The 140,936-nt window shown below is 39.7% G+C and overlaps 14 protein-coding genes, 1 long non-coding RNA gene, 1 other non-coding gene and 2 pseudogenes across 30 annotated transcripts; 5 read left to right on the top strand and 13 right to left on the bottom strand.

Annotated features, from left to right (window-relative positions):
- Positions 1–10,343: 10,343 nt before the first annotated feature.
- Positions 10,344–13,332, top strand: LOC115728213 (lipid phosphate phosphatase epsilon 2, chloroplastic-like). The gene is made up of 4 exons (XM_030658550.2): positions 10,344–10,774; positions 11,299–11,524; positions 12,234–12,307; positions 13,064–13,332. The coding sequence occupies exons 1-4, from the start codon at positions 10,397–10,399 to the stop codon at positions 13,289–13,291; spliced, it is 906 nt and encodes a 301-aa protein (XP_030514410.1). The 5' UTR covers positions 10,344–10,396; the 3' UTR covers positions 13,292–13,332.
- A 753-nt stretch (positions 13,333–14,085) lies between these two features.
- On the bottom strand, positions 14,086–17,797 carry LOC115728218. Its single transcript, XM_030658558.2, has 4 exons — positions 17,549–17,797; positions 16,190–16,878; positions 15,323–15,751; positions 14,086–14,503 (listed from the first exon to the last, which is right to left on the bottom strand). The coding sequence occupies exons 2-4, from the start codon at positions 16,872–16,874 to the stop codon at positions 14,322–14,324; spliced, it is 1,296 nt and encodes a 431-aa protein (XP_030514418.1). The 5' UTR covers positions 16,875–16,878; positions 17,549–17,797; the 3' UTR covers positions 14,086–14,321.
- Positions 17,798–19,454: 1,657 nt separating this feature from the next.
- LOC115728216 (pentatricopeptide repeat-containing protein At5g66500, mitochondrial) lies at positions 19,455–25,027 on the bottom strand. Of its 5 annotated transcripts, XM_030658554.2 has the most exons (3): positions 22,864–25,027; positions 21,313–21,544; positions 19,455–20,110 (listed from the first exon to the last, which is right to left on the bottom strand). In XM_030658554.2, the coding sequence occupies exon 1, from the start codon at positions 24,934–24,936 to the stop codon at positions 23,338–23,340; it is 1,599 nt and encodes a 532-aa protein (XP_030514414.2). In that variant the 5' UTR covers positions 24,937–25,027; the 3' UTR covers positions 19,455–20,110; positions 21,313–21,544; positions 22,864–23,337. The 5 variants fall into 5 exon arrangements, with proteins under 5 accessions (XP_030514414.2, XP_030514413.2, XP_048127311.1 ...); XM_030658553.2 differs by having other exon boundaries at positions 21,313–25,027; XM_048271354.1 differs by having other exon boundaries at positions 19,455–19,948; positions 21,313–25,027.
- Positions 25,028–27,422: 2,395 nt separating this feature from the next.
- On the bottom strand, positions 27,423–34,886 carry LOC115728212 (auxilin-like protein 1). Its single transcript, XM_048280323.1, has 9 exons — positions 34,343–34,886; positions 31,278–33,527; positions 29,201–30,809; positions 29,008–29,083; positions 28,774–28,871; positions 28,628–28,693; positions 28,462–28,551; positions 27,998–28,174; positions 27,423–27,758 (listed from the first exon to the last, which is right to left on the bottom strand). Exons 1-9 carry the CDS (start codon positions 34,705–34,707, stop codon positions 27,723–27,725), a joined length of 4,767 nt encoding a protein of 1,588 aa, XP_048136280.1. The 5' UTR covers positions 34,708–34,886; the 3' UTR covers positions 27,423–27,722.
- Positions 34,887–45,339: 10,453 nt separating this feature from the next.
- Positions 45,340–52,023, bottom strand: LOC115728217. Of its 7 annotated transcripts, XM_030658557.2 has the most exons (11): positions 50,692–52,023; positions 50,315–50,425; positions 50,191–50,223; positions 49,726–49,903; positions 49,464–49,645; positions 48,624–48,760; positions 48,449–48,544; positions 47,754–47,823; positions 47,600–47,674; positions 47,476–47,521; positions 45,340–45,640 (listed from the first exon to the last, which is right to left on the bottom strand). In XM_030658557.2, exons 1-11 carry the CDS (start codon positions 52,006–52,008, stop codon positions 45,579–45,581), a joined length of 2,307 nt encoding a protein of 768 aa, XP_030514417.1. In that variant the 5' UTR covers positions 52,009–52,023; the 3' UTR covers positions 45,340–45,578. The 7 variants fall into 7 exon arrangements, 3 of the variants coding, with proteins under 3 accessions (XP_030514417.1, XP_030514416.2, XP_048131015.1); XR_007197605.1 differs by lacking the exon at positions 47,754–47,823 and having other exon boundaries at positions 47,600–47,678; positions 48,450–48,544; XM_030658556.2 differs by lacking the exon at positions 45,340–45,640 and having other exon boundaries at positions 46,783–47,521; positions 47,600–47,678; positions 47,755–47,823.
- A 1,517-nt stretch (positions 52,024–53,540) lies between these two features.
- Positions 53,541–55,577, top strand: LOC125313911 (pentatricopeptide repeat-containing protein At5g66520-like). Its single transcript, XM_048275088.1, has one exon. The coding sequence runs from the start codon at positions 53,688–53,690 to the stop codon at positions 55,506–55,508; it is 1,821 nt and encodes a 606-aa protein (XP_048131045.1). The 5' UTR covers positions 53,541–53,687; the 3' UTR covers positions 55,509–55,577.
- A 130-nt stretch (positions 55,578–55,707) lies between these two features.
- Positions 55,708–78,375, bottom strand: LOC115733020 (annotated as a pseudogene).
- On the top strand, positions 73,231–75,263 carry LOC115732696 (pentatricopeptide repeat-containing protein At5g66520-like). Its single transcript, XM_048275077.1, is given in 1 exon segment — positions 73,231–75,263. A coding segment is annotated over 1 exon segment (1,827 nt). The 5' UTR covers positions 73,231–73,389; the 3' UTR covers positions 75,217–75,263.
- Positions 75,350–77,708, bottom strand: LOC115752825 (annotated as a pseudogene).
- Positions 78,376–79,254: 879 nt separating the features above from the next.
- Positions 79,255–79,814, bottom strand: LOC115752846 (U-box domain-containing protein 7-like). Its single transcript, XM_048275127.1, has one exon. It carries the CDS (start codon positions 79,725–79,727, stop codon positions 79,275–79,277), a length of 453 nt encoding a protein of 150 aa, XP_048131084.1. The 5' UTR covers positions 79,728–79,814; the 3' UTR covers positions 79,255–79,274.
- A 945-nt stretch (positions 79,815–80,759) lies between these two features.
- LOC125313918 lies at positions 80,760–81,356 on the bottom strand. Its single transcript, XR_007197627.1, has 2 exons — positions 81,173–81,356; positions 80,760–80,868 (listed from the first exon to the last, which is right to left on the bottom strand). It is a non-coding gene; the product is annotated as an uncharacterized LOC125313918 (long non-coding RNA).
- Positions 81,357–88,314: 6,958 nt separating this feature from the next.
- Positions 88,315–88,905, bottom strand: LOC115752845 (nuclear transport factor 2B-like). The gene is made up of 2 exons (XM_030691231.2): positions 88,555–88,905; positions 88,315–88,461 (listed from the first exon to the last, which is right to left on the bottom strand). The coding sequence occupies exons 1-2, from the start codon at positions 88,864–88,866 to the stop codon at positions 88,315–88,317; spliced, it is 459 nt and encodes a 152-aa protein (XP_030547091.1). The 5' UTR covers positions 88,867–88,905.
- Positions 88,906–90,916: 2,011 nt separating this feature from the next.
- On the top strand, positions 90,917–94,025 carry LOC115752844 (pentatricopeptide repeat-containing protein At5g66520). Its single transcript, XM_048278299.1, is given in 2 exon segments — positions 90,917–90,942; positions 92,165–94,025. Coding segments are annotated over 2 exon segments (1,887 nt in total).
- A 33-nt stretch (positions 94,026–94,058) lies between these two features.
- LOC115752823 (putative glucose-6-phosphate 1-epimerase) lies at positions 94,059–98,649 on the bottom strand. The gene is made up of 10 exons (XM_030691208.2): positions 98,578–98,649; positions 98,305–98,430; positions 97,232–97,345; positions 96,573–96,624; positions 96,111–96,248; positions 95,792–95,890; positions 95,333–95,430; positions 94,731–94,838; positions 94,555–94,636; positions 94,059–94,334 (listed from the first exon to the last, which is right to left on the bottom strand). The coding sequence occupies exons 1-10, from the start codon at positions 98,643–98,645 to the stop codon at positions 94,269–94,271; spliced, it is 951 nt and encodes a 316-aa protein (XP_030547068.1). The 5' UTR covers positions 98,646–98,649; the 3' UTR covers positions 94,059–94,268.
- Positions 98,650–99,452: 803 nt separating this feature from the next.
- On the bottom strand, positions 99,453–119,178 carry LOC115752819 (laccase-11). Of its 2 annotated transcripts, XM_048275095.1 has the most exons (7): positions 118,971–119,178; positions 118,716–118,867; positions 118,374–118,618; positions 118,137–118,265; positions 117,107–118,036; positions 116,866–117,008; positions 99,453–99,623 (listed from the first exon to the last, which is right to left on the bottom strand). In XM_048275095.1, the coding sequence occupies exons 1-6, from the start codon at positions 119,076–119,078 to the stop codon at positions 116,878–116,880; spliced, it is 1,695 nt and encodes a 564-aa protein (XP_048131052.1). In that variant the 5' UTR covers positions 119,079–119,178; the 3' UTR covers positions 99,453–99,623; positions 116,866–116,877. The 2 variants fall into 2 exon arrangements, with proteins under 2 accessions (XP_048131052.1, XP_030547061.1); XM_030691201.2 differs by lacking the exon at positions 99,453–99,623 and having other exon boundaries at positions 116,689–117,008.
- LOC115752843 lies at positions 103,241–105,664 on the top strand. Its single transcript, XM_048278294.1, has 3 exons — positions 103,241–103,929; positions 104,035–104,608; positions 104,873–105,664. Exons 1-3 carry the CDS (start codon positions 103,241–103,243, stop codon positions 105,662–105,664), a joined length of 2,055 nt encoding a protein of 684 aa, XP_048134251.1.
- A 3,135-nt stretch (positions 119,179–122,313) lies between the features above and the next one.
- TRNAN-GUU lies at positions 122,314–122,387 on the bottom strand. The gene has a single exon. It is a non-coding gene; the product is annotated as a tRNA-Asn (tRNA).
- Positions 122,388–124,920: 2,533 nt separating this feature from the next.
- Positions 124,921–129,920, bottom strand: LOC115752815 (U-box domain-containing protein 5-like). 4 transcript variants are annotated; one of them, XM_030691195.2, is made up of 5 exons: positions 128,781–129,920; positions 128,250–128,320; positions 127,916–128,101; positions 127,388–127,495; positions 124,921–127,279 (listed from the first exon to the last, which is right to left on the bottom strand). In XM_030691195.2, the coding sequence occupies exons 2-5, from the start codon at positions 128,301–128,303 to the stop codon at positions 125,339–125,341; spliced, it is 2,289 nt and encodes a 762-aa protein (XP_030547055.1). In that variant the 5' UTR covers positions 128,304–128,320; positions 128,781–129,920; the 3' UTR covers positions 124,921–125,338. The 4 variants fall into 4 exon arrangements, with proteins under 4 accessions (XP_030547055.1, XP_030547053.1, XP_030547056.1 ...); XM_030691193.2 differs by having other exon boundaries at positions 128,250–128,326; positions 128,785–129,920; XM_030691196.2 differs by lacking the exon at positions 128,781–129,920 and having other exon boundaries at positions 127,916–128,114; positions 128,250–128,332.
- Positions 129,921–140,936: the final 11,016 nt, after the last annotated feature.

The following is a 140,936-nucleotide window of genomic DNA, read 5'->3' as shown; positions in this document are numbered from 1 at the left end:
GTTCGGGTCGGTTCTTTTTTTTTTTTTGGCCTTCACAACCTCTGTCACAACAATCTTGTGAAGATGGAGCGCATCCCCCTTGCCTTATATCCGACTTCCCATATACCGTGTATGAGAGCCCGTGAATTGTAAGAATTTGACTTCGGTATGCACTTCTGAGAAAATGGCGTGAACAAATAAATTTTCGCAATTACTTTGCACGAGCAACTTTTGGTAACCAAGACGACTCATGTTTGATGTTCTCAACAAGCAATGGTCTATGATAGGAATGCGCTCTGTCTTCGCGAGATTGCTGGAATAGAGGCTGCGAAGGTGGAAAAAAAAAATCAAATTCCAAAATCCGAACTATAGCCTGACCCCAAACTGTTAAAATACCTGATTTCATGTACTTGTTACCCGAACCAAATGAGACCCGACCTGAATGATCATCAATTTTTGGGCCGGGCCAGGTCGGCTCAGGCCTTTTTGATAGCCCTAGGGATAAGGATCTTTCATATAAAATATAAATCATTTCGCAATTACAGAGATCGCAAATATAGAAAATTACTAAGAAACTTCGGGAGGTTCCCAAATTTCCTTTTCTTTAAACAGTACCCTTTGTAAGTTATAAAGAGCCGTATTTGCTTTCTTTTTTTTTGTCAGCGAGTCCGCCATGGGAGGCCAGCAACAACTACTAGTCATAATTTATACTACCAACTGGAGCAAGTTTGTACTTTTCCCAACACTCGAGTGAATTTTTTTAAGGCAGAACCTGAGAGCAGTTTGTGGTCAATTAGAGTATAACTGTATGACTATGTTCTTCTCACAATCTCATCAAGCTCAATGTACTCGATCTAAATCATTACAAATTTGCTAAGCATAAAAGAAAATGATAGCTAGTTTGAACAAAAAGAAAAAATTGAACAGAAGTCGCTTTCTTCTTGTTTCCATGCCAGACGAAGTATAGGCTTATAATGAAATCTAGAGTCGAATGAGGAAGAAATATAAAAGTTTGTTCATAATAACTGATGTATTCTCAACATGACATACTTGGAGAAGATTGGCGGCGCGGTCAAGCGTCAATTTTGGATGCGGCAAATCTCACATTCAAATCATAAAATATCCTCTCAAAGTAACTTTGTGGCCATGCCCGATATTGTAAATTTATGGAAATGGCTCCAGTGGTTCCTGAACTTTAGCTCAATATGCGTTGTGGTCTTTGAACTTTTAATCTGTTCAATATGATCTATGAACTTAAATCAAATATGCAACATTGTACTTGAATTCTAAATTTGTTTCATGTATCACTAAACTTTTTGTATATGTTCAATTCAGTCCATAGACTATATGAAGATGTTTAATTTGTCTTTCCATTAATTCAAGTTCATGGATAATATTGAACATTTTCATACGGTTTCGAGACTAGATTAAACATAAACCCAAAATTTAGGAATCACATTGAACAAATTAAGAGTGCAATGACGACATTGCACATTGAAATAGAACAGGAAAAATGTCAAAAAAGTCTTAAATCTTTTGCATTGATGTCAATTCAGTCCTAAACCTTTTAATGGTGTCGGTTCGGTCATAAATCTTTTGCATAGGTGCCAATTCAATCATAAACTTTTTACATTTGTGTTAACCGAGTCAATCCAACCAATTTTGGCCGAAAATTTATTGACGTGGACATCGATTATCTTATGTAGCATGGCTAGTGTTAACGTAGATATTTCTTTTCTCAATCATTAAGAAATTATTAAAACTATTTAAAAATATTGAAAATATCAAAAAAATATCCACGTTAGCGCTAGCCATGCCATGTATGACAACCGACATCCACATCAGCAAATTTCCAGCCAAAGTTGGCCGGATTAACTCAATTAACATTAATGCAAAAGATTTAGGACTGAATTAACACCAATAAAAGGTTTAGGACGAAATTAGCACCAATGCAAAAGATATGATTGAATTGGCACCAATGCAATAGGTTTAGACCTTTTTTTAACACTTTTCCCCAAATAGAACTCATAGACCACATTGAACAAATTGAAAATGCAAGGACCACTTGTGTCATTTGCTCACTTTAGCTCGGCACACATAAAATTCATTCAACGTACCTAACATCGATCATGAAACTTGTGATGTATATAAAAGTAATTCGATATACCTAAACAAAGACTTGCGGTCTGCTTTCAAGCATAGAGGCCGATCGATAGCCGACCAATCCCACGTTAAACCTTTAGACCAAACTAGATGCACCAACGCCATGTTCTTAACTATTACTTAACAATTTTGACATTTGTAGGTGCTGCTTAGGTACCTTTATTTAGTTTTCATCTATCAATCAATAGAACCATTTAACTTATTTTTAAGTTAATAAACGGCCACACAACATACTCTTTAATCATTTCATTCTTCTCAGGTTATAAATCATGTGGGAACGCGTGGGACATCCATTTTAGGCCCCGCAAAGCACAAAATGCACCGGCAATCAAACTTTTTGTGCTGCGATTTTATGGATCCATATGTAATTTTTCTTCAAATAGAAACGTCAAACAACCTTTGCAATTTATGCTCCATTCGTTTCATGAAAATGGCATGATCTTAGAAAACATTTTTTTTATTAAAATGATCACTTATATTGTTTACAAAAGTGAATAAATGAAAAATATTTTCATCGTTCGCGAAAATGTTAGACATAAGTTATTGTCGACAATAAAAGGTTTTCGATTGTCTTAATTATTTCAGACGATGATTTAAAAAAATAAATTATTTATTTTTTGAGAAATAAATTGACTTTTCCTTTCTAATGTCTTTCATGGTGTGTCCGCTGAGTGGTCTAGTGTGCGTCGCTTTTACGACGTCACCGTGAATATGAACTAGGGTCCTCACGCACCACAACTTCATGTTATTTTCCAACGTTTGTATTTTAAGTTTTTCAGAACTGAGACGCAGTTTCATTCCTTGCAATTGCCTTATTCGTCTAAATTATGGTATAGCACGATCTGACATAAAAATCAAAAAATGTGGTTTATGTTCTTGTCCTTTATCCGGAAGGAATCACTATGCACAAGGCAGACAGAGATCCCACAAAAGTGGATCCATCCGTGCCCACTCGTTTTCAAACCAATTTTTTAAGAAAGAAAACCGGACAATTTTAAAACAATATTTCAAAAATCATTCACATCAGCGTTGAGTACACCACATAGATTAGCCGGAAGGACTATATTGGCAAATCGTCAGAAGGTTTAGAACTAAATATAACACACTAAAAAGGTTGAGAATTAAATTAACCATCATCCAATAAGTTTATGACTTGTTGGATAATTAATCTGAAATTAAATACTTCAGCATTGCAATCGTTTCTCCTTATTTATACCGCGGAAACCGAAACATAAGTGTTATATTAACTAAAGGACTATCTTCGATTATATACATTTAATGGAGCCATCTCATACAGTTTCATATGATACGAGGCAATCAATACTATATAATTCTGTATATCGTCAAAACAACTACGCAAACAATGATCATATAATTGTAATACGTAACCTTATATATATTTGGGGTAATTATAAAGTTATGATCGTGATCTCTCTCTCTCTAGATTAATCAGTCTTCAAACTTGTTCTTCCTTTTTCTTTTTTCCTTTTTAATTAACGTGGATTGCAGATGGGTAGAGTCCAGACCTATTAAAACCGTATCCAATTATGCTTTGCTTCTATTCCATAGCTACTCATTCTTTAAATTTAGTTAATCCATTTACAATTCAGACTACTAAATATGGATTAAAAAGTGAGTATTTGATCTATTTTGACAGATCTAATTCGTAATAAGATAATGTCCAACTTTCACCAAACTTAGACTCCATGCTTTTCTCTTCTCCGTTAGATTATATCACATGGCCCTTAAACTTAGGGACACCAATATAAAATTTAGTTAATGGTCATTTCTTGTGTACATGAAGCAGAATCGATTTAGCAGTATGTCCATGTTGTTTTTCGATAATTATAGTGTATCTACAGCAGACCTTTTTCCTTTTTGAATTGTTTTACTTCCATAACAAACCGTTGACACGTCTAATTCTTAACAAGATGAAGTGCATCTTTCACCGAACTTAGATTCTATGCTTTTCTCTTCGGCACTTAAATAATACCCCATGGCCCTTAAACTTAGAGACACCAACATAAAATTTACTTCATGGTCTGAGATAAGTGTATTGAAAGCCATAAAACTTATCCCGAAAGTGCAGTTGTATCCTAAAACTTTCAAAAGTAATAGTAAGTCTTAAAACTTATCAAATTGATGCAATCAAGTCTTTTCGTTAACTTTGTATATTTATTTTTCGTTATTTTCTCTGCTTACGTGGCGATGACGCTACTAAAACATGAAACACAAGACCAAAATGACGTGTTTTTTATCAAAATATAATTTTTTTAATACAACTCTATTTTTTGGATCGAAATACAACTCTTTTTAAATTACACTAAAATTAAACAAATTTAAAAATAAAAAAAAATAAAAAATAAAAAATAAAAAAGAGGAAAAGGCAAGCGAACCCTTGCCGCGGCCCCGCCATATCCGAGATGGGGACACTAGTGGCGGGGTATTGATCGAATTCTTTTGTCAAAATTTTACGGTTGAAATTATCTTTGGATTCGCTTAATTAGAAATGTAGACGACAAAGTTTGTTGAGCATTGATTTTTTTAAAGTTAAAGATGAAAAAAAAAATAATAACAAAAAGCACCCAACAAACCTTTATTCTCGGACCGTCGGACACTCACACACACTCACACAATTATACCCTGTCTTCGTCCGGAAGGAACCAGTTCACAACGCAGAGAGAGAGAGTGAGAGAGAGATTCCACAAAAATGCATCTTTCACTAACTTGAATTGGTCTCTTGCAGTTAATGCAGAACATCGAGACGAAGTATCCAAAAAAATGTCTATAAATAGAGGAGTCTCAACCCTATCAAAATGCAAGCCGATTATAGAGAGAGACAGAGACAGAGGGGACAGAGATGGAAGTCGCTCATGTACTGCACATGAATGGAGGAATGGGAGAAACAAGTTATGCTCGCATCTCGTTGCTTCAGGTACATCTCGCACTAGGAGCCCTCATCTCTTAAGGAAAAGTCGCTTCGATCTCGTGGGAGTGACTTATCAGTGCATCGAGAAGCCCTCATCCCTTAAGGAAAAGTCGCTTCGATCTCGTGGGAGTGACTTATCAGTGCATCGAGAAGTGGTACCCCAAGCTCTTTTGATTGAGTTCGCGAAGGCTTTCTTGAAAAGACTGCCTGATTTTTCAATTGAAAGAAAGTCTATACCATCAGCCGTTAGGTCACCTATTTTGAGTTATCGATACACAAGGCCAAAACATGTGTGCCGCGCGTGCAACCCATCAACCTACTAGCAATGGGGGAGAAAAGATAGCATGTCGCAACGAAAGCTTGACTCTAGGCGTCAGCAAAATAATGTTGTCTATTCATGGGCACATACTTATTTGATGTAGAACAACCGGCATGTAATTTCCTGGAAAAACGCGATCGCCAGAAACCGGGGCGATCCCACCGCTGATTTGCACTTGGGGCTGGGGAGTTCGGATTGCGCTCAAATTCAATCAATTGCATGGAAACGGATCTCTGATCAATAGTCATTGTTTTATTGTGATTAACGTTATATTTTCACGTTTCGGATTCGTTTAGATAGGTTTTTGGATAGTTTTTTATTTTTGGGAACTTTGCGATATATCTAATTCCAATATTTGATTTACTGTTGATTTGATTCTCACTATCTCGTTTTATGTTATCTTTATTTCTAAGGAATCTCATCTGTATCAAGGACGTCCGCCCCATGTAATCGGCACGATTCATTCTATCAAATTTCAGCCTACTCTTTGGAAACACTTTCCAATTACTACTTCCCTGCATCATTATTTTAATCAAAATAGGATTAAGTCGAAAAATACTTTTTACGAAATCATTTTTCAGAAAAATGAGATTACTTTTCATGCTTAGCAAAATTTCAAGAAAATAATTTTCGCAGTTGAATTATCTTTTCTAGAGCACTTCGTTGCATTGCTTGATTTTTATTCTTCATTCGATGATTATGTGTTGGATGATTATGTGTTGGGTGTTTACGTATCCGCCAAGATCACCGTGACTCTAAGTCACGCTTCTTCGAGAATCTTTCACAAGCGGCTGGTGGGCTTGTTATGACAAGCATCACAAATCCAAAATTCGACCTTCAGCTCCAACCGTATCCGCAGAACCAACAATAGTGAGCAAATAAAAGAAAAAAAAAATCCATATGTCCTGTCCTCATGAAAAAATAAGAAAGAGCAGAAGAAATGATGGGGCTCAACAAAATGTAAGAGAGAGAGAGAGAGAGAGAGATGCACATCCAGGCCACGCTGTGTTACTTGTATTACTTTCTTATGTCGTATCTCGAGTAATGAAAATTCGAAACAATATCTATGCAAGTGAGAAATCTAAACATGCCAAAATAACGAAGCCATCGACATTCTATATCTTCGCCGGTGGATTGTAACTGATATTGCAACATCTTATTGCCTCATATGGTCATCCCGTAAAATCTATAAATAGGCTACCGCATTTCCGTTGAAATGTATAGAAACTTCATGATTTTTGTTTTTGCGGCATATTTCTTAACTGATTTAGTGAGAGAATGATAGCATATATTTTTTTGGATTCCTTATTTACGAGGATAAATCTGATGATTGTGATGTGGAGATAGTTTTGGAGACCACTGCATTCGAACTTTTTTTCTAATTTTCGGCTAAAAGATCTAATGCAAGATCGAGGATTATATCCAAGCACTCGAACAACATCTGTAATGTCCCTGAAGCCAAACAGAAACGGATCATCTACAGAAAAAAGCAACTTATGCAACTGTAAAGGAAACTAGAAGAGTACCAAATGCAGCAAGGAAAGGAAACAAGAGGCAGTTGGAGCATTAAAACTAGGAGAGAGAAATCAATGAAGAATGGTAAATGATAATCTGAGTACCACCAGTGGAAATTAGTTGCGGGCCGGGCCGCGCAATATCGTTGTCAGCTAAAAAAAAAGAGCATCGATATACATATAAAACCCTCAACTTTAGATCTAGGCTCCGTTTGTTTCGTAGAGAAACGACTACTCGAGATTGAGGCCAACGAGTCGCGGAACTGGGGGGGTGCAAACCACCATCCGATTCGTAGGCTGAAGTTCCTCCATATGCTGAAGAAGAAAATGAAGTGTTTCAGCTAACCTCTGCTTTGGGTTTGGTGGGGACAGAGACGGAAGGGCTGAGTCTTCTAACAGTCAATGATGTGGGACTTGGGCGAAGATGAGGGGAGAGAAAGAGTCAAAAGGCAAAAACAAAATTACATATAAAGTTAGACAGTTTCAAAATTGGTTGAACGATTATATCCGCGAATCATTAAAAAGTTTATGACTAAATGGATCGCGTTTGGGATTTTTAGACAATAATCCCTTAAAATGCTTAGAGCTACAAACAAGTCATGCTACTCATGAACAGACTATGCGACTTGGCTTCAGTTTCAAAAGCTTTAGTAACTTGAGCATTTGATTGGATGAGGCTAAGCTCAAACATACTGGATTGGAGTTTTATGGCTCGACTGAGATTGGACTACATCAAAAGGCAATAAAAATAAGCCTAAATCTAAACCAATCCTTATTATTATTACTAATAGTTTTTTTGTCATAATGACCCCCATAGTCTATATATACACAATGTCTTGTCTCAGTGTCTTTTTCACCCCAACAAAAACACAAAAGAAAGGGGGAAAAAAAAAGCTCAAACAAATTTAAAAGAAATTGTACAAATTGTCTACGTCAATACCAATCATCCCCACATGGAATGTTAGGTGTCATCGTCAGCAATTTCTAGCCAAAAAATTGATCAGATGACTATACTAGCAAATTATTAAAAGGTTTAGCACTAAATGGATCGCTTCATGATTTTTAGACAATAATCCCTTAAATGCTTAGCGCTACAAACAAGTCATGCTACTCGTGAACGAACTATGCGACTTGGCTTGAGTTTCAAAAGCCATAGTAACTTGAGTATTTAATTGGATGAGGCTAAGCCCAAACATACTTGATTGGAGTTTGGACTTATCAAAAAGAAATAAAAATAAGCCGGACTCTAACCCAATCTTTACTATTACTATTATTTTGTTTGGTCATAATAACCCCATCGTCTATATGTACACAATGTCCTATCCCAGTGTCTTTTTCACCCCCCACAAAAAGACAAAAGAACTGGAAAAAATGAAACCGAAAAGTTCAAACAAAATTTAAAAGAAAGTGCATAAATTGTCCACATCAATACTAGCAATTTCTGGTCAAAATTGGTCGAATGACTATATCGATAAATCATTCAAATGTTTAGGACTAAATGGATCGCATTCATGATTTTTAGACAATAATCCCTTAAATGCTTAGTGCTACAAACAAGTCATGCTACTCGTGAACAAACTATGCTACTTGTCTTTAGTTTCAAAAGCTTTACTAACTTGAGTGTTTGATTGGATGAGGCTAAGCTCAAACATACTTGATTGGAGTTTAATGGTCGACTGAGATTGGACTTCATCAAAGGTCAATAAAAATAAGCTGGACTCTAACCCGATCCTTATTACTACTATTATTTTGTTTGGTCATAATGACCCCATGGTCTATATGTACGCAATGTCTTGTTTCAGTGTCTTTTTCACCCCCAACAAAAACGTAAAAGGTAAGGAAAAAAAAATGTGAAACAAATTTAAAAGAAATTGCACAAATTGTCCATGTAAATACCAGCCGTCCTTTGACAAAAAAAAAAATACCAGCCATCCCCACATGATACGCTAAGCATTCTCGTCAACGATTTTTGGCCAAAATTGGTCAAATGACTATATTGGCAAATCCTTAAAAGGTTTAAAACTAAATTGATCGCTTTTAGGATTTTTAGGGCGCTCGTGACAATACTTTTGCTCTAAAAATTAACTTTTGACCAAAATTGATTTTTTAAATTTTGTAGCTTCTTCTTCAAGTGACTCTAAAATCACTTCTGATGTGAAAAAAAAATATTTCAGAAATAGAAAAATAAAGTTGTGTAACCAACAATTCCTACTCCAGAAATTACGTTACCAAACGATTTCTGTTTCAGAGTCACTTATTAGCAAAACTTTTACTCCATAAGTATTGTCATGTGCACCTTTAGACAACAAGCAAGTCATGCTCCTCGTGAACACACTATGCGGCTCGGCTTCGGTCTCAAAAGCTTTAGTAACTTGAGTATTTGATTGAATGAGGCTAAGCTCAAACATACTTGATTGGAGTCAATTGGCTCGAGTGAGATTGGACTTCATCGAAAGGCAATAAAAATAAGCCGGACTCTAGCCTAACCCTTACTCTTATTACTATTTTGTATGGTCGTAATGACTCCATCGTACATATTACATGTTCGCAATGTCTCGTGCAAGTGTCGTTTTCACCGCCCACGGAAACACAAAAGAGACTTCGATCCCTCTCTGAAAACGGTATTTTGGTTGGCATCGCATTCAAGATTCCTCATTTGGATCTTCTCTCCGAGCAGCCAATCTCCGAAAAGCATTGATCCCTTCTCTTCAGAAAAAAAAAATAAAGAATTGTCCCCACAAAAGTGTTTGAGAGGACAATGTAAAATATGTGTAACATATGACGTAAAAGAAAAAGGAAAAAAAATCCAAGGATATCGGGAGGAAAATGAAAGCAATCTTTCAAGTCGTACAAAATCAAGAGATATCGGGAGATGATCAGATGTGATCTTCCAAGTGATACTAATTTAGGGAAACTTGAGAAATAAAATGATCTACCAAAATCTTACGAAATCGGAATATTATCTAAGCGATCTTCTCGATTGTGCAAGTGAAATTGCATCTGCTCCTATAAATATGAGTCATTCTCAATAGAGAATATTGCAGCGAGAAGTTCGGAGCGTAGCGGAAAAAACAGTTCTTACTCTTCCAAGAGAGTTTTTCTTTGAGCAAGTTATCTAATTTGTGAGAGATATAGATCCACAAATTAAAGTGAGAGATCCACCTTTGAATTATTTGCTATAGAGGAAGTTTGTAACCCCATTATTTGTTATAGAGGAAGTTTGGATTTGGAGTGGGGTTTGGAGTGGACTACCGTCCTGTGATTTTTCCTTTTAAATTGGAGGGGTTTTCAAGTTAAAATTCTAGTGTTCTTTATTCTTTATCTTTTTAACTTTCTATTGATATTTTTATCTTATTTAATTCTCGCGGAAGCAGTAGTGGAAAAATTATCCGGGGCTTTCTTTGCAAATATCATTTTTTTTTTCCCTACGAAAAGAAAGAAAAGCTTTCAGATTTCCCACGCGTCGATTAATTTTGGCCTCTACTTTGCTGTATGTACCCCCGTTTCTGTGTTCCCACGTCACTCAAAATGCCCAGCTCCGCGACTGTTGTTCACCAACCATGTTTTAATGCTTTTCCACCGTCTTCTCCTTCAAAGGTCAAATCTTTGCGGCTGAATCCCATTTTGGCGTTAGATTCCCGCCGCTTGAAGTCGATCGGCCATGGTGGGTCTGACTCGAGCGCCCTCGCTCGTGGGAAAAATAGGGTCTTGAACCGGAGGCACATGGCTGAGACCGCAAGAGCTGCTTCTTTTAGGAGTGGCGGTGGCAGCCGCAGCGGCGAAGACATTAGCATTCTTGAACAGGAAGGTTTTATTAATGGGTCGGCTGGTTTCGTGGCTGGTGGTTTGGAATCGACTCTCAATCGTCTGGTTGGTGCCTTCTCCGGTTGGTCGTTTTTGTCTCGAAAGTATTCTGATTTAGTTGCCTTTTTTGAAAAAAATAGCTGTTTGCGATAGGCTGTCCTGTGTTTTAGGTATATGAGAACGAGGCTTTTTTATCGTTACAGTTGCCGGGTTCTTCTTTTAAGCCAAGCTAGTTGCTCTAGGTGAGTGGTTAATCTTGTGCATCCTTGTTTCGTCTCTCTGTTTGCTTGAAATTTTCTGGTGATTGTACTACCTTCTTGGAGTTGAATTGTCAGGCAAATCTCTTGTCAATCTTTTTTTTTTTTTTTGGTCGGATCAAAGCTCTCATCAATCGAAGCCCGATTAAAGCTGAAAAAGAAAATATACTGTAAAAGAGCAAAGTTCTCCACATGTTTTGAAATGTGTTGAGCGGCTATTTTGGTTTTTTATATAACAGTAGCTTCTTATAGCATGACAGAATGCTATGGGCAGTTATATACTTATTGCCCCTGTATGTTAACTTCCATGAAAATCTTTGCTGTTGATTGCAGAGCAAGTGGCTTGTTGCTGGTGTTTTTGGTGCCATCATTTTATTGAGGCATGATGCTGACTCTCTGTGGGCTGCAATGGGTTCGGTCATAAATGCCATGCTGTCGGTCGTTCTCAAACAAATATTGAATCAAGAAAGGCCAGTATCCACCTTGAGATCTGACCCTGGGATGCCATCTTCACATGCTCAGTCCATCTTCTTCACGGTTGTGTTTGCCATTGTGTCAGGTTATGTCTCGCTCTTTTACTTTTGGATCATCTTTTAGGAGAAATAGTCCACGGTTCACTTTGATCGATCAGTGCACTTTCTTAAAGTGAGAAACTTAAGATAACTTTTGCTTCTTCATGGAAGTCTTGTGCTTTATTCAGTTAGCATTGCTATGGAGGGTTGTAAAACTTGATGATTGTTAAAACTTGTTCTGTGTTGGAAGCAGCATCAGCTTGTGCAAATTCAACAATTTGTTCTTCCTACAATAGAATTTGTCAACCGGGTCTGAATAGTGGGTCAATGATTGGAACTTTGTTTTCTGCAGGATGATTGCATTAGACTTCTCCTGACAAATGCCCTTCATTTGTTACACTGATGACTACTTTTACTCTTTCCTGTAATGGTCGTTGTTTCACCCATCTATATTTCCACATTGGCTTTCATTGGCCAATTTACAGTTTCTTATTAATAAACCTTTGCAGTTTGAACCGATAACTTTTGAATTTCTTACTTAAGAGTTTAACCAGGTATCTTCTCCGGTGCGTGCGTGCTTGTGTGTGTGTGTGTGAGAGAGAGAGAGAGAGAGAGAGAGAGAGAGAGCGACTAAAATTGGTGATCATCTCAGGGCCTCGGTTTTGTGAAGTTCAATATTGTCTAGCTTATTAACATTGATCCATGGTTGCCGTAATTTTGAGATTCTGATGCTGGCTGTCCTGTATGCTCGTGCAGTAGGCAAATGGTTTGGAATTAGCGAGGTTACTTTGATTATCAGTGCGCTTGTTTTGGCATTTGGTTCATATCTGGTAAGTATTCCTGTGTTTTTGCTTTTGTCTGGTGTAGTCATGTTTTCAGCATCAAGAGGTTCAAATGTTTCAACTTTTATCGCCATACATGATCCTAGAGCTTGAAATTTGGTAAAATATATATTAGCCGAAACTCTGAGAAGCCGTATTCTTGCATATGCATACACTAGTGTCAATTTTTTCAAACTCTGTTCAGCCCAATAATACTTATTGTGGTGTTTGAAAGTTCTGTGCAGAGTTTCTTATGCAGAAGCATAGAAATAAATTGCAAGTGTTGTACTGATGTGTGAAGTAGTTCTCAATTCTTAGGTAGTCAATGTATGTTAGGATGTTCCTCAACTAGCCTATGTTATCATTTGGTACACTTGAGTTAGAAATGTCACGTTAATTAGTGCTAAATCTCACGCACGTGGGATAGTTCCAAAATTCCTGCAAGACTAGAAGTCTGATCGAGTTTCATGGAATTGCATGATGACGCAAGATTTTCAAAGAAATGGACCCCTCAGCTGTATAACAAATTCATTTTAAACGGTGAAATCACAAAGAAGCAGATTTTTTAGTTTTCTGACTCTATCTCAAGTCTAACTCTTACTCATGAAGTGAAGAGTCTAAAGATTCTGAACTATAAACAGTGCCTGCTATGACCATCTTTTACCTTATTGAAACAATTCTTCCTTGGAGTGCTGAATTTTCTGCTAAATTTAAACTGAGAATGTTGCGGGATACTGATATCTATACCGTAACTTGTTTTGGCAGTCATGGTTACGGGTCTCGCAGCAACTTCATACGATCAGCCAGGTGGTCGTGGGCGCCTTTGTGGGGTCAGCTTTCTCTGCGTTGTGGTTTTGGTCTTGGAGTGCTTTCGTGCTAAGAGCTTTCCAATCATTTTTGTGGGTTAGAATTGTGGTTGTTCTGGGTGCGTCTTGCTGCTGCCTCGGGTTTTTTTTGTTCGTAATTCGATACTGGCTTCGTGATGAAAGATGAACTTCAACCTATGATTCTAATGAGACGATTAGATAAATTCACTCCATAGCTGGCCCTCTCGCTGCACCATGTTAGGAAAACCCGTTGGGAAACCCATCCTTTTAGCCTCAATGGTTGAATGCACCAAAAGCAACCTACCATCTACGGTCTAACTTTTGATCTGATCTATCAACTTCGTAGACTCCTACGAATGGTGTTTTTGTGTTATGCTCGGGTTGAATCCAATGCGCCTCCACCTAACTAAATAGTGGTGTTGAGACATGTTCAACACTAGTGTAGAACGGCAATAAGACTTAGCTAGGACGAGCTTGAACCAGTCTTATAAATGGGCAAACGCACGTAATGCCAACCCTACACTTCGTAACTACTTTGGCTGATGATATACTCATTAGGAACACCTAACAAGTATCCGTTTGATTAGAGGTTAGACAGCAAGTGATGGCTACCATCTATCATGCGTCTCGGTCAGTTTTGATTAGAAGGGAGGGGAAATTGGAGCAATTCTAGTTAAGCCAAACGAAAGAACATATTTTTGAAATTACCATTCCATCCAACGAACCAACCGAAGGACTGTGTACTACTCTGTTTGATTTTCGGGGAAATAGCTATTCTATTTCTGCCTTATTCAACTCCGTGATCCAAATCGCGTGAGAACTCAAGATATTTCGACTACACATAACGTCTTAAAGGCTTCTTGAAACAACTGCCTGAACACCTTGACCAGCCACTCTAGCACATAATCCTTCCACAAATTTTTCTACAATCGCAGCAATAACTTGTAAGAATCCGTAGTATTGTCCCGTGCTGAAACGTTCCTTCAAAAGCCACATTTGGCCACCTGCAGCACGAGATCTGGGTGTGGTCTCGTAAAACTAATCACACCCTTCATCAGCCTCCAGATGGTGCATTGCAACAGCACATGCTTTCTGTATTATTTGCTGGACGAAGCATCAATAAATTTCAAAAAACCATATTCACAGAGTAGAGCACCCTTCTCTTTTGCAACTTTGTTAAGTCCAGAAGGAGGGATTCACTGTTTGGCTTCATTACTTTGCGCAGTAGCCAGAGAATGGCTAGTGGTTGTGGATCCTTGTCCTGTTGGGAGGTACGACCATACCAACACTGCAGTGCCAAGTGAAATAACACCTGCTATAGAACGCCAAATCCATCTCTGCCTCCTTTTCCTTCTTTGCGTGAGTTGCCGAGCCATCTCTACAAAATGCAGAAGGAAACAACTATCAACTTAATTGCCTCATCTCACTTGCTTCTCGCCAGTATTTAGCAACTGTCCCCATCATTGACGCGTTGCACCCATTACACAAATAAAAGAACAATCTCGTATTATGCCTTATCATTGAATCGTAATGAAAACATTCGATAGTTCTACGTAGTAGTCAATCTGGTGCTGCAAGTCGTGGTGGTAATTATAAAGAAAAACATGATGGTCATATCCACCATTGTTAGAAAGTTAATTCTCTAAAAGATTTGAGATGATTGAGGCAGTGGATGTAACACGAGCAACAAAATCAAGGAACATGATGTGCCTGTTGGCCAATCATGTATTCCCATTTCAGTGAGTTACATTGAAGCAATATTAAGGATTTTACAATTGACATGTAATTCTCTACCTATAGGTTGATAGTCTCCACCAAGTTAACTAAACAGAATGGCCAACCCATACTGTTCACTCACCATTCATATTATCCATGTTTCTTCCCTTACACGTCGAACATCACCTAGTAAATGCCTTGGAATTGGAAGTTTAGGACATTCTAGTAATGACTTCAAGATGCAAGCAGCAGAGATGGAAACATATTACGAAGGCAGGACGCAGAATGTGAAGATGCTAATTACTTTAAAAACAGAAGGAACGTCTAAAAATTAAGCAAAGCTATTGAATGATAGAAAATGCATCTATAAGAATATCCTTAACATCACATGTAACAGATGAAAACCAGATCCCTGATTCTTCTAAAGATATGTATCACAAATCATGAATGAATGAAGGCATAAAAGTGGAAGGAATCTCACCAAAAGCTTCCTGGTTCCTCTGGGACATCTCATGATTCACGGTCTCATAATAATTAAGCCGCTCCAACAATCGGGCAATCTCAAAATTCTTTTCCTTGACCTGAGCTTCCAGCTCCAACTCCACTTCTGCCTTTGCAATGCCCCTCCCAATAGCATTTGATACAAAACGAGCAAGAAAAACTCGTTGCAACAACTCTTCAAGAGAATCGACGTCCAACTGTTCACATGCCATGTCTGGACATGCATGCAGTGTCAGTCCCATGGATGATAGCTCATGCCTGATCCTATGCCACTGGCTTTGCAAATTGACCAAAGCTTCCTCTGTTTGCTTGCGCTTCTCTATTTCCATCAATAAACTCAACCTAATCTCACGTAATTCCTCCTCAAGATTACAACGAGAAGTGAGCACTCCTCCCTCAGATGATAGCTCTAAGAAAGAAAGAGAAAATGGACTCGTTTACCATGTGATCAAATAAGAGCAAATTTTAAGGACAATCACACTGATTTCTTCCCAGTAAAACGACTAGCATTAACAGCCAAAATCTATTTAGAAAGATTAACGAAGGTTATGAGAAGGTCAACCCATGAACACTACACCCAAGGTCGTAAAGTAACCCCCCACCCCCCGAAACAAAAGAAGAAAAAGGCCACTCTGCCACCAGAAACACATGGTTACATATTTTCATCGAGGCACATTCACACAAACACACAAAATACAATTCTAATAGAGACAAGAACATGGTTACATAATTTCATAAATCAAAATGGACGACATCTTAGGCAAAAATTCTTGAACAACATACACAAAAGAAGAGAGAACTTAAAACCTGAAAGTAATCATAAAAAGATGCATGAGAGCTAAAGTACCTTCCCAAGCGTCAAAAAATTCCGCCACAGGAGTTTCAAACTTCAGAGAATATTCTGTTGTGCCATTTTCCTCTGCATCAGTGTTACCTGTATGACAAAAGGAATCCCAAGGATGGCAGATATTTTCACTGTTCCCCTCAATTTCAGCAGCCAGTGTAACAGGCTTAGCAGAAACATTTTCCTCTTCAACTTGGCAGCTCAAACTACCAGTTCCGGCATCCAAAACCCTGTTCTTGAAGCCCTTGCAGCTTGCGACTTCACTTTCATCAACCGCAATTGCAAGACAAGAAGTTTCTGAATCTTTCATGTTGCCATTGGACTTCTCTTCATCTACGACCTTGTGGTGAGATGAAGCACTGTCCAGTGAGGAACTCTTCAGGAGCCTTGGCCCACGCCGCTTGTGATTGATGATGTAAGGGGAAGAAGAAGGAAGCGAGGAAGGTGAGTCAAGAAGAGGAGTCACATCAGGAGTGGCATACAGCGATGGTGTTAGCCGAGGCAGCTGAATGCTCCCTTCAATGGACGGCACACTGTTACGTCTCTCTAGCTTCGACTCCAAAACTGGGTTGGGCTTTGGTGGCTTAGCATTAGGAGCAGACCTCGAAGTGTCCACTGCTTTATCAACCGGTCTAAAAGCCCCAGGTTCCAATAGCCTGTCCAAAGCTATTGCTGTGAATGTCGGCATGGCTCTGCACGACCGAGTTGTTGAAAGAAAAAGGTCAATATCAATACACATGCCAAGAAAAATTAAAACTCCAAATTCAATGGACTCTTGCATTAAGGATGCTGGGAAAGCTGAGCAAACATTATTCAAATGCCCAGTTGGCTCAGGGAAATGTAGGAATGGATTGCCTTCTGTTTCAGCCTTCTTTACAGCTCGAAAAATAAAGGTACAAATTACTGACTCGTCTCAACTCTTGCAGCTCGTCTAAAACTCAAAAAATCAAAGCAACAAGAACTCCACAGTCAACCCAGAGGGCTCCTCCGAGCAACGGCACCTTCAAATACATTCACCAAGGTGGCTGTCAAATGAACAGTGAGAACACGACCTCTGATCCCATGCCATTGTTCCAAGAGCTAGGGAAACATAGCAAGGAAAGTATGGGTTCTAAGTACCAAACTATATGTTTCCTAAGACAAAGTGACGATCGCGAAGGCCCCGGATCAACCAAATCCTCTGCCCAAAATCGGCGACCTCCGACGAGAACAAGAGAGAAAGAGAGAGAGAGAAACCACTTATCTCTCATCTCATTTCACCACCGCAACACAGTGCGCGCAGTCTCGTCACCGCACAGCTCAAACACGAAAAGCAAAAGTGTTCGAACTGAAAAATAATAAGCATTGCTGTGTTTTTTTTACCCTGAAGCTCGCCCCCCAAACCCTAGGCGAAGAGGAGAGGAGGCAACGGCGAGTCCGGACCGGAGAGATCTCAAACCAGCTTCGGCGACGGCGACGGCGACGACGTAATCACTCTCGTCAATGAAAACGGAATCCGAAGCGCCACCAGATCGAAGACGCGACTCTTCATGCTCTCTCTGTACCTCTCATTTCAGTTGCTGGCCGCGCAAATATTTCGAATGCGCCATCTTTTGCTCTCTCAGCCACCGCTCTTTTTCCCTTCCCTCCTAATCCTTCTGCGGCCGCTCGCTACGAAATCCCGATACTGCCCTTGACTCACTGTGCCCGTTGCGGGGAAAGCAGAAGGAGAGCGTGGACATTTCCAGCGCGGCGGAGTTTGTGTGCGTGAGGCGGGAGCGGAAATGGACAGCGAAACGACGTCGCTTCAAGGGAGATTTCCTAGTATGAGGCAACTTCCAAAAACGGCACGACGTTGGCCGAGATTTTGTGGTGGGGTTTGACTTCAGTCAAAGAAGAGCGATTCTCTACCATCGTGAATCGTTAGATCCAGCAGGGGCGCGCGGTCGTGGTGACGTGGCATTCCTTCGGAGCTAATTACCTCAGGATGACGTCATCCAAAATCTCCTTTCTCAGGCAATCCCTTTGCTTCCCAAAGCTTTATTGTGAGGCGAGGAATTGCAATTTCACGACAAGATCAAAGGTCATCCCCTTAAAAAATTGATTCAATCTTAATTACGCCTCAAACTTTTCTTGTCTAAAAAAAAAAAAACCACAAACTTTCCCTATATTTTCAAATCTGTCACCACGTCTAAAAATAGTCATTAGTTTCTTCAAAATTATTGACATCCACGACAATTAAAGGTTCAATGTCGAAACTCGCATTTTTATCAACACTCTTACCTTCATATAAAATAACAAGAGCCTACGAAACCAGTAGCGATTCTTGGAGACGGGACATATCCGGGGCTATAGTGAAAGTTGTTTTTTTTTTTTTTCCAATGAAAGAAAAAATTTGTATTGAGCCTAAATTTTGGGAACTAGGATAGGAAAAGTACCGCGAAAGTCATAAACTTATTGTAGTAGTATCAAGTCGATCCTAGACCTATCGTGTACCTATCGTAGTGGTGCTGATTGAATTCATATGACCAATTTTAGCCGAAAACCGCTAACCTAGACGGCGGTCATCCCACGAGACATGATTGAAGCTATCGTAGATACTTTTTAATAATAATAAGTCCATAATTTTTGAATTTTTTTTATAATTTTTCTGGTCTTTTTTCTTTCTTTCTTTCTTTTTTTGTTTTGTTCTTTACTTCTTTTTTGCTAAGGGCCGCCAGCCGACCCTTGCCAGATTTGGGCACCATGGCCTTGCCCGGGGCCACGGCAGCCTCACCTACCCTAGGTCTTGCGAGGCTCGCCTCACCTGCCGTAGGTCTTGCAAGGCTCGCCTTAGGTTATACCATGGCTGGGTCGCTGGTTTGTTGGGAAGAGATGTACATTTTTACTATAAATGTGGTTACAAATATACCTAAACGCAGATGTAATTTTCTCTCCAGGAACTAGTAAAAACAATTCAGCAACAAAAGAAAAGAGACATGGCATTTGGCACTAAAGACACTCTGATAGTTGCAGTTTTCTGAAGAACATGCTAAGCGCTCTCGGCCACTATATTAATTCAAACTAAGCAAAGCATACAGGATTGGCTCAACTTTTGGAAATGAGTCCATTAAAGCAGGATAAAAAGGGTAAAAACAAATCATGAATTAGATCACACACATTGACATTTCGTTCGATGGAGGGAAGCAGACAGAATTTATCTCTTATAATCCACTTAAGAAACAACATTTGCCGCTAAAGAACATTTTCATCTTTAGCAAGATGAGATTCCTTGATCAGGAACAGTCTCTGACCGAAACAAGAACAAAGGAGAAACAATTATTGCAGACTGGCTTGAGTATCTATTGGTTTTTCATAAAAAGGGAAAAGACGGCAGATGTAAGAGGCGAAAGATTCTCAAGGTTGTATCTTTTTGAGCCCCATCATCTAACAGCAGTAAAAGCTAGAGGATGAGAGCTTGAAAGAACATACAAAGTTCCTCATTTGCAGATTTTCCGAACTTAGAAGGTCCGATTTCCATGCAACAATCAAGCAGATCCACTAAGTATAGAAGTGGGATTTTGAATATTTTTCCTATGTTGTGCATGCTTCAAGAACAAACGGTAACGCCTTTGCTGGAGAACTCAGAGCCACCAAAGTATGGAACTGCATCAGAGTTCTCAGGGTGAGCAATGGACATCCGGTGGAGAAGCGACGCATGTAGAGTTTTTCCATCAGTGTTGTCCAGACAAAATTTTCCATCTTTATCTCCCCAGTGGACTTCAAACTGCCCATCCTCTTTGTCTAGATCAAATGAGAGATGTGAAAGATTTTCAGTGAGAAACTGCAGCACGGGACTTCCCATCTGTTCCTCAGTCATACAAGAGTGCAGTAGTCGTAACTCAATCAGCAAATGCTCAATCTGTACATCACGAATAGCTCTGATTACTGCAACTCTTCTTTCCACTGTGAAAATTCATTACATGGGTAAAAAAATGTAAGGAAAGATCCAACAGTACAACTACACAACATTAAGTATTTGAAGCCGACCCATCTCAACTTCTATTGGAAAAACCACCTAGCAAGAAGGATAGGTGCTTTTGGCACAAAAAAAAAAAAAAAAAAAATAGGCGCTTAAACAATTTAGGCAAAGCCAAACTGATATAAGCTAACTATCCACTGCAGTTCCTGTTGGGAAAAATAATGATTGGGAAGAATAATGAAGTCAGACTTTGAAGCGTGAATTTACTTTCTTTTAAGGATTTATTTGCCCCCGCAACTATGATAATGGTTACCGGCAAAAATCCTCCAAAACACAACCAAGTCTCAAATGAGAATACTAGATAGCAATTATGGAATTTCTCCAGGAACTCTCAAAGGGAAACAATTGGCAAGAAGGCTGTATTTCTTTCAAAGGAAACGAAAAAATAGAAGTAAGTCTATTGAACAGGAACGTTGAGTAATTAACAGAGAAAAATATGTTTGAACGGATACAACCTTTCAAATGTTGTAAGAACCATTAGGCATAAATAATAAAAACCGATATTGAAAGATAAAACAATAACCGTAATTCTTTTGTGAACAATCACACTATTTCAATAGGACACAATATTTATCATATACGAATTTTAATAGAAATTGAGAAAATTAAATAATAACCATAAATATTATCATTGTGCGCACCCGCACACAAGTATTGTAAGGTCCAGTCCACTAAGCCCATTGTCTTTATTTTAAGGATAGAAGACTTCCACATGTATATGTGGCCCCACACACTCCCACTTATTCTATGTGGGACAAGACACTTCTAAGTTTGTAAACAAGCAAATTACCAACAGTTCCAAGTTTCCCCTAAAAGTATCAGCGAAAAAGTTGGTTGTGTTTTACCTCTGAATGCTAACATATATGGTTGATCAATGTACTTTGGATTAAGAATCTTTAAGCCAACACTTAACATATATCTAGTCTTACTATCAGCAACTTAACTAACCAGCAGATTGAAGTCCTTCAAAAGCTCAAGAACCGACAACCCAAATTGTTCTAACATCATAGCAAGATAATGGTCATTAATGAAGGCCTAGAGAAGTTGCAAGTAGATTAACTGCATATAACAGTGGAAATGATCATAATAAATAGATACAATGCAGCTGAAAATATGAACCATGCACCTTCGATCGAAGCATCAACTCTGGTATCGCCTAATGACCCTTTCTCATCTCCACCGGGTGGTGAAGCAGGTTGTTTAACAGTTCTCTTCGCTCTTTTTCTTGGCATTTAGAGATTTTAGTTTGTGTGTCACACACATATACGGTCAAATTGGACTTGCCCCTAACACAATGGACTTGTATGCAGCCGTCAATAGAGCGCTATAGGAACAGCACCACTGACTGATGCGAGAGCCTGAAGAAACATAGGCATTTGACGATGTGAGTCAACATTAACAAAAGCGTTCCCACAATCATCTAGGACAATTTTATCAGACTTTAGAAGTCAAGAAAAAAGTAATTTGATGCATCGCTACTCATTAGTAGGGCTATCAAATAGGTGGGTTGGGCCAATTCGAAAATGGTCCGATCGATTTTAACTCTTTTTAACCCATTTCCATGCAATATAAATTTAATGACCGGAGGACATCAAATGAGTGGGTCGGATCGGGTTTCGATTGGGTCGAAAATGGTATTGTCCCGTTCCATGAAATGTAAATTTAATGACCTATACCCGAATCCTACCTGACCCATATTACTAAAACACATTAATATTCTAGGAGAACCCATACCCTCCTATATTACCAAATTTAAAAAAGCAAATTAAATCGAAATACTTATAAAGAACTTAGGGGTTATAACATGTTATATATCTACGAAACATGGAATCAAACACTTGTCAAACTCAATGGGAGAGCACAAATCAGTTGTAACATTTTCCAAGTCATATAGGTTTAAAGAGCAGCAGAATTATCTAACACAGAACAGAAATAAGAGCAAGAGCAAGAGCAAGGACAATTAAGAAAGCCCACTGCGTACACTCCAAAAGTAGCCACAACATACTCTTTTCTTACCAATTCGGCTAGCTGGCACCATGCTCAAATTCAGTAAATCACAATCACCCATGAACTGGGTGTCATCCGAAAATTATTCTAATGTCTATGAACCAGATCACTTCACTTGCGATAGCAACAACAAAAGGGGACATTCAAGCAGATCACTGAGATGAACTTCAGTAACCACGATTCACCTCCTCTAATAGCTAACAACAAGAAATCTAATCATTTAAAGTTTATCAGCACACATGTTCTACACGAGCAAGCAACTTCTCGGGCAATCTATAAGTGCCACAACATCGGCTTCAACCAGTTCATTGCAGCTCCACAGCCCCAATTCCGAGAAGATGCAACACATAAAGACACACACGTCCACTACACGCAAACCCATCACTAACTGAAGGAACTTCGTACAAAGACACGAACTGAAGGAATTTTGTCCAAAAAGCAAATGCAGCTCAAAACGCCTCATGGGAAACAACATTCCACAACCTGGATCCAAGGACACAAACAAACAAAATCAAGCCTTCATCTACACCCACATTTCCTCAAGCAACAGTAGACACGTACACAATCTGATCGAGCAAAAAGTGAGTGCAGAAGACACGAAATGCTTGGTCATCCAGCTCAGTCCCCAAATCAGAAACACAGAAGAGCTCGACAGCAACAAAAATCTTACCAGTGAAAACGGGCACGCGTGCAAGAAAAGCCTGTACAAACTTGCCTAGGAGAGATCGAATCTGTGCGGAGCCGCAGGGGGAGGGGGGGAGATCGACGCCGATAAGGGCAGTTTGCCACCAAGTCGTGAAAAAAGCGGAAGTACTTGAATCAAAAATTCATCCTCATGGTGCATCCAGATAGGATTCCTTCATCCGTGAATAAAGGAATTAGTAAGCACATGCAATCCAAGTACCACACACACATCAGTGACTCAGCTCAGCACAGATATGAACTCAGAATCATTGCCATCGTCCAGTTATCCTTATGAAACCACAAGTTAGATAAGTATTGAAGCTTTGCTAATGTCAAGTTTGCAGTCCATGCCTAGAATAACTCATATTTGACTAACGGAAAATAGCCTCGTCACTGCACCAAAGTAGTGGTGCTCAACAAGCTCTTCCACTATATCAGCTATGAAAAGACAATGCCTTCCTCATGGTGGATTAGCAGTGACCCAGCTACTTCCCGATTCTTTGACAAGCCCTTTCTTCTTCATTTCATTCCTCACAGCAACTAAGGAGTCCCACATACCAAAAGCGGCATAAAAATTCGAAACCAGAACGTAATTCCCTGCTTTATCGGGCTCCAATTCCAACAGTTGCTTTGCAGCACGCTCCCCCCTAGAGAAATCTCGATTGAGACTACAAGCATTCAGCAAAGCTGCCCAGACAGCAGTATTAGGTCTGCACTTACCCTCAACCATTTCATGAAACACGCACCAAGCATCTTCTATTCGACCTGCCCGACCTAAACTATCCATGAAACAAGCATAATGCTCTGGACCAGCGTTCAAACCATACTTATCCCTAGCCAGGTTGATGCTTGCCCTACCTTGATCCACCAATCCCGAGTGACCACATGCTGATAAAACAGCAAGAAGGGTCACGTGATTTGGTGTGACTTCGCTTCGCAGCTCACCCATCTTGTTGAAAAGCATGAAAGCTTCAAGCCCATTGCCGTTTATTCCATGTGCATCTATCATGGTTGTCCAAGAAACCACATCCTTTCCCAAAATGCTATCAAACAATGTCTTGGCATGACCAACTTTCCCGCACTTGGCATACGTGTCCAACAAAACATTGCACAGTTGAGTATCGGAGGTGAACCCAAAACGTATTGCCACACAATGAATCTGCTTCCCAATCCACAAATCTGAGTTCTCAGAGCAAGCTGCAAGAGCACTTGTAAGGGCAATAACATTTGGTTTCATTGAAGACATTATTGAGAAGGCCTCTTTATACTTCAGATTCCTAACACAACCGGAAATCATTGCATTTCGCATCACATTCTCACTCCGATCAACACAATTGTAAACTTTCAAGGCTTCCTCAATATGCCCCATGCTGGAGTAAAAATCTATCAAGGCTGTGGACAAGACCACCAAGTCCCGGCCAATAACTACCACCATACCATGAACCTGCTTCCCCTGAGAACATGCCTCAAGCAGAGCACAAGCTTTAAGCATCGAACACAAGGTAAACTCGCTGATTTCCACATTTTCCTTCCTCATATCTTCAAAAACATCGAGTGCACAATTCGCGAGGCCATGACGCAGAAAACTCGAAAGCAGAGCATTCCAACTGACAACATCCTTAAACTCCATCTCTCCAAACACCTTCACCGACTCGTTCAAGCGACCATACTTGGAATAGACGTCCATGAGGGCGGTTCTGCTTATGGTTCCGGAGTCCACACCCATCTTGATCATCAAGCCATGGACTAGCCGGCCACGTTGCGGGTGCGGAAGCGCCGAGCAAGCGCTCAAGGCAGGTGTGAAAGTGTACGCATCGAGGTCGGTCCGAGACCGATGCAAGCAAAGAAACAGGTCCCATGCGCCAGCAGCGTCGCCGCAGCGAACCCGCGAAGCGAGGAGGGAGTTAACCGACCGGAGGTCCCGGTGGGGAATTTCGTCGAACGAGTGATGGGTGTGGAGCTTACACGTTGGGATGGCCCGAAAAGAGGAGGCTTTGAGAATGCGGAGGATGGTTTTGGCGGGTAAGCGGGCGAGAGGACGGCTGATGCAAGGGAACATCAACGACGGAAGCGGCTTCAAGGATCAGCGAGCTGTTTCAATGAAGCTCGTCAAGAAACGAAAGGGCTTCCCAAAAACAATGAAGTGGATTCTAAAAAAAAAGTGTATGGGTATTAACTATTTTTTTTTCTTTTAAAAAAGTCGAATTATTTATTTTTTCTTTTTTTTTTCTTTCTTCTCAATTGGTTGCCGGCGCTTGCGACGGCCAGAGACTAGCCACAAGCGAACGACGAGCTCGGCCAAGGCTAGTGAGGCTTGAGCTCGTTAGCTTGTGCAAGGCGATGGTTGGCAACCAGTCGAAGGAAAAAAGAAAAAAAATTAAAAAAAAAATTGATTTTTTAAAAAAGAAATAAGAGATAAAAAAATAAAAATAGTTAAAAGGAGTGCACAGAGGAGAACGTGTCTCGTTTGGGTAAAAGAAAGAGAAGGGAAAATGACTTTTTTTTTTTTTGGTAAGGAAAGGGAAAATGATTTCATCTTTTCAAAAAAGGAAATATTTTTCTCACTTTTGAAAGTGTTTTTCTCATCAACAGAAAATATTTTTTTCAACTAGTTTATTTTTTGTAGACCAAACGTCGAAAAATATTTTCTTTGTTTGTAAAACGAATGGAGCCTAATATTTTGTTCACATTAATTATAAATGTTGTCATTCTCTCATGGTAATTTTCGCGATTCAAATAATAAGTACAAAAGACGGAACACTTCACCTTAAGAATCTATTACACTTAAATTTATCTCCCGATTTGATGAATCATCTCGACTAATATCATGGCCAAGTAAGTATCTCTTTCATCATGCGTCTTCTATTGTCCTTAAGACGCTTCTTTTAAAGTAAATATTGGGGTTAACACAACCCAAAAGTCTCACAACAAAATTGGTTCAAAATCTCAGATTTTGCTTCCCAAAACGACGTTGTTTAGGAGACCTTTTACCGTTGAGTTTCCACATCAGATCCACTTCACTCACGCCAATCATCCCAATTATGTTGCCACTTGTGTTCTCACATCAGTCATTTAAAACGAGATATTGAATAGAAGCTATCGGGATAAATTTATCAAGAATGTATTGATTTGGGATTTTTTTTAGACACGAAAATTATTTGGAAACAAACATGACACTAGGGTACTAATGTTGGATATTTTACTATACGAAAATTCGTCCGATGTAAATGTGGAAAGGATATATCAATTTGAGATTTTTTGCGACACGAAAATCAATTAAGAATAAATGTGTGGCATGGTTCGAGATTTTTTTGTGGTGCTACCCCTAAAAAACATTAAAGCTTACACAAAGTGGTACACCAGTGACAAATTAAGAGTGCAGAGCATATCTCGCGTAACCTCACCGTGGTTATTAATTAGCGTTAATACCGTGAAAAATCTAAACTAGTACATTTGTGATAAATTTACCACTATTTTTTTATCACCAAAAACCACACACTACTACTCCCGTGACAAATTTACCCCAAAGTAATTTTTTTAACATCAAAAATTTCAAACTGGTATATATGTGACAAATTTACCCCAAATTATTTTTTTACTACAAAAAAAAAACCTCAAACCGGTACACAAATTTACTTTCCATTTGTTTTTATTAAATGTTATCATTAAATTGCTGAATTAAATAACTCGTGACAATTGACCGATGTACCAATTTAGGATTTTTACCCTCTATTTGGCACAGTTGTATCTGTTTTGGATTTTTTGTAGTAAAAAAATTAGTTTAGACAAATTTATCACAAATACACCAATATAGGGCATTTTTTATGGTAAAAAAAATAATTTAGATTAAATTTATCATAAATGTACTAATTTAAGGTTTATTGTGATCAAAAAATTAATCTATGATATATTTATGACTGATGTACCAATTTGAGATTTTTTATGATCGAAAAAATAATTCAGAATATTTATCATAAATATACTAATTTCGAATTTTTCGTCATATTAACTTTATTAATTATGAAGGCCCATATTCTTCAACGAGTAGATTCTTCAGAGAGTACGAGTCATTGCCTTTTGTTTCCACTTCTATTTTGAACCGTAGTAGACAAGATAAAGGCAAAAGACAATCGCAGTTTGGTGCTGAACTTTGAACACCACCATGGTCAGCATGAGGGGTAATGCTTACAGATGCTGAACAACCAGCCAAAAAGAAATTACAATGACAGTAAATCAACTTCGACGGAAAATTGACTCGAGATATCACCTCGTCGAGATAAAAATAAATTCCTAGCGTGTCTAAGGAAAGCAATCAACATTTCGTCATATTCAGCATGCTTCAGAAGTTGGAAAATTCTCTGCCAACTAACCATACCACATTACTTTGAGAACACGAGTCAAACTTCCTGATTGATTAACCAAAATTCTACTTCATTCACATCCTAGCACACGATAGAAGGGAGAAGGAAAGAGAATAAAGAAGAGCGCTACTTGACATATACAAGTTCTAATGCCCGTGAAAGGATGAGTCGTGCGCACTGCGCATTGCTAGAAAAATTAGAGAAGACGTGATTTGGATTTCCCGGTCTCTCCGACAAATGGATACTGGACTATCGGAAATTGCTTCCGCAGCACAAGGAGCGCGATTTCCTTTCTTCCATCTGTACACGTGTTAAACCTAGCTTTAAGACTTGAAAAAAAAACAAAAAAAAAAACTACCTTGAAGGCTACTCTTACATCCGAATATTGCTGCAGTATACGTCGTCCCTTTCCGCAGCACCCGCGAGCTACAGTAATGGTTCTAATTACATCGAGATAGTGGAATGTGAAATCACGGGCTGGCGGCTATCTCTCCTCTGAGTTGAATTTGTTCCACGCCTCCTGAAAATTGAAGGTGAAGGGAATAAGACAGCATGAGAAACATAGTGCTGAATTAGGCATCTCAAGCACACCATTTTCCACCAATACGAATAACTGATTGCTCTAAATTTTTCACCATTTATTCATGGAGATAAATTCTCAAAATATTACAGCTTCATTTCAGCCCTAGGGTTTTTGGTGCTTAGAAGTGGCTACGCGCAGGCAAGTTGAAAGCCAAAAGCAGGGGTCAGAATATCCACCTTGAGAAGATCAAAGACCTTTTCGCAGATGTACTTCTGCTGAATACTTGCGCCTCGTTGTTGTAATTTGTCTGGATGAACACAGAGAGTGGCCTTCCTGTAAGCTCTCTTGACGGCAGCGGAGGTTATCACTTCTGTCAGTGGAATGGGTTGCCATCCACTGTCAGGTCCTAGGATCTGGCAACCAAGGAAGTCCCACTTTAAGAAAAACTCGTGAAGCAGTAATTTATCAGTTTTCTAATGCTTCTTTGTATCAACACACAATATCTAATGCAGAGATCCAAAATACTTCACAAAGACATCTACACAAAAAGAACGTCTAGAAAGTTTAAAGTGGTTTCATTAATTTAATTTGGTTGTTGGGCACATAAACTACATAAGAGACTACAATTTCAATCTTCCAGCACTAGAGGAAAACCAGGCTAGATTTCTTGCATAAAACAAATGGAAATGCAAAATCATACATATTGCAATGTCGAGAGCAATGCACGTAGGTTCCCTTCTTTATTGCTTGACCACCTTTTGACGTCCGCATCAAGAGTTTCAGCCAATCTCTGCAATGGTAATGTATACAAGAGAATGTTTTATGCAAGATCCACACAATGCCACAGTTATGAAGAAAGCACTCACATTTCTCTCCGCTTGTTCTCTCTGAGCAAGTAGATCACGCATATTCTTTTCTGCAAGAGCCTTAGCCTGAGAACACCATAAAGGTGGATTAGTCATCAGAATGTTTCAAAAACCATTTTAAAGTGATGGAAGAGGGGAAATCATACCGCTCGTTCAGCTGTCCGTCGATGTCTCTCTAACCTTGCTCTACACCTTTGAGCTGATTCCCCTTCCACTACTTCAGATCTCTCACTATCATGAGAACCTTAGGTATAGGCAAAAATGACACATTACAATCGATCATAGTTAGAAAATGGAAACAAAAAATAGAGACGCGCTGTTTGGGTCCTAGCACAAGCACAAAGAGTGTTAAAAACTATCATAGCAGCCATACTGCTCACCACTATATCCAGAGGAGGACGCATATCTAGAATTAATGGAACAGCCTGCACTTTGGTTTTGTGTGTCCCTCAGATCCTGCAAGACAATAACATTCAAGGCATTGTCAGACAAAACGCATGCCAATGTAGAGACAAATCCACTAAATCTTAATATGTTCGTACTAAGAGAGAAGTAGGAAATGTTTGCACCCACCAATGATTGTGAACTTTCTCTCATTCCATTATATCTTGAAGTGGAGAATTTATCAGAAGTGGCCTTCTCAGCCATTGCCCTTTCAGCAGCACGCTCTCGAGCCTCTGCTGTGGCTCTCTCCATAGCAGCTCTGAACCTCGCCTCTGAAGAAGACTTCTCAGTAAATGTTCTTTCCCGGGCCTCAGCACACACCTTCTCCAATCTTCCACGTGCCTCCATCATTGCTCTTTGCCTAGCTTCAGTAGTTGCTCTCTCCAAAGCAGCCCTTTCTGCCCTCTCACGAGCTTCAGATAATACCCTTTCACGGGCTTCAAGGGTTGCTCTATCCACCGCCATCCTGTCCTTTTCTCGTTCCCTTTCTCTTTCCCTCTCCTCTTCCAGCCTTCTAAGGCGCTCCATTTCCAGTTCTTGCTCTTTTCTCAACCCATCAGCATCCGTCGATTCTGCCATCGTTGCTCTATTTACAATTTTCTCTATTCCAACTCCAATATAGGGAGCATTCTGCTGCTTTCCTGTTTTCTGAGGGTTTAATAGATCTGGCTGAGATGTCTCCGTCTTCTTTCCCATATCAAATCCCTCTTTCATGACTTGAGTTGATGTAAACTTCTCCTTCTTTTCATTTTGATGCGAAGGAACCCGGTTCTGCTTGATATTATCTTTTCTTTCTCCCTTTTCATGGACAGATTTTCTCTCGTTATGTGAAGTATTGCGACTGTCGTGGGAGACTCTTCCACTAGCCTCAACATCCATCTGCTCAACCCCAGCAAAAGTAGCACTAGTCTTCTTATCTCTGTTGTCCAAAGGCTGTGACTCTCTGATGTTGTCCATTTTAGATACATCCTCTCTATTTTTCAAACCGGCTTGGGCCACACCAGAAAACTTACCACCCTCATCAGTCATCTTTGTAATTTCAACTGCCAATGGTTTCTTTTCACTTCCAGACTCATTCATAGAAACTTTACTGGCCTGAGTAGAGGCCTCTGTATTTGTTGACGTTTCCAAGTTTTCATCACATTCCCCAGGCGCACTATCTGCTCGGATTTTCTCAGTACTATTTTGCTGGCACACCTGATCCTTCTGGGCTAGCTTATAATCTTGTGTCAGACTACTAAATTCTCCTATATCACTTACTTCGTGGAGCCTGTCATTAATCACTTCAAACTCAATATTATCTTTGAATGCATTATCCATTTCTTCCGGTTCGGATCCCTTATCAAATGCCACTTTGATCTCTTCATTCTTCTCGACACCCATCAAAGCTTCATGATTTTCTGCAAACCCAGCAGCCTCTTCAACACATTTCTCGTTTTCTTCATTTGCTTGAGATTTATCGACCACTTTTTCAGCTGCTCCTCTTCCACAAGCCGGCTTTAGCATCTTCCCACTGTCTTCCTGTTGCCTAACTTCTGCCGGTTTTTTCTCATCTTCGTGAATTTCCTGGGCTTCTTTTACTTTCTTCTCTCTCTCTTCCACTTCAAGAGCTTCTCTAAGCATCTTCCCCTTCTCTTCCTTCTCAATAGCCTCCCTGAACTTCCTCTCAATTTCTTCATGCTCACGAGCCTCTCTTAGTCTCCTGTCCTTCTCTTCCTTCTCAAGAATCTCCTTTTGCCTCCTTTCATTCTCCTGCTGGCCACAAGCCTCTCTTAGTCCCCTGTCCTTCTCTTCCTTCTCAAGAATTTCCTTTTGCCTCCTCTCCTTCTCATTCTCCCCCTGTTCACGAGCCTCTCTAAGTCTCTTCTCCTTCTCTTCCTTCTCGAGAATTTCCTTTCGCCTCCTCTCGTTCTCTTCCTGTTCACAAGCCTCTCTTAGTCTCCTATCCTTCTCTTCCTTCTCAAGAATTTCCTTTCGCCTCCTCTCATTCTCTTCCCATTCACAAGCCTCTCTTAGTCTCCTATCCTTCTCGAGAATTTCCTTTTGCCTCCTCTCCTTCTCATTCTCCTCCCGTTCATGAGCCTCTCTAAGTCTTCTCTCCTTCTCTTCCTTCTCCAGAATTTCCTTTCGCCTCCTCTCATTCTCTTCCAGTTCATGAGCCTCTCTTAGTCTCCTCTCCTCTTCCTTCTCGAGAATTTCCTTTTGCCTCCTCTCCTTCTCTTTCTCCTCCCGTTCATGAGCCTCTCTTAGTCTCCTCTCCTCTTCCTTCTCGAGAATTTCCTTTTGCCTCCTCTCCTTCTCTTTCTCGTCCCGTTCATGAGCCTCTCTAAGTCTTCTCTCCTTCTCGAGAATTTCCTTTTGCCTCCTCTCCTTCTCATTCTCCTCCCGTTCATGAGCCTCTCTAAGTCTTCTCTCCTTCTCTTCCTTCTCCAGAATTTCCTTTCGCCTCCTCTCATTCTCTTCCCGTTCATGAGCCTCTCTTAGTCTCCTCTCCTCTTCCTTCTCAAGAATTTCCTTTTGCCTTCTCTCATTCTCTTCCCGTTCACGAGCCTCTCTTAATCTCCTGTTCTTCTCTTCCTGCTCGTCAGCCTCCCTTAGTCGTCTCTCGCTATCTTCTTTATCTTGAGCTTCTTTTAGCTTTTCTTTGTCTTTCGGCTCCTGGAGCTTATTCAATTTCTTTTCCTCCTCTTCTTGCTCAGACACTTCTTGGAGTCTCCTTTTCTTTTCCTCTTCCTCAGCAGTCTCTTCCTTCTTTTGACCGTTTTCTGTCCACTTGAAATCTCCCTCCGGATTCTTCTCAGTATTTTCATTCTCTAAGGTCATCCTTCTGCCATGCTGTATTTTCTCTTGCCCAATAGCTATTCCAGGTCTTCTTTCTTCCCAGTCAGAAATCTGCTCTCTTATCTTGTAACTCTCCTTTAATTCCTCAGATCCAAAGCTTGGACTCACCTTTTCCAGATTCTTCCCATCTTGCCCACGCTGCACACCCTTTCTAGCATCAATGTCATTCACTTCACCAAGAACTTTGCCCATGCTCTCGTGTTTCTTCATATATTGAGCATTCTCAGGCCAACTGCAAGTTTCAATCTGATGCGAAGCCATCTTATGCTTTTTTTCAATCCCTTCACTCTGAACAAATCCTTCAATCACTTTATCTTTCCTTTCATGGTCTTTTTGCCTAAGGACCTGCTTAGCTGCTGTAGGTTTTTCCTTGTTTCCCATCCTTCGGCCACTGTCATCAAACTCCATCCCCCTATATGCTTCTCTGTCCACTTTCATCTTCCTACTGCTTTCTTGGGTCTCAAAAGCTTTGACATCTGCCTTTTTCCCAATCTGTCCATTGCCATGATTGTTAGCATACTCAAAAACTCTTTCCCTGTTTGTATGCTCATGAGCCCCTCCAGATCTATCAATTCCTGTCATTTCTGAAAGCAGCGTTGCTTCTTTCCATCCAGCAGCTTCCACGGAGTTGCCAAACATCTGAGACGAAGATGATTCTTTCCCTCGTCTTTTGGAGATATTTTCATCTGAAGTAACCTGATTTGGCTCCATCACATTCCGTGTAATGTAGCTTTGCATTTCACCGCTATCTCTCTGATTGGGGGCTTGCACTCTCTCAACCTTTGGACTATGCATCTCATCAGCCACCTTACTTCTTACTTTACCCATTTTATCTTTAGAGTCTTTATAAGAGCCCAGTTTTGTACGGCGCACACCCTCCTTCTTTCTTTGCATCAAGTCTCTGGCGCTTCTCAGTCTGGCTTGAGCTTTGTCCATCGCTTCTTTCATTGCAGCAGCAGAGGCTACTGCTGCAGATGAACTGGCATCTACCTCTACATCAAAGAAACGAGGAGAACCATCACCTTCACTCCCTTCAGGAGACATCTCCTTCCAGCTTGAAGCCGATCTGCTGGCATCTCCAATTTTGAAATCAAATGCAGGTGGCGGTCTCGAGGGTGGTGGCAGATGAGACGGTTCAGTTCTGAGGCTGATCTCCGAAATCGTCACAAATGGCTTATTGGGGCAAGAATCCATTCTTCCATATTCCCTTTGAGGTCTCATATCGTTTTCATACGTTTCTCGGTAATTGTCTGTGTTAGAGGGGTTTGATACAGTCTTCCTAAGATGTTTGCCTTTTCCCTTCATTCTTTCCCTGCAAAAACTAACATCTGGGTTGTCGTCACAAGTTTGCCACAAGGATGGATCTGAATACTCTTGATATGGAATAGTAGATCTTTGATCTACTAAATATGAGAAACCAGGAACAGCACGAATCTGATTTGCATGTCTAATCCCATTTGAAGTTTCTGAGTTGCTTCTGATGTTGGCTTTATGGTACGACATGTTGTACTCTATGTCGGCATCTACTGAATTATAAGGATCCCCATTGGAGAAGAATTGATTACTCCCGGAATGGTCCGACTCCTCGGACAGATAATCGGATGCCGATGGGGTCCTGTGAACAAAGAAGTTGAAACCGAAAACATGCTCCACGGTTAAAAGAAGCCCTGCTTTGCTTTGAGTCGGTTAACAATGCCGTAAGCCATGATATTTACAGAAAATAGCTTAAATTTACAGTCTTTTTGAAGAGCATCATTCAAGAATTCAGAGTTTTTACACCCAGATAAGGAAAAATGAGCAAGCCAGCTTCAATAATGATTCACCGCACTTGGACAACAACCCAGAAGGTTTCCCATACCGAAAATACTCAAATTTTGCTGAAAATGAAATATTTGCCTTGACAGAGAAGTTCGCTGTAACGCAGTTAAACCTGCCAAATGACCTGGTAAATCAAATTCAAGTAACTTGCACTTGCAAGAATGATTTGTCTCATCCACCAAACCCCACAAAACTAACCCCAACCCCCCCTCTCTCCAAAAAAAAAAAAGGACCCTGCTTTGACATCTGCACTTCGCCTGGAAGCCCCGCAACCCACAAAGCAAAATCGTACCATGCCCAAGTAACTAAATTAGTAAATGACCAAGCGATTCTCATCCAGCAAGCGAAAGAAGAAAAACAAATAATAAGAAAAAGATAAAGAACTTGATACATTGTTCTTCAAGCAACAGCCCAAGAACTCCTAACTAATTAACTCACCAACCAGAAAACCGTTTAAATAGAGCAGAAACCAGACAGCTAAAGACAATCACAGCCGCATTCTCTACTCCGGAAAATAAACAAAAACCAACCCAAGAAAAGAAGAAATGCAGAAGAAGAATCCCACAAACATGCAAACTGAAGGAGATAGAAATGCACACACACGACACATACCAAGCTTCATCACTGGAACCACAGTCTCCGCCATTGGACTGCCTAACCAAAACCTCGAGCCCGTCGGCGAAATCGAGGCCCCCGTACCCGCCGAACACCTCGGAGTAGTCGAACCCGGGGCTCCGGACGTCGAAGAAGGCGTCGGCCTCGCCGGCCGCGGGGAGATCCAGCACGGGAATCGCGGAGGCCCGCGGCGCGTGGAAGCCACCGAATATCTCGCCGTAGTCCTCCGCGCGCGGGGAGAGGGCGGGGACGCCGCCGTACCTCGGCGGGCCACCGAAGACGTCGTCGTAGATGGTCTTGGGCGCGTGAGCTGGCTTCTTGGGGAGCTTGCTCGGATGGAGAGAATGCGGGAGATTCTCCATTGCTGCGAAGCTCGAGGTTCTTACGGCTCGCGGGGGTGCTCTTCAGCAGAGATTGAGGGTGGTTTGAAGTGCTCGATTTTCGCAAGATTATAGCTTTCTTGCTAGTTGCAGAGAACACAGAGCAGACAGAGAGAGAGAGACAAGAGAGAGACAAAGAAAAAGAAAATATTGAAAAAAGGGTAAGAAAAGCGAATTATTTGTATGTTAGGTGAAATGACGAAAGTGGGTCTCGGAACTTTTGTAGAGGCGTGGGGTCGAATTACTATTTTTGTGAATAGCACTTTATTTTGTTTGGTTCTTGGAGAAATTCAAAAGCCAAAAATACTGCTTTGACCTCGTACGTATAATATTTACCAGAAATTCATTGATTGTGGACAAGAACTAAAACAATGAAATTTCAACTCTCTCGAAAGCCAATAGGCATGTGGTCCCGCTGGCAAAAAGATTAGGAAGTAAGAACGTTAATATTATAGATACGAGGTTCGACTCCCGCGCTACGTAAAAAGGCAGAGCAAAAGTGAAAATTCTTTTATCGGTGTCACTCCTTTTTGCATTCGGATTTTGATAGACTATATAAATTTTGAGAAAACTCCAAATAAGAGCATGAAACGTCCTCTTTTCAAATCAAACCTCAAGTGGCCATGACAATTTTTAATAAGGGCTTAACCTCGGGTTCTTTGTTTTCTTAATTTTTTTTCTTTTTCTTTTTTTCGCCCGTGGTCGATCTTCGGGGATGCATGGAGAGAGCCGGGCGAGGGCCGCCCTTGAAGCAACCGGCGAGGCCGTCCCTCCCCAAGACCCGATGAGGGTTACTGGACCCTTGCCGACCGCAGCAAAGAAAACGAAAGAAACATGAAAAAAAATGAATAAAAAGATAAGAATAAAATTTGTCTATGGACAAAAGTGGCTTTGACCGGTCGAGATATTTAGTCGATCGGTGAGGGAGGTCATTATTTGAAACTGCCATGGTCACTCAAACTCTTATTTGAAACTAACATGGTCATTTCATATTCTTGTTTGAAAAAATAATGGCATTTCATAATCTTATCTCGACAGCTCCCTTCAGTTCAAATACTTAATTTTTAGCAAATTCTCTTTTATTCTATTTCCCTAATCTTAAAGTTTATCCTGTGTTCTGCTGGGCTTCACGCTTGTAGGTGAAGCTGCACGAACGCGAATCATTGATGCTCGTGGAGGTAGCTTACAAGTTAATCAAACTAACCCTTGATTTAATGCAAAACAATACATCAATTCTCTGTCGTAAACTCTGATTTGGTTTCACGTACTACATTTAAAGACAGATGTACTTCACCATCATATAAAGACATTGGACATTTACACTTGGCGAATCTAACTATTTCGTTTTTTCCCCCCTTGTCCTTTTCAATGTCACGATTGAAACGAAAATAAAATCTGGCCATGCATTTGGAAATTTAGGTGGCTATCCACGTTGAACATAATTTGTCGCCAAACTGTCCTAAATCAATGATGAGGACTCTTATTTTTGGGTGAACACAAAAAAAAAAATTATAAAGTCCTTATCACTATTTAGCAAATTTTTTTTGGATGCACTACCGGAACTAACATCATGGAATCAAACTAGGGCTAAACTGAGATCCGACGAGGATCTTCTCTTGAACTTAAAAGAGGGATTTTTTTGTAGTTTTAACTCGTATTTTATTAGTAGTTTGAATTTGGACCCATGAATAATTTTTCTGTTATCCAATTGCATAGTAATGTTGGAGTAAAATAATTATAATCTAGGATACCCCACGATCATCTATTGCAAATTGATTTTCGACTCGCCAAATTCGAACCCCGTGACACTTTTATGCTGAATTAATTTTCGTCTAATGAAAAATCTCATGCAAATACTCCTAACCTAGATCCATCGTCCATTAGTAAGGTCATGAGTACTGCTCCGAGAATATTCACAAGATTAAATTAGTTTGAGATAAATGTATCATGGTAGTACTAGTTTGAGATTTTTTGCTAGACGAAAATTGAATTGGCAAAAATGTGCTATGAGGGTACCAATTTAGGATTTTTGATAGTAATTGTCCTTTTTATCTAATAGAAATTCACCTAACTCAACCCTTCTTGCCCTTTTGTTTATTTGTGCATGCTACTTGTAGTTTATCCTACATTTCTCTATACTTTTTTTTTCAATCTAAAAGCAAGGTTATATTCGAATTCAAGTTGAATTGTACGTTTATCAAGAGACACTATTAACATTAAAAGTCAACAATCACTCACTAGCTCATACGACAAGGCCAAAAGTTCAGGCCATTCGAAACAATCTTGTAACGAACTTTTCGTTGTCTCTAGACAAAGGGGTGTGGACGTACTATTTAAATCCTCCTAATCTTTGAAGCCAATCATTATACTACTTTAACTTTTAAATTAAAGCAGCACTTCACATGATTTATTCAATATAAAGAAATTGAGCTAGAGCTTGTTTGCGCTATTATTGTGCGTTATTTTTGGAACGGATCGTGAATAAACCCTTTATGTCATTAATAATTCTAGGATTAATATCACGAAAAAAGTCAAATTGGCATACCTGTGATAAATTTATCCGAAACTATTTTTTTGACCATGAAGAACTCCAAACCGATACCATGTGACAAATTTATTCAAAACTATTTTTTGACCATGTAAAATCCCAAACTAGTACATCCGTGATAAATTTACCTCAAACTATTTTTTTGACCACAAAAAACTCCAAGTTATCACATGTGATGAATTTATACCAAACCGGTATACTTGTGACAAATCTACCCTTAGTTAATTTCGTTAAATTGAGTTTATACCATGAAAAATCTCAAATTGATACATTTGTGATAAATAAAGGGTAAAAACCCCCAAATGAGTACATCATTTAACTGTCACATTTCATCTAACTTAGCAATTTGATGATAAAATTTAACGAAAACTAACATAGGATAAATTTGTCATAAGTATACAAATTAGGGGTAAATTCGTCACGGGTGTACTAGTTTGGGGTTTTTGGTTATCAAAAAAATTGTTTATGATGGATTTGTCATCGATATACCTGCTTGAAATTTTTTATGGTCAAGAAAATAGTTTATAGTAAGAACATCACAAGTGAACCATTTTATGATTTTTCGTAGTATTTACCTATAATTCTATATGTTGTTATTCTATTCTTCATCCAAATCAATAGGGAAAATAACACAAATGTTCTTGAACTTTGGTTCAATGTGCAATGGGATCCCCGAACTTTTAATTTGACCAATATGGTCCCCGAACTTTAAACCAATGTGTAATCTTGTCCCTAAACTTTCAATTTGTTCAATGTTGTCCTCAAACTTTCGAAACATATTCAATTTAGTCCCCGAACTATAAGAACATGTTCAAAGTCGACATTGGATTAGTGGAAGGACTACATTGAACATCTTCCTATAATTCCTGGACTAAGTTGAATACGTTCCAAAAGTTCGGAGGTCATATTGGTCAAAATAAAAATTCAAGTACCACATCACATAATGAGCTAAAATTCAAAAACTATTTTTGTGATTATCCCATTGGTATAATAAAAATTTATATAAGATGATATTGAAATCCATGATGGTGCGCCAGTAAGATCTCTCATCCAACTCATGAGAAAACTAAAAGAAGCAAAAGGACATAAAATAAATAGCTGAGACAGAAGAAGCTAGAGCTGGATAATAGGACCATGCTAAACCTGAATAACATTTATTACACATTCAGAAGATCTCTGTTGCAACTGCTAACATAGAAACAAAATTTATGGGTGGTCGTGGTCCTAATTCATTATTAGCCCCACATGTCTCTATATATGTATTGTCAATTACATGTTTTTATCCCAGGACGCTATATCTAGGGATAGTTTTACATTTTTATCTATCTTTTTGATGAGTTTCATTACATTATTCATTGATCTTTCCCGATAGGAATAGTTAATCCAATGTCTCCCCTAGGAAATAAGTGGCTAGCTTGCGTGATAGAGTTTAAGAAAAAATTACCTTTTGTCCACGTAATTTCGCGCATTTTTCTAGTCAGATTTCTATACTTTTAATTTGTCCAGTTAAATCAGTATACTTATGCAAATTTTATAATAAAGACCCTTTGATGCCAAACACAATAAAATTCAACCAATATGGCTGCTAGACGACATCAATGTGTGATGCAAACAAACTATGATATGCCCATGGGGTCATCGTGAAAAATTTGGGCAATGCGGACGATGTCGGAGTATGATATTAATAAAAACTTAGCCAATATGGACGTCCGTGTCGGGAAAATTTTATTCATGCCACACTATGATGTCGGCCGATGGCCACATTGGCTGGATTTATATTGGCATCGTGTCGTAGGGATTTAGTTAGGAAAAATCAATGAAGATAGAATGCTTTAATTAGATAAAGAACAAATGCAAGGACTTTATTAAAACCGTAAAAAAAAAAAGTAAGTAAATATGGAAAAGAAAAAAATAAAAATAAGCCTAGAACATAGTTTTGCCGCCAAACATCCATCATGAGAAGAAACCATGCCTTGTCCATAACTTGGAAACTTCGTTGAAAAGGAAAGAGAGGGGAGCTTGTGCTACAGTCTTATCCGTTAAACATTGCTCTAGAGACACTTGTTAAACAATCAATTAAAGCAAATTCATAATTTTCGATACAACAATCGCTCTCCTATTACTTTTAATCGAGATTCGAAAAACCGAACCGAGCAAAAAAAAAATTTACTTAATCAGTGTCCCGAGACAAGCTTTAACGATACTCTTTTCTTTTTTTCTTTTCTTTTCTATTTCCGCACTCTATTCTTTTTTGTTTATTTTATTTTAGAAGCTTTGTGTGTCCCATCATTACCTTCTCTCTCTCTCACAGACACAAGAAAATGAAAAAGCATAAAACGAGGTTCTTGTTGCTGACAATCCACCTTAATGTTAGCTTTGAAGTCTGTCTGTATAGAACCACGAGATAGAGAGAGAGAGAGGGGGAGAGTCTTTTTTTTTTTTTTTTTCTCACTTTGGCATTTGTCTTTTTCGGACTTTGCTGGCATAATAATCTTCAGATGATTATGAAAATAACATCATATCGTGGACTTCAAATTTTTAAATGAGTGAACTCCATAATAATTTTTAATTATTTAGTATCTAATTTTTATGGTTCGTAACATGCCATTAATCTCACAATAAATAAATAAAAAATCGTCACTTAAGCATATTCCGTCTCTGTATAGCCTGCCAAATAAACCTCAATTTTTTTTGGTCGGACAAAAAAAAATAATACTTGAAAAGCACATGTTTATGCCCCTTTTACGACCTTCACAGTTCCAATTTTTCCTCCTTTGCATTATTCAAAGATCCAAAAAGCAAAATTCCGCGAAAAAAAAAAGGACAAAGTTCAATTTCCGACACATTTTCTTGTGTGTGTTTTTTTTTTGGCCTTTTGTAAAAGTTCAGATCTTTTTTTTTTTTTTTATGGCAGGTGGCTTCTCGTCCGTGGAACAGCTGCAATTCGCATATGGAAAAAAGCAAGGAAATGCAGCTTCTGAATTTGTCTGAAACTTCCAGAATTTTGTCAGAAACACATGAGGAACAAAAAAAAAAAATAATAATAAGGAAAAGAAGAAGAAGAGGGATTCGGAGTGAAATAATTGAACAATCCAGGTGGGCCCCACGATTGCAAGAAAGAGCAGCTCCTGTGGGCCCCCACCCCCTTTGCTGGGCTCAAGCTGTCATCATTTGCTGGAATTAAGTCTACTCCACTGATTTGTATGTGCTCCGCATCTTGTGTTGTGTTACACGGACGCTCTCCACAAATCTTCGTATCATATCGTGTCATGTCACTAACACGTGATCAGCACTTCAGACATATTAGTAACATGCGAGTCCAACAACATCTTGATACTCACGGAATCTATTTTAATTATTCTCAATAAATTATGAATTAAAATGCAAATGTATAAAAAAAATATTTACTTAATTCATATATCCAGCCTAGCCATTCCAAAATTAACATATCCAACCAACCCAAAAAAATTTAATCGTGAATCCGTAATAGAAGAAGAAGAAGAAGAAGAAGAAGAAGAAGAAGTAACTCATCGATATTTTTATATATACATAATAACGGGTCGCGTGTCGTGCCGGTACAACATAAATCTTATGCGTCTATTTTTGGGAAAAAAAAGAAACAGTCAATTTGGATCGGTTTTGATTGGATATGTCCAAACCGGTTCTTAACGCATTTTCTAATTGATTCCAGCCGGTTCAACTCGTTTGAACAAATATCGGGCACCCAAAAATCTAATTTAATCTTTTCGACACCATTTTTAAAAGTATTATTACGTGTGAGAAAAATGAACCGTTACGCGTCTCGCAAGATGGAAACCGATATTGTAAACTAGCATCTCGAAATATTTCGACTTCGCTCCGCTGATGAGAGATGAGTTCGATGTTGGAGTCGAGTTTATTCAAGGGATGTTTTCTAGGTTAAAAAAAAAAAAATGTTACACCAAGCTTTGCCGATGGCTCGGCTGTGGAATTTTAATCTCGACTTATTAGTCGTCACGATCATCGATCGAAGTTTTCAATCGTATAGTTTTTGTTAACAACATTTTTGCAAGACAGTCATCAAGTGCAAGATTGCATCACCTAGAAATTCCTCCGATGGACCTGTCGACGTTAGTGGTGCGCATCAATCACGAAATCGTACGCAGAACGGGTCTTTCTTGTTGCCAATGATGAACCCTAATTTCCAGCATTGACATTTCTTGGTCGGCATACATAGTGGGGAGCACAAAATGTATGAGTAGAATTAAAGGCCTGCCTGCACATTTTTTTTTTTGAAATAATTTTTAGATTTTTTATTTTCATTCTAATTTTCCTCTTTACTTTTTTTCGCCAACGTCGACCATTGTCGGATCTCATTGATGGCCGGCGGAGGTCATGCCATGTAGGACGGTCGGCGTTTATATCAGTAATTTTATATGGATATCACTAAATCAACAAAAGTGCGATAAATTTATGACTTTTTGGATAATTTTCTCTACATAAGGTGACCCCAATTCTTGTGATGGCATATCTTTTCTCTTTTGAAGTGAAGCTTCTACCTATAATTAAAAAAGGAAGAAAAAAAATTAAAAGGTCACATTAAAAAACTTTGTAATTGGGACAACATAATGGGATTATTATGCATATATATATATATATATATATGTACTTCTATTAGGCGAGAGATTGCATATTTATACGGAAGTTATACGGATGAGCGGTTTCGGGTTCCATTTAGAACTTGTAACATATCCTTTGGAGCAGGTTTCTCATTTTTTTGGAATCTAAATCTTACCCTGTATACTTTGAAATTTGGAATCTACCATGTCACAGGTTCTAAGATCGGTTTCGGGGCTTATACATGTTCCAACTGTATTCTTAATAAAATGGTTGCATTAAACAATCACCTTTAATGACCACTATTTGCTACTACAATTCACTGACCACAACTCATAATATAATACGAAACATTAACAAATTAAAAGTCTTAATTATAAATATCGCCGAAATTGGAAGCTCAAACTAGTAGTTCCGGATCACGGAATACCGCATGATTGCATAAAGAGATATATCAAGAAAAATACAAAAATATGTTACGCTTTTCAAGTTTCGGGTTTTGCCTACTTCGAACATACCCTTCGGAACATATTTCCCAATTTTTAGAACTAGGAATCAATCCCGCATATCTTAGAACGTCACTAATCCAATTTCGGGTTTCGGGTTCTACTCGAAACTATGCTCACCCCTAGGAAATTCAGATTGATTGTTGGTCGGAGTGCTTTTTTTCTTTTGGGAAAAAACCACCAAAAACCTTGAACTATGTCAACAGTGACACATTTACCCCAAACTTTTTTTTGTGACACCAAAAACCCTAAACTTTTGCTCATATGACACATTTACCCTAATTTTTTTCTTGTGACATCGAAAACCCTAAACTTATATTTGTGTGACATATTTATCCTAAAATATTTTTTTGTGACATCAAAAATCTTAAACTTATATCTATGTGACACATTTACCTCAAAATTTGGGATAAATGTGTCGCATGCCTATATATTTGGAGTTTTTAGTGTCACAATAAAAAGTTTGGGGTAAATGTGTCACATACGTACAAGTTTAAGGTTTTTTGTGTCACAAAGAAAAGTTTGGAGTAAATGTGTCACAGCAGGTATAATTTAGGGTTTTTGGTGGCTTTTTCCCTTTTCTTTTTCATCGATTTGGGTTTTTTTTTTTTTTGGGGGGCGTGGGGTTGTTTTTTTAATTGGTTTTCCTTTCGAACTTTTCTTTCTTTTATTTGTTTTTCCTAAAGAGAAAAAGCGTGTCGGAAAAGTATTCAGTTTCGGCATGACTAGCGCTGAATGGACAGAAAGTGCTCGTTTTACCTTGAAACTGGCAAACGTGCAAAGGCCTTACGCCTACGTAGGAAATAGAAGTTTGAAAGATGATGCAAATTCCCTCTACTACGAAATGTGGAAAAGAGCTTTGGTGAATTTTATTGAATTGGTGTCCGTTTCTTAAAATTTCCGTTCGAAACTTAACTTTATTTCAAAATATCTCACGAACTTATTCGCTTTGACTCAATAATCTCTAAAGTGGCATCTATTTCTCGAAATTTCTCACAGACTTCACTTTATTTCTTGATACATTGTCAACTCGATCACTTTCGTCCAATAATTCCTTAACTCATAGCGGTCAAAAAAATAATGGTCAACCAATGAACATTGCTCATTATGTAAGTTTTTTGCCCCTTTTCCGGGTGCATTTTAGTCCCAAAAAACATATTTGTCCCGTGATTCCTACGCTCACATAAAAACCGTTAAAAAGCCTCGTATTTGCACCAACTTTAAGGATTGAAAAGAAATGATTAGGGTTTCTTCAATATAGACTAAAATTTCTGAGGAAAAAAGGAAAATTAGTAGTCCTTGAACGTTTGTCTAATATGTAATGTCATCTTTTGACATTTAATTTGTTCAATACAGTCCTTGAACAAATACTAAATGTTCAATTTTGGTCCTTAAAACTTTCAATTTGTTCATTTTAGTCCATCACAAAGTCAAATTTGTCCATCAGTGTTATTCACAAGGTTTCATAATTACATTATTGCCTAGATTTTAGAATACCTTTTCACTTCAATTCATTTCCTAAACCAACAAAAAATATGTTACCCTTTTGTTAATTTTCTTGTCTTTTTGGTGATTAAAAATATGGTGATCTTTCCATTTAAGTATATTGTAACTTACGATCTCCATAACAAATAAGTAGAACCTCCATAAAAGTCGTATGGGGTTGATATTCTTGCTATGTAAGAATACGTGTTTTGCTAAGTACATTTGAAAACGCTAATAACGTATCCATAATAATAATGTTTATACTAATATAAATCTCGTTCCTGACTCTTTGGATAGATAAAATTTTCAAGCTCTTGAGTTTCATCTTTTCTTGTCTAAACTTAATTAAATCTGTAAATTAGATAGTCAAAATAGCAAGAAAACCAACCAAATACAAGAGTAACTAAAAAAACTTGTTAACAGTATCTAAAGACTGATTTGACATTGTTATAAAAAAGTGAGAGATTAGATAGAACAAAGAAAAGTCCAGGGGTAATCTTAAATATTTAGTAATAGTTAATAGATCGTATTGAATTAATTAAAAGTTTAAAGATGACATTATACATTGGTTTAAAAGTTCAGAAACTATTACCATCGTTTTCCCGAAAACCCAAAATGAAATATCGCAACAGATATGAAAGGAGAGCTCTAGTGAGAACATGGTTGGAGAGAAACCAGCAAGACAGACGTCCTTGGAAAAGTCGTAAAATGTGCACGGGACCGAGCACATGTTCATCGATCGGGCGTTATTTTCAACAACGAGAGGCTTAGAGTATTATCGGATTAAAATCAAGTTTGCGTATTTGTTTTTAAAGCGCCTTTTGTTTAGCGAAAAATAAATAATTTAAAAAATAATTTCCTGAAAATGGATCATAAACAATAAAGTTTTTTTTTTTCATTAGCTAATTATTTCAAGCGATATAAACGATCATTTTTAAGAAAATATTTTTCAAATTATTCATTTTTTGCAAAACAAACTAAACCTTGGAAATCAAATCATGACCCTGTAATTATTTACAGCGCGAGGTCTTAGAAGTGTTTGTGCTTTTCCCACTAGGACCGAGCAATAGTCAATAGATCCATCTTCGACCCAAGATTCATATCTTCTTGTTCCATTGTTCTCCTTTAACTTTCGGTTTAGTTTTGAATGAAGAACGCGTTGAGCAAAAACACTTCAATTCTATTTGACAATTAGGAATCAGAGTCCGAATTTTAACGTCCGAACCCTATACGGTGCATCTGGGCTGACCCGACAAGATCGGTCAACCCGGCAACTGATTTCGGAGTCAAATTTGTGCAGGCACCACACCTCCTGGAGCCTTGGAAACTGTATTGATCTTGTTCCAGGGATAAAACTGTGTCATACCGGCATCAAGAGATGGGAATGGAGTGGCATAAAGTCGGCTCCTAAAGCCCAAACTCATCGCTGGCTAGTGAAGTTCTCTTAATGGTAAAGAAAGTCGCTCGAGGTCGCGAAACTAAGGTAGAACGACAGGGAAGCACGCGATACCCTTTGCTTTTCTCACTAAACTATAGTCATATGTCGTGCGGACTTAGCTCCTTCCAAGCTAAACCTTACACGAACATTTGCATGAGTTTTGATGTTCAAGGCAGGGGACAAGTGCCTAAATGTACCGTAACCTCTTTCAGCAGCAGATCTCAGAGAAAGGAGAAGGAAATAGAAAGCTCCTTGAAGAGTCGAACAGGGACCATGGCGATTATACACAGAGACTTCTGCCGGAACTTTTCCTGTATATGCTCATGAACTTGGCCACGAACTCTGCGTCATGTTGCAAGTGATACCAGTAAGCAACAAAACACAACTTGGAATAGCAACTATAGAAAATAACTTACAGCATATATCTTAAGAGATCCCTAAGACTTTCAACTTAGGGAGAACATAAACTAAATATGTGTGAGGCAGCATTCATACCAGGGATGCAAGCAGGACGAGTATAATACGGTACCCGACCAGCACAAACCCTAACAATATGTAAATGGGTACAGCAATTGGGAAAGCGGGACGCGTTTGGGGGTCAATTGCTAAAAACCATATAGGCTGCGTTTGGTCGTCGGGATTTCTGGTCGGGATAGGATTGGATAGGATAGGATAAGAAATCTAGGGATTTGGCCATATCCTATCCATCATTTGGTGAACTACGGATTTAAAGTCGGATATTCTTATATTCTATCATATCCCGCATTTGGTAGAAATTGTATATCAATATAAAGGACATATATGCCCTACGTGATGCTCATGAAATATTCCGATCTTATTACTATAAAAATAATGTTCTCATACACAAAAAAAAAATTGAAAATATACACATTTTATTAGATTTTCAAACCTCTTTGCAAAAAAAATAAATAAAATGAAAATATAAGCAAATGAGACAAGAAAGTTAGCTTTTATATAACGGATAAGAGAAATCCTATCCGACCTTATCCTACCCCTCCCCCTAGGATTTTTTTATCCGGGTTATATCCCCATATATCCGACATTATACTATCCGAGACACCTACCAAACACTGGATAGGATAAAACATATCCTATCCCGAGTTTTATACGGACGACCAAACGCAGCCATAGGGTATAGAACGAGCTTGGGATTTCATAGTTGAGAAACACGATATCCAAATCCAATATTGTATAATCACTAAAACGCCATTCGTTCCCTTCATTATTTTAGTTGGTTGAGTAAATATACACTATTAACTCTATTATGATATATAGTGGTTGCTGAGATATTTTATGTTGCTTCTACTTTGTTAAAACTCTCCATATTACTTAGTTATGATATTTTGTGAGTACTAAAAACCTAATAGAGTATAAAATCAGATATTTCAACTGTGTCCACCATTTCAATCCTAGCTTCCAATGATTGTTATAACTTAGATTTTTTTATGATCGTTAATCTTAAACTCTTAATCTTATATTTTTGGACTCTGTAGACTTATGATTGGAGATTTACAATTCAGGGGTTTCGAATAAATAGTTGCATTTGCATATATGAGGTTGTTTATTATTAATACAAGATTATTGTTCATTAAAAATACTGAGGCGGATTGCACGTACCTGACAAAAGCCCTACTACTCCAGTGAGGCAGGTTTAGGATATTATATCAAAACGTATAACGAGTTTGGAGCAGGTTTGGGGAAGAATAGAAAGTTTTTGGGACGGGTTTGGGGCCACGTTAGCCTTTCCAAACCCGTCCCTCTTCCATCCCCATTGCCTTGCTTGAAAAAGAAGAGGGGGAAGGATACAATGAATTCTTGGTTTGCTTGAGATGGATTTTGGTTTTATCTAAAGCCTTTTGGACTGCCAAAATCTCATACAGGTTACGAGGTTTAAAACGGAGAACAGAGCAACAATGTTTTGAAGAAAGTCAATATTGAGCAGCAGACCGCTAAGCAGCGACAGTGCTCGCACTGTATGGCTCATGAAAATCAGGATCAAACTGAAAATTTGGAGTCCTTGGAACTCCGCGGTAACGTTCAGAACAAATTAGACATATTCCAAAAGAAAGACTCGGGGTTTAAGTGCATTTTGACGGCACGTTCTTCATATGCATTCCATTTACTCAGTGGCATAGGAAATCAACTCTTTCTATTACCTTCTAATTTCAGTAAAGCAGTCGTCCCAGTTGGTAGTCTTTTATCCTGTAGAACAACAGGCAAAGGCGTCTCTTCAATGCTGACAAAATAGCGAACAACAAAACTCGACGGAATATAACTTACATAATAAGCATGCCAATAGTAGAGGTCCCTCTTAGAACCAGCCTCTACCGCCTTCAAAAACTGTTCTGCAAGCTTCTGCGCAATCGAAATGAACACTGAATGAGGACCTGCGACTATAAATAAGCCATTACGTCAAAGGTATCAAACACATTACCAGGAGTATCAGTTTGGGGTGCACGAAATCCACCAGAAGTTTCTGAATCTTTCCCCTTACAAAGAATAATCTGTTTAAATAATGAACAAGATCATTTGCTTGTTTCATCCACACTATGCCGAAAATATTAGGACGTCCATTACAATTTCATAATTTCATAACTTCATTATGAAATTGTAATGGACGTCCAAGGAATGTTGAGAGCGCCTTATGTTGTTCTCTCTGAGGCTAACATGAATTGCATTATCTTAGGCTTACTTCCATTAGAGCTTTGTCAGATGGAGACCACTTAACTAACAACCACGGTGCTTGTGTTATGCTACTTATCTGATCTTCGGATCTTTTCCAGTTTCAGTTATGTCCAAAGAAGTTGTAAAGAGTGAATTTTATGGGAAGTTATCTTTCATGGAAAAATATAACTGTGAGATCTACAAACAAACAGGAACCAAAGGAATTGAAAGAAATATCATATTCTAGAATGATCACTCCAAAGCAGAAGCATGACTGATTCTTTTAAAATCAACGAACCACCATTTCTTCCTCTTAATGGGATCAATTAGAGAAGTCCAATGGCAATTCAAATTGTCATATCACATCCATGTTTCTAGTCCCTATCTATCTTTAGAGAACTAATTTACTTCTGGAAGTGTCGATTCCCATTGAAATTCGGGCAAACCTATGCAACAAATACATACCTCTTTTGAGTTGGGTCAGCCAGAATTTCGGCAGTAAGTTCCACTAGTACCTCTTCCCAACCCAATGGAATTGGTTGGTTATCTATGAAAGGATAGCTGTACAGGAAAATGTCCATGTGAGATATGAATATATGAAGTAAAACAAAGCAAGTGCTTTTAACGGTATGGTGTTCACTTGTGTGCTTTGCAGGCTTCAAGAGCCATAATAGCTTTTCTGAGGTTCTGTCTCGATTTGGTGGCTATCTTGGCAGCAAAGCTCATTGGTAATTCAAAGTCTTCCTTCCTTGCTATTTGGATGAGAATCTCCATAATCTGGGAAAACAAAGATGGCATGAGCAGAGACGAGAAAAAGTGACGACCTCTGGTTATAGCATTCGGAGTCCACTGAATATAATTGGCTGCAGAGAATTTATACTGTACATAGTTATGATGAAATTGTCACATCCTCATCCTTACTATTGACAGCAGAGGTTTGGGGAGAAGCAGAATCAGATGAGACTAGCCTAGCACATAGTAATAATCACCTTATGGATCACTGTACATGCTGTCCAGCAGTATTTAAAAACATTCATACTTTTCCTTTGGACAAACCAAGAACAGAAAATAGAATGACGACCTGGCTAATTCTGACATTATTCCTACATACACTAAACTTGTGCCTGGTCATCAAATGGAAACCAAAGATATATCCACAAACTACTAACTTGCGTGTATCAATTAAATCTGTGCAATTTGTATCTGCAGTTCCAGGGCTGGCTAGGCCTAACTGTGAAGTAACATAAGAGATGATAAGTAAAAATCTGAATGTCTAAACAGGCCTATGGAGACATGCTGAAAAAAATGAAGATACGTCATTTCAATGTCATGCGCTAGCTGTGCACATCCACACATTCCAGTTTAAATCATAAGTAGCAGTGACAACAACAGCAACAAATAAGCTGATTTTCAATTGAATCTGATCTTCTATATTGTTATTTAATTATGCATGTCAAATAAGCAACCAATGTAAAATTACCTCATGAGTGATTGGAGCATCAACCTTGATGACTTTGCAGCGGTTTTTCACTGATTCAAGAATAGTCCCATCATCCTCACAGCAAAGTATAAGTTTACAAGAATCCGAATAGCAGTCGATTATCCACTTGATCAAGTGTTGCACATTTTCTGCTGCTTTGTCAATCTCATAGAGTACTATTACTGAAGTCAACAAAACTCATAAAAATATGCACAAGGAACATAATGCAGAGATAATTTTGTCCGTTCTAAGAGATGCTGACCTTTATGATCTGCCTTAAAACCTGCATGACTGACTTCAGGGATGATTGCATGATTGCTACTAATTTCCTTAACTAAAGCCATTAGTGCAATTCTGGAATTGGCTTCTTTATGTGCATTCAGTTCCACATGATGAGCGCTGGATGCCAGCGGAATAATTACTTGAGTAGGCCTTTTCTCCTGTGTATGGAAAGCATAGCAATAGGCACGAACCAAGTATGTCATGATTAGTACAGAAAAAACAGGGGAATTAATCGGTCACGAGAATAATCTGTGTTGGAGATCAGCGTCATTTTTGGGAAGAATGATTATCCAAAGCACCAGTTGAAAAATCATGGATTAGGAGAAACCAAAACAAAAAGAAAAAAGAAAGGAGGAATGTTGCTAAAATTTTGGAAATACAAAAGACACTACATCATTATCAGAATTTCCCATCTGGAAGAACATGACTCTAAGTATCTATGTACCTGGATATGGAAGGATCGTAACTCGTGAGTTACCTACATAGTGGGAAATTGAGGCAACAGTCAGCTATAGATCCGTTGGCATATAAAATTGCAAAACTGATACATATTATTATGAAAGACGTACATTCCAAGATTGGTCACCGTATATCTCATGTAAAAGGGCCATTGTTAATGCCCTTTTCCCAGATCCAGAAGGACCCTTCAACAAAATATGGGGGCAAACATCATTTGACACCTGCAGATTTCACAGTTTAAATTCAGATATAGTCTCAATCGATCACACATCCAGGAAGTATTGAGAGGACAATACTAAGAGTGGCCCTAAATATAATGTTATCACTACGTTTACAATAAAAGAATAAGCCAAGAGCAATCCCAATGCGAAAGTCTAGTGCACAGGGTACTATTTACTTGTAACACAAAGAATGTAATTTATCAACTAGCACACAGACAAACACCAGAGAGGAAGGTCATAAAATTCAATTATGCAGAATAACTTACTAATTTCTTAAGAAGTTGTGCTTCCTGTTTGTGGCAACTGAATCCATCGAGAGAATGAGGTTGATGCTTATCAGCCCAAAACTGCCTTAGGTTTTCTACCACAAATGCCTTCTCAATGAAGGAGGCTTCATCAAAGGCTCTAGTTGGTTCAGGTGATTTTGAGGTTCTACAAGACCCTTTCCTCATACAAGCAAACCATGTTTCTGTCTGGCTCTTCCTGCGGTTGGCTGTAAATTTCTTAATACTATCAGTTGTTCCAGCACTGAAGTCACTCATCTTACTACTCACAGTGCTATTTCTGTTGCTGCTTTGCCTACTTATGTTGGAATTTGAATTTGGGGTCGTCCTTGATGCCCTCAAACTAGATGCACTCCCTTGTGGATTATTGTCAGAGCCACCATTTGATCTCACCCGTTGATGAGAAACATCCCTATGTGGAACAGTTTTGGGTGGTGGAACAAAACGTGTCTCCTGCCCATCATTTCTTGGGAAGACATTCTTCTGAAAAGCCAAAGCTGTGTCGTCCCGAGAAAAGAAGATATCGCCAGGTGATATGGAATCTGTGCTTTCAAAAGTAGTAGCAGTAGCGGGACCTCTATAGAGTTTTAAATTTGCTACCATTTCATTTATCTCACCAACAGAAGGTTTTCTCAAGGGAGAAGCTTCCCGCTGTTTCTGAATTACATTTCTTTCCAATGGTGACAGGGTCCGCTCTCCCTTTGAGTTGTTATGCTGTTCCCTGTCCCTTGCTCTCTGTTTCGGTGCAGTAACAGATCGCTGACCGTAGTTTGATTTCAAACTTACTCTACTCAGATCAAGGAGCTGCAGATGGCCTTCCCTATCATCCCTTGATCGTGTTCTACGATTTGAATTCCTGTTTGAGCTTGTAATCTCATTTTCATCATTTGCATTTTCTTCTCTTCCCGGCCTATAAGGAGAAATATGCCTCCAGTGCTCGGGTTTTGATAAAGGGCTGACATTTCTGCATGCATCTGATCCACCTATCGGAGAAAGAGCATTTCCATTATCTCTTCTCGGCTTGTACGGCGACTTACTGCTGTGTCTCCGTCGAACTGAAGCGGCTTCAGTTTCCTTTTTAGGAGAAGGCCCACCGAAGGAAGGTTGCCTGCGGCTCAGTTTCAGTGGGGTAATGTTCCTGGGCCGGCTCAAATCAACTTTCGGACCTCCAAACTCCAAATCGTCGTCGTTCTGTCTCTGCTCCCGCCGCGGATTTTCCTGCCACTCCGTCTCTGTATCGGACGGCTCGTAACCGCTTCTCAGCTGATAGGGCCTGCTATAATTGGGAGGACTATCCATCGTCAGGAAAAAAGAAAAAGACTAACGGAAACGTTTAACAGGCATAAGAGAAAGACCCAGAATGCCAACGAGAACGATCTTGTTGTATAGCAAGTTTGAGAATCTAGAACAGTACGGTCGTGGACTATATAGCCGATCTTGGAAAGAACGGCGCAATGGGCATATGGAACAAGCGACATAGGAGCAAAGAATCCGATAGTTCCAAAGATGAACGCATCGGTGAAGACGAAGCGAGCAAGCTGGAGACATGGAAGGCTGTATAACAGGCTTGTTAACAACCATAAAGCTCGAATCTTTTCCTGCAATTTCTATGTCTGGCATTGCGGATCTCTTTGTCCGGTGTCGAGGGGGAAGGTGTGATGTTTTTCACTGCTTTCGATGATGGGAGAAAGAGAGGCCTTTTTTGGCCGCTTTGCTGTGCGCGGGACTGGCCGATGCGACGACATCGACCGACTTCTGCAATTAACTTCTAGGAGCCTGCGAAAGATTCTCCTCGTACATGTGCATTTGCTTTTCCTTCATGTGATATTCTACTTTTCCACGAGCATCGGCACTATTCCTCACTTCAATTTCTACTGCTCATCAATGACGGGATAAAGAGTGGAAAACTCCTTAGTTCTCCATGTCATGTAAAGAAAATGTGTATGAATGGCTCGGCAGCGATCGAGCAGTCATATCCATGTAACATTTTTTTTTCAGCCATTGAATGCAAGATTGTACAAACCTCGACTAGACAAGTCGTTCTTCATTTGCTCATTGATTGAGCAAGCAGTCATGTCACGCTCCGTAACAAGAAATTCTCGTCACGAAGTCTTGATCCACGATATGTTGCTGTAATTGACAAATATTTTCGATAGATTCTTCGATTGTTTCTTGTCCTTCAATCTTGGGGATAGGTAACATCTAACTCCATATCCATGTTCCAATCAAATAACGTCAAATCTAAGCTTAATATTCATTTTGAGTCTTTGCTAATAGGAAATTCCGACACCCTTCATTCAAAGTATGACGCTTCTTGACTACAAAAACACTTAGGACGTGCTTTTCTCTCCTATTAAAACTTTGACACTTCTTAACTACAAAAGCACTTGGATCACTGTGGATGTGCCTTTTTCACAGAAAACTAATGTCTGGAATTTTTTTGTCAAATAATGATCATTTTGTATCCATTCCAACCCCACACCCCCCCCTCCCCCTTTCTCTTCTCTTCTCTTCTCTTCTCTTCTCTTCACAAAAGCACTCATAAAGTTGGACTAGCATAAAGTATCTACTTCATAAATTGTTGTTTTGACCATTATAAAAGTTTTTTCGTTTACTAATTTTTCTTCTAAACAATGCAAATAATCATTTTTAGGATACGTAGCAATTGAGTTGATAGTGGCAAGTGCCATTTTACAGCTTAATAGGCAAGTTGAGGGCACACGAGAACGGGAGCAAACAGCAAAGGGACCACCAGCAGAATCAAGACAAGCATCTGTCACAAAAGACCAGCACAGCACACACGCAGAGCAACATACCTTATCAAATCAGAAGCAACAAAGTTGATATTTTCCTTTATTACACAGGCCTTATCCACATTGCCAAGAATTAAAGCCACAGAAGCCGCCATCCTGGATTTCGTCAGTTGACTCCTTCACAGGCTTGTCTTCTTCGAAGCAAAAAGTTTCCAGAGCCTAGCCATGGCTTTGCAACCTCTTTCTCTCCTCGAGGTCTGTTCGACCATGGACGAACTAGAGCAGATTCATGCAAGTATGTATAAAAGAGGACTTGTTTCGGAGCCCATCCCTTTAAGCAGACTTCTCGCTTTCTGCAGCTCACCGAAATCCGGTGATATCAAATATGCACAAAAGTTGTTCAACAAGGCTAGCAGTCGAAATACCTTCATGTGGAATGCAATGATCAGAGGATACTCCCACAGCACAGAACCAGAACAAGCCCTTCTTCTGTACAGTGAGATGATAAGGAATTCAGTCCCACACAATACCCACACCTTACCTTTCCTACTCAGAGCCTGTTCTAAGTTGCCATCCTCGGAGGGGACAATGCAAATCCATGCTCGAGTTGTGAAAATGGGATTTGGCTCGGATGTCTTTGCCATCAACACCCTGCTCCATGCATATGCCGCGTTTGACAGAATGGAAATTGCATGCCTCCTCTTCGACCAGGCTCCTAGACGAGACATCGTGTCGTGGAATACAATGATCGATGGATATGCTAAGTGTGGTGAAGTGGGGATAGCTTTCAAACTGTTCAAAGAAATGCCGGAGAGAACTGTAGTCTCATGGACGACGATGATATCTGGCTTCGTGAAAGTGGGAATGAACAAGGAGGCCTTAAAACTGTTTCGGGATATGCTTATTGCAGGTGTTAAACCTGACAATGTAGCTCTGTTAAGTTCACTTTCAGCATGTGCACATCTTGGAGCAGTGGATCAAGGCAGATGGATTCACACATATATCGACAGGAACCAGATACGAATAGACCCAGAGCTGGACTGTGCACTGATAGACATGTACGGCAAATGCGGTCACATGGAAGAAGCTTTAGGAGTTTTCACTAAATCGAAGAACAAATGTGTCTCCATATGGACAGCAGCAATTTCTGGTTTTGCAATTCATGGACAGGCAAGAGAAGCAATGGATTTCTATATGCAAATGCAGAAAGCAGGGATCAAGCCAAATTCGATCACTCTTACTGCAATTTTGACTGCATGCAGCCACTCAGGACTGGTTCATGAAGGAAAATCAATCTTCAAGAGCATAACGTCAGTTCACAGCTTGAACCCAACAATTGAGCATTATGGTTGCTTAGTTGACCTCCTTGGCCGAGCAGGGTTGCTGAAGGAAGCCAAAGAGGTGATTGAGACAATGCCCATCAAGCCAAATGCTGCCATTTGGGGAGCACTCCTCAATGTCTGCAAAAAGCACGCTAATGTCAAGTTAGGAAAACTGATTGGGAAGAAACTGATTGAAGTAGACCCTGGACATGGTGGTCGATATATTCATGCAGCGAGTATTTTTGCAGAATCAGGGGAATGGGATGAAGCGGTGAGAATAAGAAGAATGATGAAAGAAAAAGGAATAAGAAAATTTCCAGGGTGCAGCAGCATTACCATAAACGGGTCTGTTCACGAATTTTTTGCTGGTGACGGTAAACACCCGCAACTTAAGGAGATTCACCAGATGTGGCGTCAGATAGTGGAGAGACTCGAACTAGAGGGATACAGACCTGAAGTTGGGAATTCGCTCCTTTATCTTGAGGATGAGGAAAAAGAGGTAGCCATTCATCAGCACAGTGAGAAGCTGGCAATTGCATTTGGGTTAATCAGCACCAAACCGGGGACAATCATTCAAGTCTTTAAAAACCTTCGTATTTGTGAGGACTGCCATGTAGTAACGAAAATGATCTCCAAGATTTACTCTAGGGAGATAGTCATGCGGGATAGAAGTCGTTTCCATCTGTTCAGAGATGGAATATGTACTTGTGGGGACTTCTGGTGAATAAATGCAGCCACGTATAACCACATGCAAGTAAAAATCGAGCAGTATAGTCTCCTCATGGAAATTGAAAAGTACGGTATTACAATATAAAAATACAATTAAAACAATAGTGAAACCAAAAAATCGAACTTGACATTTCCAATCTGCCGCAAAATCAAGAGGCAAATAGTCAATAGGTAAAATTGCTGACCCACCCCTTACAGTGTTTCTTAAATATTTGAACATGATTCAGTCAGCACTCGGCTGCCAATGTTCTTATTGAAAGTGATGCACCCTTCACCAGTATGATAAATAGACAACCTAGAGATAACAAGTTACATTAAACTATTTAAGCATGTTCTGTACCTTGGCATTTTCAACACAAATGAAGTCTCTGTAGCATGCCTCCCATCTGTAGATATGGGTTCCACAAGACGGCATCTGACCAACTATAGAGACAAGGGCCAAAAGTAAACTATAAAGAAGAAGGAAAATTTTCAGACCACAATAGAGCATCATAGGCTGTTTTCCACACACACTTACTTTGAATTCTGGATGGATATAGCATCTCCTCAACCATTATCCATAATCACCTCAGCAGGAGCATCAAGACAAATGCAATCTACAAACCCAGGAAATGTGACAATGTCCCTGAGATGATATGGCATTATTAGAAACTGCAGTATAATTTCTAGCAAGAGATCCACCGCATAAGCAATGAGCTTAATGGAGATGCTGATGTATCTGGAGAACATAACATCGCTGTGATGCATTTTGATAGAGTAAGGGAAACATGAGAGCGGGCAAGCCAACATGTGAGCCACAGTCACTTTGAACAACAATGGGTATTTCTAGGCAGAATTCAAAACAGGGGACACAGAAAATAAGTTACGACATAGTTATAGTTAAACTAACTGTTCATTGCATGCTAGATATACGGCTGGGTTACCCTCCTTGCAATTAATTTTCGGATGTCATAAGTGCTATATAGACAAAAAAAAAAAAACAGACAAATTGCCAAGTCTACCATCAGGGCTTCATTTTCTCTCTTTAGCTTTCAGCTTTACAGATAATAAAATTATGTTCCAGTAACTCTGATGTGCGCGCGCTAGAGAGAGAGAGAGAGAGAGAGAGAGAGAGAGAGAGAGAGAGAGAGAGAGAGAGAGAGAGAGATTACCTTTCTTCCTTTCCCTCTAGTGGGTTTTTTGGATCGGGATCTTTGTTCAATGTCTTACAACCCTTCAAACCTCTCACAGAGGCAGCTGTTACAGAAGCCTAATCGATAGGATGGAAAGATCAGATATGTTGAATTTCACAATTCTTGCAAGGCTAATAACTATCGAACAACAATTTAATTATGATCATCTGCTCAACAGTCTGGAATATACTCAAGTATAAGGCTCATCTGAGGCAGAATCATAGCATACTTTCCTGCTTGAATTCAGTGCTTAATATTTGTGCTCATCCTATAGATATCCACAAATAGATATGTTGACTCTACATACATCCACCACGATTCCAATGGTTCCATGGTCCGCCGATCAGTAAGTTTCAAATTACACCTTGATTTAAGTAAATTTTCCTGGGTAGTACACGTTCTAAGATCATCTACTGAGCACTATACCGCAGAACTTGCACGGAAGTATGTATGCAGGGCAGTTGAATGAAAATGGTTATGCGTCTGTATTTGTGATAACTAACTCGGTAGAAAGGTTCTTCTCTCTTAAGTTGATCTGCAAAAGAGAGAAAATTTACTTCCAAATGCTAATATGTGCTATTAAACTATAAATCACACAAGAATCTTGAAAATAAAAATTAAGGTCGAGGGAAAATTAAAACTTGAAACCCAAAAATGAGTTGATGTGCTTTATTTAACTGGAGGGTCTTGCATCATGTGAGTAAGGGTAGCATGACAGATGGCTCAGAATCTTTTGCTTGGGGAATATGTCTCACCTTGTACAAAGCTTGAAAGCTGAAGTCCCACATGGAACGGCTGTAAGGGTCATCCTTCAATTCTAGGGTTTACAATTGAATTCCCATCCTACTTTTGGATTCAGCAACAGACCAATCCACATTCCTTGCAAATCCATGCTACAAAATTCACAGTCAACAGAAGAGTGGATAAAAATCATCAGTACTTAACCAATTGCTGGCTTCAGAATGATTTCTCCATCACCGCCATAACAAAGTATAGGAGCAATCACGATCCAGTAGTAACTGGATTAAAATGTGCAACATTACTGTCATTGTCAAGCTCAAGTTTTAATAAATAGGGACACAAGCAAGGTAATCCGTGGGTGGATGGCTCTTGCTCGAAAGTTGAGCTCATTAGTACAAGTATATGGTAGTTGTGAAGTATCATGAGCCTACATGGAAAACCTCATAAAGACACCAAGAAAAAGGCAAGGCATACCTGCTGCATTGGACCCGGTCCAAACTGTGGGAAACAATGTGGGATGCCTCCACTGTCCAGAAAATATAAGTCAGTGCAGGCGAAACCGCAAGTTTCCAAGGCAAAGACACGAGCAAAGTTATGCCACTAAGCAGTAATCAAATGCAGCACACTTTGGAGCAATGCAAATCAACTAGAAGAAATTTATGTTTCTTAGACGTTGTAAAGTTATGGAACCAATTGGAAAGTGTGACACCTCAGGGCTACAGTGGCCTATTCTAGCTCAGAATTAATAAAAGATGGGCACAAATCAAAGTCGATGTCGTCATTTTCTCATACCAGCATCATGTACAGTGCTCTAAAATAGTTTTTACATGCTTCGACATACTGCAAAATTCAGTCAAACCAACTGCAGAAACTCAAATTCAGTAAGACATATGCACATAGTTTTGTCAAATTATAAGAATGCATTCTAGGAGAATGAGGTTAGAATTGGAGAAGTTCACCTTATTGGCTTCTTCTTGTTAAATACAGCATCTGGTCGAACAAACAGAAGATCCTTGTCTTTGGCAACTTTCCAGGATGTGATGCAACCTCCATAGAGATATATCTCTGCCTCAATGAGAAGGTAGAACTAAGTGAATGAAGAAGCTCAAACATGCTCATCACAAGATAAATCACGATAAAATCATAGAGTATAAGAGTCAACTTAATAGTGAAATCCTATAAAATTTGCCCATCCTAGTATTGCATTCGGAAAAAGGAAAATGATTTATCATACATTATACATAGTGCTAATCTTGTTTCCAACCCACATTTCTGAAACATGAAGGAAAGGTGCCATGCAACAGCGGATGGGGCTGCACTTGAGACCCCAACGCAAGTCTGAGTAAAATGATTCAAAATTTTTTTTTTTTTGGGGTCGAAAGTAAAACAAATTGATAGAAAAGCCAACATAGAGCTGTGCTATAGCTACAGTTTAAACCACTTGGACATCATTTGCAGTTTGCACCAATTTAAAACTTGTACTCTGGCTGATCAACTAAAAGATACTTCAACAGTTAAACAAGAGGTGGTTTTCTCAGACATATATAAAAGCCTGAGGAACAAATTTTGAACTTCTCATGAATGTGAGTTAAAATACAGAATTGACGCGACGCCATTCAAACCGGATGGAAAGAGAAGATGATCAGGCAAGGAAAGCGCCTCGCTGGTATATGTTGCACAGTTGCTTTCTCTGTCTCATCAGAAATTCTCACTCCCTATCTCTCCACGGGTCAGCTTCCCAGATTTGTGCGATCCAAAGACACAACGCAAAGCTAACTCAACCTACCAAGAGCAGAAGTGAGCACTAGCTTCGGCAGCTTCCCCTCGCCTTCCGTCACACTCACTCCCATGGACGCAGTCTCCTGACCCGCGCTCGCGAACGCCATTCCGACGCGAGATCGTCTGTATCTGCACCACCACCACCACCACCACCACCACCGCGAGAGCGGTCCAATTTCAGCCCAAAAAAAAAGAAAAAAAAACGAGGATCGGAAATTCGCAACGCGATCGCAATGCTGATGGAGTACGACCTCCACGTATGAATTGCAGAGAGAGAGAGAGAGAGAGAGAGAGAGAGAGACGCTAACCAGTTGACTCGGCGAGAGTTGGGGAGGGTAACGGTGGCGAGTGAAGAGGTCGTAGAAACCATCGCCATGAGCGAGAGTGCTGTAGAATTTACAGTTGCAGAGTCAATGCGCCATATAATAATGAAAGGAGGAGGAGGAGGCTCCTGATCGGATGGACAGCGTCTCGTCCGCGCATAAATAAAATATCTCCGCCGTCGCTTTCTCGCGGCTTTGTGCCGTTATATTTCGCATATTCTCTCTCTCAAAGTACCTTGCAAAAATTGTTCAAAAATGTGCTAAATCGATTTCATTCTGGCCAATTCAATCTTAATATTTTCAATTTTATTATTTGAATCCTAATCATTTTGATACTTTACTAATTAAGTACATCCAATCAATTCTAGCTAGAATCTGCGAACATGGATACCGGACATGCTACATGGCACAACTGAAGCTGATTCTCAACTTAACATAATTTGTATACAACAGAACCAGCCACCACACAACGGGCCGTGCAAGTTAAGCCTTTGATTCTGGCATAAAAGAATTAACAATCCCCCTACCAGAGGTCCAGACACACAGAAAAGAGACCAAATTCCGTTCATTGCATGGGGGAACTCTACAACTCTTTTTATCTCAAGGAAAATCCTGGCCAGCAAAAAAGAGAAGATACCACCAAGTAACTCCTGCTCTTCCATAAAAAGCCCCGGCCTCTGCCTGTTTTCCTCCTAGATATAGATTTACAGAGCGGCTTGGTTTCTGAAGCTGATGATAGAGTCCTGTGACTCGTTTCCTCTGGCTAATGATGATGCCGTTAGCTCAAATTGGCGGGAGATTGATCTCGTTGCCGTTGCTCACGGAACAGCATCAAAAGTTTCTGAGCTTTTTCTCTCCCTCTTAGGGTCCCCCTCATGTCTTGGACACCAATGCAGGTATAACACAGCTTACTCATGCTCAACGGGCTCCCCAGCGTCAAGTACCAATGGCAAGTAAACTTAGGAGTTCAGGGCAAGATTGTTATTTCATCGTTCCCCGATTGGCTCGAATCTAAATTCATAAGGACAGCTATTGACTTTTCTGTCCACATTTGGTCACTAGATCTGCAAGAAGAGATTAAAGGCCACTGATAATGCCTGCCGAAGGCAGGTATCCAATATTGTCATGGTAGGTGGAGAGATTGTAAAGGGCGTGAATAGCATCAAGCTTGCACTGAGGTGCAGTTTCATCTTTAAGAAGCTGGGTAAGAAAGGGTACAGCCTGACTCAAGCCTAGTACGGGCTTGGCATCTTCAAGGCAGGAAAGATTCAGATATAGCGCCGTTGCTGATGGATGAGAGTCATGGTTGGATATCATTTCCTGGAGAAGCGGAACGACTCCGGCAGCTAATATCAACTCCTTGTTCCTGAGGAAAAAGAAGCAAGGAGAACACACTGCTGCCTCAAGCAAAGAACGATGCAAGAAAGTACAGGAGGAGGTGGAGAAATGGGAGATAAAGAAAGCGAAGGCATGAATAATCATGTTATGCCATTTAGCATGTAAGGAACAACATGGTAATTTCTCCTATACAAAAAGAAAAAAGCAACTCTTGAAACATGTTATAAGTAATGGACAAACTAAAATCAGAACAGTCTTCCCCTTAGTTTTCACACATTGAAGCTGTGAGAAGAACGGAAAAGGAAAGTACCTCATGCTTAAAGAGAAGCCCTCAGAGGACATCACAACTTAAGTACAACAATCAGAGATGTTTAGGTTTAGAGAAAGATGATTATTATTCATTAACAAAGGAATACACTTATATATAAAGGACCAATTGACTCAAATGACTATTTTACCCTTATTCTAACACTCCCCCTCAAGTTGGGATGTAAATATCAAATAATCCCTACTTGTTACATAAAAAACTCCCTCTACTCCCTCTAAGAGATTTAGTAAAGACATCTGCAAACCGATTCTCCGTTCTTGTATGTTGAAGAGTAATCTTCCCTTTCTGAATTTTCTCTCGTACAAAGTGACAGTTAACTTCAATATGTTTAGTTCACTCATGGAGGACAGGATTATTTGTAATGTGAATAGTTGATTGATTATCACAATATAATACCGATGGATCCGATGTAGGCAAACCCATTTCTGATAATAACATCCTCAACCAGAGCAATTCACACGTCACATGTGCCATAGCTCTATATTTTGCTTCAGCACTTGATCGGGAAACCACATGTTGTTTCTTACTTTTTCAGGAAATTAGATTACTTCCAAGTAACACACAATAACTCGATGTAGATCTCCTATCGGTAGGACATCCGGACCCGTCCGCATCAGAGAAACCTATAGTGTCCGGATGTTCACAATTCTTGAAAATTATCCCTTTACCCGGCGCTCCCTTTAAGTGCTTGATAATTCTAAGTACAACATCCCATTGAGTAGTATGGGGAGAACTCATGAACCGACTAACTACATTGACAGCAAATGATATGTTAGGCCTTGTGACAGTAAGATAGTTCAACTTTCCCACTAATCTTCTATACTTCCCTGGATCACATAACAATTCTCCATGTTTTGGATCAAGTTCACATTGGGTTCCATAGGAGTATCTACCGGCTTTGCTCCAAGAAATCCAACCTCATCAAGAATGTCAAGTACATATTTTCGCTGTGATAAATTGATACCTACCTGTGGATTTGCAACTTCAATACCAAGAAAATAACATAGACGTCCTAGATCCTTGGTATTAAATTTTGTATGCAGAAACTCCTTAAGTCATTGGATACCATCCGAATCACTACCAGTAGTGATAATATCATCCACATATACCACCGTAAGAATACAACCGGCTGGGGAGATAGAACTAAAAACCGAATGATCTACTTGACACTGTTTTAATCCGAACCCGATAACGATATCACTAAATCTGTCAAACCATGTACGAGGAGATTGCTTGAGTCCATACAAAGCTTTATGTAAGCAACATACCAAATTCTCCCTCCGAGCAACAAACCCTAGTGGTTGCTCCATGTACACTTTCTCGGACAAGTCACCATGAAGGAAGACATTTTTTACATTTAGTTGATGAAGAAGCCAACCAAAACGTGCTGCAAGGGAAATAAAGACACGAACAGATGGAATTTTGGCAACAGGTGAAAAAGTATCATCATAATCAACACCGTATGTTTGAGTATATCCCTTTGCAACCAATCGAGCCTTCAATCGATCAAGAGTGCCATCGGGATGAATTTTAACGGTGAATACCTAACGGCAACCGACGGTTTGTTTCTCCGGAGGTAATGAAGTGAGTTCCCAAGTATGACTATCAATGGGCGCCTTCATTTCATCTTCTATGGCTTGACACCATCCAGGATGAGCAAGAGCTTCAACAACACTACTAGGCACAGAAACAGAGGACAAGGATGAGACAAATGTAGAGAAATTAGGAGATAAACGGTCATATGACAAGAAATTTGAAATAAGATGACGAGTGCGAAGAAAATTAGAAAGATCAGAATAAGGAGTACAACGATCCATAGGGCGACCAACACAAGAACATGTACCTTTTCGAGCAGCTATGGGCACATGAGGATCGGAGGATGGTGCAGCAAACGATGAGGGAACAGAGGAATCATGTGTTGGTGAAGTCTGTACCATTGTGGTAGGAGCTGCACCACGCCAATGATCCGTACGGTCAGCAAATTGAAATCCTATTGATGGTTCCCAAGGAAGTATGAGTGGGGGAAGTGTCGGTAAAACACATTCATTGCTCTCGGGAGTAGCTATAGGTTCCAACCGAGTAATATAATATGGATGATCTTCAAAAAATGTTACATCTGTCGACACGAGCACACGACAATGTCTATGACTATAACATTTATAGCCTTTTTGAGTTCGAGAGCATCCTACAAAGATATATTTCTCCGCACAAGGATCCAACTTCTCAAGACCTAGAGTAAGATTATGCACAAAACAAACACAGCCAAAGACACGCAGAGGTAATGCAAAGGGAGAATGATTTGGATGTAATATAGAAAACGGTGTCTCCCCCTGAAGGACAGAAGTAGGAAGTCGATTAATAAAAAAATAGGCTGTAAGAACAGCATGTCCCCAAAAGGTTTTAAGTAGATGCATGTGAAACATGAGGCAATGGCAACGTCAAGAAGATGACGATTTTTACGCTCGACAACACCATTTTGCTGAGGAGTGTATGAACAAGAAGTCCGATAAATTATGCCATGAGAATCAAGAAAAGGCTGAAAACCCGAAGTGATACAAGATACTTTTTGGCATTATCTCGAACACAAAGTTTTAACGAAGTGTGGTACCGATTTAGTACTTCAAAATAGAACAAGCGAAAGCAAAGAAAAATCTCAGTATGATATTTTATTAAGAATAACCAAGTCATTCAAGGAAAAATCATCCACGAATGTGACAAAATATCTAAAACCGGAAATATCAGAAACACGACACGGATCCCAAACATTGGAGTGTACCAACTCAAAAGGACTTGACACTCGACTCTAAATACGAGAAGGAAAAGAAACCCTATGATGTTTACCAAACCAACAAGCCTCACACTGAAAAGAACTCACGGACTCAAAGTCAAGAAACAAATGCCGAAGGGTGTTCGGTGGTGGATGACCGGCACGACAATGCACCCTAAATACATTAGAGGATGTGCGTTTCACAGCTGTAGCAGCTAGCACCTTCTTGTCAAGGTAACACGTACCATTGGATTCATGTCCCTCACCAATCATCAATCCATTCTTCAAATCCTGAAAAACGCAATGAGAAGAGAAGAATGTTACGGAACGATTAAGTTCTTTAGTCAATGAACTAACGAAAATTAAATTATATGAGTATTTGAGATGAAGGACCGACGACAAAAAAAGAGATGGACTCAAATGAGCAATTCCAATACCAAGAACCCGAGATTGTGAGCCATCGCCTAATGTAACAAAATTTGACAACCTAGGAGATTTAGGACAAAGTGAAGATAGCAACTTAGAATTACTAGTCATATGATGAGCAGCTCCAAAGTCTATGACCCAAGAGTCGGACGTTGCTGAGAGTAAACAGGATGAACTACCTTTTGATGTTTGTGCCAGAGTTGTAGTAGGAGTCGAAGGACCCGTCACTTGTTGGGAGCGAACCCATGCATCATACTTAGCACCTGTCAACGTAATCGAACCACTCATGTTGCGTACACTAGTAGATTCTGGTATAGTCTAGTCCGTCTCTACATATGCTGTAAAGGTAGGCCGAAGTTTCGGATGTAGTGTATAATAATAAGCCTTTGTATGTCCATCTCTTTTACAATGATTACAGTAGCGGGAATCACGACCACCACTAAAGATAGAGGCATTACGAGCACCAATACTACCATCACGACCTTTATTATGAGCAAAACCATGTTCACGACCCCTGTAACCCCGACCACGAGCTCCACGTGCATTAGTGCCATGAGCAATCATAGCACTTGTCTCCAAAGATGGAGTAGAGATCTTTTCAGCAGGGGTTGACCGAAGAGCTCGAGAGAAAATCTCATCCACGGTAGGAATGGAACTCTAAGAGGTAATCTGGCGGCGAAGTGAGGAATATTCCGACCCTAATGCCTTGAGATATAGTATAACTCGAAGATCCTCTTGTCGTTTAATGAGGATAGTCGGATCGTTCGAAGCTGGAAGGTAAGTATTCAATTGCTTACAAAGTGTCGTAAAACGAGCGTAATGCACAGATAAGGATTGATTCCCACGGTGAAGATCAAATAGAGCCTCCCAAGTGTCACACACTCATGTCATGTCATTCTCTCCAGAGCAAAGTAAGGCGCATTTTTCCTAGACTTCCTTAGCAGATTTGCACTCAATGAAGTGAGGACTAATTTTAGGGCCATACTATTTCATAAAAGGGTACGGATCATTGCATCTCCAGCAAACCAATCAGGTACCTTACTCTGATCTAAAGGGGCCGTAGATTTAAGATAATCACTTTGTTTAGTGTCAGTAAGATAAACTTCAACAGCAATGGACCAAGATGGATAATTAGTTCCATCCAATTTTACAGAAGTTAATTGTAAGTGTGGGAGACTATTTGGAGTTCTAGACGCAGCCATTAGTGAATCAAGAACACGATTAAACCCAAAAACAATATCACAATGTCTTAACAATCAATCACTTAACTCTAGTATTAAAAACGTCCACAAAGCAGAATAAGCATCTGCTTATAACCAGCAATTACCACGCTAACAGCCTTGCTTCCATTGCGCATAGACTTAAGAACAACAAACCACAGATTATATCACAGACAAACTACATATCTCGTCCCTTCCACATTCCCACATGTTATATCACACCTCAAGAACTCACTGCCACAAACAATCGGCAACAAAGAATTCCTCAACTTCAGCACACGCTTCAGAGTTTATCACCTCAAAATCCAAAATCGCACATCATTAGACACAAAAAACAACAAACCTCTGGAGGATAACCTCAGAATCCAAAATTGCACACCATTAGACTTTGTGTGAGACAAATGAGGACTAGATGACATCCATGTTTGGGCTTACTTACATGGACGATGTCGGGCAAGGCAAATGAGGGCTGGATTGCGTCAGGTGAGGGCTAGAGGGGGTCGGGCGACGTCAGATCTGGGCATCCGACGGCTGGACGAGGTCGGGCGACCTTGGATCTGGGCTCACCAGCCTCGGGCAACGTCGGATCTGAGTGTCCGACGGCTAGACAAGGTCGCCCGACCTTGGACCTGGGCTCACTAGCCTTGGGTGACGTTGGACGACGTCAGGTGACGCCAACTCTTGGTCGCCCAATCAAGGCGATGGCTGATGAAGTTAGATTTTGGGTGATCGGCGATGGGAGATTTACAGCAGTAGGCATGGTAAGGTGTTTAGAGCTCTGATACCGTGTTTAAGTTTAGAGAAAGATGATTATTATTCATTAACAAAGGATTACACTTATATATAAAGGACCAATTGACTCAAATGACTATTTTACCCTTATTCTAACAAGAGAAAAGACGGAATAGTGAAACACATAAATGACAAAACAACAAGATTGATCCCAAATGCAAGAAACTCTAGTCCTATGGTCATAGGAAGTGAAAAGGAAGCGATAAGGGACATTGTGTGGAAACAATATCGATCACTTCTGCAGTCAACAGCAAATTCCCAATAGCTGTTAAAAAAAGCAACACAACATGCAACATAGAGCCCAAGTGCGTGAAACTCTTATACTGTGGCCACTGACTGGCCCAAAAGGAAAATTATAGAATCCACTAAAGGCTGAATGCCCTATTGCTTTTGCCACAATTAATTGTCAAAATGCCCAAAACAGTATTGAGACCTCTCAAGCAGCAATAGACTAAAAGCGAAATCCATTATTGTTGGCAGCAAGGTTGAATAGGGAGCCATTGCTCCAATGTCCTGAACCACCACATTCCTCTCATGTGACGGTCGACTCAAGAAACTATAGAAGGGCTTCAACATAGCCATTGGCCCCCATGAAAATTCTAGCCTCCTCCTCATCCTTTAGCACAAGCTTGACTTGTCCTACCACTTTGCACTTTCTGCACAATTCCTCTCCTCCATTTACCACTTCAAGAAAATGGCCGTGTCTTTGAAAAATATTGACCTCTGGCACCTGTTCCAATGCAGAAAAATTTTCTTTCCCTCAACGGTACACCTCTCCTCCAAAGGAACCACTTTGGCTTCGCAGGAACCGACACTGTTCATTGACCTTGAATTTCTGGACTGAGACTCAGACAATGCCAGCCTCCAGTAATTCAAATCAAGAGACTTTGGAGGACCCTGTGGGAAAAGAACACCATTTTGCTCGCACCAGCTATCAACAAGTTCTTTCCCAAAGAAATTACATGCGGAAACGCTCATCTATAAAATCCGAATTACCTGATTAAGAGGGACATTAAATAGAAAGCTTTGGAAAATTGAACCACCTCTGCACTTCATTGGGCAGTAGAAGTTAGCATGATTGCAAGAATTTCTTAAGAAAACAAGAAAAAGACTGCCTGGGTTGCTTGCTCGACTTCATTTCAGTCAAGATTAGCCCGTACATCTCCTTTTTTTAAACCTAAACAAGGACCGCTAGATATAGAAGATGATATTCAAAAAATCGAAGTAGACTAAGACAAGGGGACACATTTGCCGTTCTTCCCGCTTATTCCATGAAGCTTTTTCCGTGCATGCTCCATCATTAATTCCTAAACATGTGGAAGAAATGGTAGGGACTGTATTTGTATGACAGTATGAAGTCATCAACATAAGAAAGTTTCATGTTCAGTGAGATTGCGATACCGTGAATTCATTATTACTAAAGCTGGCGGTAAAAATACAAACAAGCTCCCTTGAACTAATGGAAGACGGGTACCAAAGTAAGAGTTCAGCAACATCGCAATGCCAGACACAAATAGCATCGTCGAAATTATAGTTGCCGCATCCTTTCTGTAGCACCAACATGTGTCAACAAAATATCAAAGCAACATTGAGAAAACATCATCTCTCCAAAACTAAGCTTGCACATGGTTGGGACCATGATCAAACAAGCCAGTGATAAATGCATGTGTTCACTGAAGTTTTACAATATTCTCCTTTCCTAGTTGGCCCTAATATGGTCCCGTGATTGGAAAGATAAAAAGAACGGTAAATATTAAAAGCATGAAGATTATTACAAAGGGTAAGTATTGCAGCAAAGCACGTGTGTATTTCGCCTGAGTCATGCAAACATCCATGAAAAGCAAAAGCATCGAGCTTACTTTTGGAGAAATGTAAGCATCATGCACTTAGGAACTAATTCTCTTTTAATTAGAACAAGATAACTATCATCGTTTCCGCTCTTGTATATGGGTCGCGAAATGCAGACTAAGCGCTCGCTAGACACCTGCCGCGCGACTATGACAAGCCAAATATTTAAAATTAAGTAATCAAAATTTTAATGGTCACAACATCGACAGAGACTTCCAAGAAACGGAAAGCTTACTGACCAAGGCCAGATTATCCCTTAACCCAACTTCATTCCTGGCGACCTGCTCCACCACAACCATTCTCGGGATCTTCACCATCCTCCGGATACACATCAATCCCCACATCACCTTCTTCCTTTCTATTGTCCTCATTCATCTCAGTGCGCGGATCAACCGCCGCAGCTCCAAGCCCATTGCCGTTGTTTTGATTGAATTCTCATAAATGTTTACATTTTTTTTTTCTTTCGATTTTTCAAACAAAATATCAATCCGTGTTTGAGTTCGGATTTGAATTGGAATTTGGATTCAATTGAGGAGTAAAGTAAAGTCTACTTTTTATTTATTTATTAATGGTTCTAAGACCAGTAGTTCCAAAGATCGACTCGCTCCTTTCAAATTATTTCTCATTATTAAAAAAAGGTAGCAAAGATAAAATACGAGTTTGTTTTATAGCAATAGTAATTAATTGTTGTTGTTTTAAGGTTAATCTATTTACCCGTCTAGATAATATTTTTCCTTGTTCACTAATAAGTGATGTAGAACAGTTGGCGTGCGATTATTTAGAATTACGTGATCGTCGGAATCGCCGGAAATAATCTCGGCATTTCGAAATTCGTTTGGATAATTTCCTAAAACAGAAAACTGCTAGAAAACTTATCCAAACGAATTTCGAAATGCCGAGATTATTTCCGGCGATTCCGACGATCACGTAATTCTAAATAATCGCACGCCAACTGTTCTACATCAATAAGTCAGACTAATTAAACTCATGTTTTTACAATCAATTCGATCCCCCGAAAAGATCGCTTGGATTTAAGAAAGAGTGGCTTGGATTTTTCCATGGTTTGGTTATTCCTTATCCCCAAAATCCTATTTCAATCTGATCCAAAAAGATTTCGAAGCAAAACCGAATGCTGAACATTCAAAACCGGATCAGATCAATTAGGTGAACAAAACAAAACACTTTGGTGGACAACAAATATCCACAGAAAAGGGTACATCACAAACTAACAAGGTTTCTGTATTCAACTCAGGCAAAGCATGGTACAATCAAAACACACTAAAAACAACTTGAACATTTCAACAATCAAAAAATTCGAACATGATTATCTTTAACGAAAAGACATAGAAATCTGTTTCAAATGCAACAAGTCCCGAAAGAGAACTTCAACACAGACTAAAACTCCTGGCCTAATGTAAAGAGCGATAAACATATCCCCCGAAGAGAGGAGAATCCCGTTGGTTGAGTCCATCATCCTGTACCCAGTGATCGTTCATCAGGAAAACGTCCACCGCTATATAAAAGCTTCCTTGAGGTGCTGGGGTCAAAGAGAATGTCTGAGCGAAGAAGAAGCAGAAGATTCAATCAATTGAATGCCATCGAAAAGAAACGAATAAAAACATGAATGGATCCTCGTTGAAGACAGATACCTGGGTGAAAGGGAGGGCGTCCTCCTTGCCGTCTAGCCGGATGTCGCCGTGGACGCAGACCAACAGCCACCCCAAGCGCAGACAGCTAATGGTGGCGATGTGGTGCTCACACTGCTCGAAGGGAAGGGAGGTGAGTTCGGCGAGGATACCCTCCTTGCCCTGGATCCTCCGGCCGTCGAGGATCAGCAGCGCGTCTTCCTCGTACAGGTTCGCCAAGTCCACAATGTTAGCGTCGAACGTCCTGTAGAAATTCTCCACGAACTGCTTGGCCACCGCGTGTACATCCATGATTTCTCCATCGATTGTTGTCATCTCTGCTTCTGGTTCTGTGCTTCAGACCCACGCGATGAAGAAGACGATACCGGCACCACGAGAGAGAAAGCCCTAGCGCAAAAGAAATTAGAAGTTTGTGGTTTGTTTCCTCTTTCTCTCACTCCTTTTATTGGGCACTTTTCGTCCAAAAAACGCAAGATTAATTTTTGAGATTTTTTTTTTTTGGCGGTCTATTAAGATTTGAGCGGTTGAAGATATGGACGGTTCTAGAAAATTTCTAATTGTATTAGACCTGCTGTTGTGGAATTTTTTCTGCTTTAAAAAATGAAAAAGATAATATTCATATTCGTTCGGTCGATTTAATTTAAGTATTGCATTTACCTGCTCGGTTTAATTTAGACTAGGCATATTAAAATTTCAATATATAGATTATACCCCTTAATTTCTGGGTCTAAGGACGGTTCAGCAAGAATTTCCTTATTTGTAGTTCAAATTTGCTTCTTGAACCGAATATGTCACATTTTTCAGAATGTCTATAACGCATCGGGCTAGGCCGGATGGTAAATTCCTGAATCTTTTGCATCATTTTCATAAGAAGAAACACTTTTCTTTTTCATAAATGAAACGTTAAATCCTTTTTATACTGCATAAACTTTGAAAATGTTCGTTTGTTGGCCACGTCAAAACTAAGTTCCTCTCTTGTGCATCTTAAGTTTCATCGCTCGGGTATGTCGTTTCCGAATAGGATAAAAGTACGGAGTGTGATGTATTTAGTGATGCAGATTCTAACTTACTCTATTATTTGAATTGCAAAGGCACGTCTTAAAATGAATCATAGCTCATAAGTTGGCAACAGGTTTAAGTTTGTCGGGTGACATGCAAAATATAACGTGATTGCATGAAAGGTGTAACAACCACCATAATGAGTTTGAAACGCCATCCCTTACACACTTGCCGGGTTTCGATACTTTCGACGGCTCACAGAGCCAACGCGAGAGCACAAGAGTCCAATGGACCGTCTGGATCCTTGTTCAAAAGCTTCACTAGATTACCCAACAAAGTCAGCTCGTTTGTATATTCGATTAAGTACCAATGGCTAGTCATGGCCACGGGCTGGGTTGGGCCCAGAACCGATCCAGAACCGGCCATTGACTGGGCTCGCAGTTCCAAACCGGAACCGGCCCGTGGCAACGGCTCTTTCTCTTTGTTTGAGTTTGGTGACTGTTGCCATTTTTTTTTCTTTACTAATTTCTAACCTATATTATAAATACCCATTCCCATCTCTCTTTTTTTCATACAAATTCTCTCTTTATCTTAATTCTCTCATGTTCTCTAAATCCGCTCAACTCTCTCAATTCTCTCAAAAAATGACAAGTGAAAGTAGAACTAGTGACAAAAGCAAGAACCAGGTGAGGAATCCAATTATCTTCGTAGTCCTCATTATTATGAAGATTGGGGACTCGATGTTGATGTAGATGATGAAATCAGCATTATTCCTAATGTAGAGCAAGTCCAAACGCAAAAGAGCGTTCATTCTCCTACCGTTATCGAAGAAATGTCAACAACAAAGGAGCCGGAGCGGGAGTTTACATCCAACGTATGGAAGCACTTCACTTCATGAAGATTGAAAGATTTGATATAGCTCCAAAAAGGTATGATGTAGTTTGTAAACATTGTGGGGTAAAATACAAATATATCGGTAGAGCCGGATATGGAACATTTAAACGGCATCTTAAGGTGAAATATGCAGCCGAAGTAGGAACGCCAACCCTAACACTCCTCCCTTATTTTGTTATAATGAAAAAACTTATAAACAAGAATTAGGTAAATTTGTTTCCGTTGAACATTTATCATTTAGCTTTGGTGAAAGATTTGATTTAAATCAATTTATACAAAATGCATGTGTTTCACAAGCAAAACATGCTTCTAAAAATACATTTAAATGCATAATTAGAGATCTTTATAAAAAAGGAAAAAAAGATTCATAAAAGTTTTTTTTTTTTTTATGAATTTTAGTGGACGTGTGCATATAGGTAGCATATTTGGAGTGATCATTAGCAAATTCATTCTTGTATGGGTATAACATATTATTGGATAGATGATGATTGAAATATTCAAAAAAGAGTTATTGCATTTACAGTTTTTGATGATAAGCATACCGCATATAATATTTATAAATTAAATTAGGCAAATTTTAGAATAATAATATTTACTTAATAAAATTTTTTCAATTAATTTTGATAATGCCATGGAAAATACCGCTTTAATTGTTGAACTAGAAAGTATTTGTAAACCCGTTTTTGGTGGACAATTCTAATTGTATTAGAATTGCTTTTCAAGCTCATAACCGTGTTGAGGATTTCTTTTTTCTGCTTTAGAAAATCAAAAGGACAATATTCATATTCGATCCGTTCCGTTTAATTTAAGTACATTTTCTATTGCATTTACCGATCATGTGTAATTTTATAGGATTAAAATTTACTAAAACACTGTTTAAAAGATAATAAGATGAATGAAACCCCAAAAATAATCATCCTATTAAAAGAGATATATGGACAATACAAAGTTATTTACTTGATTCCGCATATATATTGTTCGATGATACACAACAATAGTCTGAGATATCCAAAATTACAAAAAATATTGCTCAATTCCTCTCCAACATAGCACATGATGAAGAAAATATATATACCTTGTGGTTGTGGAATGAGTGAAGAAAGAGACAAGGGCAGAATTAGGAAAGAAAAGAACACGCGTGAGCAGGTCCAAGGATTTGACATCTTGGCGGACTTCATTCTCACGCAAGAGAGGAAGGAGAATTTGTTTCTTTCTGGAAGAACCTACGCATCCTCGCCGATAAAAGACCCTGTACAGACTGAGCCGGCTGTCTTGGGCCCGAGGTCAATCCCATTCAAATTCAGAAACATCATCCCCAATCTTAATAGGCAACTTGAGGGCAAACGAGAACAGAAGCAAACAGCAAAGGGACCGCCAGCAGAATCAAGACGAGTATCTCTGACAAAAGAACAGCGCAGCACACACGCAGAGCAACATACCATATCAAATCAGAAGCAACAAAGCTGATATTTTCCTTTATAACAGAGGCCTTATCCCACGTTGCCAAGAATTAAAGCCACAGAAACTGCCATCCTTGATCTCATCAGTTGACAGCCTTCACTGGCTCATCTTCTTCGAAGCAAAAAGTTTCCAGAGCCTAGCCATGGCTATTCCTTTGCAACCGCTTTCTCTTCTGAAGGTCTGTTCGACCATGGACGAACTAAAGCAGATTCATGCAAGTATGTCCAAAAGAGGCCTTGTTTCAGAGCCCATCCCTTCAAGCAGACTTCTCGCTTTCTGCAGCTCACCGAAATCTGGTGATGTCAAATATGCACAAAAGTTGTTTAACAAGGCTAGCAGTCGAAATACCTTCATCTGGAATGCAATGATCAGAGGATACTCCCACAGCACAGAACCAGAACAAGCCCTTCTTCTGTACAGTGAGATGATAAGTAATTCAGTCCCACACAATACCCACACCTTACCTTTCCTACTCAGAGCCTGTTCTAAGTTGCCATCCTCGGAGGGGACAATGCAAATCCATGCTCGAGTTGTGAAAATGGGATTTGGCTCCGATGTCTTTGCCATCAACACCCTGCTCCATGCATATGCCGCGTTTGACAGAATGGAAATTGCACGCCTCCTCTTCAACCAGGCTCCTAGACGAGACATCGTGTCGTGGAATACAATGATCGATGGATATGCCAAGTGTGGTGAAGTGGGGATAGCTTTCAAACTGTTCAAAGAAATGCCGGAGAGAACTGTAGTCTCGTGAACGACGATGATATCTGGCTTCGTGAAAGTGGGAATGAACAAGGAGGCCTTAAAACTGTTTCGGGATATGCTTATTGCAGGTGTTAAACCTGACAATGTAGCTCTGTTAAGTTCACTTTCAGCATGTTCACATCTTGGAGCAGTGGATCAAGGCAGATGGATTCACACATATATCGACAGGAACCAGATACAAATAGACCCAGAGCTGGACTGTGCACTGATAGACATGTACGGCAAATGCGGTCACATGGAAGAAGCTTTAGGAGTTTTCACTAAATCGAAGAAGAAATGTGTCTCCATATGGACAGCAGCAATTTCTGGTTTTGCAATTCATGCACAGGCAAGAGAAGCAATGGATTTCCATATGCAAATGCAGAAAGCAGGGATCAAGCCAAATTCGATCACTCTTACTGCAATTTTGACTGCATGTAGCCACTCAGGACTGGTTCATGAAGGAAAATCAATCTTCAAGAGCATAACGTCAGTTCACAGCTTGAACCCAACAATCGAGCATTATGGTTGCTTAGTTGACCTCCTTGGCCGAGCAGAGTTGCTGAAGGAAGCCAAAGAGGTGATTGAGACAATGCCCATCAAGCCAAATGCTGCCATCTGGGGAGCACTCCTCAATGTCTGCAAAAAGCACGCAAATGTCAAGTTAGGCAAACTGATTGGGAAGAAACTGATTGAAGTAGACCCTGGACATGGTGGTCGATATATTCATGCAGCGAGCATTTTTGCAGAATCAGGGGAATGGGACGAAGCAGTGAGAATAAGAAGAATGATGAAAGAAAAAGGAATAAGAAAATTTCCAGGGTGCAGCAGCATGACCATAAACGGGTCTGTTCACGAATTTTTCGCTGGCGATGGTAAACACCCGCAACTTAAGGAGATTCACCAGATGTGGCATCAGATAGTGGAGAGACTCGAACTAGAGGGATACAAACCTGAAGTTGGGAATTCGCTCCGTTATCTTGAGGATGAGGAAAAAGAGGTAGCCCTTCATCAGTACAGTGAGAAGCTGGCAATTGCATTTGGGTTAATCAGCACCAAACCGGGGACAATCATTCAAGTCTTTAAAAACCTTCGTATTTGTGAGGACTGCCATGTAGTAACAAAAATGATCTCCAAGATTTACTCTAGGGAGATAGTCATGCGGGATAGAAGCCGTTTCCATCTGTTCAGAGATGGAATATGTACTTGTGGGGACTTCTGGTGAATAAATGCAGCCACGTATAACCACATGAAAGTAAAAATCGAGCAGTATAGTCTCCTCATGGAAATTGAAAAGTAAGTTATTACAATTAAAACAATAGTGAAACCCAAAAATCGAACTTGAGATTTCCACTAGCTCAACAGACTTTTGTGTGTTCAAGGTTTCTTTTACTGATTATATAAAGGGAAATTAAAAAAAAAAAAAGTACAAGGACAGTTTCTTCATAGCTCTTCAGGCAATGCTAAGTATCTGCTTGGCCACCCAAGACTACTGAGGCTCTAGCTGGACATTCCCAATCTGCCGCAAAATCAAGAGGCAAATAGTCAATAAGTAAAATGGCTGACCCACCCCTTACAGTGTTTCTTAAAACATTTGAACACGATTCAGTCAGCACTCAGCTGCCAATGTTCTTATTGAAAGTGATGCACCCTTCACCAGTATGATAAATAGACAACCTGGAGATAACAGGTTACATTAAGCTATTTAAGCATGCTCTGTACCTTGGCATTTTCAACACAAATGAAGTCTCTGTAGCATGCCTCCATCTGTAGATACGGGTTCCACAAGACAGCATCTGACCAACGATAGAGACAAGGGCCAAAAGTAAACTATAAAGAAGAAGGAAAATTTTCAGACCACAATAGAGCATCATAGGCTGTTTTCCACACACACTTACTTTGTATTCTGGATGGATATAGCATCTCCTAAACCATTATCCGGAATCACCTCAGCAGGAGCATCAAGATAAATGCAATCTACAAATCCAGGAAATGTGACAATGTCCCTGAGATGATATGGCATTATTAGAAACTGCAGTATAATTTCTAGCAAGGGATCCACCGCATAAGCAATGAGCTTAATGGAGATGCTGATGTATCTGGAGAACATAACATCGCTGTGATGCATTTTGATAGAGCGAGGGAAACATGAGAGTGGGCAAGCCAACATGTGAGCCACAGTCACTTTGAACAACAACGGGTATTTCTAGGCAGAATTCAACACAGGTGACACAGAAAATAAGTTACGACATAGTTATAGTTAAACTAACTGTTCATCGCATGCTAGACATACGGCTGGGTTACCCTCCTTGCAATTAATTTTCGGATGTCATAAGTGCTATATAGACACACACACACAAAAAAAAAAAAAAACAGACAAGTTGCCAAGTCTACCATCAGGGCTTCATTTTCTCTCTTTAGCTTTCAGCTTTACAGCTAATAAAATTATGTTCCGGTCACTCTGATGTGCGTGCGCTGGAGAGAGAGAGAGAGAGAGAGAGAGAGATTACCTTTCTTCCTTTCCCTCTAGTGGGTTTTTTGGATTGGGATCTTTGTTCAATGTCTTACAACCCTTCAAACCTCTCACAGAGGGAGCTGTTACAGAAGCCTAATCGATAGGATAGAAAGATCAGATATGTTGAATTTCACAATTCTTGCAAGGCTAATAACTATTGAACGACAATTCAATTATGATCCTCTGCTCAGCAGTCTGGAATATACTCAAGTATTACGCTCATCTGAGGCAGAATCATAGCATGCTTTCCTGCTCGAATCCAGTGCTTAATAATTGTGCTCATCCTATAGATATCCACAAATAGATATGTTGACTCTACATATATCCACCACGATTCCAATGGTTCCATGGTCTGCCGATCAATAAGTTTCAAATTACAGCTTGATTTAAGTACATTTTCCTAGGTAGTATACGTTCTAAGATCATCTACTGAGCACTATACCGCAGAACTTACACGGAAGTATGTATGCAGGGCAGTATTGAATGAAAATGGTTTTGTGTCTGTATTTGTGATAACTAACTTGGTAGAAAGGCTCTTCTCTCTTAAGTTGATCTGCAAAAGAGAGAAAATTTACTTCCAAATGCTAACATGTGCTATTAAACTATAAATCACACAAGAATCTTGAAAATCAAAATTACGGTCTGAGGGAAAATTAAAACTTGAAACCCAAAAATGAGTTGATGTGCTTTATTTAACCGGAGGGTCTTGCATCATGTGAGTAAAGGTAGCATGACAGACAGCTCAGAATATTTTGCTTGGGGAATATGTCTCACCTTGTACAAAGCTTGAAAGCTGAAATCCCACATGGAATGGCTGTAAGGGTCATCCTTCAATTCTAGGGTTACAATTGGATTCCCATCCTCACTTTGGGATTCAGCAACAGACCAATCCACATTCTTTGCAAATCCATACTACAAAATTCACAGTCAACAGAAGAGTGGATAAAAATCATAATTACTTAACCAATTGCTGGCTTCAGAATGATTTCTCCGTCACAGCCATAACAAAGTATAGGAGCAATCACGATCCAGTAGTAACTGGATTAAAATGTGCAACATTACTAGCCATTGTCAAGCTCAAGTTTTAATAAATAGGGACACAAGCAAGGTAATCTGTGGGTGGATGGCTCTTGCTCCAAAGTTGAGTTCATTAGTACAAGCATAAAGACACTAAGAAAAATGGCAAGGCATACCTGATGCATTGGACCCGGTCCAAACTGTGGGAAACAATGTGGGATGCCTCCACTGTCCAGAAAATATAAGTCAGTGCAGGCTAAACTGCAAGTTTCAAAGGCAAAGACACGAGCAAAGTTATGCCACTAAGCAGTAATCACATGCAGCACACTTTGGAGCTATGCAAATCAACTAGAAGAAATTTATGTTTCTTAGACGTTGTAAAGTTGGGCTATTAGAAGAAATTTCTGTGATCTCTCTATGTTTGTTTGAGATGTCATCTCGAATTATCAGATTGCCACAACACACTGTGTCTTTGGCTGGAGCATGGATTAGAGGCGTGAGTTTCCCATTTCGTCATTGGGTGAATATTGAGTTCCCCAACCTGAATGGCCTTAAGTTATGGAACCAATTGGAAAGTGTGACACCTCAAGGCTATATTGGCCTATTCTACCTCGGAATTAATAAAAGATGGGCACAAATCAAAGTCGATGTCGAGAGTTGAGGTAAAATAAAGAATTGACGCCACGCCATTCCAATTTTGAACTAACCGGTTGACTCGGCGATAGTTGGGGAGGGTAACGGTGGCGAGTGAAGAGGTTGTAGAAACCGTCGCCATGAGCGAGAGCGCTGTAGAATTTACAGTTGCAGAGTCAATGCGCCATATTATAATGAAAGGAGGAGGAGGAGGCTCCTGATCGGATGGACAACGTCTCGTCCGCGCATAAATAAAATATCTCCGCTGTCACTTACTCGCGGCTTTGTGCCGGTATATTTCGCATATTCTCTCTCTCAAAGTACCTTGCAAAAATTGTTCAAAAATGTGCTAAATCGATTTCATTTTGGCCAATTCAGTCTTAATATTTTCAATTTTATTATTTGAGTCCTAATCATTTTGACACTTTACTAATTAAGTACATCCAATCAATTCTAGCTAGAATATGCTAATATGGATACCGGACATGCTACATGACACAACCGAAGCTGATTCTCAACTTAACGTAATTTGTATACAACAGAACCAACCACCACACAACGGGCCGTGCAAGTTAAGCCTTTGATTCTGGCATAAAAGAATTAACAATCCCCCTACCAGAGGTCCAGACGCACAGAAAAGAGACCAAATTCCGTTCATTGCATGGGGGAACTCTACATCTCTTTTCATCTCAAGGAAAATCCTGGCCAGCAAAAAAGAGAAGATACCACCGAGTAACTCCTGCTCTTCCATAAAAAGCCCCAGCCTTTGCCTGTTTTCCTCCTAGATATAGATTTACAAAGCGGCTTGGCTGCTGAAGCTGATGACAGAGTCCTGTGACTCGTTTCCTCTGGCTGATGATGATGCTGTTAGCTCAAATTGGCGGGAGATTGATCTCGTTGCCATTGCTCACGGAACAGCATCAAAAGTTTCTGAGCTTTTTCTCTCCCTCTTAGGGTCCCCCTCATGTCTTGGACACCAATGCAGGTATAACACAGCTTACTCCTGCTCAACGGGCTCCCCAGCGTCAAGTACCAATGGCAAGTAAACTTAGGAGTTCAGGGCAAGATTGTCATTTCATCGTTCCCCGATTGGCTCGAATCTAAATTCATAAGGACAGCTATTGACTTTTCTGTCCACATTTGGTCACTAGATCTGCAAGAAGAGATTGAAGGCCACTGATAATGCCTGCCGAAGGCAGGTATCCAATATTGTCATGGTAGGTGGAGAGATTGTAAAGGGCGTGAATAGCATCAAGCTTGCACTGAGGTGCAGTTTCATCTTTAAGAAGCTGGGTAAGAAAGGGTACAGCCTGACTCAAGCCTAGTACGGGCTTGGCATCTTCAAGGCAGGAAAGATTCAGATATAGAGCCGTTGCTGATGGATGAGAGTCATGGTTGGATGTCATTTCCTGGAGAAGCGGAACGACTCCGGCAGCTAATATCAACTCCTTGTTCCTGAGGAAAAAGAAGCAAGGAGAACACACTGCTGCCTCAAGCAAAGAACGATGCAAGAAAGTACAGGGGGAGGTGGAGAAATGGGAGATAAAGAAAGTGAAGGCAAGAATAATCATGTTGTGCCATTTAGCATGTAAGGAACAGCATGGTAATTTCTCCTATACAAAAAGAAAAAAGCAACTCTTGAAACATGTTATAAGTAATGGACAAACTAAAATCAGAACAGTCTTCCCCTTAGTTTTCACACATTGAAGCTGTGAGAAGAACGAAAAAGAAAGTACCTCATGCTTAAAGAGAAGCCCTCAGAGGACATCACAACTTAAGTACAACAATAAGAGATGTTTAGGTTTAGAGAAAGATGATTATTATTCGTTAACAAAGGATTACACTTGTATATAAAGGACCAATTGACTCAAATGACTATTTTACCCTTATTCTAACACTCCCCCTCAAGTTGGGATGTAAATATCAAATAATTTCAACTTGTTACATAAAAATTCACTCTACTCCCTCTAAGAGATTTAGTAAAGACATATATGCAAGTTGATTCTCCGTTCTTGTATGTTGAGGAATAATCTCCCCTTTCTCTCCCGTACAAAGTGACGGTCAACTTCAATATGTTTAGTTCACTCATGGAGGACAGGATTATTTGTAATGTGAATAGCTGATTGATTATCACAATATAATACCGATGGATCTAATGTAGGCAAACCCATTTCTGATAATAACATCCTCAACTAGAGCAATTCACACGTCATATGTGCTATAGCTCTATATTCGCTTCAAGCACTTGATCGGGAAACCACATATTGTTTCTTACTTTTCTAGGAAATTAGATTACCTCCAAGAAACACACAATAACCTAATGTAGATCTCCTATCGTTAGGACATCCAGACCGGCCCGCATCGGAGAAACCTATAGTGTCCAGATGTTCGCAATTCTTGAAAATTATCCCTTTACCTGGCGCTCCCTTTAAGTACTTGATAATTCTAAGTACAGCATCCCGATGAGTAGTACGGGAAGAACTCATGAACTGACTAACTACACCGACAGCAAATGATATGTCATGCCTTGTAACAAGAAGATAGTTCAACTTTCCACTAATCTTCTATACTTCCCTAGATCACATAACAATTCTCCATGTTACGCATCAAGTTTCACATTGGGTTCCATAGGAGTATCTATTGGCTTTGCTCCAAGAAATCCAACCTCATCAAGAATGCTAAGTACATATTTTTGCTGTGATAAATTGATACCTGCTTGTGGATATACAACTTCAATACTAAGAAAATAACGTAGACGTCCTAGATCCTTGGTATTAAATTTTGTATGCAGAAACCGCTTAAGTCATTGGATACCATTTGAATCACCGCCAGCAATGATAATATCATCCACATATACCACCGAAAGAATACAACCGGCTAGGGAGATAGAACTAAAAACTAAATGATCTACTTGACACTGTTTTAATCCAAACCCGATAACGGCATCACTAAATCCGCCAAACCAAGCACGAGGAGATTGCTTGAGTCCATGCAAAGCTTTATGTAAGCGATATACCAAATTCTCCCTCTAAGCAACAAACCCCGGTGGTTGCTCCATGTACACTTTCTCAAACAAGTCACCATGAAGGAAGGCATTTTTTTACATCTAGCCAATGAAGAAGCCAACCAAAACGTGCTACAAGGGAAATAAAGACACGAACTTATGGAATTTTGGCAACGGGTGAAAAAGTGTCACCATAATCAACACTATATGTCCGAGTATATCTCTTTGCAACCAATCAAGCCTTCAATCGATGAAGAGTGCCATCGGGATGAACTTTAACAGTGAATACCTAACGACGACCGACAATTTGTTTCTCCGGAGGTAATGAAGTGAGTTCCCAAGCACGGTTATCAATGAGCGCCCTCATTTCATCTTCCATGGCTTGCCGCCATCAAGGATGAGCAAGAGCTTCAGCAACACCGCTAGGCACAGAAATAGAGGACAAGGACAAGACAAATGTAGAGAAACTAAAAGATAAATAGTCATATGACAAGAAATTTGAAATAGGATGACGAGTGCGAGATAATTAGAAAGACCAGAATAAGGAGCATTACGATCCACGGAGCGATAAATGCAAGAACGTGTACCTTTTTGAGTAGCTATGGGCACATCGGGATCGGAGGATGGTGCAGCAACCGATGAGGGAATAGAGGAATCATGTATTGGTGAAGTTTGTACCACAGTAGTAGGAGCTGCACCACGCCAATGATATGTGCGGTCGACAAATTGAAATCCTGTTGATAGTTTTGAAGGAAGTGGGAGTGGGGGAAGTGTCGGTAAGACACATTCACCGCTCTCGGGAGTAGCTATAAGTTCCAACCGAGTAATATAATATGGATGATCTTCAAAAAATGTTACATCTGCCGACACGAGCACACGACGACATCTAGGACTATAACATTTATAGCCTTTCTAAGTTCGAGAGTATCTTACAAAGATACATTTCTCCGCACGAGGATCCAACTTATCAAGACCTGAAGTAAGATGATGCACAAAACAAACACAGCCAAAGACATGTAGAGGTAATGCAAAGGGAGAATGATTTGGATGTAATATAGAAAATGGTGTCCGCCCCTGAAGGACAAAAGTAGGAAGCCGATTAATCAAAAAACAGGCTGTAAGAACAACATATCCCTCAAAGGTTTTAGGTAGATGCATGCGAAACGTGAGGCAATGAGCAACGTCAAGAAGATGGCGATTTTTATGCTCAACAACACCATTTTGTTGAGGAGTGTATGAACAAGAAGTCTTATGGATAATGCCATGAGAATCAAGAAAAGACTCGAAACCCGAAGTGATAGCAAGATGCTTTTTGGCATTATCCGAACGTAAAGTTTTAACAAAAGTGTGGTAGTGATTTAGTACTTCAAAATAGAACAAACGGAAGTAGTGAAAAATCTCAATACAATCTTTTATTAAGAATAATCAAGTCATTCGGAAAAAATCATCCACGAATGTGACAAAATATCTCGAAACCGTAAATATCGAAACATGACACGGACCCCAAACATTGGAGTGTACCAACTCAAAAGGACTTGACACTCGACTTTGAATACGAGAAGGAAAAGAAACCCTATGATGTTTACCAAACGGACAAGCCTCACACCGAAAAGAACTCACGCATTCAAAGTCAGGAAACAAATGCCGAAGAGTGTTCGGTGGTGAATGACCAGTATGACAATGCATCCTAAATACATCGGAGGATGTGCGTTTCACGATTGCAGCAACTAGCACCTTCTTGTCAAGGTAATACAGACCATTGGATTCTTGTCTCCCACCAATCATCTGTCCATTCCTCGGATCCCGAAAGATACAATGAGAAGAGAAGAATGTTACGGAACAATTAAGTTCTTTAGTCGATGAACTAACATAAATTAAATTATATGAAGATTTGATATGAAGGATCGATGACAAAGAAAGAGATGGACTCAAATGAGCAATTCCAGTACCAAGAACTTGAGATTGTGAGCCATCGCCTAATATGACGAAGTTTGACAAGCCAGGAGATTTAAGACAAAGTGAAGACAGCAACTTAGAATTACCAGCCATATGATGAATAGCTCCAGAGTCTATGACCCAATAGTCGGACGCTACCGAGAGTAAACAGGATGAACTACCTTTTGATGTTTGTGCTAGAGTTGCAGTAGGAGCTGAAGAACCTGTCACTTGTTGGGAGAGAAACCATGCATCGTACTCAGCACCTGTCAACGTAACTAAACCACTCATGTTGCGCACACTAGTAGATTCTTGTGGAGTCTGGTCCGTCTCTATATATGCTGTAAATATAGGTCGAAGTTCCGGATGCAGTGTATAACAATAAGCCTTTGTATGTTCAGCTCTTTTACAATGACTACAGTAGCGGGAGCCACAACCACCACCAGAAATAGAGGCACTACGAGCACCAATACTACCATCACGACCTCCATTCCGAGCAAAACCATGTCCACGACCCTTGTAACCCCGACCATGAGCTCCACGTGCATTAGTGCCATGAGCAATCATAACACTTGTCTCCAAAGATGGAGTAGAGATCTTTTCAGCAGGGGTTGACTGAAGAGCTCGAGAGAAAATCTCATCTACGATAGGAAGAGAACTCTGAGAAGTAATATGCTGGCGTAGTGAGGAATATTCCGGCCCTAATGCCTTGAGATATAGTATAACTCAAAGATCCTCTTGTCGATTAATGAGGACATTCGGATCATTCGAAGTTGGAATGTAAGTATCCAATTGCCTACAAAGCGTCGTGAAACGAGCGTAATGCTCAAATAAGGATTGATTCCCACGGTGAAGATCAAATAGAACCTCCCAAGTGTTACACACTCGTGTCATGTCATTCTCTCTAGAGTAAAGTAAGGCACATTTTTCCCAGACTTCCTTAGCGGATTTGCACTGAATGAAGTGAGGACTAATTTTAGGGTCTATACTATTCCATAAAATGGTACAGATCATTGCATCTCCAGCAAGCCAATCAGGTACCTTACTCTGATCTAAAGGGGTTGTAGATTTAAGATAATCACTTTGTTTAGAGGCAGTAAGATAAACTTCAACAGCAGTGGACCAAGATGGATAATTTGTTCCATCCAATTTTACAGAGATTAACTGCAAGTGTGGTAGACTATTTGGAGTTCCAAACGCGGCCATCAGTGAATTAAAAACATGATTAAACCCAAGAACAATGTCACAATGTCTCAACAATAAATCACTTAACTCCAGTATTAAAAACGTCTACAAAGCAGAACAATCATCTGCTTATAACCAGCAATTACCACACTAATAGCCTCCCTTCCATTGCGCACAGACTTAAGAACAACAAACTACAGATTATATCACAAACAAACCACATATCTCGTCCCTTCCACATTCCCATAGGTTATATCACACCTTAAGAACTCACTGGCACAAACAATCGGCAACAAAGAATTCCTCTACTTCAGCCCACGCTTCAGATTTCATCACCTCAGAATCCAAAATCGCGCATCATTAGACATAAAAAAACAACAAACCTCTAGAGGACAACCTCAAAATCCAAAATCGCACACCATTAGATGTTGCGTGAGACAAATGAGGACTAGATGACGTCCATGTTTGGGCTTACTTACATGGACGACATAGGGCAAGGCAGACAAGGGCTGGACTGCGTCAAACGAGGGGTAGAGGGTGTTAGGCGACCTGAGATCTGGGCGTCCGACAGTTGGATGAGGTCGGGCGACCTCGGATCTAGGCTCACCAGCCTTGGGGCGACGTTGGATCTGGGCGTCTGACGGCTAGACAAGGTCGCCCAACCTTGGATCTGGGCTCACCAGCCTCAGGCGACATCGGATGACGTCAGGCGACGCCAACTCTTGGTCGCCTAGTCAAGGCGATGGCTGATAAAGTCAGATTTTGGGTGATTGGCGATGGGTGATTTACTGCAGTAGGCGTGGTAAGGTGTTTAGAGCTCTGATTCCATGTTTAGGTTTAGAAAAAGATGACTATTATTCATTAACAAAGGATTACACTTATATATAAAGGACCAATTGACTCAAATGACTATTTTACCCTTATTCTAACAAGAGAAAAGACGGAATAGTGGAATACATAAATGACAAAACGACAAGATTGATCCAAAATGCAAGAAACTCTAGTCCTATGGTAATAGGAAGTGAAAAGGAAGCGATAAGGGGCATTGTGTGGAAACAATATCGATCATTTCTGCAGACAACAGCAAATTCCCAACAGCTGTTAATAAAAGCAACATAGAGCCCAAGTGCGTGAAACTCTAATACTGTACCCACTGACTGGCCCAAAAGGAAAATTGTAGAATCCACTAAAGGCTGAATACCCTATTGCCTTTGCCACAATTAATTGTCAAAATGCCCAAAACAGTATTCAGACCTCTCAAGCAGCAATAGACTAAAAGCGAAATCCATTATTATTGGCTGCAAGGTTGAATAGGGAGCCATTGCTCCAACGTCCTGAACCACCACATTCCTCTCATGTGACGGTCGACTCAAGAAACTATAGAAGGGCTTCAACAAAGCAATTAGCTCCCATGAAAATTCTAGTCTCCTCCTCATCCTTTAGCACAAGCCTGATTTGTCCTACCACTCTGCACTTTCTGCACAATTCCTCTCCTCCATTTAGCACTTCAAGAAAATGGCCGCGTCTTCGAAAAATATTGACCTCTGGCACCTGTTCCGATGCAGAAAAATTTTCTTTCTCTTCTTCTTCCTCCTCAATGGTACACCTCTCCTCCAAAGGAACCACTTTGACTTAGCAGGAACCGACACTGTTCATTGACCTTGAATTTCTGGACTCAGACTCAGACAATGCCAGCCTCCAGTAATTCGAATCAAGAGACTCTGGAGGACCCTGTGGGAAAAGAACACCATTTTGCTCGCACCAGCTATCAACAAGTTCTTTCCCACAGAAATTACATGCGGAAACGCTCATCTATAAAATCCGAATTACCTGATTGAGAGGGACATTAAATTTAAAGCATTGGAAAATTGAACCACCTCTGCACTTCATTGGGCAGTAAAAGTTAGCATGATTGCAAGAATTTCTTAAGAAAACAACAAAATGACTGCCTGGGTTGCTTGCTCAACTTCATTTCAGTCGAGATTAGCCCATACATCTCCTTTTTTTTTTTTTTACCTAAACAAGTACCGCTAGATATAAAAGATGATATTCAAAAAATCGAAGTAGACTAAGACAAGGGGACACATTTGCCGTTCTTCCCGCTTATTCCATGAAGCTTTTTCCGTGCATGCTCCATCATTAATTCCTAAACATGTGGAATAAATGGTAGGGACTGTATTTGTATGACAGTATGAAGTCATCAACATAAGAAAGTTTCATGTTCAGTGAGATTGCGATACCGTGAATTCATTATTACTAAAGCTGGCGGTAAAAATACAAACAAGCTCCCTTGAACTAATGGAAGACGGGTACCAAAGTAAGAGTTCGGCAACGTAGCAATGCCAGACACAAATAGCATCGTCGAAATTACAGTTGCCGCATCCTTTCTGTAGCACCAACATGTGTCAACAAAATATCAAAGCAACATTGAGAAAACATCATCTCTCCAAAACTAAGCTTGCACATGGTTGGGACCATGATCAAACAAGCCAGTGATATATAGTGCAGCAAGCTGTAGTGAATAATTGGTACTGCAACCCACTGAGAACTGCATGTTCAACGACTTCATTGGTTCGAACGGATTAGTCAAGCATGACCAATAAGATGATTCTACTCTCTTCCAACAAAAACGCAGTAATAGGAAAAAATGCATGTGTTCATTGAAGTTTTACAATATTCTCCTTTCTTAGTTGGCCCTAATATGGTCCCCGTGATTGGAAAGATGAAAAGAACGGTAAATATTAAAAGCATGAACATTATCATAAAAGGGTAAGTATTGCAGCTAAGCATGTGTGTATTTCGCCTGAGTCATGCAAACATCCATGAAAAGCAAAAGCATCGAGCTCACTTTTGGAGATGAGAAATGTAAGCATCGTGCACTTAGCAACTAATTCTCTTTTAATTAGAACAAGATAACTATCATCGTTTTCGCTAGCTCTCGTATATGGGTCGCGAAATGCAGACTAAGCGCTCACTAGACACCTGCCGCACGACTATGACAGCCAAATATTTAAAATTAAGTAATCAAAATTTTAATGGTCACAACATCGACAGAGACTTCCAAGAAACGGAAAGCTTACTGACCAAAGCCAGATTATCCCTTAACCCAACTTCATTCCTGGCGACCTGCTCCACCACAACCATTCTCGGGATCTTCACCATCCTCCGGATACACATCAATCCCCACATCACCTTCTTCCTTTGTATCGTCTTCATTCATCTCAGTGCCCGGATCAACCGCCGCAGCTCCAAGCCCATTGCCGTTGTTTTGATTGAATTCTCATAAATGTTTACATTTTTTTTTATTTCGACTTTCAAAAAAAATATCAATCCGTGTTTGAGTTCGGATTTGAATTGGAATTTGGATTCAATTGAGGAGTAAAGTAAAGTCTACTTTTTATTTATTTATTAATGGTTCTAAGACTAGTAGTTCCAACAGTCGACTTGCTCCTTTCAAATTATTTCTCATTATTAAGAAAAGGTAGCAAAGATAAAATACGAGCTTGTTTTATAGCAATAGTAATTAATTGTTGTTGTTTTAAGGTTAATCTATTTACCCATCTAGATAATATTTTTCCTTGTTCACTAATAAGTCAGACTAATTAAACTCATGTTTTTACAATCAATTCGATCCCCCGAAAAGATCGCTTGGATTTAAGAAAGAGTGGCTTGGATTTTTGCATGGTTTGTTTATTCCTTATCCCCAAAATCCTATTTCAATCTGATCCAAAAAGATTTCGAAGCAAAACCGAATGCTTAACATTCAAAATCGGATCAGATCAATTAGGTGAACAAAACAAAACACTTTGGTGGACAACAAATATCCACAGAAAAGGGTACATCACAAACTAACAAGGTTTCTGTATTCAAATCAGGCAAAGCATGGTGCAATCAAAACACACTAAAAACAACTTGAACATGTCAACAATCAAAAAATTCGAACATGATTATCTTTAACAAAAAGACATAGAAATCTGTTTCAAATGCAACCTAAGTCCCGAAAGAGAACTTCAACACAGACTAAAACTCCTGGCCTAATGTAAAGAGCGAGAAACATATCCCCCGAAGAGAAGAGAATCCCGTTGGTTGAGTCCATCATCCTGTACCCAGTGATCGTTCATCAGGAAAACGTCCACCGCTATATAAAAGCTTCCTTGAGGTGCTGGGGTCAAAGAGAATGTCTGAGCGAAGAAGAAGCAGAAGATTCAATCAATTGAATGCCGTCGAAAAGAAACGAATAAAAACATAAATGGATCCTCGTTGAAGACAGAGACCTGGGTGAAAGGGAGGGCGTCCTCCTTGCCATCTAGCCGGATGTCGCCGTGGACGCAGACCATCAGCCACCCCAAGCGCAGACAGCTAATGGTGGCGATGTGGTGCTCACACTGCTCGAAGGGAAGGGAGGTGAGTTCGGCGAGGATACCCTCCTTGCCCTGGATCCTCCGGCCGTCGAGGATCAGCAGCGCGTCTTCCTCGTACAGGTTCGCCAAGTCCGCAATGTTAGCGTCGAACGTCCTGTAGAAATTCTCCACGAACTGCTTGGCCACCGCGTGTACATCCATGATGTCTCCATCGATTGTTGTCATCTCTGCTTCTGGTTCTGTGCTTCAGTCCCACGCGACGAAGAAGACGATACCGGCACCACGAGAGAGAAAGCCCCAGCGCAAAAGAAATCAGATGTTTGTGGTTTGTTTCGTCTTTCTCTCACTCCTTTTTATAGGGCAATTTCCGTCCAAAAAACGCAAGATTAATATTGAGATATTATTATTTTTTTTGCGATCTATTATGATTTGACCGGTTGAAGATATGAACGGTTCTAGGAAATTTCTAATTGTATTAGACTTGCTGTTGTGGAATTTTTTCTGCTTTAAAAAATGAAAAAGATAATATTCATATTCGTTCGGTCGATTTAATTTAAGTATTGCATTTACTTGCTCGGTTTAATTTAGACTAGGCATATTAAAATTTCAATATATGGATTCTACCCCTTAATTTCTGGGTCTAAGGACGGTTCAGCAAGAACGGAACACTCAACGAGGTTTAATTGGACCATAAATAATTTCAGAATTTATATGTGAATTGAAATAATTTGATAGTTTATATATGGGTACCGGTCATCCTATTCTTGTCACGTCGTTATGCATTGGCAATATCTGAGTAAATAAATGAAGGATCTTCCTCATCAAACAAGAAATATTTCAATTACCAAAACATAACTAAACATGACACAAGAAAATGGCTTTTGGAGCGTCCGTCGATAAGATCTAAATTATATATGCCATTAGGAAAAGTTCGAAAACAAACTGCGTGACACGGGACACAAAAAACGAGAAAGATCGCTAGTAGGCCTTTTAAATCCCCCCCCTCCTCTTCTTCAGATGCCATTAAAAAGCTAACAACGATTCGTTTTTTCAATTTAATCGTGGGCGGAATGAGAAATTTCACTCTCGGATTATCTATGACCCGTTGAGCAGAAATCCCATTATTATTAGGTGCAGAAATTTTGCTCTCTTTTTTTTCATTGTCAATATTTTTTTTGGTTAAATTTGGAGAGACCTCATTTAAATTTAAAGTCTTTCTCTACTAACCCTCATTAGAGTCGTTACAAATTTTATGAAGGAAGCTTTTCTGGCCAATACTAAACATTGTGAACACCATCTTTCTTGTTAGAGGTATCAAATAGAGTGTTTGATCTAGTTGGAAATTCCCATTTTTGCGGGTTCTTTTCGAATGAGTTTTTGGTCCTCCTTTTAAACTTTGATAGGTGTTACATTTGGATTTCATCCTACAAAGATAAAGCTTTCTCTAGGAAAGATTAAATGATCATTTTTTTCTTTGTGATTTTGCGTCGTCTTAGACTACCGGAGCTTTTGCCTACCTGTAGCTTGTATATTGTCAATTTGTTGCTAGGAGTTGGTATCAAAAAGAAAAACATGCTTTGTCTCTAAGGTCGGATGCTGTAAAGTTTTCATTTATAACATGGTAGATATGGATGTATGCAATTATCCCAGAAAGAATTTCCCTATTTGTAGTTCGAATTTGCTTCTTGAAACGAATATGTCACGTTTTTCAGAATGTCTATAACGCATCGTGCCAAGCCGGATGGTTAATTCCTGAACCTTTTGCATCATTTCCATAAGAAGAAACACTTTTCTTTTTCGTTAATGAAATGTTAAATCCTTTTTGTACTGCATAAACTTTGAAAACGTTCGTTTGTTGGCCACGTCAAACTAAGTTCCTCTCCTGTGCATCTGAAGTTTCGACGCTCGGGTATGTCGTTTCCGAATAGGATAAAAGTACGGAGTGCGATATATTTAGTGATGCAGATTCTAACTTAATCTGTTATTTGAATTGCAAAGGCACGTCTTGAAATGAATCATAGCTCATAAGTTGGCAACAGGTTTAAGTTTGTCGGGTAACATGCAAAATATAACGTGATTGCAGGAAACGCGTAACAGCCACCATAATGAGTTTGAAACGCCGTCCCTTACACCCTTGCCGGGTTTCGATACTTTCAACGGCTCACAGAGCCAACACGGGAGCACAAGAGTCCAATGGATTGTCTGAATCCTTGTTCAAAAGCTTAACTAGATTACCCAACAAAGTCAGCTCGTTCGTATATTCGATTAAGTACCAATGCCTAGTCATGGCCACGGGCTGAGGTGGGCTCGGAACCGATTTGGAACCGGCCCATTGACAAGCCCGCGATTCCAAACCAGAACCGGCCCCCGACAACGACTCTTTCTCTTTGTTTGAGCAACGGTCACCTCCTTTTTTTTTTCTTTTTTTTTTCTAATTTCTAACCTATATTATAAATACCCCTTCATATCTCTCATTTTTTTCACATAAATTCTCTCTTCATCTCAATTCCTTCAAATTCTTTAAATCCGCTCAATTCTCCCAATTCTCTCAAAAAATGGCAAGTGAAAGTAGAATTAGTGACAAAGGCAAGAACCAAGTAGGGGAATCCGATTATCAAGCTCATAACCGTGTTGAGGATTTCTTTTTTCTGCTTTAGAAAATCGAAAGGACAATATTCATATTCGATCCGTTCAGTTTAATTTAAGTACATTTTCTATTGCATTTACCGATTATGTTTAATTTTATAGGATTAAAATTTACTAAAACACTACTTAAGATAATAAGATGAATGAAACCCCAAAAATAATCACCCAATTAAAAGAGACATATGTATAATACAAAGTTATTTACTTGATTCCGCATATATATTCTTCGATGATACATAAACATTAGTCCGCGATATCCAAAATTACAAAAAATATTGTTCAATTCCTCTTCAACATGGCACATGATGAAGAAAATATATATACCTTGTGGTTGTGGAATGAGTGAAAAAAGAACTAAGGGCAGAATTAGGAACGAAAAGAACACGCGTGAGAAGGTCAAGGATTTGACATCTTGGCGGACTTAATTCTCGCGCAACAGAGGAAATTAGAATTTGTTTCTTTCTGGAAGAACCTAGCCATCCTCGCCGATAAAAGACCCTTTACAGACGAGAAAAAAAAACACACACGCACACGTTTTGACCCAGCCGAGCCTCACTGAGCCGGCTGTCTTGAGCCCGAAGTCAATCCCATTCAAATTCAGAAACACCATCCCCAATCTGGGTAAAAATCCTCAATCTTAATAGCCAACTTGAGGGCAAATGAGAACAGAAGCAAACAGCAAAGGGCCCACCAGCAGAATCAAGACAAGCATCTGTGACGAAAGACCAGCACAGCACACACGCAGAGCAACATACCATATCAAATCAGAAGCAAAGAAGTTGATATTTTCCTTTATCACACAGGCCTTATGCACATTGCCAAGAATTAAAGCCACAGAAGCCGCCATCCTGGATTTCGTCAGTTGACTCCTTCACAGGCTGGTCTTCTTCGAAGCAAAAAGTTTCCAGAGCCTAGCCATGGCTTTGCAACCGCTTTCTCTCCTCAAGGTCTGTTTGACCATGGACGAACTAGAGCAGATTCATGCAAGTATGTATAAAAGAGGACTTGTTTCGGAGCCCATCCCTTTAAGCAGACTTCTCGCTTTCTGCAGCTCACTGAAATCCGGTGATATCAAATATGCACAAAAGTTGTTTAACAAGGCTAGCAGTCGAAATACCTTCATCTGGAATGCAATGATCAGAGGATACTCCCACAGCACAGAATCAGAACGAGCCCTTCTTCTGTACAGTGAGATGATAAGGAATTCAGTCCCACACAATACCCACACCTTACCTTTCCTACTCAGAGCCTGTTCTAAGTTGCCATCCTCGGAGGGGACAATGCAAATCCATGCTCGAGTTGTGAAAATGGGATTTGGCTCGGATGTCTTTGCCATCAACACCCTGCTCCATGCATATGCTGCGTTTGACAGAATGGAAATTGCATGCCTCCTCTTCGACCAGGCTCCTAGACGAGACATTGTGTCGTGGAATACAATGATTGATGGATATGCTAAGAGTGGTGAAGTGGGGATAGCTTTCAAACTGTTCAAAGAAATGCCGGAGAGAACTGTAGTCTCGTGGACGACGATGATATCTGGCTTCGTGAAAGTGGGAATGAACAAGGAGGCCTTAAAACTGTTTCGGGATATGCTTATTGCAGGTGTTAAACCTGACAATGTAGCTCTGTTAAGTTCACTTTCAGCATGTGCACATCTTGGAGCAGTGGATCAAGGCAGATGGATTCACACATATATCGACAGGAACCAGATACAAGTAGACCCAGAGCTGGACTGTGCACTGATAGACATGTGCGGCAAATGCGGTCACATGGAAGAAGCTTTAGGAGTTTTCACTAAATCGAAGAAGAAATGTGTCTCCATATGGACAGCAGCAATTTCTGGTTTTGCAATTCATGGACAGGCAAGAGAAGCTATGCATTTCTATATGCAAATGCAGAAAGCAGGGATCAAGCCAAATTCGATCACTCTTACTGCAATTTTGACTGCATGTAGCCACTCAGGACTGGTTCATGAAGGAAAATCAATCTTCAAGAGCATAACGTCAGTTCACAGCTTGAACCCAACAATTGAGCATTATGGTTGCTTAGTTGACCTCCTTGGCCGAGCAGGGTTGCTGAAGGAAGCCAAAGAGGTGATTGAGACAATGCCCATCAAGCCAAATGCTGCCATTTGGGGAGCACTCCTCAATGTCTGCAAAAAGCACGCAAATGTCAAGTTAGGCAAACTGATTGGGAAGAAACTGATTGAAGTAGACCCTGGACATGGTGGTCGATATATTCATGCAGCGAGTATTTTTGTAGAATCAGGGGAATGGGACGAAGCTGTGAGAATAAGAAGAATGATGAAAGAAAAAGGAATAAGAAAATTTCCAGGGTGCAGCAGCATTACCATAAACGGGTCTGTTCACGAATTTTTAGCTGGTGACGGTAAACACCAGCAACTTAAGGAGATCCACCAGATGTGGGATCGGATAGTGGAGAGACTCGAACTAGAGGGATACAGACCTGAAGTTGGGAATTCGCTCCTTTATCTTGAGGATGAGGAAAAAGAGGTAGCCCTTCATTAGCACAGTGAGAATCTGGCAATTGCATTTGGGTTAATCAGCACCAAACTGGGGACAATCATTCGAGTCTTTAAAAACCTTCGTATTTGCGAGGACTGCCATGTAGTAGCAAAAATGATCTCCAAGATTTACTCTAGGGAGATAGTCATGCGGCATAGAAGTCGTTTCCATCTGTTCAGAGATGGAATATGTACTTGTGGGGACTTCTGGTGAATAAATGCAGACATGTATAACCACATGAAAGTAAAAATCGAGCAGTATAGTCTCCTCATGGAAATTATAAAGTACGTTATTACAATATAAAAATACAATTAAAACAATAGTGAAACCAAAAATACAAACTCAAGATTTCCACTAGCTCAATAGACTTATGTGTGTTCAAGGATTCTTTATGATTATTTAAAGGGAAATTTAAAAAAAAAAATTAAAGTACAAGGACAGTTTCTTCTTAGCTCTTCAGGCAATGCTAAGTATCTGCTTGGCCACCCAAGACTGCTGAGGCTCTAGCTGCAGATTCCCAATCTGCCGCAAAATCAAGAGGCAAATAGTCAATAGGTAAAATGGCGGACCCACCCCTTACAGTGTTTCTTAAAAATTTGAACACGATTCATTCAGCACTTGGCTGCCAATGCTCTTATTGGCTGCCAGTGCTCCTATTGAAAGTAACGCACCTTCACCAGTATGATAAATAGACAACCTGGAGGTAACAAGTCACATTAAACTATTTAAGCATGTTCTGTACCTTGGCATTTTCAACACAAACGAAGTCTTTGTAGCATGCCTCCATCTGTAGATACGGGTTCCACAAGACAGCATCTGACCAACTATAGAGACAAGGGCCAAAAGTAAACCATACAGAAGACGGAAAATTTTCAGATCTCAAGAGAGTATCATAGGCTGTTTTCCACACACACTTACTTTGTATTCTGGATGGATATAGAATCTCCTAAACCATTATCCAGAATCACCTCAGCAGGAGCATCAAGATAAATGCAATCTACAAATCCAGGAAATGTGACAATGCCCCTGAGATGATATGGCATTATTAGAAACTGCAGTATAATTTCTAGCTAGAGATCCACTGCATAAGCAATGAGCTTAACGGAGATGCTGATGTATCTGGACAACGTAACATCGCTGTGACGCATTTTGATAGAGTGAGGGAAACATGAGAGTGGGCAAGCCAACATGTGAGCCACAGTCACTTTGAAGAATAACGGGGTATTTCTAGGCAGAATTCAACACAGGTGACACAGAAAATAAATTACAACATAGTTATAGTTAAACTAACTGTACATGGCGTGCCAGATATACGGTTGGGTTACCTCCTTCCAATTAATTTTCTGATGTCATAAGTGCTATGGATATACACGAAAAAAAACAGCCCAATTGCCAAGTCTACCATCAGGGCTTCATTTTCTCTCTTTAGCTTTCAGCTTTAGAGATAACAAAATTATGTTCCAGTAACTCTGATGCGCGTGCACGAGAGAGAGAGAGAGAGAGAGAGAGAGAGAGATTACCTTTCTTCCTTTCCCTCTAGTGGGTTTTTTGGATCGGGATCTTTGTTCAATGTCTTACAACCGTTCAAACCTCTCACAGAGGCAGCTGTTACAGAAGCCTAATCGATAGGATGGAAAGATCAGATATGTTGAATTTCACAATTCTTGCAAGGATAATAACTATCGAACAACAATTCAATTATGATCATCTGCTCAACAGTCTGGAATATACTCAAGTATAAGGCTCATCTGAGGCAGAATCATAGCATACTTTCCTGCTTGAATTCAGTGCTTAATATTTGTGCTCATCCTATAGATATCCACAAATAGATATGTTGACTCTACATACATCCACCACGATTCCAATGGTTCCATGGTCCGCCGATCAGTAAGTTTCAAATTACACCTTGATTTAAGTAAATTTTCCTGGGTAGTACACGTTCTAAGATCATCTACTGAGCACTATACCGCAGTACTTACACGGAAGTATGTATGCAGGGCAGTATTGAATGAAAATGGTTTTGTGTCTGTATTTGAGATAACTAACTCGGTCGAAAGGCTCTTCTCTCTTAAGTTGATCTGCAAAAGAGAGAAAATTTACTTCCAAATGCTAACAAGTGCTATTAAACTATAAATCACACAAGAATCTTGAAAATCAAATTTAGGGTCGAGGGAAAATTAAAACTTGAAACCCAAAAATGAGTTGATGTGCTTTATTTAACTGGAGGGTCTTGCATCATGTGGGTAAGGGTAGCATGACAGATAGCTCAGAATCTTTTGCTTGGGGAATATGTCTCACCTTGTACAAAGCTTGAAAGCTGAAATCCCACATGGAACGGCTGTAAGGGTCATCCTTCAATTCTAGGGTTACAATTGGATTCCCATCCTCACTTTGGGATTCAGCAACAGACCAATCCATATTCCTTGCAAATCCATGCTACAAAATTCACAGCCAACAGAAGAGTGAATAAAAATCATAATTACTTAACCCATTGCTGGCTTCAGAATGATTTCTCCGTCACCGCCATAACAAAGTATAGGAGCAATCACGATACAGTAGTAACTGGATTAAAATGTACAACATTACTAGTCATTGTCAAGCTCAAGTGTTAATAAATAGGGACACAAGCAAGGTAATCCGTGGGTGGATGGCTCTTGCTCGAAAGTTGAGTTCATTAGTACAAGCATATGATAGTTGTGAATGATCATGAGTGTATATGGAAAACCTCATAAAGACACTAAGAAAAATGGCAAGGCATACCTGCTGCATTGGACCCGGTCCAAACTGTGGGAAACAATGTGGGATTCCTCCACTGTCTCAGAAAATATAAGTCAGTGCAGGCGAAACCACAAATTTTCAAGGCAAAGACACGAGCAAAGTTATACCACTAAGCAGTGATCACATGAAGCACACTCTGGAGCTATGCAAATCAACTAGAAGAAATTTATGTTCATAGATTGTGTAAAGTTTGGCTATTAGGAGAAATTTCTGTGATCTCTCTAGTTTTGTTTGAGATGTCAGCTCGACTTATCAGATTGCCACAGCACACTGTGTCTTTGGCTGGAGCATGGATTAGAGGCATGAGTTTCCCATTTCGTCATTGGATGATTATTGATTTCCCCAACATGAATGGCCTTAAGTTATGGAACCAATTGGAAAGTGTGATAACTCAAGGATATACTGGCCTATTCTAACTCGGAATTAATAAAAAGATGGGCACAAATCAAAGTCAATGTAGTCACTTTCTCATACCAGCATCATGTACAGTGCTCTAAAATAGTTTTTGCATGCTTCAACATACTGCGAAATTCAGTCAAACCAACTGCAGAAACTCAAATTCAGTAAGACATATGCACATAGTTTTGTCAAATAATAAGAATGCAATCTAGAAGAACGAGGTTAGAAATGGAGAAGTTCACCTTATTGGCTTCTTCTTGTTAAATACAGCATCTGGTCGAACAAATAGAAGATCCTTGTCTTTGGCAACTTTCCAGGATGTGATGCAACCTCCATAGAGATATATCTCTGCCTCACTGAGAAGGTAGAACTAAGTGAATGAAGAAGCTCAAACATGCTCATCATAAGATAAATCACGATAAAATCGTAGAGTATAGGAGTCAACTTAATAGTGAAATCCTCTAAAAATTGCACATCCTAGTATTGTATTCGGAAAAGGAAAATGATTTTTCAAACGTTATACATAGTGTTAATCTTGTTGCCAACCCACATTTCTGAAACATGAAGGAAAGGTGCCATGCAACAGTGTATGGGGCTGCACTTGAGACCCCAACTCAAGTCTGAGTAAAACAATTCAATTTTTTTTTTTTTTCGAAAGTAAAACAAATTGATAGAAAAGCCAACATAGAGCTGCACTATAACTACAGTTTAAACCACTTGGACATCATTTGCAGTTTGCACCAATTTAAAACTTGTACTCTGGCTGATCAACTAAAAGATGCTTGAACAGTTAAACAAGAGGCATTTCGCTCACACAAAAGCCTGAGGTACAAATTGGGAACTTCTCATGAACGTGAAGAAGAATACTGAATTCACGCCACAGCCATTCAAACCAGGTCGAAAGTGAAGATCAGGAGAGGAAAGCGACTAACTAGTATATGTTGCACAGTTGCTTTCTCTGTCTCGTCAGAAATTCTCACTCCCTATTTCTCCAGGGGTCAACTTCCCAGATTTGTGCGATCCAAAGATACAACGCAAAGCTAACTCAACCTTTCATGGAATCAATCACAACAAGACATTTCAAAGTAGGGAATGCATCACATCACGAGATCGTAATCTGAATTTCTCAGACATGTACTTTGCAATAGAACTCCTTCTTTGGATGATCTACATTCTGCAACACGAAACTACCGATATCGCCAGAGAACACGACAACAAGTCCACTAACGCAAGAACTCAAATGTCCACGGCCACAATCGCACAGTTTTTCAGATCCAAAATCACGACAACGCAGCGATTGAAGACGGTAACTCACCTACCATGAGCCGAAGTGAGCACTAGCTTCGGCAGCTTCCCCTCGCCTTCCGTCACACTCACTCCCACGGACGCAGTCTCCTTACCGGCGCTCGCGAACGCCATTGCAACGCGAAAGCGTTTGTATCTGCACCACCACCACCGCCGCGAGAGCGGTCCAATTTCAGCCAAAAAAAGAAAAAGAAAAAACGAGAATTGGAAATTCGCAAATCGATCGCAAAGTTCATGGAGTACGACCTCCACGTATGAATTGCGCAGAGAGAGAGACACTAACCGGTTGACTCGGCGATAGTTGGGGAGGGTAACGGTGGCGAGTGAAGAGGTCGTAGAAACCATCGCCATGAGCGAGAGCGCTGTACAATTTACAGTTCCAGAGTCAATGCGCCATATTATAATGAAAGGAGGAGGAGGAGGCTCCTGATCGGACGGACAGCGTCTGGTTCGCGCATAAATAAAATATCTCCGCCGTCGCTTTCTCGCGGCTTTGTGCCGGTATATTTCGCATATTCTCTCTCTCAAAGCGCCATGCAAAAATTGTTCAAAAATGTGCTAAATCGATTGCATTCGACAAAAACAAAATTGTATTTTGGCCAATTCACTTTTAAAATTTCCAATTTTATTAATTAAGTTCTAATTATTTTGATACTTTGCCAAGGGAGCACATCCAATCAATTTTAGCTAAAAATCTCTAACATAGGCGTCGGATGTGCTATATGGCACGATCGACGACGCCGAGATAGATAATTTTTGTTATTTTTGTCTTCTTTTCTTTTCCCTTTGTTTTATGCCAAGCCAGCGAGCATTTGCCAGCGACCCTTGCCAGTCACAAGTGAGGGCTAGCCGACCCTAGCGACCCTCGCCCAATGGTAGACGGAGGTCGACGGCCCTCGCCCGTGGTCGTGGAGGGTCGCCGGCTCTCGTTGGACTTGATAGAGAAAAAGAGAAAAATTAAATAAATCAAAATTGTTCAAGAAAAATTGTAAAAAATTATCCACGCCGACGCACCACCAGTGTTAAAACTCAGCAATTTTCGATTGAAATTGACCCAATGGACTCAATTGGAAAAATGTCAAAAGTTTAGGATTGAATTGAACAATAAATTTATGGTTTTTTGGACGATTTTCCCCCCACATAATAGACAATTGCTGGAGCTTTTATTGCTTTTCGTTATCAAACAATTCCATTACGAGTTCTGTCATCATTTCTTCTCAAACACCATCTGTTCTCAAAACAAATCAAATCTCCTGCAGCTTCTTGGCAGGAACTAATGGAACGCAAAGACACCAACATGAATCCACAGGACGAAGGAAAAAAAAAAAAGCGGAAGATCCCCGGGTGGATGCAAAACAGTTTGATCAGCTCCTGGTCCATCCTCCACCACGAAAGCAGTTTTCAGTCCCCAATCGGCACATCTATGAACGGCCTCGTGGCCATGAAGTACCTGGCCGGCACTCGGTTGGCTTGGACCAGGACGTTGGTGGTCTGGCCAGGGGAATGAGGATGGACTCCGTGGTGAATGCTAAGACACTTCACATTTCTCAGGATTTTTTTAGGGTGCTCTAGAATATTCTCAAGGGCGAGCAATCCTGTTATTATCCCGTGTTTGAGAAGCTTCCTAGTTAACGTCGGTGGTTAGTTAGATGGCAAGATGCAATCTCAACTCTTAGATTGAGTCTAAATCCACAGTTGTAACGAGAAGCCCTCTACTATATAAAGATGTGTCTTCCCCTCATTTGAAAAAGCATCCGATAAAGAAATACAAAAGCATTCCTCCCAAAACTTCTCAATCTAAGCTGTAATATTGGATTTATAATTCATCCCTTAGAAGTAATATTGGATTTATAATTCATTGATGGGATGAGTTATTTTTTTTCTCTTTGTGCTGATAAATGACTCACTTAACTTAGTGGTTAGAGTTGGACCAAAAAAAAAAAAAAAAACTTAGTGGTTAGAGTATTGCTTTCATACGACGGGAGCCATTGGTTCAAATCCTATAAATTGGTCATATCATGCGATTGATGTTAGAAATTTAGTCAAATCATTACATTTCTCTTAAGGAAACTCAAGTTAGACAATATTCTCAACCATTTCCCTTGGGAGAAGATGCAAAAAATCTGAAAAATACACATATATAAAGCTATGTTTCACTTGGGAGAAGATGTAAAAAATCTGAAAAATACACATATATAAAGCTATTCCTGGCCTATGTAAAGAGAGGAGAAACATATGCTGTTGATTAGAGAAGATGCAAAAAATCTGAAAAATATATATATCTTGTAGTTGTGGAATGAGTGAGAAGGTCCAAGGATTTGATATCCGTTGCTCTTGTGGTAGTGGAATGAGTGAAGAAGAATAGGAGTGAGAAGATCAAAAGATTTGATATCCAGGCAAAAAAAGAATACGAGTGAGAAGGTCCAAGGATTTGATATCGATTCTTGCTCGCTTGAACCATCCTACGAATGCGAGGCTGCTATACCCTAGCTTTACTATTTGATATCCAGGCAAAAAAAGAATAGGAGTGAGGAGGTCCAGGATTTTATATCCGTTATTGCAAAAAGAATAGGAGTGAGAAGGTTCAAGGATTTGATATCGGTTACTACTCGCTTGAACCATCCTAGGAACGCGAGGCCGCTATACCCTAGCTTTACTATTTGATATCCAGGCAAAAAAAGAATAGGAGTGAGGAGGTCCAGGATTTTATATCCGTTACTACAAAAAGAATAGGAGTGAGAAGGTTCAAGGATTTGATATCCGTTAATGCTCGCTTGAACCATCCTAGGAACGCGAGGTCGCTATACCCTAGCTTTACTAAGCCGGAGACCAACTGCAAGAAAATACATATACCAAGGATTTGATATCCGTTGCTCTTGTGGTTGTGAAATGAGTGAAGAAGAAAGAAAAAAAAAAAGAATACGAGTGAGAAGGGGATTTGATAGCCGTTGCTCTTGTGGTTGTGGAATGAGTGAAGAAGAAAGAAATAACAACATAATTAGGCAAAAAAATAATACGAGTGAGAAGATCCAAGGATTTGATTTCCGTTGCTGCTTGCTTGAACCATCCTACGAACGCGAGGCTGCTATACCCTAGCTTTACTAAGCTAGAGACCAGCTGCTTCCCGTTCTTGCTGGCAACGCCGCTGACTTCTCAAGTGACGTTGCCGTTGCTTGTTCCGCCGCTTGTCTCTGCTTCTTGCTGTCCCCATGGCTGTCCCATGAGGAGCTGCTTCTTGCGTTGTCCGCAACTTGAGTTGCCTTGGGATGTTCCTTATTTAAAATAATGTTTACTTTATGTTCTTATTTGAGAAAATGAGGGTATTTCGGATTCTTATTTGAATTTTTTCCTCTACAAAAGACTTCTATTTTCTCTGTTCCACTACGAAGCTACAAATATCATGTGTGAATGAAAAATAGTGCATTTCTGTGGCTCTCTATCAATCTTGTTCGTCGTCACATTCATGCTCAACAAAAACATTAAAATGCACGAATTACTTAAACAATTACTTGAAGAGTCGACACATCTTGATCTTTAAATTTGTCAAAGCCTACAAAAAAATTCACCGCATCATTTCGAAATAATTTGACAGTTTAAAGTTTTTCACCCGCTCGGCTACTGTTCACGCGAGTTCTTCTCTCTGTTTCCGGCCGATCGGCCCGTTGGAATTCTCTGGAATTTGGTGTGGATAATCGCGATTCCCCCCTCTTAAATCCCACCGGTGGGATCTTCAACTCGAGCTCCCTCGTGGGCGACATTGCAGATCTTGCACGAGACATTTTCCGACCGAGAGTTACTGGTTTTTCGATGCTTCCTTGGTCGATCTTGCTTGACCGATCCGTTGGATTGGGCTGAATCTTTGTATAGGAGGTCGCCTTTACCTGTTGTTGCGTTACACCGTTCGGATCATCGGCTTGAGCCTTGCTGTTCGCCGAATGGCAGATCCGGATTGAAATTCCCGTGGTGCTCCTATGGCCGATATGCCTGCTCCCGTGAAGGAGCCTCCCTTATTGCGGTCTGCAGTGAATAAAGGGAAAACCAGGAAGATTGAGGCGCCGATTAAGCACCTCCATGACCTTCGGATTGAGTCCGTCGGACCTACCCCTGTTTCGATTGTACGGAGGCAGAATGACCGAGAGGGAAGTCGAGCCTCGGCTCCTTCCAAGACAACCGAAATGCCCCCGAGTGAGACTCTTGAGTTACCCAATATACACCCCGATCAACGAGGCCGGAGTAGGGGTCGGGTGGCCAAACAAAATCTTCGACTCGAGGATAAAGACCCGCAACTACCCGATACAGATGCGGGGCCCCGGCATACTGGTGATGCTGTGGGACGTGTCCAGCAGGGAGGCAATGGCAATGCTGTACCATCTCGGCGAGGTAGAAGGAGCCGCAAGAGAAGTGTGGCTGCTACTAAATTTCATGCCCGGGAGACCGAGGTGCAACCTCCCGCTCAACGCTCATGGGTAGCTGTGGCTAAAGCTGCGGAGAAAGGGTATGCCTTAACCTATGTTCCGCCTTCTACGATTGATGGTAAACCAATTGTCAAATTGTGTGATAGCTTTCTTGCGGATGCTGACCCTAAATGGAAAGAATGCATTGTCGGGTATTTTGTTGGCAAGAAACTACCATTTAAATTGACTGAAAGTGCCATTTGGAATCTTTGGGGTGCAAATGTAGCTGAAATATTGGCAAATGAGGATGGCTTCTTTTTCTTTCATATCCCAGATAAGTTGTTCCGGCGGAAAATCTTGGATGGGGGACCGATCACTATCCTTGGGAAGCCTATGATACTACAACATTGGCATCCGGACATGGAGCTCAAGAAGGGATAGCACGAATCACTACCCATATGGGTCAGACTTAGATCTATTCCATTTGGATGGTGGTCGGCATCTGGAATTAGTGCCATTGCTAGCGCGATTGGCACACCACTATATGTAGACATGCAACCTGAGAGAATGCGGATGATCTCTTATGCTCGGGTTTGTATTGAGATCAAGGCTACCCAAGTTCTTACCGATTCTATTGATGTCCTCTTAAATGGACAAACTCGTGTGATCAAAGTGGAATATGAAAGGATGCCGGCTGTATGTGCACTTTGTGGCATGTTCGGACACAAGTACAGTCCCCCCATCGTGATACGCAGTGACAACAAAGGACCATCCGAGATGATGGAGCATGATGGCGTATGGAAGAAAGTTACTAAGGGCCGTGGCAAACCCTCAACAGCAGCTACGTCTGAAGGTATACTCATTGTTATGGAGAACACAGAAGTGCAGAATGTTGGTGCTGCACCGGTTGATGATGTCCCGCAAGATGAGCAGGTCCCGGAAATGGACCAGCCTGACCCTATCCCATCTTCTCTAGTTACGTCTCTAGCTGCGTCCGACTCGGATTCATCGGTTGGAGATACTGTCGGTGACATTGCTAGTGACCCCGAAGAAGAACCATCCACCGCACCGCAAAACACTCGAGGGAGATCGATAATACGCATGGGTGCTCGGGTCCTACCCGACAAGCCCGAAGCTCCCGTGAATATGGTTCTTGAACCAGCTACAGGCTCGAGTAGCAGCCCCCCTTTGGCGAATGCACCTACCCCGAAGAAAAAGAAACGGGCAGCGAGAAAGAGGCGGTAAGCCTCTATCCTCCCATTTTTGGTATATATGTTTTTTGGTATATGGAACATCGGGGGACTTGTTGACCCCTTGAAACAGGCTGAAATTCGTATGTTTATTAGATCGAAGAACCTTTCTTGCATTGGTATCGTTGAAACAAAGGTTAAGATGTCCCGTTTTGAGAACCTTTCTGCTGGTTTAATGTCGGGTTGGCTTTGGATATCAAATTATGACTACTCGCCTCGAGGGCGTATTTGGCTTGGATGGGATCCGTGGATGGTTGCCATGGAAGTCCAAGCTAAGTCCGCCCAAGCTATTCATAGCTATGTTAGGCTATTAGCCTCCAACAAGGCCTGTTATGTATCGGTTATTTATGGTGACCATACTTTTGTATCGCGTCGGACCCTTTGGGCGGATCCGGTGCAATCTAGCGTTCTTTTTGCTGCATCTCCATGGCTGGTTGCGGGTGATTTTAATGCCATTCGGGACGATACAGATAGGCTTGGTAGCTCTAATGCTTGGATCCCCGCGTTTGATGAATTTGCCACCTGTCTCACTCAAAGGGGGCTTGAAGATCTTAGATATATTGGCCACAGGTTCACTTGGTCGACTTCATCCGGTCCCCAGCGTAAGCAAAGAAAGATAGACAGGGTTCTTGTGAATGCCCGGTGGTACTTGGAATTTTCATACTCTAAGGCAACTTTCCTTGCTCTTGGGATATTTGATCATACACCGATACTTATAAGAATTTTGTCCCCCACGCAATCGAGGAAGCCCTTCAAATTCTTTAATTTCTAGCTATCCCGTCCCAACTTTTCAACTATTGTTACACGGATTTGGGACACTCGGTTGGAAGGCACTCCGATGTACATTCCGTGCCAGAAAATGAAGCTTCTCAAGGAACGCCTTAAACAGCTAAACCAAGATTCTTTCTCGGATATCTCTGCCCGTACTTCGCAGGCCAGGTTAGCATTGACTTCTACTCAAGATGCTATTACTCTAGACCCTTTTAATCAAATGCTAGCTATTCAAGAAAAGGAGCAGCTTGCTACTTTTGCTGAGCTTAGACTGCAAGAAGAATCATTCTACAGGCAGAAATCGCAGGTAAAATGGCTCCGTGAAGGGGATCAAAACACCAAGTACTTTCATCACTTCGTGAACAAAAGGCAGCTTAGCAACCACATCATCTCGGTTGTGGACGAGAATGGGTCCGTTATCACGGAGCCAGGTCTAGTTCGTGGACACATCATCTCTCATTTTGAGGATCTATTCAATGGCAACGATCCACCCACTAGACCGGACGTGCTGGAGAATCGGTCTATATTGGCTAACACCCTTGATGACCAACAGGTGCGGTTCCTCTCCCGGCAGGTCACCGAGGCAGAAATTCGGAACACCATGTTCTCCCTTGCAAAAGGTAAGGCTCCAGGGCCGGATGGATACAACGTTGACTTCTTCAAATCTTCTTGGGAGATTGTTGGTCCTTCCGTAGTGGAAGCCATCAAAGATTTCTTTATATCCGGGTGCCTCCTCAGGGAGCTCAATGCCACCATTCTTACATTGGTGCCTAAAGTCCCCAATGCATCGACTATGAATGATTTCCGGCCCATTGCATGTTGCAACACGGTATATAAATGCATCACCAAAATTATGGCAAACCGAATAGCACATGTACTACCTACACTCATAAGTATGCCGCAAAGTGCATTTGTCAAGGGGCGGAGGATAAGTGACAATATCCTTATTGCATAGGAACTTTTTGCTGGTTTTCATCATGAACCATATTTACCGAAGTGTGCCGTTAAAGTGGATTTTCAGAAGGCTTATGACACGGTTGATTGGGGATACCCGCAGCTGGTTCTGGAGGCATTTAGGTTCCCTCAATTCTTCATCAAACTTATCATGGCATGTGTCTGCTCCCCGAAATTCTCGGTGGCTATTAATGGGGAACTCCATGGCTTCTTTCCGAGCGGGCGAGGAATACGTCAAGGTGACCCTATCTCTCCTTACCTATTCACACTTGTCATGGAGACCTTCACTGGAATCCTCAATATTCAAACTCGGCTCCCCGGGTTCAAGTTCTTCCGGCGATGCAAAGGTAGTCGGTTGTCCCACTTGTTCTTCGCCGATGATGTCCTTATCTTCTCGGAAGCAAACTCACAATCTACTGAGTTACTAAGGGATGGTCTACACAAATTCTCTACATGGTCCGGCCTAAAGCCGAATCCTAATAAGAGTGAGGTGTATATCTCGGGTGGCCCTACCTCTCTTGCAGATCACATCATCCATACTTTTGGATTCCGACGAGGTAGGCTACCCTTTCGGTATCTTGGAGTCCCTATTATTGCCTCTAGGCTCACCAAGGCAGACTGCACCTCGCTTGTTAATTCTATAATGGCTAGAGCACAATCGTGGTCGCAACGATTCCTATCTTTTGCCGGTCGGCTTCAGCTTATTAAGTCGGTTCTCCACGCAATCCATGTCCATTGGGCTAGTGTCTTTACCCTTCCTATGTCAATCCTTTCGAGGATTGAACTAATTTTTCGACAATTTCTTTGGAAGGGCCCGGGCCTAGGTACCGGTGGAGCTAAGGTATCGTGGAGTGATGTTTGTTTGCCTAGAGAGGAGGGCGGGCTGGGCATACGCAGACTCTTTGATTGCAACCGTGCTGCTATGCTCAAACATATATGGATTTTATTTTCGGATAAGGAGTCATTATGGTGCAGATGGATACATTCGACGTTCTTAAAGAATAAGAACTTTTGGATTGCCACGAAGCCCACGGTTTGTTCATGGGCATGGAAGAAGATTCTTGATCTCCGAGAGGAATTCCGGTTACACTTTCGTTGGCAGCTAGGGGATGGGTGCTCCATCTCCTTCTGGTTTGATCACCGGCATGATAGGGGTCCACTGTATAAGCTCTTCTCCAATGCAGTTATATATAGATCGGGTATCCCAAGGAAGGCCTCGGTTAAGGATTTTGTGTCGTCGGTGTGGCAACCCTCTTATGCGCTAACTGCCATTACTTCTTGGCCCGAGGGTGCACTGGTTCTCATCACGGGACGCACGGATCGATTTTCATGGGTGAAACATCATTCGGGTTCCTTTTCTATAGCTTCGGCATGGGACACAATCAGACGCAGGAGGAATTCTGTTCCATGGGCCTCATTCATATGGGATAAATGCATTACGCCGAGGCATGGTTTCCTCCTTTGGCTAGCCACCCTCAACCGACTCCCGACCCGGGTTTTTTTGCTGAACTACCGTAGAATTACGAATGGGGTTTGTAGCTTTTGTCGTTGTAGACCAGACTCCATCAATCATTTATATTTTGCCTGTAAATCCACGACCACCCTTATTTTGGCCTGGCGAGAAAAATGCAATCCGGTATGGCGGAACCGGACTTGGCGGGATAATCTCCATTGGGCCATTAACAACACTAGTGGCCAGCAATTCTATCAATGCATTGCTCGGTTATCCTTCGCAGCTCTATGCTACATTATATGGACAGAACGCAATCACATTTTATTCAGAGATCGCGCTTTCTTTGGGCCCGCACTTTTGAAGTATTTGGAGAGGGTCGTCCGCGACAAAGCCCTCACTTTTCATCACCACGTAATAGGCGGATACAACTTAAATGGGGGATCTCGGGTTCTATCTTTGATTAGGGAGTCGCTGCACTTGTTTGCGGTGGTACTTTCTTGTTGGGCTATATGTTTTGCCCATTTGTTCTTAGTTGCCGTGTATATGTGATTCGGACTCACTCTTTGCCTTTGTCTATCCGTAACACCTTTGCACCCGTTATGACACTTCCAAATGTTGTAACGGGTACGAGGTTTTTGTGTTCGGCTACCTCACTGTAAGTTGCGTTGTGAAAAGTTAATATACTAATTACCTTACCAAAAAAAAAAATAATAATTTGACAGTTTATATGTGGGTACCGGTCATTGTACTCTTGTCCCATTGATATGCATTGACAACATCAGAGTAAATAGATGAATGATCTTCCTTATCTAACAAGAAATATTTCGATTACCAAAACATAACTAAACATAATGCAAGAAAATGGCTTTTTGAGACTCGTAGAATTTTCTTATTTGATGTTTAACGAGTGTTTTGGAGCTTCCGACGGTTAGATCCGAATTATATATGCAATTAGGAAAAGGTCGAAAATGGACCACGTGACACGGGACACAAAAAACGAGAAAGATCGCGAGTAGGCCTTAGAGTACAGGGTTACAGGAGCACCCCACGCCTCTTGGAAAAAACCGTCGAAATGCATTGAACCCGCAAGAAGTCGAACCCACCCGAGTCGTCTCTCTCTAGGTTCGGCGCGGCTTTGCCACTGACCAATTTTTCTCGGGCAAGCACCCACGACGTATGCGGAAAAACGAGGGCCCCCCTCGCGGGCCCGAAATTTTCCCGGGTCGCGGCGGATACACAGTAAGAACTGCATGTCCAACAACTTCATTGGTTTGAACGGATTAGTCAAGAATGACTCATAACATGATTCTACTTTCTTCCAACAAATATGCGGTAAGTAGACGATATGCATGTGTTCTCTGAAGTTTTACAATATTCTCCTTTTCTTAGTTAGCTTTAATATGGTCCAGTGATTGGAAAGGTAAAAAGAACGATAAATATTACAAGCGTGAACACTATCATAAAAAGTAAGTAGTGCAACTAAGCATGTGTGTATTTTCACCTGAGTCATGCAAACATCCATGAAAAGCAAAAGCATCGAGCTCGCTTTTGGAGGAATGTATGCATCATGGCACTTAGCAACTAATGCTCTTTTAATTAGAACAAGATAACTATCATCGTTTCCACATCATCTTCCTTTCTGTCCTCTTTATTCATCTCAGTGCCCGGAGCAACCGCCGCAGCTCCAAGCCCATTGCCGTTGCTTTGATTGAAATTCTCATAAATGTTTACTCTTTTTATCTGCCTTTATTTACATCCATGGCAAAGCTGGTATTTCTTTAGTGATGGTACATCGCCTCACCGAATGCTTAACATTCAAAGTCGGATCAGATTGATTAAGTGATAGGTGCTACCAAAATGCACATGTCACCGTAGCACTGACCAATATTAAAACACCAAATGGTACTAAATTTAAAGCATTTCCTCCACTACTCACGGTAAGGACTCGGCCTTTTCGAAATTGTAGGTAGGAGTGATGCCTCTGGGAGTGTAGGCGACCAAAACAAAACATTTTGGTGCACAACAAACACCCACAGAACAGGGTACATCACAAACTAACAAGGTTTCTGTATTCAAACCACGCAAAGCATGGGGCAATCAAAACGCATAAAGACAATTCGAACATTTCAACAGTAAAAAATTTCGAACAAGACTTATCTTTAACAAAAAGACATGGAAATCTGTTACGAATCCAACAAGTCCGAGACACCTTCAGACTAAAACTCCCGGCCTATGTAAAGAGAGGAGAAACATATCCCCGTTGGTTGGCCATGGTCGGAAACTGAGGTCCCCAGTGATCGTTCATCAAGAAAATGTCCGCCCCTACATAAAAGCTTCCTTGAGGTGCTGAGCCAAACAGAACGTCTGAGCAAAGAAGAAGTAGAAGATTCAATCAATTAAATGCCATCGAAAAGAAATAAATAAAAAACTTAAATGGATCTTGTTGAAGATAGAGGACCTGGGTGAAAGGGAGGGCGTCCTGCTTGCCATCTACCCGGATGTCGCCGTGGACGACAATGAATACCTCTTACTTTTTTTCAACAAAAACTAAGATTAACGAACCTTCCTCTATAGTTATGATTGATTACAAAATCCTACAATGATTAGAAATTCAAAGTATACGAGATATTTACAAAATCTTTATTTTGGAATAATATCTACATAGTAATTTCTTTAGCTCGAGAATAATATACACTAATTCTACGGGAGTGAAGAGAGACAGACCTGCAAGAGGCAGCAGCCGTCGGAACGAGAGGTGGTCGTTGGAGAGAGGGGGAGGGGAGAGTTTCGAATTGGGCAACGGTACTATTCACCCGAAAGAGAAAGCCCTTTATAAAGATTGTTTCGTTGACCAAAAAGAAAAAAATATAATATAAATTTGCAGAATTTCACTTAAGCTGGTGTTTGGATGATGATGAAGATTTTATGGCAAGAAACGGTAGACACAAATCTTTTTTCAAGAAATCGCTATTCATTGCAAGCTGAAATTTAGAGATAGGTTCCCTCGAAATCAACGTGGATATTTCATCTCGCCACTACTATTATTTTCTTCAGTGAATCTACTTTTAATATTGGACGACAATAAATATCTCTTACTTTTTTGCAACAAAAAAAAAACTGAGATTAACGAACTTTTCTATATAGCTATGATTGATTACAAAATCCTACAATAATTAGAAATTCAAAGTATACGAGATATTTACAAAATCTTTATTTGGGAATAATATCTACCAAATACTTTCTTTAGCTTGAGAATAATATCCACTATTTTGAATTCTATGGGAATGAAGGGAGACAAGTCGGCAAGAGGCAGCGGTCGTCGGAGAGTTAGGATAGAGAGGGGGAGGGCAGTTTTGAATTGGGCAACGGTACTATTCACCCGAAAGAGCAAGCCCTTTATAAAGATTATTTGTCGACCAAAAAGAAAAACATATAATATAAATTTGTAGAATTTCACTTAAGCTGGTATTTGTATGATGATGGAGATTCTGTGGCAACAAACCCTAGACACAAATTTTTTTCAAGAAATCTCTATTCATTGCAAGCCGAAATTTAGAGACAAAATTAGAGGAGGCTAACTCGAAACCATTGTGGATATTGCTCATCCCGTCTTCGCCACTACAATTATTTTCTTCAGTGAAATTGCTTTTAATATTCGACGACTATAACTATCTCTTACTTTTTTGCAACAAAAAAAGCAAAGATTAACGAACCTTTCTCTATAGTTATGATTGATTACAAAATCCTACAATAATTAGAAATTCAAAGTATATGAGATATTTACAATATCTTTATTTGGGAATAACATCCACATAATAATTTATTTAGCTCGAGAATAATATCCACTATTTGAATTCCGAGGGAGTGAAGAGAGACAGGCCGGCAAGAGGCGGCAGTCATCGGAACGAGAGGCGGTCGTCGGAGAGTCGAGACGGAGAAAGAGGGGGAGGGGAGAGTTTTGAATTGGGCAACGGTATTGTTTACCCAAAAGAGAAAGCCCTTTATAAAGATTGTTTCGTCGACCAAAAAGAAAAAATTATAATATAAATTTGCAGAATTTCACTTAAGCTAGTATTTGGATAATGATGAAGATTCTGTGGCAATAAACCCTAGACACAAATCTTTTTTCAAGAAATCTCTATTCATTGCAAGCTGAAATTTAGAGACAAATAAGAGGAGGCTACCTCAAAATCATTGTGGATGTTGTTCATCTCGTCTTCGCCACTACAATTATTTTCTTCAGTGAAGTTGCCTTTAATATTTGACGACAATGAATATCTCTTATTTTTTGCAACAAAAAAAAAAGGATAGATTAACAAACGTTTCTCTATAGTTATGATTGATCACAAAATCATAGAACAATTAGAAATTCAAAGTATACGAGATATTTACAAAATCTTTATTTGGGAATAATATCCACATAATAATTTCCTTAGCTCGAGAATAATATCCACTCTTTTGAATTCTATGGGAGTGAAGAGAGACAGGCCGGCGAGAGGCCGCAATTGTCGAAACGAGAGTCGGGATGGAGAGAGAGGGGGCGGGGAGAGTTTTGAATTGGGCAACAGTCCTATTCACCCGAAAGAGAAAGCCCTTTATTAAGAATGTTCCGTCGGCCAAAAAGAAAAAATATAATACAAATTTGTAGAACTTCACTTAAGCTAGTATTTGGAGGACGAAGAAGATTTATGGCAATAAACCCTAGACATAAATATTTTTTCAAAAAATCTCTATTCATTGCAAGCTGAAATTTGGAGACAGTCTCCCTCGAAATCATCGTGGATATTTCATCTTGTCTTCGCCACTACTATTATTTTCTTCAGTGAATTTCCCTTTAATATTCGACAACCATGAATATATCTTACTCTTTTGCAACAAAAGCATATATTAACGAACCTTTCTCTATATCTATGATCGATTGGAATAATATCTACCCAATAGTTTCTTTAGCTCGAGAATAATATCCACTATTTTGAATTTTACGGGAATGAAGAGAGACGGGTCGGCGAGAGGCGGCGGTCGTCGGAGCGAGAGGCGGCGGTCGTCGGAACGAGAGGCGGTCTTCGGAGAGTCGGGATAGAGAGAGAGAGGAGAGGGGAGAGTTTTGAATTGGGCAACGATACGGTTCAACCGAAAGAGAATGCCCTCTATAAAGATTGTTTCGTCAACCAAAAAGAACCCTAAACACAAATCTTTTTTCAAGAAATCTCTATTCATTGCAAGCTAGAATTTAGAGAGAAAATCATAGGAGGCTACCTCGAAATCATCGTGGATATTGTTCATCTCATCTTTGCCACTACTATTATTTTCTTCCTTCAGTGAAGCTGCTTTTAATATTTGACGACAATGAATATCTCTTTCTTTTTTGCAAAATAAAAAAAGCAGAGATTAACGAACCTTTCTCTATAGTTATGATTGATTACAAAATCCTACAATAATTAGAAATTCAAAGTATACAAGATATTTGCAAAATCTTTATTTGGGAATAATAACTACCTAATTATTTCTTTAGCTCGCGAACTCGCCTAACGAAACTTGATCCAACCCGATCTCCTAATAATAAAGGAATCAAACCTCTCGGTGGCCTATTAAAACTAAGGTGTCATTCACATCACAAGACCGAATGGCTCGATTTGCTAACCAATCAGCACATGAGTTTCCTTCCCTAAAATTATGCAAAAATTTGACATGCTAGAAATACAATAAAAGCTTTTGAATCTAAGAAATGAGCGTGTCATCAAAGTTAAGAGAGGGTGTAAATTTCTGGAGCAGTGAAATAGCAGCTTACGAATCCACCTCCACAACAAGTTTACGGATGCCCAAAGAAATAGCTAATTTAAGACCCAAGAAAATGCCCCATAGTTCTGCTTTCAATGAAGAGCATACCCCCATAGTCCGAGCAAATCTTGAGAGCCAATTAACCGATTCATTACGCAGAAGCCCACCTATCGAAGCGGGGCTCGGGTTGCCTTTAGAGGCCCCGTCAGAATTGAGCTTGACCCATCCGGTTGGAAGGGCATTCCAACCCACAAGCTTATCTCTTTTCTCCCTCTAAGGAGATAATCTATGTCACTTGAGCCAATGTTGACACCTAAATTTTGGTCATCCTTTTTAGTCATTAACCTTTGCATAAAAATTAGAGATTAACTTTAGTCCTTACAAAAAAATAATTAAATCATCTTGCATATAGTTTGCACTTAGTTCATTTTATTTTATTTTATTCTTATAGCATGCATGTAGTTGCATTCGATCGACGATGAACGAGATAAAACATATTGGACTAAGTGGGCGGAGAAAGAGGAAGTGGGCAGAGAAGTTGTTACACAAGGAGATTTGATCGGATTTGTCGGTTTGCAAAGAGATCACGCGAAAATCAGAATTGATTTTTTGGAACAAAAATATTTGAACAGATCTATTCAGTTAGGTCAGAATATTTTGCGAAACCGAAAAGATACGATCGTTACAACGATTATTTTTAGGTTTCCTGTGCCTATAAATTACACAACTTAGCGCACGTTCAAGGGGGGAGGCCGCACAATTTTTTCGCACAGCCACGTTGAGAGTTTTCTCGTGCGAGAGAGAGAAGGGTGAGGGAGAGGCTTCGTTCAGAAAAAAGAGAGGAGAGATTCGTCTATGGAAGTGCAGAGAGGGGGGTCCATTTGTTGATACTCGGCACAAATAGACAAAGGTGAAGCTGAGAGGAAGCAGAAATTGTTTTTTTTTTAAAAAGTTTCTTGAGAGCAAACACTAGAGAGAGAGGAATTTTCTCGATGGTTTGACCCGTGCTCCAGGGGCTTCATTCACACAATTTACAATTGCACACTTTGAAGATTTCTCTACGGGAGGGTCAGAGAATTCTCTGACATCAAAATTGGTCCGCACCAATTCGCATGGGAGGAGCGCTTTGAAATCTGTCAAATTCGCATCTGTGAGCCTAAGTGTTGCTTGCTCCTGCGCCTCCTCGCCAATTCTCCACTTGTGCTCACACTTTTTTGTTTGCGAGTCTTTTGACGATCTCTCCAAGGCGCAGCTACGTCGCTCTATTCACGGGCTTAGGCCAACAACCAACAAATCTCGAACTACGTCGCAGTCCGTCATTGTAGTCGAGCTGTTGTTCATGCCTAAAGCTGTTTCGTCAGGATTGGTGCCGATAATGTTGTCGCCTTTGCTGCAGCCGAAGTCTCGAGGGTCAAACTCAACCGCCCAAGCTCCTCCCTCGAGCAAACCTAGCCGATTGATCCGAAAGCCTCAAGCTCAGTCGCCAAGTTTCATGCAAAGTTCAAAGCCGGAAAGTTGATATTCGGATTTAGGTAAGTTTTTTTTATTCTAGATTAATTAGAATATCTAATTTCCTAATTCGAATATTTGGTTGATTACTTTGGTACAAAGTGTGGATTAGATTGCATATTCTAATTCTTTGTAAGATTAGAATATTCTGTGGTTTGTTCAAGATTGATGCATATCCAAAATTGAGTATTCTTGGGAAGTCTTGTAATTATCACTTGACTCGTTTTAAGGATTGCATATCTAGCTTGAACCCAATTTGGAATTTTGATTGTTGTGGAAATCTTGTGATTTGTTTTTGCTCAAATTAGAAAGAATATGATTCATGTGGATACTTCAAATATTTGTGGCAATCTTGTGATAATCCGAAAATCTTTTGAATATATCCAAGATACTCAAGATATCAAAAATCTCCTAATCCGCAACTTGCCACACGAGCAAGGATTTGAATTCAACCGTTAACCGTAAGATTACGGATTAAAGATTGGATTCAAATATTTGCGAAATGTATTCAAAAATCGGTTGAGATATCCACTTTCTTGATTGATTTGATTGGCATAATATCTTTAGAATGAATATGCTCTTGCGTGATATTTAAAATTCTAAAAGATATTGCATTGCATTTTTTAGATAAATTTGCATCCTTAAATTAGAATCATGTAGATATTTGCACGTTAATTAACTTTTTAGAACAAGTTAATTTAGATTTGCATTCTAGGATAGAATATGCATATTAGCATTGATTTTCATGTCTAAAATAATTTATCTTTAATATGTTAGGGATTAGGCAAACCTGAACCTTAAAATATGAAAGATAATTATCTTTAGGCATATTTTTATTTAGGGTCATTCATTAATCCGAAAATACAGAAAAATAAAACAAGCTTGCCATGTCATTTGCATGCTAGGTTTAGATCATATAGAATTTGCATGTTTCGGTCTTTACGTCATGTAGTCATTTTAATTAGATCATAACATCATTTGTACATTAGTTTCAGTTAATTGCATGTCATCTAGGTTAGTCATGTAGTTAGATTAATTTCATATGCATGCTTAGGATTTCTCTGCATTTAGTTTAATTCATTTGCATCTTAGATTAAATTCATGCATTGCATATAGGTTAGTCTTTATCCCATTAAAAAGCAAAAAATTCAAAAGTGAGAACAATTTGTCTTGGCGTATGCTTCCTGCAATTACCTTGACTCCTGGATGTTCAATTAATTGATTGTGCAATCGCATGATAACCTTTGTTAGTGACTTAGGTTAAAATCAATTAATGTTGCCTGACAAGAATTTTTCATGAAATAAAATGGTACCGAAAGGGCGTTAGAGTAATCTAGCGTAATCAAGTCCCCGGACTTAGAATCTCTAGTTCGTAGAAGTAATTTAGTTCTCCCGCTAATTTACTTAGGTTTCTAATCGACCTATCAAAAATGATTAGTGGCGACTCCAATTCAAATATCTTTGCATGTTAAGTTGCGATTTGGTATGGACTTGGGAGAGTCGAGTTAGGTTAGTTGAATAATTAACCTAATAATCCATTAGCCTAGAAACAGGATTTTTAGGTCGCGACAGCCGATAAAATGTATTTAACAAGATTTAGAATCAGGCACAAGTGTTCTCTGGTAAGACAAAAATCCTTCTCAAATAATTGTTTATTCATCCAGTTCCAGAAATCCCAACAAGCAACCGCAAAAATAAGTGACCAGTCCTCTTGAATGCTAATTGAAGAACTAGATAGGTTTGATATCAACCATGGAAGTAAATCTTGAGTAAAGAAATCACTATGAAATCTTGTAGGTAGAAACTTTTCCCAAACTGCCTTTGCGTACTTACAGTCTCTAAGTACATGCATAATAGTCTCAAGAGAGTGTGGACATACCGTGCAACAAGAATATGTTGTAAGTTTACGTCGAAATCTTTCATCATTGGTGAGCAGACACCGGTTAGAGACCAACCACAAGAAGCTTTTGATTCTTTGTGGCCCATCTCATTCCCATACTAAACTCCATATTCGATTAGTCGTCATTTATTGTGTCGGTGCAATTGATTCATACGCTTCTTTAACTGTGAAGGAACCATTACTGTTGCTGTCCCCGGTTAACAAATCCTCACCATCGCTATTAGAGGGTGGAAGCATTGATTGGATCCTTATTATTTTCCAAACTTTATTAAGTGAATAATGGTCTCCGTCTTTTAGACTAAAAAAAATTAGTAAAATTAAAATATTTAGAAATGAATTAGCCAAAATGCAATGGGCTTGGGACTTTTTGATGATTTTCCCAACGTAATATACAATTACTGGAGCTTTTATTGCATCGCGATATCAAACAATTCAATTACAAGTTGTGTCACCATTTCTTCTCGAACATCATCTGTTCTCAAAACAAATCAAATCTCCTGCAGCTTCTTGGCAGGAACTAATGGAACGCAAAGATACCAACATGAATCCACAGGATTAAAAAAAAACTTTGCTTTTAACATGGGGGAAGATCACTGGGTGGAGGCAAAACAGTTTGATCAGATCCTGGTCCATCTTCCACCACGAAAGCAGTTTTCAGTCCCCAACCGGTGTGAAGCTCCAGATGACAATGCATAAACCAAACCCCTGGAAAGCAAAAAGATGCAATGAACGACCATGTCACGTGAGAATTTCTAGCCAGAATCCGAGGTTTTGTGTTCCTAAAGTGGGTCTAAGAAGTTTACCGGGATTGTCGGCTCTGAATCGGATGGTGGTCCAACCGCCGGTCGGGACTCCTACCGTGTTCCTCTCCATCGGGTCAACCAGGTTGTACTTGATGCGGTCTTTGGCTGGGTCGAAGTTCCCGATGCCAGTCCCGACCACGAAGAAGTTATACCCATGGAGATGGAACGGATGGGACTCGACGGTCAAGAGGTTCGTGTCCTGCAGGACGAGCTCGACGGTGGAGTTGAAGGCGATCTTGCTGACCCGGGTGCCCCGTGAGGCTGAGGTCCTGAGGTTGGCTGTGAGAGGCGCGCCGGTGTAGTTGAATGGAGACGGGGGCTGGTCCGGGAAATCAGTGGTGAATACGCCTTTCATGTCAAAGTAATGGGCTTGGAGGAGCCCGACCTGGGGCATCACGAAGGAGATGTTGTTCAGGGAAGCGAGGAGACGCGTCCCGTTGACGCACGTGGGGCACGAGTTCATGCCTAGCCCGATCGTGTAGAACAGGTTGCGATCAACCTTCAGAGGGACATTGGCCGGGAACTGCAGTGAGTTCAGACTCCTAAGCTTCTGATTGTAGCTCAGGGCGAAGACGGAGTCGTTTGGCGCAGGCAACTGGGGGAGGGCGGGCATGACCGTGTTGGGAATACCTTTGTATTGCAGTATCGCAGTGGCGGTCTTGTTGTCCACCGGGATCGGCGCATCTATGAACGTCCTTGTGGCCATGAAGTACCTGCCCGGCACTCGGTTGGCTTGAACCAGGACGTTGGTGGTCTGGCCAGGGGCAATAAGGATGGACTCCGTGGTGAACGGCTTCGTGTAGACTGCGTCCACCTCGACCACCGTCATGCTGTGGCCCGCGATCGCGAGGAAGAGCTCGTCATTGAGGGCAGCATTGATGATCCTCAGCAGATAGGTCTTCCCCAGCTCGACCTCCATCACGAATGTATCTAACAACACAAAGTCCTATGTGAGCTATTACCCGAAACTCAGCTATAATAGCTCGAGACAGCAGCTTTTTCGAGATTTGAAATTAGAGGGGTCGCTTACGCTTCTCAGAACATGGGAAGAGAGGCCCCGGTTTTCCGTTGATCGTGTGAGCATCCGACATGTTTGGCGGCAAACCCAATTGGTTTCCTTGCTTCTCAACCGCTTCAACATCTGAGTTCCACCATTCTCCTGCAACATATCAAAATTGAATTGAGCAAACTTTTGGGGTCTCGTTAACTAGGACACTTTCAAGGTTTCAAAAATCTCCGATGCGCGCTGTGCATATTAGTAGCTCACCTAGCAGAATGGTTTGCTCTCTGTATGGCTGCGGGAATGGGAATGGCGTGCCTTGCTTTGGCATAATCACAATTGCGCCGTATACAGTGGCCCTCAACCAGAGAATGTGCGCGTGCCACCACAATGTCCCCCTCTGTCCTGTCACGTTGAAGTTGTAGGTGTAGCTGTTCCCGGTTTGAATAGGGCATTGCGTTATATAAGCCGGTCCATCGGCCCAGCCGTTGCGATACTGCTTCAATCCATGCCTATCGAATTCACCAAGCGCGCAAGAACTAATTAGTACATAACAGCTTGGAATATTCCAGTTAGTATTGATACGGTGTCTTCTGGGTTGGACTTTACCAGTGAATTGACATGTTGTATTGTGCATGATTAGTCACATTAACAAGGACACTGTCCCCTTCCCTGACATATACGGTTGGGCCTGGGTACATGCCATTCACTGTCACAATTGGCTTGGCATGGCACAATCTGCTCACATTCTTCACTTGAATCTGAAGCATTTAGCCAACAATAACAGCAGCATCATACCATTGAAATGTTTACGCCATGTGCAGATCGGAAATACCACAAACGCGAACTAAGATGACGACTCACGTCGAATTGGTACTTCTTTATGGCAGCTTCAGATGAAGTAAAACACGCCAGGAACCCAAACAAAAGAAGGGTTATCCCCGAGAACACGTCCTTGCCCCGGATCGACATCGTATCCGGTAATTCGAACACGGTCTTTCTTTCTCTGTGGAATGTGTTTGTTGAATGGGAATGAGACGAGGTTGGAGCTTCTCAAGTATAAATATACGACGATGCAGTGAGGTCATAGGTTCATAGCTTATAAGCTATGACTTTGTTAATTAAAAAAAAAAAAAAACACGAGAGGTGTTAAGTTAGCATGATTAGGTAGGAGCTAAACTGTGAAGATAAGGAGATTTCACGAATGGGGACACCAAAGCTTGGAAGCAAAACATCGATGGCGGTTTCTTTTAATCCGTTTTAAACTGACGTGGAAGTAGCTGAGCTTTCTGGACTAGGATTGAAGATTTGCTGAAGCACAAGGGTTCTTGCTTAACAAGACAACATGTGAATGTGGGACGTTTGACCAAAAAAAAATTGTAGGATGAGGAACTTTTTTTTTTTGTATGTTTTGTGAGAGTTACATGATGCCAACTATACCACAAATCACAGTGCTAAAGCTTTACCTTAAAGGAAAGGCCATGACCATTTTGATAGCCTCAGTTTCAAGGATTCTTATCCGGCATTCAGCATTGATCAAGCAAAACGCTTTCTGTGTATGCTGATGGTTTCTGTGAATGATTGGTCAGATGTCTCCGTCAACGAAGTGTTTTTTTACTTCCTCTTTGGTGGGTACTCAGGGCGCAAATGATAACTATTATGTTCCCGAAAGCTATTTTTACCCAAAAATATATTTTTTTATTTCTATTCCCCGAACGAGTTTATGAGCAGAGAAATGCGTTTGATAACGACACAAAATTTCTGTTCTCAGAACATGAATTCTTTTGACAATAATATAAAATTTCTACGGTTGCTAACCGTCCGGGCTTAGCCGACGGACGGCGACCGGTGACAAAGACACCAGAGAGAGGGAGACCGCATGCGAGAGAGAGGGAGTGACCGGTGAGAAAAATTTGTATTTTTATTTATGTTCCAAAAATAAAAAAGTACAAAATTTATGCTTCCCATTTCTATTCCAAATCTATTTCTAGGCAAAAAAAAAAAAAAAAATTGTCTCGACAATAGAAAATTGAAATTTTAAATGAATCCTCAGTAGAATCAGAATCTACCCCTGGTTTTGGGACTTAACCTAAATCCAAAATGCTGGGGGAAAAGAAAGAAGAAAGGAGAGAGAAGAGATAGCTGAGAAGCACAAGAAACAATTACTTGGAAGGGTTTTAGTGGGCGTCCTGAATTGCTGGCCATTTTTTGCTTGATCAGCAAGGGCCCTCAATCCCTTTTCCTTTTTCCACGATGCTTTGTGGGAATAATTTGTCATTGCTTCCGGGCAAACGTTTGAAGTACATAAATAATTCGAGTACGGTGGAGTATACTAACAACATGAGATTGGGACCTTGGAAAAGGAGTAAAGCATCTACAACATTTCCAGCACCCAAAAAAAAAAAAAAATTTGTACCTCAAATGCCATGTGTCTGTTGTTGGAAACACTATCAATTGCAGTATAACTTCTCAGTTTTCAAAAATTTGAAAATAACTTGGTAAAACATTGCGACAGCATATGAGAGGTTAATTTGAGGGGAAGTTATATAATATCCCCTCAAGGTGGATAATACGGTCTGTTTGTTTCACGAAAAATAACTTTCATGAAAATATTTTTCTAATTTTTCGACTTTCGGTTCGCGGAAAATAAGCTAATCACGGAAAACATTTTCTACTCACAGAGCAAAAAAAAAACTACTTTAAAAGTGAGGAAAATATTTTCATCTTTTTGAGAAAAGTAAAACATTTTCTCTTATCTTTGCTCTCTCAACTCTTTTACGTTCAGTTTCTTTTTTTATTAATTTAAAAAATAATTCTGGTTTTTTTCATTTTTTTTCTTTTCTTTTTCTTTCTCTGCCGATCGCCGGCCACACCTGCTTGTCCCATCGACTTTGGGTGAGCTCGAGCCTCGTTTGATCCGGCAAGGCTCGACCTCACCCATGACAAGGCCGACGAGCTCAAGTCTCGCTAGCCTTGAGCTCACCGGCCAAGCTGAATTTGCCAAGGTGGCGCCTCGGGCGGATGGCTATGGCTGGTTGCCGGTCGTCGCTGGCCATGGCAACCGGCAAAGAAAGAAAGAAAAAAAAAAAAAAATTAAATAAAAATAATTAAAAATTTGAATTTTTGGTAATATTTTCTAGGAAAATCAATTCATTGCTAGGTGACGGAAATTCTTTTCTAGTTTATTGTTAAATCTTAGCCAAATACCGAAAAATATCGTTATTTTCCTGCAAAATGATTTTCCGAAAAACATTTTTGAAAACATCACAATTTCCACGAAACAAATAGAGCTTACATGTCCTTTGCGAACTTTCAATTTTGGACGATATCCCTACTAGCTTTCATTTTGCTACAGCCGTTTTGTTATTTTGTCCATTAGCATGTCCAATGGACATGGTTTTTTAGGGGTAAAAGTATATTTTCTTTTCTTTTTTAAAGGACATGTCTATAAAAATGAAAAAAAAAAAAAAAGGGAGAAAACTATGTTAATTGAAATAGTACTAATAGAAAAATAAATATTTTGCAATTTGATAAATATAGCCAATTTAATGTAACTAAATAAGGTACTCTTTTTTTTTTTTTTGGGGTCAAAAAATAAGGTACTCTAAGAAGAAGAAAAAACACAAATATAAAAAAAAGGAAAAGGCCTCAGATAAAATTAACAAAATGGTTACTCATTAAGTATATTTAAGGCTTACTTAAGGTAAAAAATGATTGATTCATAAAAATATATAAATGTTATGAAGGACAATAATGCTTTCAACCAAAGCCTACGTTGATATTTATAGATCAATAATATTTTTGCATTGCCTAAATATACGTAACGAATATCTAAATTTTTTAATTTAACCTTTTTTGCTACTGCGGCCTTTCCTTTTACTTAGCTGTGTTTCCTTTTCTTGAAATATAACGTATGTTCTGCTAATATATTCATCAAATTTTGAAAAGTTCATAGCTTTAGTATATTATTTAGTTTATTTTTCTTTGAGTTTTGAAAATTCTTTCCACAAATCAATAATAAATAGAAATTTCATTAGCAAACGATGAAATATAATTCTATTTATTGAAAGTTACATGTATTTTACATGCTAAAAAAAATATGACGGGGAGTTACCAACAGTAACAAAATGAAACTTAAAGAGGTTAATGCGTAATAGTTGAAAGTCTAGGGGCATACCTCCAAAGCGGGTTTTAACAAAAACAAAAGCGCTAGAAGGAGGGCTTGAACCTCCGACCTTGTGGTTAACAGCCACACGCTCTAGCCAACTGAGCTATTCCAGCTTCTTATAGTTGGGACTGTCTAATTAATTTTTTTATTCTCTTAAAATCGAGTCGGCCCAAATTGTCCGCAAACCTTCGTGAGATCGTGCAAAAGATTTACAATCGCAGGTCAAATTTATCAGCGCTAACACATGCAGCATCGACAGATCTTGGATACACGATAAATTGTATGACTCGGTTTGATGAATTATCATCCATAAAGAAGCATACAAGACATACAATTCCTCTTCTTTGAAGAGTATTGGAAAAGATGAAAAAGAAAAACAAGATATCCGATGTGTGCAGGTAATGTTCTTAAGGATAATTTCGCCTATTAGAATACGAAACTCGGTACGTAAGACTCTAGCGGCTATCTTTCCAGAAACAACAGCTCTTCTTCAATACTCTTCGTAGAATAAATAGAGGAAGCTGAAACAACAACGTTGTACGTGAAATCCAACAAATTATAGTGTTAGGGTTAATAAAGAAAAAAAAATAAAATCAAACATTACAAAGCCATTACAGATTGATTATGGTATTTATTTCCATTGAAGCTGTTACAAAACAATAGCTTTGAATATTCAAAACCGTTGAAATATCCAAATAGAAGTTGGGCTAAATTCAACGAATGTAAAGCATTGGAATTCGTCCTTACTGGGCTATGAACTAGACGTAGAAAGAATGAAATAAAAATCACGAATAATTTATGAAGTTCAAAACTTCTATGAACCTAGAATTCTTTTGTAAATTATTACATTCACCAATCGCGCTACACTCCTACAATTTTTATTATTCAAAGCGATTTTGAGCTAATAGGCCATGAGCGTGCCTAATTTATTCCTAAGTGCTCTAGAGTTTTTTCTTTTGCCAAAAATTCTCATAAGAGCGGCCACCCATACTTATATGTGTGATTCCATCAAGTGTATTCTTACACTATTCTCACCTCAAGCGACTTGTTATTACCCATAACATAATTTTCATTAGAGCCATTACAAAATAATGGCTTTGAATATTTAAAACGGTTGAAATTTCCAACGGTTACCAAGAGAAAACATAATATTCTGACGGACCTTGACGTCAGCACCAGAAAATTGATAGGACGGTAGAAGAGAAACAAATTCCTTGACATAAAAAAAAAATTGAACTTGGAAAATTGAAATAGTCAACAAAAAGAAAATTACCAAAAAATTCATAACTTAGTTTAAGATGTTAATTCAGTCTTAAATCTTTCAGTTTGGTCAATTTAACCATAAGTAATTTGACCTTCTGCCAATATAGTCTTTTGAGCCAATTTTAGTCGATAATAAGACAGCCTTGCAGTGGACGGCTTTTTCCAGTCTTTTATTTTTTTTTCTTCCTTTTTTTCCCTACCTAGTATTTGATCAAAACACTGTGTCCGTGCATTTTCCCTGGACATATTGGATTTTTCCCTCCAGCTTTTGTGGCCGGGGCCACCATCCCACTATTCTATTTGGAAAATGTCAGCCCTAAATCTCTACATCCATCTTTGAATCATCCAATGATTTAACGTCTAAAACTGTCATTTCGATTGCAAGTTATAAGATCAACAATTCCCTTCCTCAACTACTCAATAACGACACGAAGACGGAGGCCGTCTCTGATTATGATTCTTTGAAAGGACAATTTCTACGTCTCGAAAGATATTTTCGGCACGTCGAGGTGAAAAATAGTGGAAATATACGAATGCGCCCTCAATCTTATAGGAAGGTGATTTCCGTTCGACATTTGACCTCCTAATTTATTCTGGCATGCATAAAAAAAAATGCTGAAAGAGCTCCAATTTTGACTAAGGGCGCAGATGATAGATATTCTGTTCCCGGAAGCTATTTCTAGTCAGAAATGGATTTAACATGTTTCACAACGACACAAATTTTCTATTCCTGGGATAAAAATTCGTTTGATAATAGCATAAGATTTCTGCGGTGACCGGAGATAGGAAACCGGCTGCCACCGGACGGGCAACGAGCAGCTGGCAACAGGGACGCGAGAGGGAGGAAGATCACAAGTGAAAGAGAAACAGTGAGTGATGAGAAGAATTTTTGTAGAAAACGCCTATAAATTTGTCCCAAAAATAAAAAAATAAAATCATTTTATCAAACGAATTTTTGATCCAAATCTATTCTTAAAAATAGAATAATAGAATAATTATCATTCAAACCCTAAAGTGAATAGCATCGTCCACCTTGCGCTTCACAGAAATCTCCCATTTATTGCTGAGATGAGATGCGAGTCAAAAAGAGAGGGAGCATATGCAGCCGTACAAGGAAGACTGAAAGTAGCATGAAGGAGAGAAGAATAGAAGATTCAAAACGAGCATTCTTGCACGACATTATTGCCCATGGAAACTCCATCAGTGTCTCCTTTTGACTAATTCATCAACAACCGACTGACATCTTAATCCACAAGACAAGATGGTCTATGTATTGTCCATGAATTTGAAGGTAATTCAGAGAAGAATCGCTTCTTCTTCTCCGCTACAGAGCTCGATGTTGAGCGAAGCTGCAGAAATGATAAAATAGCTAAAATTTGTATATGTCGAACATCAGTAGATGCTGTTATCCGTCAACCTGAATCGGTACTCTCACTTAAGATGCCCAAAATCACTGAGTTGCGAGCAGGGAGTTCATTCAAAGCTTACAAACAAGAGCCCCTTCCAATTCATAAGAACATGAAAAGAAAAAAAAAAACTGCACATTTGTACAAATCATACAGCCCTACACAGTACCCATCAAGGATTGATCTAGCCTAAGCTGCCTAACAAAAATTCCCCAGCTGAGTGAAGATCAATCAATCCCATCTACATCCATGTCTAGCAGTGAGACAATCCACAGAAGTTGCTCTATCCTAGTTTAAAGGAACAAGAAGAACCTTAACACACCGAGAATATGTAATGTTCTTCACGACCGTCAGATAATCAAAGTTGAGGTCACGGAATAACCCGATTATGAATTTCATTTCGTCTTCCGTGGCATGGCAGAAACGGGCTTTTTAGAAAATATCGAGAGCTTCCGTCCAAAGAATCCAGATGTCCTGGAAGATGGTTTCGTCTCCGGGCAGTGATAGCCGGGGTCTCCGTGCGTAGGAGGATCCAGGTCCGAGAAATCACAACCATCGCTGTCATTCGCGTCTCGTAAGAGCCGGAGCAATTCCATAGCACATACTTTCGATCTCTCGGTGCCATTGATGGATATGCTCACGAGGGCTGGGATGACAGCAAAACCCTCATCCAGTACCAACTGACAATACTGTACGCGTTGAGAGCACAAAGAAAGAAAAATAGCAACAGCGTGCTCTTGCTCTTCCTTGCTCCCAGTCTCGAGTAGTTCGGCGATAGAGGCGATGCACTCGAGGGTCTCGGTGATGGAGATCCTTGCCTCCTCAATGTCGCACAAGTTTCTGACGATAAGAAGAGCATATTTCGCTAATTCACTATCCTTCAAAAAAGGGACCAACTTCGGGATGCAGGGCATAACATATGGACGGAGATCAGTACTCAAGCACAGGTTGTAAAGAATTTTAAGGGCGGACTCGTGGAGGTCTCTGATCTCGCAGTCGAGGGTCTCCAAAATAGAAGAAATAGCGCCGGAATTCACTACTTTCAGTCTACAATCCGGCTGAGCAGACAGAATCTCCACAATGGCAATGGCTTGTTCAGCTACTTCCGAATCAAGAAAGGAAGCCAACATGGAAAATCCGTCCTGATGGACATGCATTACTTCGTACCTGCTCTTTTTCAAATACGTAAGTAACAACTGCAATGCGGTCTTCTGAGCTTTTACATCACCTAGATCACGTGATTCCCCCAGAAATCGTACAAGCGGTTCAAGGAAATTCTCAGTCGATGCCAAATGAAGAGATTGGTGATTGTATTCCAAATTGCTTTTGAAATCTTCAACCACCTTGCACTGAGACTGCCACGGGAGTTCGGATAGTTTAGGAAAGATATCAAAACATTCCTCGTCGACACTCCCGTAAGAATGGTCTTGCTTCGTGTCTCTGCTATGCAAGGTCACCGGATTAAATGCATTTGCAAATCTTCGAAATGAAGATTCAGAGTTATTGCTGCTCCCCAGGGACCCAAGTGAGACATTACTGAAGTCCACTTGAAGACGTAGGTCATTCAGCGAACTGCCTAGGCTAGCGATCGATGTACTAGAATTATCCAAGTGATGTACCGATCCTCGCTGTATGATAGGGTCAGGTATTTCTAGTCCGTGTCTTGTACACCACTGTGATATTAGTCCCTTTAAGGCAGTATTTGGGGTCCATAACTGGTGGGCCAGATTCTTCTTTGTTTTCGGACAGAAAGTATTACCTTCATCAAACCACTTCTGGATCCACATTCTTTCAAATGTCTGTCCAGAATCAATCACGACCGGTTCATACATCAATCTCGAAGAAAGCGGGCATTTGAATTCTTCAGGAAGTATTGTGTCAACAAAAACATCAACTTGAGCCTCACGGTGCCCTGGTAAAGGAGTCTCAGCCACTTCAGCAGTTGCTGTATATACTGTACTCTGGCGGGAATCAGCCGTCAAATATGTTCCTTCATTCTCCATGCAGACGCTCTTCGTTTGCCCGCTCACAATAGAATTCCCATACTTCTTCAGAAGAGATGAAAGATAAAGTAGAATCTTCTTCTTCTTTGGATCACTTTCACCGATTTTGTCAAGTAGCTTCTTGATCGATCTTCTTTCCACCAATATTGACTTTGGAGAAGTAATGAAAAGCTTTGATGATGCAAATTGAAGAGCTTTTATTTCCGAATTTTCGGTCGAACCAGATTCTGAAGGACCCTGCCGAATCAAGTCATGCACCGCCTTTCCTGCATCCTCTTCAGATGGTTCCAGGATAAATGTCGCACTTCTTAGGTTATCTAGTAACTTGGATATCTGCACAAAGATCAGTTGCTTACTACCATTTGATTATTATGATCCACAAGTTTGTTTATAGCAAGCACAGCAATTTATTAAGCCTTTAGCTATGGTGTGACAACTAACCTCTATAGCCAACAATACTGGAACCATATTGTGAAGTTGGCCCAAACTTTGCTCCAACATGTTCCTTGACCTTTCACACCTTGCAACTATTGCATCCCCAGTTAATGCCTGAGATGATTAAAGTTTGACCATTAAGAAAGGAGGAAAAACATGATCTGCGGAAGATAACCAGCTTGAGAAAAACCGTATTTTATTCTGTTGATTTGACATTAAAACATGTACTTTAACCCCTCTCTTTCTCGGTATATTGTAATTTTAAAAACAACGGAATGCACAGAATTAACTACTGATAAGGAAGTATCAAAATCAAACAAATGAATCTTTGGAGATTGCAACATGATCAGAGTTTCCGAACTAATTCCTTTAAATAGCACACTTACTCGACTAACTTAACACACCTGAATCTGTGATACTATGGAAGTATGGATAAGATATGATGCACCATTTCAGAAAAAAGAGGAATAAGGTAGTAGCAAGAAGTGATCCTTCGCCAAACGGCCATATCTAGCTTCTTCGTTAGATACCTACCAGGTAGAGCTTACTAGACTCGCTGCAATGCTGGAGAAGTAGATTGGCTTTCTCAATTGCGCGGTTTAACAAGCATAGGGCCTCTATTCCAGCTGAGCATCGAGGTCGAGCTGCTTCAATCTCTGGCAGTATGCTTGAAACTTTGTCAACTATTTTCAAAAGCTCTGCACACATTGCATGGTGAACCTGCAATTATAGGTTGCAGTGAATACATAAGTACTTGACGATAGTTATTTGTTGCCTTCATTCAGATAAATCTACCACAATACTTCCCTATTACCATTGATGAAATTACTCCAAAAAAAGAGAGTGCAATTCTGAAAGTAATTTCTACCTTAATAGATGAAGGATATGGTCTCTCTGCAACTTCAACAACATCACTTCCCATCCGGCACAAAGTCCGTCCTGAATCTGCCGTTTCAGAGGCACAAAAAGAACCAAATACTATCAGTTCTTGCACTAAATTAAGTTCACAAAGTTCAACTACAGCAACAAGAAAGTCTCCTTAAACTGATAGTCATAGGAAAAGTAAACAACATATACTTAGATTTCTCCTCAAGAAAATGAGATGGTAGCTACTCTGCCTCCTACAAACAGCATGAGGAACAATCATAAATATACCCAGAACCAAAAGCAAACTAATTTCCAGAATGGATAACCCATTTGAAAATGAACAATAGTAAGTCCTCAAAATCAATTGACCGCGTGATAAGAAATTCCAGTTTGATCTTGTAAGCAACATACTGATCAGTTCCAATAGAAGCTACAATCCCACAATAAGATGCACTAAGGTAACGATGAATTTGATCAGAGAACACCAGAAAATATTGGAGAACCCAAAAACAAGTTGAAATCAGAGCAGAACTCACCAGGTGAGTAAAGCAATGGAAGCGACCCAGAAAACTGGGTCCCTGCTCAAGCAATTGAACCACCTCAAATTCCCTCTGCTGCTTTTCCAAACAAATATCAGCAAAACTATTGAAGCACCACTAAACCCAGCAACCACTTTTTTACTCAAAATTCTCAACCGCTGGACGCACAAATTAGGCAGACCAAACGAGATACAGCTCCACCTCCCTTGAAGGAAAAATTTAAAAACAACTTCCCAATAGAATTCAAAACCTCTCAAACTATCTTTCTCTTGGTCTCAACAGAAAAGGGAAAGTCGAACAGCCAACAACAGCACAAGAGAAACCTCTTAAACAACCCATAATCAGAGCACACAAATCTTCTAGCCCATGAAACAGCCGCAACTGTTTCCAGTTCTTCAGTGATGAATCAAAACCTCAGAGATGTTCGGCTGGAGATGAGCAGAAAACACCCAGAAATGCACAGAATCTTGAAAAAACAAGAGCAAGGGAGGGGGCAAAGAAATCCCCTCAAGAACCACAACAAAAGAGCACAGATACACCCATCAACTTGACTCTTAAACAGCACGAACTTTTCCTTCTTTTTCCGAGCTATCTTTATCCCCAAGGGAACATAATTCTCTGCGCGAAGTTGTACGTATACAAAAGATAAGCAGCAGCCCGAGCTCTTTAGGACAACCGAGTTTTTGCAGAGAGAGAGAGAGAGAGAGAGAGAGCGAAAAGCGAAATTGGTCTTATTCACCTATGTATAAACAAAACAACGGGAGAGACCCATCAAACAAAGAAGGCTTCTTCTTTTTCACTAAAAAAGAAAAAGCAAAAGATTTCGCAAAATTTATATAAAACTCAACCATTATTGCAATTGGTCGCTCAAGTTTTCTAGGTCGTCCACAAGAGAGAGAGACGATGGTGATGATGACGACGATGATGACGACGGAGTCTCGCCATCACTTCGCTTTCAAGCGATGGCCCGATGGGGCATCAATGGTCGGAGTGAGCGACCCACACCCAGAGTCACAGGCCTGTGATGGCCGCAGCCTCTGCAGACCACTTGATCTGAAGAAAGGAACGCACCAATCTTTCTCTATTTTCCCCAAAATGGGTTTTTTGCGAAGTTGACTACGAGAGCTGACATGTCAACGCGCAGGCTCTGCCGATCGGAAGAAGATGAAAAAAAATAAGGGAGACGGTACAGGCGAGCCCACTGAAATCCAAGCCCGAATTGTACGAATTGTCGCTTTGGCTACAAAAAGACAATATGGCATGGTTCGGGATGATTAAAAAAAAAAGAGTTACTTGATAATTAGTGGGGTAGTCTCGTCTTAATCGTGATTTTGTGAGTTGTCAAAGCAAGTACTGATAAACAAGTTGATAGCCAATTCTACTTTGGAACGACTTAATCCATTCAGTTTTACAGAAAATCATTGGATCCAAAACCTTATCAAATGTTATTGTTTGATGTCATTGTAGTTGCATAGTGATATGCAGTATTCAAATGTAACCGTGTTAGTCTCGAGCTCTCGTGGTACGGAGTATTCAATGCAAAAGTTTTCCTAACGTGGGCTTACATTAATTGAGATTGTAATTTATTGTTTTACGAGTTAGTCTAATAAGATAAGACATAAAAATTCTTAACCAGTCTAATGTGGGCCTGCCATATGTGAGCCGAGTTGAGCCTGTTAGTGATGAGAGGGTCCGGCTGGAAACTCTACAAGGAGCTCTCAAGTCCTTCTTCTAGCCTTAACAAACTCATAAACAACCTCGGAGCACATACGGATAAGCGTAATTAAGAGGCTATCTCATTAAGCTAGGGATACATAGAGTAATAGACAAGAAGTTCTTGAGCTTTGGATCGTGGTTATTCCGCATTGAGTACGATAGATTCCAAATCAGGTGCGCAAATTTCTTTAAGCAATTAATTTATTTTTAGATTGTAGCTATGTTGATCTTGGGTTGCCGTTTCATAGGCTTAAATTCAATACGTGTAGTGATGATGATCAAGGTGGTTAGTGATTATTTACAATCAGTCTTTCTTTATTTCCGTGTCTCCCTAACTTTAAGATGAACACCTCCCAATTTGGAGAAAATTACAAAATCAGTCCCGAACTTATTGTATGGATGTTAATTCGGTTTTAAGCTTTTTCAATGTTTTTCGATATAGTCATAAATCGTTTGCAGAAAATTCCAATGTAATCTTTTTAACTAATTGCCATTGGAAATCGTTGACACGGCAATCCACTAGGTGTCCACGTCGGCATGTCAAATAGGACGGCCGATGATGATTGGATGCCACGTCAGATATTTTTCACAGCGGTTGGCCGGAATGATTACATCGAAACTTCGCGCAATTGATTTAGGACTACATTGACAACATTGAAAAAGCTCACGACTAAATTGACATCCGTATAATAAGTTCGGGACCGATTCTGTAATTTTCTCCAAATTTGGTAAATGTTCATCTTAAAGGTGGGGAGAAACATAAGGTTTATCGTACGCAACGATGTAAACCGATCAAATAAGGCATAGCACTTGCCATCTCCTAATCTTAAACTTCTTTAACTTGGAGGCCAAGGCGCACATCACTCTCACTCCTTTTCCCAAGAGCGTAGAGTCCATTACTTCCTATAGCGTGCAAAAGCATTTCAACGAGTGGAAGAAAAGACGCAAGCCTCAAGTTTCAGACAAAGGGAAAGGTCCATGCCTTTGAACTGTCCGATTTCCCTAAACCCTAGAATCAGCAAAGGCTCCGAGCTCTCGAGTTGGATCGGGTCAAGCAATCCATGCGCGTATCGGTTGGGGTTTGTGATTCTCCAAACAGAGAAATGGTCGTCTCTCCTATTATTTGATCCAATGAGTGGATTAGCAATGATCCAAAATAGGGAGGATTGGGGGGAAGAGAAATATCAAAAGGTCCTAAATTTAACGTAATTGTGTCAATTCAATCATAAATATTTTTCTTCGTCAATTCACTTCATTAGATCAATTTTGCTCGGTCGGCGCTGACTTGGCACTGCTTGTACTGAAATGGACTTTTTTTTAATAATAGTTTTATAATATTTTGAATTGCTTTTATAATTTTTCTCTTTTTCTTTAGTTTTATTTAGTTTTTCTTTTTTCCCTAGACTTAGGGCCTATGACGGCCAGATCTGGCAGAGGTGTCCCAGCCCTCAAGTGGAAGGGAAAAAAACTAAAGAAAAGAAAAGAAAAAAAAATTCAAAAAATAATTAAAGCATTTTTTAAAAAAAGCCCACGTCAATGCCAATAGATCAAAATTGACCCGATGAACCGAATTGATATAAATACAAAAGGTTTGGGATATTTTTTTTGAATCCAAAAAAAGATTTGAGATTGAATTGGTAAAGAAAAAAATTAAAATTGAAGTGGCACGATAAGACAGATTTGGTAATTTTTCCCAAAATTGGGTGACTTCTCCGTGTGAACACATGTCGTCAAGGAAGACCTGTTATAATAACCTAGCCATGCACGTCGTTTCCATTGACTTCATGCAATCGGATCGCCATCACTGGGTGTAGAATATGATCATATGTACGTTTCCTCATTCTGCCTACCATTGGCCACCTTCTATCTCCAACTTAGAATGGCATATTTTTTTTAATACGTGAACGAGCGCCACTGCCTTCGCTTGTGACGTGGAACTCTCATCTCCGTGTACCGATTCAACCTTTGAACATTGCATACACAGAATAGCCAGGTTCTAGATCTGTCAAACGGATGAATCGGGTTAGATATTAAATAGTCTTACTCAAATAGACTCGTTTATTATAATATAAATCTGGTGATTCATATCCGATCCGACTCATATCCAATTCATACCCAATTTGACCATTATTTCAAAAATATTTTCATATTTAATGCAGCTTAAAAAAAAAAACTCTGACCCAAACTAAGGTGAGAGTGCGAGGTGAGTAGGCACGAGATCGAATGAGGGCAAGAGAGAATAAAAAGAAATCCATCGAGGTGGGTTGTGTTTAAGGAAATTATAAACCCATTTACGATCCATGTATTATCTATTTATTATTATGTTTATAGCTGACCCGTATAATAACTCAACTCATCATATATGGGTTAAGAAATGAGTTTATGACTCATTTTGACAGACTCACCATGATCTCGTAATAAAATATGTAAGTTAGAAAGCAGGACATTATGTTGTTAGAGTACTCATATGTGTAGGTTATGATACTTCCGAATTCGATTCGGCTCGCTCGATTCGAGTCCGTCTCTGTTTGAATATATAAACATTAAACCACGCTTTTTCTATCCGCTTAAGCTTTTAAAGCAGTTGGTTGTGGTCCTATCAAACATTTCATGGTATCGGAGCGGGAGGTTCCGAGTTCAAACATTTCCAGACCCTTATTTGCCTCCCCAAATGAATATGTCCACACTTAGTACTAGGCAAAAGACCGGACTAAGTATGAGAGGGAGTGTTGAAATATATAAATATTAAATCATGTCTTCAAACCTTTCCAGGCCCCTATTTGCCTCCCCAAATGAATATGTCAACGCTTAGTATTAGGCAAAAGACCATACTAAGCATGAGGAGGAGTGTTGAAATATATAACTATTAAACCATACCTCTTCTATCAGCTTAAGATTTTCAAGTAGTTGGCTATGGTCCCATCAAATCTTTCAATCTCGATTTTAATTACTACGTTTCTTGGGAGAATGTATCGATTTTTGTCAGTGCTTTTTAAATCGGTTTTGCTACATCGAGATGAACATCTTGCGTCGAGGACGTACAGGACAAGGTGACATTTGGGTGACTCAAAGCTCGAATGTGCTATCAAGTTGTGAGACCAAGCTCAGACATAATGAAACTCGAGATGCTAGAAAACAAAGGGAAAACCTGACCTTCCAAATTCAAGCCAGACAAGAAACGAACCGCCGTTTTGGATACAATATACTCCATGAAATATGATATTTAGCTTTCCTCGACATTGACATCTTTCTATGTAAGTGTGATTTCGCGGTTAATTGATTGCAACATGACATGTATGTGCGATTTAAGCGCATGATATAGGGTTAGCATTTCCTATCATAGAGTGCAAATAATAAGGCATGTTGCAATGGGGAAAATTGTCAAAAAAAGTCATAAATCTATTGTACTTTTGCCAATTTAATTTTAAACTTTTTTAATTTTGTCAATTCAGTCATAAACTTTTTACATTTATGTCAATTCAGTTTTAAACCTTTTGCATTTGTTCCAATTCAGTCAATCTAACCAACTTTGGCAGCCAATGCTAATATGGCTTTGCTAGAGCAATTTTTAATAATTGTTTAATATATTTTTTAAAAATCTTTGTTTGTTTCCTCTTTTTCTCTTTTCTTTATTTTTCCTTTTTTTTGTGTTTCTCCTTCCTCCTTACACCATGGCTAGAGCAGAGGGCCGATGGGCCACTAGTGCCGCCACCGTTGGGTGAGGCCGAGCCTCACCATCACCGGATCCGGGCCAGAACGAGCTCGCCTAGCCATGGCGTCGTTGTTCTTGTCCCTCGGCGAGCTCGGCCTTGCCCAAATCTAACGAGGCCAAGCCTCAACCAACGACACCGACGGCGGCGCCCGTACCTTGCCAGCCCTCTCCTCCAACCATGGCTTGAGGAAGAAGGAGAGCCAAAAAAAAAAAAAAAAGAAACAAAAGAGAAAAAAAAGACAAAATAATTGAAAAACATATTTAAAATATTAAAAATTGCCCCGAAAGCGCCAAGTCGGTGCCGACCAACTAAAATTGGTTGAATGGACTGAATTGGTACAAATACAAAAGATTTAGTACTGAATTTGTAAAATTAAAAGGTTTAGAACTAAATTTGCAAAATTAAAAGGTTTTGAACTAAATTGACAAAGTTCAATAGATTTATCACTTTTTTGATAATTTTTTCTGTCACAATTTTTTGCCTTTGAGGCACCATACTAAACTCTCATGTTGCTTTTTTTTTTTTTTTTTTCCAACATTTGGTTTCACTTGAATCCACTCCATAGTTAAATATGAATTATTCTCGTCTTCCATTGTTTAAATTTCTTTTATGAACTAATTTGTATTTTCAAATATTTGCGTCTCTCTGGACACACATTATTACTTTAAACTTCTACACTTGTGCAAGGGTGCTACTTTCCAAATAAGAAGAATCTAGTCTCATCAAAACCGTGCCTCCAGCCTCCTTTCTCTCCGTCTCATCTCCACACAACTCCCTTCTTCTATCTCTCTGGAGGGGAGAGTTTGAGCTATAGATCCCTCCCTCTCCTCCCCTCTTCGTTAACTAATTTTTTGCCCCTTTTTCTTGCTTTTCTCCCGTTTGTGGAGCATTTTTCTTTTGATATAGTACAGTTCTGGAAGCTTATTTTTCCGTTTCAAAGAGTTTTTTATTGTATGTTTTCGGAGTTTTGCTTTCCTCTGATTTCGTTAGCGTACAAGTCTAATTCAAAGGAGATCGGAGGAACTTTGTTCACTATCAATATCACATATGTGCTCCTTCAATCATTTTATTTTACATGGCGATGGTGTTGGGGGTGCAGAATTGAGGCATGCACCGCCGATAGGCAAATCTGTAACAAGAAATGAAGATCTCCATGTGTACTCATTACTAAAGATAGATTCGAACGATCGCCAATTTTGGTCATATTGAGCGTGTGGCCCTTATCTTTTCTCTGATGATTCATCTTGATATCTAGAGCTTATTTTATTTTGAAATTGCAGCAGTTTTTTTGTACTAAATTTTTTTACTCCCATGTTTTGCTTTTTTTTTTTTTCAAATATGAAGGAAATGTTATTTGACCCAAAAAAAACTCAAAAGAATCTTACCTGTGCCTGTTGTTTATTCGTTGTGTGTGTTTCATTGTTAATTATTAACTCGCAAGAGAGATAACTTATCCCAAGAGATTTGCTCTTTTAATTTTTCTCTTTTTACGTGCTAAAAACTTGATCATGGAACACCTGTACATTATGACGTGCGTGTTATTTTAATTTGCATTGTTTGCTTCACATATCAGATGAACTTAACTCTGAAAAATAAATTATGATGTCACACACTCTCTTTATTTTCTCACCAGATTATATACATACAAATTATACAGTACACCAAAAAAAAAAAAAAAACTTTTTTTTACCAGGTAAGTTTCCTAGTGGGTCTGTTAAGTTGCGCAACAACAGTCGAGCACAACAGGCACGCATGCGAACATGCTAGTCTTATAAGCACGTTTTGATGGAATTTGAATTAGCAATCATTTTCGATACTCAACTTTAGAAAATATCTGACAAAAGAAAAAACTTTAAAAATTAATAAAATTTCAAATAAGGGCTCGAAATGCCCTCATTTTCTTAAACAATAGTTTGAAGTGAAGCTTGTTTCAAATATGAGCCTGAAGTGCCCTAATTGTTTTAAAAATGTGCATGACCAATAACATTTTTGTCATTTACTTTTTTTGTCCTTTTTTTCTTTTCCCATCACTGGCAGTTGGCCAGCCACCCCCGATATGTGATATATTTTAAGACTACTTATATTTCAACGTTTCAAGTCTTTTATCTTTAATTTAATATTATATCACATTGCGTCAAATTTAAATTTCTCGTCTCGACCTTCTTTTACTTATAAAACTAAGATCGCAATGTGACTCTCGTTATTTCAAACTTATATGAAAATCCAAAACGCACCACGGGTGTAACGCTAGTTAAGCGATGAAAGTGAGATAGTTATAGTTTTATAACAGTCAATAGAAGGAAAACCCTAAAAGAATGACCCTTTTTACGATTCTCTCGTTAAATCAATAAGAAATTATTTTCTCTGTCGATCGCACAACCGACATGGCATAACGGGCAAAACCGTTGCCACGGAGATCCGATCGACCCACCAAATTACCAAAAATACATATAAACCTATTGTTCCAATGCTAATTCAGTCTTAAATATTTCAATTTAGCGAATTTAGTGCTAAACCTTTTGACGATTTGTCGGTGTAATAATTCCGGTCAATTTTGGCTAATCATTGCTAAGATGGATGCCAACTATCCCCACTTAAGGTAGGTGCTGTAGACAATATTTTACAATTTTTTTTTCCAGAATTTCATATATGTTTTTATGTTTCTTATAGTTTTTTTCTTCATCCTCTATTGGTCGCAATGGCCTGCACCGCCGAAAGGCAAATCCGTAGCTATAGATGAAGATATTTGCGTGTGCTCGTTAATGAAAATGGATTCAGACGGCCACCAATTTTGGTCATATTGAGTATGTGGCCCTTATCTTTTTTCTAATGATTCATCTTGATATATGAAGCTTATTTTATTTCGAAATTGTAGCAGTTTTTTTTGTAGTAATTTTTTTTAGGATTAATACTCCGAAAAATCTCAAACTGGTACGCCTTTGACAAATTTACATCAAACTAATTTTTTGACCACAAAACAACCTAAATTGGTACACTTGCTATAAATTTACCCCCCTTTTTTGCCCTAAAAAATCCAATCTGGTATATCTATGATAAATTTACCCCAAACTAATTATTTTGACCGCTAAAAAATCCAAACCGATAGACATATGACAAATTTATCATTCGTTAATTTCCGTTAAATTGGATTAATGCCACAAAAAAAATCCCAAATTGATACAATAGTAGGTAAAACCCCAAACGTGTGCATCCGACAATTGCCACATGTCATCCAACGCAACAATTTGACGATAAAATTAGCAAAAACTAACGAATGGTAGATTTATCACAAGTATACTAATTTGGGGTAAATTTGTCAAAGCTGTACCGGTTTAAGATTTTTTATGATCAAAAAAATATTTTGGGGTAAATTTATCATAAGTATATCAATTTGGGATTTTTCGTGGTATTAACCCTTTTTTTAATTGCCATGCTTCGCTTTGTTTTTTTTTTTTAGATATGAATAAAATGTTACTTTGACCAAAAAAAAAAAAAAAAAACTCAGAAGAATCTTACCTGTGCTTGTTGTTTTTTTGTTGTGTGTGGTTCATTGTTAATTATTAATTCGCCAGAGAGATAACCTATCCCAAGAGATTTTCTCTTTTAATTTTTCTCTTTTTACGTGTTAAAAACACCTATGCATCATGACGTGCGTGTTATTTTAATTTTCATTGTCTACTTCACATATCAGATGAACTTAAATCTGAAAATAAAATATGATGTCACATGCTCTCTTTATTTTCTCACCAGATTATATGGGAAAAAGGATACTTTTAGTGCAAAAAGTTGTCTACGGAGATTACTTTAATGTTAAAAGTTTCAAAAGTTTTAATCAGAACACTTTAGTACCAAGTCGGAGATAAAATGATCACTTTGGTGTCTCCAAAGAGAATTTTCGGCCAAAATTGCCACATGTCATTAATAATTATTTTTTAATAAAAAAGCCTTAAAATTAATTTATTTTTTTAAAAAGAAGTTTTTGGTTTACCACGCAGTGAGTGCTGTGCAAGCCCTCGCCGCCTGTTCTAAAATGTTTTTTTTTTTAGTTTTTACTTTATTTTGTTAATTTTGTAACCAAATTTTCAGTTTATTTTAAATCAAATTTATATTTTTTTTTATTTTTTTCCAAAATTTTAGTTTTATTTATTTTTGTAACTAATTAAGTTAGTATTTTTATTTTTAATATTTTATTTTTAATTTTTACCTTTTTTAATTGTTTACTGGACCTCACCAAAGCCACCTCAGCTTCAAATATTAATAAAATAAAGCCACGTTAGAATTCCGATAGACCAAATCATACTTGGCACTAAAATGATCACTTTTTCATAATTTAATATTTCTCTTTTTACGTGTTAAAAACTTGATTATGGAACACCTACACATTATGACGTTTGTGTTATTTTAATTTGTATTGGCTACTTCACATATCAGACGAACTTAAATCTGAAAATAAATTATGATGTCACATGCTCTCTTTGTTTTCTCACCAGATTATATGCATACAAATTATTTAGTATAACAAAAATAAAAAAAAACTTTTTTTTACCAAGTAAATTTCCTAGTGGGTCTATTAAGTTGGGCAACAGCAGTTGAGCACAATAGACACGAGTGCGAACATGCTAGTCTTATAAGCACGTTTTGATAGAATGTGAATTAGCAATCATTTTCGATACTCAACTTTAGAAAATACCTAACAAAATAAAAAACTTTAGAAATTTAGAAAATTTCAAATAAAGACTTGAAATGCCATTTCTTAAATAAGAATATGAAGTGAAACTTGTTTCAAATAAGGCCCGAAGTGCCTTAATTATTTTAAAAATGTGCCTAACCAATGACATTTTCGTCATTTGCTTTTTTTTTTCTTCCCTTTTTTCTTTTCCCATTTTGCCGGTAGTTGGCCGGCCACCCCGATATGTGATATATTTTAACACTACTTATATTTCAGTATTTCAATTCTTTTATCTTTAATTTAATATTAAATTGCATCGCACCAAACTTAAATTTCTCGTCCCGACCTTCTTTTACTTATAAAACTAAGGTCGCAATATGACTCGTTATTTCAATCTTATATGAAAATCCAAAACGCACCACGGGTATAACACCAGTTAACCGATGAAAGTAAGATAGTTATAGTTTTATAACAGTCAATAGAAGGAAACCCCTAAAACAATGACCTTTTTTACGATTCTCTCGTTTAATCAATAAGAAAATATTTTCTATGTCGATCGCATGACATAGCGGGCAAAACCGTTGCTGCGGGATCGGACCGACCCACCAAATACTTTCTCCAATCACACAATAAAGTGGAAAAATTACCAACAAAAAGAAAACATAAATCTGTTGTCCGAATGCTAATTTAGTCTTAAATCTTTTAATCTAGCGAATTTAGTGCTAAACATTTTGACAATTTGACAATGTAATCGTTCTTGCAAATTTGGGTTGATCATCGCTAAGATGGACGCCAACTGTCCCCACTTAAGGTCAATTCTGATGTGGAAAAATATTTTGCATTTTTTTCATAATTTCAAATATGTTTTTATATTTCTTACAGTTTTTTCCTTCGTCCTCTGTTGGTCGCTATGGCCTGCAATCAGCCATAGGAAAGGGATGGCGAAGCTCACCCTCGCCGGATCCAGTGAGGTCGAGCTTTGCCAAAGTTTGGCGAGGTCGAGCTTTGCAAGTGTCCGGTCGCCGGCGGCTAAGGAAGAAGGGAAAAAAAAAAGAGGAAAAAATTCAAAAAACATAATAAAAGTTTTAAAAAAATGTAAAAAATTTGCTCATGTCAATGCTGGCTATGCCACGTTAGAAGGCCGAAGTCCACGTCAACGATTGTCTCCCAAAATTGAGCGAAATGACTACATTGATAAATTGTCAGAAGATTTAACATTAAATTAGCGAAATTAAAAGGTATATGACTAAATCGACATCCGTGCAATATATTTATGACTTTCTTAGTAATCATCCCAATAAAGCAGTAAGGCTCTAAGTGGGAATACATTCTTGAATGTAATCATTAGAGATACCACTTATTCTTGTGCATGTTAAATATGAGAACAATGTACAGACCAATTGCTCCTAATGCGGGACTAATTGGAGGGCTCCACCATTGATGGGTTCTTCAATTTGACCCGACATCATCACTGAAACAGTTTTGGCAGCCCCCCCACTACTCAATCTAAGTGGCTTGGGCTAAGGGAATGAATCGAATCTCTCTTTGACGAACTCCAATAAACCGCACGAGTGCCTTCCATGTTTCTAGTGGGTCATGAGCCAATTAGAGAGATTTGACAAGTGTGTGAAATGTGATAAATATGACCAATCAAGCATGATGGTACAATCAATAAATAGCTTTCAAGCCATTTCATGTATCAATCGAGCTTCGAAGTCAATTGCCCAATACATCACGAAAATTCCCTCTTTATTATTGTGCATAAAATTCACGACCTCTAGTAACAAAAATTTGTGCTGCTAGAGATGCCGTCTCAACGCATGTCAAGCATGTTTTTAATTAAGAAACCGGTCTCCTATAAATGCTATTCACCACCACCGTATGTATTGGGAAAAATTACCAAAAAAAATCATAAATCTATTATTGCAATTGTTGTTGTTGCCTATAAGCATTCGTATATATAAAATAAGGTTGATAGACAAACCTAAAATGAAGCGCAAAGTGGGAAATCCAAATGTAGACGAATGATCCGAGCCCAACGAAATGACGTT

The sequence above is a fragment of the Rhodamnia argentea genome, chromosome 1 (assembly GCF_020921035.1).
Source record: "Rhodamnia argentea isolate NSW1041297 chromosome 1, ASM2092103v1, whole genome shotgun sequence".
Lineage (NCBI taxonomy): Eukaryota > Viridiplantae > Streptophyta > Magnoliopsida > Myrtales > Myrtaceae > Rhodamnia > Rhodamnia argentea.
Note: the sequence above shows the minus strand (reverse complement) of the source record. Positions and strands in the feature narration are given on the sequence as shown.

What these genes read in the sequence shown, in the direction of transcription:
- LOC115728213 (XM_030658550.2), top strand. Translation starts at nt 10,397, where the DNA reads ATGTACCCCCGTTTCTGTGTTCCCACGTCACTCAAAATGCCCAGCTCC. An exon ending in TGTGTTTGCCATTGTGTCAG is followed by an intron (nt 11,525 to 12,233) that starts GTTATGTCTCGC and finishes ATGCTCGTGCAG; the next exon opens with TAGGCAAATGGTTTGGAATT. An exon ending in TGGCATTTGGTTCATATCTG is followed by an intron (nt 12,308 to 13,063) that starts GTAAGTATTCCT and finishes TTGTTTTGGCAG; the next exon opens with TCATGGTTACGGGTCTCGCA.
- LOC115728218 (XM_030658558.2), bottom strand. Translation starts at nt 16,874, where the DNA reads ATGCCGACATTCACAGCAATAGCTTTGGACAGGCTATTGGAACCTGGG. An exon ending in ATTTTTTGACGCTTGGGAAG is followed by an intron (nt 15,752 to 16,189) that starts GTACTTTAGCTC and finishes TTTCTTTCTTAG; the next exon opens with AGCTATCATCTGAGGGAGGA. An exon ending in GAGGAACCAGGAAGCTTTTG is followed by an intron (nt 14,504 to 15,322) that starts GTGAGATTCCTT and finishes TGCATTTTGTAG; the next exon opens with AGATGGCTCGGCAACTCACG.
- LOC115728216 (XM_030658553.2), bottom strand. Translation starts at nt 24,936, where the DNA reads ATGTTCCCTTGCATCAGCCGTCCTCTCGCCCGCTTACCCGCCAAAACC.
- LOC115728212 (XM_048280323.1), bottom strand. Translation starts at nt 34,707, where the DNA reads ATGGAGAATCTCCCGCATTCTCTCCATCCGAGCAAGCTCCCCAAGAAG. An exon ending in GACGGACAGCTGAACGAGCG is followed by an intron (nt 28,694 to 28,773) that starts GTATGATTTCCC and finishes TGGTGTTCTCAG; the next exon opens with GCTAAGGCTCTTGCAGAAAA. An exon ending in GAGAACAAGCGGAGAGAAAT is followed by an intron (nt 28,552 to 28,627) that starts GTGAGTGCTTTC and finishes TTACCATTGCAG; the next exon opens with AGATTGGCTGAAACTCTTGA.
- LOC115728217 (XM_030658557.2), bottom strand. Translation starts at nt 52,008, where the DNA reads ATGGATAGTCCTCCCAATTATAGCAGGCCCTATCAGCTGAGAAGCGGT. An exon ending in ACTATTGGCATGCTTATTAT is followed by an intron (nt 47,522 to 47,599) that starts GTAAGTTATATT and finishes GTTGTTCTACAG; the next exon opens with GATAAAAGACTACCAACTGG. An exon ending in TGCTTTACTGAAATTAGAAG is followed by an intron (nt 45,641 to 47,475) that starts GTAATAGAAAGA and finishes AACATGACGCAG; the next exon opens with AGTTCGTGGCCAAGTTCATG.
- LOC125313911 (XM_048275088.1), top strand. Translation starts at nt 53,688, where the DNA reads ATGGCTTTGCAACCTCTTTCTCTCCTCGAGGTCTGTTCGACCATGGAC.
- LOC115752846 (XM_048275127.1), bottom strand. Translation starts at nt 79,727, where the DNA reads ATGATTATTCTTGCCTTCACTTTCTTTATCTCCCATTTCTCCACCTCC.
- LOC115752845 (XM_030691231.2), bottom strand. Translation starts at nt 88,866, where the DNA reads ATGACAACAATCGATGGAGACATCATGGATGTACACGCGGTGGCCAAG. An exon ending in ACGCCCTCCCTTTCACCCAG is followed by an intron (nt 88,462 to 88,554) that starts GTCTCTGTCTTC and finishes TTCTTCGCTCAG; the next exon opens with ACATTCTCTTTGACCCCAGC.
- LOC115752823 (XM_030691208.2), bottom strand. Translation starts at nt 98,645, where the DNA reads ATGGCGATGGTTTCTACGACCTCTTCACTCGCCACCGTTACCCTCCCC. An exon ending in GCTTTCAAGCTTTGTACAAG is followed by an intron (nt 95,891 to 96,110) that starts GTGAGACATATT and finishes TCTCTTTTGCAG; the next exon opens with ATCAACTTAAGAGAGAAGAG. An exon ending in CTAGAGGGAAAGGAAGAAAG is followed by an intron (nt 94,839 to 95,332) that starts GTAATCTCTCTC and finishes ATATCATCTCAG; the next exon opens with GGGCATTGTCACATTTCCTG.
- LOC115752843 (XM_048278294.1), top strand. Translation starts at nt 103,241, where the DNA reads ATGCAACCTGAGAGAATGCGGATGATCTCTTATGCTCGGGTTTGTATT. An exon ending in CGGGCAGCGAGAAAGAGGCG is followed by an intron (nt 103,930 to 104,034) that starts GTAAGCCTCTAT and finishes TATGTTTATTAG; the next exon opens with ATCGAAGAACCTTTCTTGCA. An exon ending in TGGAATTTTCATACTCTAAG is followed by an intron (nt 104,609 to 104,872) that starts GCAACTTTCCTT and finishes CGTACTTCGCAG; the next exon opens with GCCAGGTTAGCATTGACTTC.
- LOC115752819 (XM_048275095.1), bottom strand. Translation starts at nt 119,078, where the DNA reads ATGTCGATCCGGGGCAAGGACGTGTTCTCGGGGATAACCCTTCTTTTG. An exon ending in TACAACATGTCAATTCACTG is followed by an intron (nt 118,619 to 118,715) that starts GTAAAGTCCAAC and finishes TGAATTCGATAG; the next exon opens with GCATGGATTGAAGCAGTATC. An exon ending in AGAGCAAACCATTCTGCTAG is followed by an intron (nt 118,266 to 118,373) that starts GTGAGCTACTAA and finishes GATATGTTGCAG; the next exon opens with GAGAATGGTGGAACTCAGAT.
- LOC115752815 (XM_030691195.2), bottom strand. Translation starts at nt 128,303, where the DNA reads ATGGGAAGTGATGTTGTTGAAGTTGCAGAGAGACCATATCCTTCATCT. An exon ending in CATATCCTTCATCTATTAAG is followed by an intron (nt 128,102 to 128,249) that starts GTAGAAATTACT and finishes CTATAATTGCAG; the next exon opens with GTTCACCATGCAATGTGTGC. An exon ending in CAGTATTGTTGGCTATAGAG is followed by an intron (nt 127,280 to 127,387) that starts GTTAGTTGTCAC and finishes ATCTTTGTGCAG; the next exon opens with ATATCCAAGTTACTAGATAA.